Consider the following 144,179-nt stretch of genomic DNA (forward strand, 5'->3'; position numbering starts at 1 on the left):
GTTGACAACTCACATTGCCATCCACTCTAGTTGAGTACCCCCTACAACTCCTTACCCTCTGATGAGGCATGTTGATCAAGAGAGGTGGCGAAATTAAACAACAAGGATACATGGTCCAGGAGGAGGAGAATGAGACCATATCAACTAATAAGGAGGAGAGAAAGTACACCGTGGTAGAGAGGGGGATATATGGGTGGAGTACTACTGCAAGGGGACCAAGGTAAACCTTTAATGCAACAACTAGGGAGCCAAATAGTAAGAGGTATCAGAAGGGGAGAGATGAGGTCACAAAGAAGATATATGGTCCATGATGAAGAGAAGCCATAAGGTGGCCAAATCCTAATGGAGAAGTGAGAACGAACTATACAAACAAAAACCAAGAAAATTATTATGACACAAGAGCACTAGATGACAAATGGACCATGAAAATTGGATACTTGGACCCAGGTGTTGTAGAGTTAACTTAACCACCAAAAGAGGAAATCCCTAGATCCTTTTCACTTCCAAGAGGGTCCTTGAATGATACCATCTACAACGAGCTTGTCAATTTCCTGATTTGAATAGAGAGAGCATGAGTGGGAGATTCTTCATCTAAGGATTGCTCATAGATCCTCCTCGTTTTAGTAGTAAGGATGGGAATTCAAAGCAGAGAAGGGATGATTCTCCTTGAGTTCAACATCGAAGATGGAATCAGGTGGAAAGTGCAATATTGCGTCTTCTATTGGAGTGGAGAAGGAAGTGGGGGTGACCAGGTTAAGGGGATCTGCTTTGACCCCCAAATTGAGAATGTAAACAATGATTGAAAGCATAAACTAGAAGCGATGAAACTAGGTGAGCAACATTGAAAAATCAGTCCTAAGGGAGGAGCACAATAAATAACAAATTTGATTGTCTAGGATGGTGTTACACGAGGGAGCTATGCAGCGAAAGTGTATTAAAGAGTTTGCATGACATCAAATTCACGGCAGATGGTGGAAACATTTAACAGGAGGGAAGACCACATCACTTCCCTCTATTGAGTGGTGTGGCAGAGGTGGAGCCGGCCAATACCCCAACTACTACATTAATCACCCAATCTGAGAACCATTTTTTACAAATAATGTTAAATCTTGCTTGTTTACCATTACTTAAGCAGATATGTACTTGAACCTTGATTATGGAGTTTTTTTTTTGTATCCAGAGGAACTCAGCAGCACACCTAACACGTAACTACTAGTAAACCACTGGGGATCTACGAATTGTCCTCCTCTCCGTAAACCAAGCCACAACCAGGGGGAATTTGAACCTTGGATCTCTCAATGTTCACATATTTCACATTACTTTGATCAATAATTGGGCTGCCCCCACCCTCGTGAGACTAACCTTGATTATGGAGTTATAAAGTCTAGAAAGTTAAAAAAATTGGATGACACTTATTGGGAAAATACCAATTTTGGAAATTATTTTATGTGCCTTTTTGGGAAATCTAGATGTCCGCCAATCCTCATTTGGATTTTTTTTTAAGTTTCATATTAAAAAAATCTAGATATCTAGATTCAACTCTTTGAGATATGAAATTTTCTACTAATCCAAATCCAACAAAAGTTCAATGCCTATTTATTGAATTAGTCATATTTTCACATTTTTGGATATACGAATCTGGTTTTTCTAGTTTTTTAATAAATCATACATCGAGATTCGACCTTTTTTTAAAATGCATTTTTCTAAACTTCCACTAAATTAGATTTCTAGATATCTTGATCAAGCTTTTCTATTTTTTGGATATCATACACCTGCATTCAACTATTTTTTGGATATCATACACCTGCATTCAACTCTCGAGTTTATTGTCACTTAGATATTTTTATTTTTTTTATTCCTAATCCAAATGTCAAATTTAATATTCACGTCTTTTAACAACAATTTTAAGATTAGTTGTTTGGTCATTGTTGATCACTATTTCTCATCTCTCAACCTCAAACACACAATTTCCACAGAAAGGATATTTCTATCAACCTCCAGAAAAGTGCTAATTAAATGTAAATGAAAGAAATAAACTAGAATTGTTTAATGGAAATTGTTGACATGGTGGTATGTCATGGCATCCACATGGGAGTTTGACATGACATTCAGATCTAGATTTTTTTTTTCCATTTCATTCATTATATTGGGATTACCTATGTGTTCTGAGTTTCACTCGCCCTATTCAATGAATTAAAAAAAATTGAATCTGACTTTTCATTTTTTTGGATATCTGACATTTATATATTGATTTTCCTTATAAATCTTCCGCTAACTTGGATTTCTAGAAATCCAAAACTTATTTTATTTTAAAATAGGATCTGTTAAAAAAAATGTTTTTTTTTTTTCCAATATTGTCATTACTATTGTTTACGAAGTTTTTCGACCTATTTTAATTCGGTCATGGTAAAGGGCAATAAATTTTGTTAGTTAAAAACTTTTCCAAGATCATTTGCTTGCTTTGATAAGTTATTCTACAAAACCATGGAAAGCGAAAAGTAACCCGACATGCATATCTAAAGCTTTTATAAAGAAACTAATTCCTATTTTCATTCGGATGTTGATTTCCAAACTCTGATTTTTTCTATAGTTCATGGCTCTTGGAGATCAATGACTCACTATGTCCACAAAATATTGTTCTAGGTAGATCTACCCAAAGTGATCACTTCTCGTCGCCTTAAACATAGATCCTGACCCTGGGAGTGTTGAAAGAATTGAATCCATGACCTCTCAATAGCAGAGGTTCTTAACTACGAGAACTAGACCAATTGAGCTAATGCTCATAAAAGATTTCCAAATTGTTGTTAAATTTTGTAACATTTCAATTTTCTTTTGGGTAATTATTTATTGAAATAAATTCATGTCTTTTGAGATATTTTGTTTATACATTTTATAATTTTTCCTTATTTTGTGCTATATGCAAATAATTTGTCTTAGAAAGCAAAGGGAAAGCAAGATTTGATTGAAGATCTAGAGGATAAGGAATTTGACGAGGAAAAAAACCAATTCATCCTTTTTCTTAGATAAAACTCTCAATATAGAACTCAAAGGTTTCCTCAACTGATGGAAAATTTATGAATTGCTTGAAAATGGAAGTTTTTCATATAAAGGTGAAGCTGATACTAACACATTTGAAGAAGTTAAGTAGTTGTAACTCTATATGGATGTAGCAAGACTAGCTATCATGCTCGATTATGATATGTTACATTGGATAATTTCTAATGTAGAAATCAAAACATGTATACTTTTTTATTTAGATTGTATGGTAGTAGGTCCATTCAAACTTGGAAATTTAGCTAAAAGATATAATTTTTTCACTCCTAAAGTTTATCCGACCAAACAATTTTTAGAATATTTCCAAGCCACATAGTTAAAACCCCCCAAAAAAAATGGTTGCTTTAATAAGAGACTGGTTGTATGATGAAAGTTCATTCAAAATAAAGGAAAACAAAATGTACCCTGTTGTCACTCAGAGTATATAGGCACTGTGATAACAACTCAGGGCAGGGGTTGTCACTCTGATCCCTGCCCACTCAGTTCTAGATGTCTCCCAACAATAGGATATGGGGGGTAGTCCCTATGGATATGTGAAGGTGGGAGGAAAGTTGGCAATCAACAAGCATATGAGACACGATTGAGTATCCTAGCTACTTGGTTAAATTTAGCAAGCTTCAAAGGTTAGATTAGATTTATATATGAGACCAGTGCCTTATGGAGTCAAAAAGATTGCTTATGATAAATTAGGACCAAGTAACTAGATGTACAATCATTGCTTAGATGCTTCACTAACTTATATGAGATGCAAGTCCTAAGATCTAAGTGTAATGCAAGGATCTTGGTTATTTTTAAGTTAGATGCCTAGTCTAAATGGAACCTCTCTCTTAACTATTTTGAGACCAGTCTTTAGAGTAGGTTGTGGGATGGAAACCAACAGGAAGTAAGCAGAGGCTTGATTAATGATACCTTCCCCTGTGTTCCAACCACCTAGTGCCTCTGATTTTGTAGAGGCTGTGGCTTTGACGACTGCAAGGTCACTATGTTAACCACTAGAAAGGTGTTGAATCCCTCAAGCTAAATTGAGAAAGTGTGGTGTAGGTAAATTATCAGTGTGGACACAAACAATTCCTCTAGCCTCGAGAGAGCGGGTCTAGCCACAAACAAACAATCTATGGAAAAAATCCTTAAGCTAGAATCAATTAAGAGGGCCTACCTCTTAGAACTCTATCTCGCTTGATGATGATTTTGCTTCCTCACTCCAGCTATCTCTCGTTTCCTTTCTTCGAATACCTGAAACAAGCAAACAACAACAACAAAAAACGTGATATCATACAATATTGTATTCAACCTATTTAATAGGTCAAGGAGCATTAAGCCATAAATATGTAAATACTTCATGTAGGAAATCAATGAATAGTTGCATTTATATAAATCAGAAAGAGATTACAACCGGTGCCTTGACGTTGCTGGTCTCCTCCGACGTATCCGGGTTCCGACACTTCTGTTGGCACTTCATTTATAGCCTTAACAATTAAAGTTTTAAGGCCTCTTTCGCTCTAGTACCAAACCAAACCAAAATCACACTATTCTCCCTCAAACATACACTAGAAAGCTACAAGCTATAGATGACTTGCTAATTATTCAAACTTGCTCCAAAACTCCAACTAGCTTTTGCTTGGGAAAAAGAGAGGTTTTTATAGCATGGATGTATGGGAGATGGTTCCTCTCATCATGGGAGAAGGTCTTATATCTTGATGTTGTTCCATCCTAATAGGGGAAAGGAGCCCAAACTGACTTCCTCGGCTCTATCCGGCCCAACCATCTACCAGACTTCCGTTACAAAGCTTCTAGACATGGAAGCTTTGACTCCTTATTTAAAAAACCTTCCAAAAGAAGATAAACGTGACTGTAAAAGGGCTCAGTCGCTCTGTGTGGAGAGAGGGATAGTTTTAATCTCTGCAAATCAGCACGAGGAGGAAACTGGTTAGTAGCACCAGTCTTGTAAACTAGGATAAAAGGAAGATTCTTGGGAAATGATGCAAAGGGGAATTATTTTGCTCATGAAGAGGGACATACTGGGAGTTTCTTCATGATGGGAAAGCATATCGGGTACACTGTAGAGGTGCTCCAGGATTGTACGAGGAGTACAGGGACAGTGACAAAATTATGTGTAATAGATGCCCCCTAAAGTGTGAAGGCCGAACTAGAGTGAGGGGTGAAATGCTTTACAAGTGGAAGCGGGGAACCAGAGTCCATCATCGGAAAACCTGCAAGCAAGCATAGATACATATACATCACTGAAAACTCTGAATAATGATACATGAATCGTGGTATGGATGCAACCATCCAGAGAATGATCATGTAAATGGATCCAAGGCATGGGCACAACCATCCAATAGAAAGGATCATAATGAAACCAAGGTATGGTCGCAACCATCCAATAATGAGAAGGATCACATATAACAACTCATGGTATGGTCGCGACCATCCATCTAAAAGAGACATGGATATCAACATGATCATGTCACATCACCTCGCAACCTAGACTTGTGTAATCTTAGCCCAGGGTCTTGCGCTCCAAACGACCCGACCAAAGTACAAATCATAACATGTGAATGGATGTGATGAAGTCGAACATGCTGGGAAGTCACTTGATTACCAGCCAATGATGTGAAATGTTAACAAGTGCGAGAGAAACCACCAATAAGGACAATGGTTCTCAAGGTATTGGCAGCATAGTTCACGAAATGTGAATAAAGGAACTAATGTCGAACACCCGTGAAATCACCCGAATGCAAGCCAATGATGTGAGCTTGTCGTCGAGTGTGAAGAAATTTCCATTAGGGCATGCAATCTCTAAGGTACTGGAAAGGAGTCTCTCGGTCAACTTCTCGGAAAATGAGATGAAGTCGACAAGAAGAAACCATGTCGAAGGAGGGCCGTGATGTACCCCACACCATTGACATGAGACAAAGGGATGCAAATGATTTTAGATGATACAGAGAATCAGGAGTAAGTGTAATTGCAGAGGGACTGACTCTTGAACATATCGACGACATGATTCCAGAGTTTGGTAGCTTTTGGATCTATAAGATCAGTGGTCATGATGATGTTGTAGAGATCAAATGGAAGGAAAAAATGAGCGGCCCAACCCAGGAAGGTCAATGATGAAAAGGAGGATATCCCAACTTGACACGAAGCAAAAAATGTCATGTTCAAGAGTGCGCTGCCGACACGACTAATAGAATTTCCAATTTCCCCCCACCATTTCTGGTAGGTACCCCAATTATTTTTAATCACAAGCTTGAAGGAGATAGCATGTGCTTGCACTGTAAGTTCATCCTTCAGACGAATCCGACCTAGTAAGTTTAATGAGCCCTAGGAAGGAGAAGCTCGTGTTCGTAATGGCGGCGAATCCAATGTCGTTTAATGTTTTAATGAGTCCGATAAAGGGGTAACTTGGTATATTTTTTTATGTTTAGAGAGTTTGAAAAATACACAGAAAAGTAAACTCCACATGGTCCCTTTTTGTACATTTGTGTCTCTCGAGCCTGAAAAGGTAGAAAAGTATACTTGAGAGAACCGCTTGACAATTTTAGTCAAGGACTAACTTTTTCGTAAATAGTGAATCCTAGCCCCAAAATGGGGTAACATATACTGGGTGAACGACGTTTCGTAGCCTTTAACTAGTTCAAAACGACAAGAGCTCGACAATCTTTTCATGTTTAAAGAGTCGGAAAAGAGCTTGAAAGCAGACCCCCCATTTTATTCTCTTTTACGAGTCAAAAAGGGAAAAATACTCAGGTGATCTTTTCATTTGAGTTTTACGAGTCGAGAAAAGAGCTAAAACATGACTCCAGTACCATCATCGATAATCTGTCACCTGTCGTTGAACAAAAAGGTAAATGCATTATCCAGTTCTGAGGAAAAATAGGTCAAAAATACTCCAAAACCCTAATATTTCATGAAAAAATGAATAAAATGAAGCAAAAGTAATTTTTTTTACCATTTACCATTTTACCTTTGCGTGAAGAGCTTTGTACCCACTTGTGTCCTAATTTTTCCGGAGTAGATTACGGTAGATCTGGGAGGTCATACGTCGAGCCGTCAGTTGCAGGTATGAGCCAAGACCTTAAGCTCCATTTTCATACTTATTTCACTTGTTTTTAGCCATTTTTTGGATTTCATGAGGAGGTTTTGGCAAAAAAAATTCGCCCTCGGTCGACGCGATTCCGTGCCCAGAATCGTGCCGATCGGGGGTTGCTAAAACTGTCAACCGCGCCGGTCTTGTAAACTAGGATAAAAGGAATATTATTGGGACATGATGCGAAGGAGAATTATTCTGCTCATGAAGTGGGACATATTGGGAGTTTCTTCATGATGGGAAAGCATATCGGGTACACTATAAAGTTCCTCCAGGATCGTAGACGGGGAGTACAGGGACAATGAAAAAATGATGTGTAACAGAAAGGTGGTCATCTTCTCTGTCAACCAAGCTTATGCTTGGAGGTAAATTATTAATACAAGTCTAAGCCTAAACTTGAAAAAAAGATGGGTGAGTGATCTTGAGTTAAGATTGTTTAATGTTTAAGTACTTAGTTATGAATTGATCTTGAGTTATGTCAACAAGTACTTAACAATGATATTTACGAAAAAATCTCAACCATAAGAACATGTGTCAATTTAAAAAATGCCAACAAGATATCAACATGTACTCAACAAGATAGATGATTCACCAATATTCTCTAGATAAATTTATTATCCACGAAGATGTAATCAAGAAATGATGAAAATGATAAAAAGTGAAGAAACTAAAGCACTTTTTTTCTGGGGAAAGAAAATTCATAATTTCATAAATAGAAATTACATGTTATGGATGCCTGAAGGCATATGCTGTAAACGTGGCTATGAAGTCCACTATCAAAAATCAAAAAATAAATATATAGGAAACCCAGAGGGTGTACTGTTCTGATGCATATATCCGCTATGTATAAAAACCAAAAATAACCCACGCAGGGGTTGTCAATCATAAGCTGTTCTTTTTTGTACAGTGCAAAAACTAAAAAGGTTCAGATTCATATAGCTGTAAATTAGAGGCTATTGCCCCTCAGTAGTCCCTCTTCTATGTATGGTCTGTGGAAATAATGATAGATCCCTGCCGGAGAATGTTCTGCGATCATCCATTCCCCTAGAGGACGATGCGTCGCTTCTTTTGATAGCCTGTTAGCAGTTTCATTTCTTTCCCTGTAGATGTGAGAAACAAAAATTTGATCAAAGAAAGTTTTGAAAAAACAATTTCTTCCAATATAGATCTCAGAGAGTATGCAGTGCAAATAGCTGAACCAATCAGTCACTATCTTTGAATCGCCAAAAATTTGTATATTTCTGCATTGTTTCAAGATAGCAAAGTATAGCAGGTGGCGGAGTGTTATCAATTCAGCATGGTTGTTGGTGCCAGGTCCCAGTCCCAAGCATATCTGGTAGAAATGAGTTTCAGAAAGGTAGAGGCAAATGCCGCCCCCACAGCCGTGTTGTTGGGCAGCCCCGTCATAGTAGGCCCACGGGATAGCTTTGTTGATCTGTTCCTGATGTATAATCCTTGGTCTCTTTTGGCTGTCATCATTTGGAAGCTCTTCGTATGTAGCACAAATCTGTGGGGGGAGGAGATTCCAGTTTACCAAAGTATCATAAAAAAAAATTTATTTCTTTTGAGCCAAATATACCATGATACAAGGAGAGGCAGGTTTCTTGATTTGGTGACAGCTGATGTACTCCACCAGTTCTCCCAAGCCGATATTATATCAACCCCCTGCCAGTTTCTGGTCATATTAAGAGATATAAGGACTTGAGTCCATATGCTTCTGGTGGTAGTGCAGGTGAGAAAAAGATGTTGGGTTGTTTCTTCTTCTTGGAGGCAGAGTACACATCGGGTAGGCCCCATGAAAGCCCGCCTTTTCAGATAGGAGCCCGTGGGAATCTTATCTTCTAAAATATTCCACATCAACAGCCTGGTACGTGGAGGAGCTTGTAATTTCCATAGGCTAATCCACCAACTTCTAATGATCTCTGGTTTCTTGTCTGCTATGATTATGTTATACCCCTGTTTTGGTGTGTATTGCCCAGTTTTTGAGTGAGCCCAGATGAGTTCATCTTCAGCATTCTGTAATCTAACATGTGTTTCTATGAGAGCCTGTAGGTAGAGATGCCAAATTCTACTCCATTCCTCTGGAATGTGCTAGTATGGATCAGTCAGCCATGCTTGTAGGAATTTACAGGGTAAGTTCCTCAGAAAGAATACCAAGAGGACACCGCTCACAACCAGATCTCAAATCAATACACCAGTATTTTTGACGTGGTTAAAACCCTCAGAGTGCAAGGAGGGAAACAGTCCACGGCCTATCCCAACGTGGGTACAGACAATTTATTAATCAAAGAATGAAAATTTACATAAGCTTCTCTCATGCACGGATTACCCGAACAATGACCCTCCATGCACTTTAAATAGAACTCATGGACCAATCGGGTGTCAAGCCACGGATCAAGTGTCGGTAATACCGAGGTGAGAGTGAACCGTCGGATCACTACATATCGTGACCGTCGGATTGTAAGTTACAAAATGTACAACGGTAAAGAAACACACTTTACCTAACTCTAACCTAACTCTATACTAGACCAAGTTGAACTTAACTATATCCTATGTGTCGGAATATCCTAACATCCCCCCTTAAGAACAACTTGGGATAGGATTGAAGGATTTACAAATATGACACAATAGGAGAAGGAAGGAGGCACTAGAGCCTATCCCCCCTTAGTGACAACTTCCTGAACTCCAAGCATATATCGAAGCTTAGTGAACTTTGCCTATGTGAGAGCCTTTGTGAAGATGTCTGCAACCTGATCATCTGTTGGACAATATTGCACTTCAAGAACATGGTCATGAATGAGCTTTCTGATGAAGTGCATGTGTAGTTCAATGTGTTTGCTGCGCTGATGCTGGACTGGATCTTTGCATAGCTGAATGGCACTTTGATTATCACACCAAAGTGTGGTTGGATGCTGCTGCTCAAAGCCAAACTCTGATAGGATCTGACGAAGCCACAAGGCTTCCTTACTAGCTTCCACGGCACCACGATACTCTGCTTCTGCTGATGAAAGAGAAATGGCAGCCTGTTTCTTACAAGCCCATGTAATAGGTCCTGAACCAAGAGTGAAGACATAACCGGCAGTAGACTTCCGATCATCAAGGTCACCAGCCCAATCAGAATCAGTGAAACCAACTAACAGAGGAGCTGCTTTGGCACTGTAATGAATCCCAAACTGTACTGTACCTCGAACATAACGAAGTATTCTTTTAGCTGCTTTCCAATGACTTTCACGGGGGTTTTGCATAAAACGAGCAACAAGGCCAACAGCAAAGGAAAGATCAGGACGAGTATGGGTTAAATACAAGAGTTTTCCGACAAGTTGACGGTATAAGGTAGCATCAACTTCAGGAGAAGTACAAGAGACTGAAAGTTTGACTCCAGACTGAAAGGGAGAAGTGGCTGGCTTACAGTCTTCCATGTGAAAATGACGAAGAATATCACAAGCATACTTGGACTGGGAAAGGAAAATACCCTCTTGGGATTGCAAGACTTGAAGACCGAGAAAATAGTGTAAGTGTCCTAAGTCTGTCATTTCAAATTTCTTTTTAAGGCTGGACTTCACATGGTTTATAAGGTTGGGATCACTACCAGTAAGAATAAGATCATCAACATAAAGAACAAGGATGATGAGAGAGTTGCCCACTTTCTTGGTGTAGACAGTATTGTCAGAATGACACCTAGAAAAGCCAGATTCTAAAAGAAAGCTATCCATTTTGGCATACCAAGCTCGAGGAGCTTGCTTGAGGCCATAAAGGGATTTCTTAAGTCGACAAACGAGGCTGGAGTCTGTTTGTATGAAGCCAATGGGTTGTTCCATATAGATTTCTTCCTGCAAGTCACCATGCAAGAAGGCAGATTTAACATCCATTTGATGGACTTCCCATTTTAAAGAGGCAGCAAGGGAAAGAACAAGGCGGATAGAGTTCATTTTGGCAACTGGAGAGAAGGTTTCAGTGTAGTCAATGCCTTCAACCTGTGAAAAGCCCTTAGCAACTAGACGAGCTTTATGTTTATCAACTTTCCCATCTGGTCCATACTTGGTTCTGTAAACCCATTTGCATCTAACAAGTTTGCGTCCCTTTGGTAGAGGAACAAGATCCCATGTATCATTTGTCATCAATGAATGATATTCTTCATTCATAGCTGTTTCCCAATGTGGATGGCCTGAAGCTTCTGCAAAAGTGTCAGGATCATGATTTACTGGAGCTTGAGCCAGTAAAGAAGAGGCTCTTTCAAACTGAGAACGTGTACGTCGCTGATCTGTAGGATCACCGGCAAGATCACCTGCTGCATCCCGAGTAGCACGGACCCATCTTGGAAGTTGAGGATCCTGAGAAGGTGGGGAAGGATTATCATCCTCGCTTTCATCATCAGAAGAAGAAATGTTTTCAAAGATAGAAGAGATAGGAAGAGGTGGCACATCCGCCGTACTAGGCTCGCAGGCCGATTTATTTTCATCAAATTTTACATCTCTTCTAATGATAACATTTTTGGACTTAAATGGAATAAGTCTATAGCCTTTTACATCTTCAGAATATCCAACAAAAGTACATTTCTCACTCTTAGGTTCTAAGGCTTTATGCTTTTCATCTGGAATATGGGCCCATGCTTCACTTCCAAACACACGAAAGTGACTTACATCTGGTTTAATGGAACTCCAGGCTTCTTCTGGAGTGATATTCTCTAGAACCTTAGTAGGAGTGCGATTGATTATATAATTTGCACAATTAATTGCTTCGGCCCAAAAACTAAGACTGAGTCCTTTAGATTGCAGCATACAATTAGCCATTTCCTTTAAGGTGCGATTTTTCCTTTCAGCTACACCATTTTGTTGTGGAGTGTATGGAACAGTATGTTGCATTTGAATTCCATTTTCGGTGCAAAAGTTGATGAATGCATTTTTAACATATTCTCCACCATTATCAGTTCTTAGCTTAAGAATTTGATGTCCAGATTGTTTTTCAACGAATGCTTTGAAGGCCAAAAAGGTGGTAAATACTTCGCTCTTGAGTTTTAAGAAGTATACCCAAGTGCGTCTGGAGAAATCATCAATGAAAGTTAAGAAGTACTTGCAGCCAGAGAATGAAGCAACAGGAAGAGGACCACATAAATCACTGTGCACAAGCTGTAAAGGGGCTGAGGCGTGCCAAGAGGCACGTTTGTCAAAACTGTCCCGATGATGTTTTCCGAGTACACATCCGGAACAAACACCATCTTTGCAAGATACCATAGGAAGACCTGTCACCAGGTTTTCTTTACATAGATGCTGAAGGGAGCGATAGTTTAAGTGACCATACCGCTCATGCCAAAGTTTGCTCACTTCATCATTATGAGCAACAAATACTGAGGGAAGATGGGATGACCCAAAGTTGTGAAACTTATACAACCTTTTGGAATCATCAGCAAGACCAGTAGCTAGAATCTGTTTAGGATCTTTTAGATCCTTGATTACAACATCATGAGGTGAAAATTCAACAATTTTACCTTCACCTGAATGAGTTATCTGATAGACAGATAGAAGGTTGCAGGATAAGTTTGGAACACATAATACATCATTGAACTGACCATTGTCTAGATGAACAGTTCCAGTCCCTACAACATTAAGAGATCTATCATCACCAACATATATATTTTTGGTGTTACAATCATTTAAAGAAGAAAACATGGCTTGGTTTTTGGCCATGTGACAAGAGGCTCCAGAATCAATGAGCCACTCATGAGAATGAGAAGAAGAAGAAGATACATTTAATGCATAACCAGACTGAGATGATTGACAATGACATGCAGAAAATGCCGTTCCGGAAGTTGAAGTTGAAGTAGGCTCCAGATGGATGTTATGTTTCTTCATTGCGGCTTCCAAGGCTTCCATCTTCTTAAAGCATTTAGATTCTAAGTGGCCATCTCGATTACAAAAGTTACAATGTCTGTCAGTCTTCTTCCATTTGTTTTTATTGGTCTTGTCATATTGCTGAAATGATCTTTCATCTTGAGGCTGAGTTGGTTTAGGACCATTCCTTTGAGGATAAGACTTCTTAGGATTCTTTGAATTTGGTTGCTGCTGGGCGGCTAACGCTTTCGAGGAAGAGTTTCCAAGATTAAGAAGACCAAGGTGTAAGAGTTTTTCTTGTTCTCTTATTAAGGAATCACAAAAGGAGTCAAAGGAAGGGGGCTTGTAGTCTTTGCCTTGACAAATGAAAGCTTCCCTGGTAGAATGGAAAGTGGAAACAAATACAGAGTAGGCTGGTCCCAACTTAGTAAGGATGGAATAAATAAGGTTACCATCTTCTTTCTTAACTTTAACACCTTCCAAGAGATATCTAAGGGTCTTGAATTTGGACAAGAAATCTTCAATGCAAGAAAAATTATTAGGATCCAAAGTAAGCAACTCATTCTCAAGTTGATGGGCTCTAATTTCATTTTTAATCCCAAAAACTTTAGCAAGTTTTTCTAATGCTTCATGAGGAGTTTCAATTTCTGCAATGTGGAATCTAAGATCAGGAGAAACAGACATTCCTATCAAACCACGTGCTTGATCTTGTCGATTTTCCCATTTTTCGGCCTTGTCTTCATCTTTGGGTTTCTTCTCTTGGTCTGTGGCTATTCTGAAGAGACCTTTACTTCTAAGTAAATCTCCCATGTAGGCTACCCATTGGAAGTAGTTAGTGCTGTCAAGAATGACTTGGCATGGACTTTCCATTTTTTTGAAAAACAACTGAAGCTGAAGATGCTGAAAGTAAGTGGTCCAATGGATAGATCTCGAAAAAATAGGCGGTTTTAAAAAAAACGGCTCTGAAAAAGGCTTCCGGATGAAGAAGTTATGGCTTTTTGAAAAAAAATTGTTGACGTTGCCGGCAAAGTGCGCGAATGTGCGGGAATGAAAAAATCCGCCCCCACAAAATGGAGACTTGAACCCAAGACCTCTACTCTCTTAAAAGGTCTTTGAACCAATTGATCTATACAAAATATTTGAGAGAGAGAGAGAGAGAGAGAGAGAGAGAGAGGGGGGGGGGCCTCGATTTGCGTGCTTGCCTTGGGAAGACTCTTTTCCCCTACAAAACACAAAACACAAAACCCAACACGAATATCCAAAGAAAAACGAACCTTACGGCTCGAAGTTAGCTTTAGCCAAAAAACTAGAAATTTTAAAAAAAAATCTCAAAGTTAGCTTTTAGCCGAAAAACTAAATATTTTTCTCAATGTTTCTGATTTTCCGAGATCACACTAAGGTGCAGGGAAAAGAGCATACGCATGAGAAAAATCCTTTCTTTCTGTTTCTGATTTGCCCAGATCGCACAGAGTCGCAGGGCAAAGAGCATACGCAGAAATGAAAGGTATAGATCCGGAAAAAAAAGGCTAAATAAACCGAAACCGAAATAAGCAGAGAGAAAATGACAGTAAACTGCAAAAAAAAACACTGTATACCTCCCGATCTGAAAAATGACGCAGCTAGGGCTACCGGAAACCTTTTCGCGTGAAACGAAAGGGGTTCCTCACTGAAACAGATGCTCTGAACGCAACAGAGCAGTCCTCTCGGCCCGAAAGCAGTCAGAAACAGCAGATCTAGGAAACGACAGCCGCATGCAGTTCTACCGGCTTCAGATTTGGATCACCAACGGACGCGGCCCTCAAATAGCTCTGATACCATGTAGGAATTTACAGGGTAAGTTCCTCAGAAAGAATACCAAGAGGACACCGCTCACAACCAGATCTCAAATCAATACACCAGTATTTTTGACGTGGTTAAAACCCTCAGAGTGCAAGGAGGGAAACAGTCCACGGCCTGTCCCAACGTGGATACAGACAATTTATTAATCAAAGAATGAAAATTTACATAAGCTTCTCTCATGCACGGATTACCCGAACAATGACCCTCCATGCGCTTTAAATAGAACTCATGGACCAATCGGGTGTCAAGCCACGGATCAAGTGTCGGTAATACCGAGGTGAGAGTGAACCGTCGGATCACTACATATCGTGACCGTCGGATTGTAAGTTACAAAATGTACAACGGTAAAGAAACACACTTTACCTAACTCTATCCTAACTCTATACTAGACCAAGTTGAACTTAACTATATCCTATGTGTCGGAATATCCTAACAATGCTTGACTATGGAAAGTGGTATTATGCTGATCCCCAATCTGTCCCAGATACTTGATACGTCTATTGTTTAGGAGCTGAATCAGACCATCAGGTAGTATATGTGAGTTACCACATCCAATCTAAGGATCAATGCCAATATGGACAGAAGCGCCATTGCCACTCTTCCATATTAAGCCATCCTTAAGTCCCCAGCCTCCCCACTGCTTCGGTGTAGCAATTCTTGTCCATTTTACCCAGGCAAACAGTCTGCCCTCCTTACTACCATTCCAGAGGAATCTACAACAGATTTGTTGTATTCTGTGAAGAATACCTCTAGGAATCCAGGTGAGAGACATCCAGTACACCGAGGTGGCTTCAAGGACTATTTTGATAAGGACAAGTCTGCCTGCCCTAGACAGGAACTTGTGACACCAACAACCAATTCTCTTCTCCACTTTTGTAATGAGCCAGGTCCAGTTTGCAATCTTGTACCCATCTGGTTTTAGTCTGAAGCCCAAATATTTTAATCCCCCCATCAAATCAGTAGCCTGAAAGGGAAAATATTGAGTGGCCAACTGAGATTCCTGTAGGGAGCAATCAGATAGAGAGATGGTGGATTTTTCTCTGTTGATCTCCATTCCCGTGGCTCTGCAGAAAAGGTTTAGAATCTCATTCAAAGAAGTCGAGTCCCAGACACTGCCATTCAGGAAGATCAATATGTCATCTACAAAAAGTAGATGTGTCAACTAGAATTGTTCCATGATTTTTAGGCCTTGAAGGGACCCCCTTCTTTTTTCTGTAGCTATAAGTCTAGTCAGTCCTTCCATGACTAGTAAGAAAAGAAGTGGTGATAAAGGGCATCCCTGCCTGATCCCCCTATCAATATTGAAGGAGGGCGATGCTGAACCATTTATGAGAATAGCAAAAGAGACAGAGGAGATGCATCCCATGATCCAACTGATGAGTGCTGGGGGAAACCCCAAATGAGTAATAATCATCTTGATGTATAACCAATTTACTTTGTCAAAGGCCTTTTCCAGGTCAATTTTAAGAGTCAGTCCCTTGAGATTTCTGAGTTTGATGGAGTGGAGGGCTTCCTGGGATGTACCAATGGCATCCTGAATATGTCTATGGTGGAGGAAGGCAAATTGCTCCTGAGAGATATGATTGGATAGTATGGGCTTGATGCGGTTGGCGATGATTTTAGAGATGATTTTGTACAGACAGTTGCAAAGGGATATAGGCCTGAAGTCATTAAAAGAGGAAGGTGAATCAGTCTTAGGGATCAAGGCCAAGTAAGTGAAGTTAATGAGGGGGTGGATGTGTCCCGATGTTCTGCTTTCCTCGATGACAGCAAGTAGATCCCCTCCCAGAAGCTCCAGAAAAGCCAAATAGAACTCCACTGGCCAGCCATCATGGCCAAGACTCTTATCCCTTTTGAACCACTTGAGAGTTCCTTCTAATTCTTCCAAAGTGACCGGTTGATTTAAGTCTTCTGCCTCTTCCTGATCCACAAACCTTGGAAAGTGGCCAGCTAAATTGATGATATTCGGGGGGTTGATGGCTGCCAGCGTAGTGAATTGCCTCTTGAAATGTGTAATCCCCAATCTGGCTAATTGTGGGTGAGTAGAGGCCCAACCCCCAGACTCACAAGGCATCTGCCAGATAGTATTAGTGGCCTTTCTTCCATTTGCAAAGTTGTGGAAGAATTTCGTATTACCATCACCTGCTTGGAGCCAGGTGGCTCTACTTTTCAATCTCCATTGTTCTTCTTTTTCCAGAAGAATCTTATTTTTATGGTTCTCCAACGTAACTAGATTCATTTTAGTCTCCTCTATTAAGAAACCTAGCCCCTGATCATCCATTAACTGTGCAATCTGTAATTCAATATCAACAAGTTTCTGATCATCACTCGTCTTCTTCCTCTTAGACCACTCCTCTGTCATTGACCTGAGTTTATTTAGCCGAATACAGAAGTCCGCAGCCGACCTCTGTTCCCTCAGGGGGGGTTGAGCTCTCCAGAACTCAGTCACCATGTTGATGTAGTCAGGATCTTTTAGATGGCCAGCAAAGAATTTGAAGGGGGAGCGCGACTTTCTTGATGGTCCGGTAATTTGTAGAAAAATGGGTAGATGATCAGAAGAGCCCCCAGTTCCCACCCATTGTCGATACAGGGGGAGGTAACGGATGAGGTTTTCATGAATCAAGAACCGATCCAATCTTCGGCCCAGGGCAGCCTCCCCAGTCCACCTATTGTGCCAGGTGGGTAGCTTCTTATTCATGGGAACGTCAACTAAATTGCAGGAATCCAGTAGAGTACTCATCTGATCGGAAATAGGATCGATTTGAGCTTGGTGTCCCCAGGATTCTTCCATGCCCAATGAAAAATTTAGATCCCCCCCATGATGGTGGAGTTTGTGACAAGATCATGTTCCAACAAATGGTGCCAAAAATCCATTCTGTTCTGATTAGGAGCATATATGTTAATCACTTTTAATTGAAGTCCCAGCTCCCCTACGAAAATGTCCATGCCCATGAAACCCATGCCCCCCCAGGTGGATATATGCTTAACTATTTTAGGGTTGATGCCAATTGCGAGTCCACCAGATCTGCCTATGGCATCCATACCCTGAAATGTCCAGCCCGACAGGATAGAGTGAAGGGTTCGAATAGTATCTTCAGAAGAGCCAAGAGTTTCTTGAAGGAAGAGTATGTCACAGATTGTATCCTTTAACAATCTTTTGAGAGCCAATTTCTTTTTGGGGTTGGCTAGTCCCCGGCAATTGTAGGAGAGCCAAATCATGAGGGACCATGGGTAGTGGGCTCCAATGCTCTAAGCGCCCTCTCAATGGTATGATGTCGGCCCCTTGCAACATCCGCCACCGCAGACTTGATGGCAGATTTGATCTTTGATGGGCGCCCTCTGGTAGGTTTATGGAGCTTGGTCTTTCCTGGGGATCGGCCCAATCCAAGATGCGTGTTTTTAGATCGAGGTCTGGAGCGGAGGTTGTAGGGATGGGGATCCGGCCTAGAAGAGGAGGAATAGTGAGAAGGGGGAGTGGAGAAATCCCTGTGGGAGGTGGGAGTGGTGGAAAAAGTGGGCGGGGGCACTGATAAAGAACAGGGGATGGAAGGAATAGTGAAAAATGTAGATGAAGGGGAATGTAGAGATGTATGCAATACATTTAACATAACATCTGAAAAAAGAGCAGCAGATATGGGGATAGATTCATTACCGGGCAGAAGAGTAGCTTCCGCTGCAGATTTGGAGTGAGTTCTGGGAGGAGATGGTGGAGCTTTTCGCCGGCTCCCAGTCTTCTTTGTAGTCTCTGCCGCGGTTTCAGCTGGTACCCCTCCACGTTCCTATTCACCCTTGTTCTACTCTACAGAGGCCTATTGCTTCGTCCCCTTAGAGTTTTCCGTGGTCACTGAAGAATTTAGAGGGCGATTCTTGAATAGGTGACCCACTTTGTGGCACCTCCTACAGTGAAAAGGGACTCCTTCATAGTCCAGAAGTTATTTGCGTGAGAAGTGTCTCCTATGGAGAGTAATTTTTTCCTCCAGCCCAACCCTGGTGTCAAGGTGAACCAAAATCCTTGCCATTGTCATGATTCCTGTTTTTCAAAAGACTTGTCATGTTCCAGGTAAGTCCCCAGGGCATCTCCGATTCGTTTGAAAACCTGTGGAGTCCAAAACTGCATAGGTAGTCCAGGAAGTCTGACCCAGATGGGTCCAGCGCCGAGTTGCTCGCGTTCAAGATCGAAAAGAGGATCCCAACGTTTCAACAGAACAGGTGTGAGCTCAATGTGCTAGTAATGTGAAAAAATCCTTTCCGTGTACTCCTCCCTATGAAAGCGGAGGGCGAACCATCCTCTGGCCAGCACCCGAATTACAGGGAGTTCTTTCAGCAAGGAACCCCATATCTCCACAGTCCAAAGACGCAATCTCTCCACCGAGTAGTTTCTACCTCGAACATGGCCTACCAGAACTTTTCTCGCCGTATCCATTGCGTCTGCCATTTGGACGTCCTCTCCAAAGGTCAGGTTGATATCAGTGTCAACCGCTCTGAGACACCGGCCCCTTTTCAGTTTTTCTGAGCGCCGTCCCGTTGGGTATTCTTTCAGAAGGTTCCTGCACAGTTCTGAAGAGCTGTGCTGCGCCAAAATAGAGGGTCTAGGGTTATGGATAGGTGTGTTGAAACAACCAGATCGAATCGGGGAGAGGGGATTGTGGTTGCACTCACCGGAGTGAGAAAAAGCATGCGCTGGTCGCGGGGGGTTTGATGGGCCAGCCTAAGCCAGGGAGATGGAGGGAGGGTACATAGGCAGTGGGAGCTGCGGGGGAGGAGGAGGGGGTTGCTGCGGATGGTAAGGTGAGGGGGAGTCGAAAGTAGGGGAGGCCTGTAGGCAGGAGCCGAGGAGGTTCAGAGTAGCCGGGGAAAGGGGGGGACATTCCAAGCCTGGAAGGTCCGCTACATTGACTGCAGGGTGCTGGCGCTTCCCGGAGATAGGCGAGTGTGTCTTCTTCTGTTTGGCAGCTGTCGACCGATCCAACTTATCCTGCAAGGGGCCCTCGACCGATGTGGAATTGTGCGCCCATATTTCCTGTTCCGGCATGGGGTCCTCCTCGTAGTCCACGAGGTCCTCTTCCACCATTTTAGCCGGTTGCAAGCCTGTCCGTCGTGTGACCAGGGGGGAGCGGGCAGTGATGAAAGGGGATAAACAGTCTAAGAACTGGAGGTGTGTCCAAAACCCGCGAGAACTGTCACACGAAATAAAACAAAAGGAAACCGCCGACCGGCTCGACTGTAGAGAGCAAGGACCAATAAAAAAATGAAGCATGAAAAAGACCGCGGTCAGAACGGCGAGGGTACCCGTGCTGCCTCCACCATAATCGCTCACTGTTGTAGTGCCGTAGTTTTGTCAAAACCTGAAAACCCTAGGGTTCCGCCATGGTCGCCTCCGACTCTTCCAAGAATCCTTTAGATCTTTATAATCAAAGTGCGAAGAAACTAAAGCACTTATCCACTTGATTAGAGCACTTGTGTGAATGCAAGAGTGTAAAAGATGCCATTGACTAAAATTAAGCCCAAATCACTTCAATTATGAATGATTATGAATTGTAAAATTTCCTTACCCAATTTTAGAGACTTATATGTGATTTGCACTGCAACCTTGTATTTAGAGGTGTGCAATTTTATATTAGCAGTCAAGAAGTGATGCAAGATTCCAAATATAATCTAGAAAATTAATGAATTTAACTTCCAATGATATTCAATTGATTATAAGACTGCTTAGCCATTATAGATCATATTTATTATGCTTTGATCATACCTCAAAATGATGTATATCAAATATGTAATAACTCAAAAAATCAATGATTTAGTTCTTAATAAAGCAACAAGGTGCCTAAATATTAAATCGAAATAAGCTCCAATTATTAGCTAATCAATTTGAGTGGTTTTTAGATGATATTTAGTAAATTTTGATGATTCTTATTCAGTTTATATCATTGCATAAATTGCTGTAGCAAACCTATCAGATCTATAAATTTCCCAACAAGCCTAAAAAATAACTTATATGCAATCAATTTAACCACAAGATTAATGTTCAATGCTTAATTGACTTGTTAATGAATTTAGACTTATTTTATGTGTGTTTATTCCCTGAGTACACTGTTGTAACAATTATATCAAACCTGAAACTTTCAGATTAGACCTCTGGAATTTCAAATCAGACCTTGAAAATTATATGACAACCAACATAAAACAATAAAATTAATAGATCAAACCCTTGTAATTTATTTTGATGCCTTATATGAGTTATTAGCTTAGTGTGTGGGTTCTTTAGGCTTGTATTATGATGATTATGGCACTATTATATCAATATATAGATCATATATAAATTATGCAGTCAATTAAAAGAAGAGATGAAGGAAGTAGAAGCAAACCCCAAGGCCTAATGGCCTATGCCAAGTTTGGAGATGTGAGAGAAATCACTCCTCAATACTTGCACTCACAAAATGTTAGCTCAAAACCAAAATATTATATGTTAATGACTAATGCAATCACAAATTACTAGAGATAAAATTCCAATCCCTTAAAGAAACCCTTGTTTGCAATGAGATCTAACCCTTGCAGGGTTTACGACCTTATTAATGCTTGCAAAATAGGTCCCAAACTCTAGCCTTTTAGGTTGGGTAAGGGTTAGGGCGTTCAAAAAATGAGTTTCTTCCTCAATTTGAAAATCAACAACCTGCAAAATAAGCTCAAAAACCCTAGACGTCTAAGGTCTTTAAGGGTTGGAAACTTCAAAATTTTACTCCTTTATTTCATCCCTTGAAATATTTTACCTGCACAAATAAAATAAAAATTCCCCCCAAAGAATATCCAATATATACAAAAATAAAATAAAACCCCAAATAGTTGCAAAACAAGGGTTACAAAAATATTATACAAAAAATGGTTTTACAAAAAAATAATTTACAAATATACAAATGTACAATGCTTAAAGGATTTTTGAAGAATAAGTTTCATAAAATTTGACAATGGCTTGATGTATTTCGAAAGATAGATATTAACCACAACCTTAGGGAAGTAAGGAAATTGCATAAAATTCCTAGTGCCCAAACAAGTTCAGCCTGTGCCCACAATTTGTGAAGTTGGAGCCCAAGGGATGGAGAACCTGCAAACTCTATATATTTCTTAAGAAAAAATTGTTAGATCACACAATGAATTAGATCACCTAAGATAAGCCCAAAACTTACCAATATAATGTTCCTATCATCTACAAATGAAATAACAATTCATATAATATTGAACCAAAAAATAGGAAAACACATACCCAGCACATACCACATATCAATGAGATAAAGACACCATGAGTATAACCCTAAAGTCTTTTATTAAGAATTTCAAGCGTTCCCAGAAGAACAATGGCTTTACACCAACATTAAAAAATTACATCGACCAAAGATTAGATGATCAATAGAAGAAAAATGCCTTCTATTTATAGAGAAATTCATCCAAGTGGAAAATAACTGCTAGTTGGCTTGATCCCCATTAAAATAATCTCAACCATCGATGAATATTTAATCAACTTTTAATCTTTTTCATCAAAAATACTTATTTTTGAGGAATTTTCGAATTTCTCATTAAAACAATTTTTTATTGATCCAAAAATAGTTATTTTGGATTGATTTCCTAAAAAAATTGACTCTGACTTAACCACTAAGGTCCAAGGGCTTAATTTTTCTTAAAAAATCCATTTTTTCCTTGGTGGGGGATCTCCAAAATTTGACTTTTTTATAATGCACGAATTTCTTTTGGTCATTTTCCACTTGGAGAAATTAGTTTCTCTATAATTTGATTTTTTACTCTAAATTAATTAATTTTTTGGCTTAGGATTTAATTTTATTTTTGCCAAAAAAAATAATTAATTGACACTTGAGGGGATTAATTATTTTCCATCCTCAAATACTTTAGCCATGGTGTCTGATTGTGGGGGGCCATGCATTAAAATATTTTTTACATAAGATTTTACAAATTCATTCCTCAAAGGGGGAATACCCATTCGTTATAGACCCTCATAATATTTACCCAATTTTGTGACACGATATGGTCTAGTAGACCAAGTGATCTGTAATAGAATAATTTAGCCAAATAACTTAAATTATTCCGAAATCACTTTTACAAAAGACTCGACTAAGAACACTAGGAATCACTTAAGACCTTGACGATAAATTCTACCCTAGCTTTGGGGTGAGGTTGGAGGGAAAAACTTTGTCGATCATCCGTGTTTAGAAACATAGATGAATTAGTGAAACGAAAAACCTCCTAGGATGAAATTCGTCGCCAAAATAATAGGCTTACCTAGGTTTTTACATACATACACAATCTTACTAGCATCATTTACATTAAAAACTTGTAGAATGGGTTTACAATGACTCAAAAAAGCTGATGGTTGGCTAATAATTCTGATCTTTGAATTTTTTTGTCCAACTGCTTCCTTGGAACTTTGACAAAATGTGTTCAACATTTGGCTCCATATGGGGACACGTCGCTTCAATGAAGTAAAATAGGAATCCGAGAATCCTGTATCCAAGAAAACAAAATTCCATCAAATAGATATCCATTCAAAATCAAAATCATCATGCACATATAGTAATTTTGCTGGAATAGAAAAAACTCTAACAAACTAAAATGTAAAGATACGAAACATAAGTGCATAAAATAAAACTACTTAATGACATAAATGAAAAGTAGTAGGGTTATAGATACTATATAAATATGCCCCACGACATTAGATGTCTTAAACATAATGCATACTGAGCATTTTATGTCTTTTCAGAAAGTCTGTGGGTTGGTTCTCGAATGTGCCATGCCGGATCTTGCATATCGAAGGACTTTATCTTATCCGAACATCGAGATGCTCCCATCCATTAGATATATCAAACCTCTTCCTTCTTCTCTTCTTCTTTTTACATTTGTTTTCGGCAGGATGTGATGTTGATGATGATGTGGTGGGTGCACAACTTCCTTCTTGATTCCAAAAGCGCTCATATGGAACACCCAAGAATTCTATGGCCTGCTCCTCTTTATTTTCATGAACCTGCTCTGTCAAGGCTGATGGATCAATATTACAAGAACCAATTTGATTTCCTTTAGTTTCCTTCTTGATTGGATTATCTTCATTTAACTATTTTTCAATGGAGTCAATGAGATTTTCATAATAAGATGAAGGTAAGCTGGAAGGCTTATGCTCTGGATCTTCAGGTTTGAGATGGAGCTCCCGAACCTATGGTTTTTCCATTATCTGCTCCTTATTCTGTAGAGTGATTTGCTTAATTCGCATGACATCCATTTGATTAGCATGTTCATCCTTTATGGCATTGATTTTCCATAGTATGATTTTTCTCCATGGTCTCTATCATGTCCTGAAAGGTGATTCTCTAAATATACTGAGTAACTTCCATTACTTGTAACCTATTCTGAAAATATATTTGACTGGATTTCATGTACTTTGATGATTTATCATGATTTTCTTGAATAGAACTCATTTTCTCCTCATGATTTTTAACTCCTCATCATGTTTTTATTCTATGGCTAACAATTTGGTGTACATGGCTCTCATATCCTTGGCGTGATCTGCTATCAATTTCTCTTGATTAAGTTCCATGTTTTCATCAACTGCGATTGACTGAATTGCATGTCTTTAATAGTTTCTTTAATTCCTCGACAATATTCTTATCATTTTCCTTTTCATCATAAATACTAATTTGATCCTTCATCCTTGCCCTTCGACTCTCGAGGATTCTTCTTGTAATGACACAAGTGGATTCATCATGAGAATGATCACAATTTCTGCAATATGGCACATTTTCTTGACACCTTTCTATGATATTTGGGTTCTTCACAAGATCAAGTTCATCATTCTTCACAATACTAGAGGCACAAGGTGAATTCTTTTGATGCTCATATCTATTTTTGAAAGCATTGATGATGGCTTTTAAGTAATCAAAAGCGCTGTCAGGAAAATCACATAACCAATTTCTAGCATCACCATTCAAGGAGAGGACAAAGAGTTGCATCTTGAAGTCTTCATGATTGTATGCAGTTGCATGAGCATATCTTGCCAAAAAGGTTATGAAACTTTTTATGTGATATATAACAGTGGTTGCATCATTACCTGTGAAAGAAGGTAATATGTCAATAGACCTTTCTGGAACATAATGAGGAATGTTAGTAAAATGCAAAGGCATGAACACGTCATCCATGATGACTTGATTTAAGGGAAAAACAAGCCAATGGATGTTGGAGAAGGATTTCCATGTTTAAGAAAAACAAGAGATCCAAAAGAAACGATCTTCTACTAAAAATTCTTGTAAAAAATGAAAGAAGTGCAGTCACCACATGAACATGAATCTAGCTCCAAAATCTAGAAGGAAAAAAAATCGAAAAGTTAGTTAGGGAGAAGCACATGGATATCGAGGGAGGCTTCTTGTATGAAAAAAATTGAATGCTCACTTAGAATGTAATTTTTTTAACCAAGCTCTAAGAGCAGGACTAACCAAGCTACCATGATTTCATTTAGTGTAATCTTTTGTTAATGGATGAATCAGTGGAGTCGCTACGCAAATAGAAAACCAACCGAAATATCTAGTGCTAAAATTTTGAATGAACAAGATGAAAGGATTAGTGAGAGGAAAAATATAAGGTGATGAAAAGATGAAAACTGATGAATAATGAAGATATGACGAGGAAATTTCATTGAAGTGAAGAAAATAAAATATCCCTAACAACGACGCCAAAAAATGTTGTCACTCAAAATGTATAGGGACTGCGACAATGACTCAGGTCGAGAGATGTCACCCTGACCCTAGACCTCTCCGTTTTAGCTGTCTCCCAACAACAGGATATGGGTGGTAAACCCTATGGAAATGAAATGATAAAGGACAAGCTGGGAACCAACTAGTCCGGGAGACATAGTTGAGTGGCCTAGCACTTGGTTAAATCTAGCAAGATTTTAAGGATTGGATTGAATTTATATTTGAGACTAGTGCCTTATGGAGTCAATATTCTTTCTTTATAAAATTAAGACCAAGTGCTGGATGGAAAACTGCTGATTTGATTCTTTTCTAACCTATATGAAAGGAAAATCCTAAGACCTAGGTGTGTTGCAAAGATCTTGGTTAATTTTAATTAAATGCCTAATCTACGTATGACCTTCCTTTAACTGTTTTTAAGCTAGGCTCCAAGATAGGTTGTGGGAAGGAGGCCAACAAGAAGAAAGAAAAGTATTTATTAACGATACCTTTTTTTAGGCTCCTATCACCCGATGCCTCTGGCGTTGCACAGACTGTGGCTCTGATGACTGTAGGGTCACCGTGTTAACCACCGAAGAGTTGCTAAGCCCCTTGAGCTAGATGAGAAGGGTGGCCCAGAGATCTATCAACCAAGATTATGCTTGGAGATAAGCTATTAATGAAAATTAACTTAGGATGTGATGTAAGGGCGATGAGAAAGTCTTAGGCTAATATTTTCTTAATGATTAAGTACTTCAAGCTATAATCAAATCTTGAGTTAAAGAAACAAGTAATTTCCAATGATATCAAGAGAGAATACTAAGCATAAGTGAATGTGCTAAATATTAAGTGCCAATGTTAATTAATCCACAAGATGCTCAACCAATGAATTACTCTACAATTAACCAATGATCATTAGACAATAAAACCAATGTTCTTAAGATAAATTGGGAAATGAACATTTAACTTGAAAGATGCTCCAATTGAAGCAAGAAATCTTGAATATCTTAAGACTTTAGAATGCCAATGAAAGCTATCATTCACCAATCAATGCCAATATTAGGTATATTCACTTTATGGGATGAATGTGCCTTTAGGGAGTGAGTTTATGAATTAGAAACCTTACGAGACAACAAAGTTAGAAATTTACCGATGAAACCATCTTTCACAATGAGAAATTGTTATTCCTAGAGCATGGCACAATGAAATTTCTTTATGTTGCACTCAATAAATCAACCTTTAGGAAAGTAGAAAACGAACTATGACACCAGTAAGTTCTCGAATGATAAATGTGCCTAGAACAGTCCTATTTGTAGATTTTTATATGAGAAATACAATAAGTGAGAAAATGAATGCAAACATGTAATAGGGAGGTAGACAAGGGAGTCCTAATGCAATATTTCACAAATGATGTTGAGTATCCCAGCTATATTTCGGATTTCAAGATGTTATGAATGGTTACTCAAAGGGACAACAAGCTTATCAATACTCTTACAAAACTAGAAACCATCAAGATATATGAACGAAATTATATCGTATAAGAGATATTCATTTAAATCAACAAGCTCTTGGGTTAATTAACTCTCTAATGCCAATAATAAAACAATAAGGCTCTCAATGTCATCTTTCACTAATAAATTTTTAGGATGAACCATAAACTGAAAACAATTAGAGTGCTTGCTCACTTGGAACAATTATTTGCTAATTCCCTTGGTTACAAGTTACTAAAATCATTAAATCAAGTATGTTTTACGCCACTTTTTACTTAGATGCTTTAAGAGGTAAGAAACATTGCTACCAGTGAATTTCCAAGATCGTGTCAAAGTTGCATTTATATGATTAGCTCAGCAATGCCCTTAGGATTTTCAATGCTAATGTGTAACCAATATTTATGAGATTGCGAGATTTTAGTGCAGACTTTAGTGTGCTTGCAACAATGTCAATTAGATATTTCACAAAGGCTTATACAACCAAGAAACAAGTAGCAACAATCACCTATTAAAAAATGAATTTCAAGTGAGCAGATTAATACCCAAAGCAGTGCCAAAACTTGAATTCCTTAGAAGTACTTGAAATTATGAAAAGACAATCATGCCACTATTGTATTCAGATTGCATATATCAAATATTTTTATGAGACAAATGACTTGAATGAAAACCCATCTCTTGTAAAGATTTATTAATGAGATTCATTTGCTTGTCAATGATTTTCTTTGAAGTTATTTACCAAAAATTTTACCACTGTTTTGTAAATTAGAAGTGTTGCTAGAAAGTTATGAGGAGAAGAGTTAGGTTAGAGATCAAACCAGTAGGCCCTAGGCCTTGATTTTTTTACTTGCATACTTGTTCACAACTTCTCCAAGAATTGTTACACCTTTTAATTTCAAAACTTCTGCAAAACAATATGCATATGCTTCATATATTGGAGCTTCTCCACAAATTACCAAAAAAACCTCCTTGAAATTCTGGGCTTGAGCGTTGAGTTTGGAGAGGAAGAAGATGGTGGATCTTGCTTTCCTAGGCTTATGTCCACCTCTAGAAACCCTCTAATTTTTTTCCAAAGGTATAAAACCCTTGAAACCCTTAAAAAATATTCAATCTAACTCGAAGTTCACCAACAAAAGAAAAATTACAAGATCCCAAAACCCCAATATATATAAAAAATAAAATAAAACCCCAAACCCCAAATAGCTGCAAAACAAGGTTTAGAAAGTTATTCTAAAACATAATATTTTACAAAAATTAATTTATAAATGTACAATGCTTGAAAGATTTTTGAAGAATAATTTTCATAAAATTTTACAATGACTTGATGTATTTCAAAAGAAAGATATTAACCACAACCTTAGTGAAGTAAGAAAATCACATAAAATTCTTAGTGCCCAAACAAACTTGGCTTGTGCCTATAATCTATAAACTTGGAGCCCAAGGGCCGGGGCGACCTGCGAACCCTATATATTTCTTAAAAAAAAATCTTTAGATCACACAATAAATCATATCACCTAAGATAAGCTCAAAAATTACCAAAATAATATTCCTATCATCTACAAATGAAACAACTATGCATATAATATTGAAGCACAATATGTAGGAATTTACAGGGTAAGTTCCTTAGATAGAACACCAAAGGACACTGCTCACAAACAAATCACAGATCAATACACCGGTATTCTTGACGTGGTTAAAACCCTCAAAGAGGGAAACATTCGATGGCCTGAACCAGCGTGGCCACTTCAGGAAATTTATTAATAAAAGAAAGAAAATTTACATAAGCTTCTCTCATGAACGATCACCCTACAAATGACCCTCCATGCTCTTTAAATAGAGATCATGGACCAATCGGGTCTTAAGCCATGGATCAAGTGTTGGTAATACTGAGGAGAGAATGAACCGTCAGATCACTTTATGTCTAGAACATATCGTGACTGTCAGATTGTAAGTTACAAAAGTATATAGTAAAGAAACACACTTTACCTAACTCTACACTAGACCAAGTTATACTTAACTATTTCCTATGTGTTATAATATCCTAGCATCCCCCCTTAAGAACAACTTGGGATAGGATTAAAGGATGTACAAATATGAAACAATAGGAGAAGGAAGGAGGCATTAGAGCCTATTCCCCCTTAGTGACAACTTCTTGAACTCCAACCATAAATCGAAGTTTAGTAAACTTCACCTTTGTGAGAGCCTTTATAAAGATGTCTGCAACTTGATCATCGGTTGAACAATATTGCACTTCAAGAACATGGTCATGAATGAGCTTTCTGATGAATTGCATGTGTAGTTCAATGTGTTTTCTGCACTGATGTTGGACTGGATCTTTTCATAGTTGAATGGCACTTTGATTATCACACCAAAGTGTAGTCGGATGTTGCTGCTGAAAGCCAAACTCTGACATGATTTTACGAAGCCACAAGGCTTCCTTACTAGCTTCTACGACGCCACAATACTTCGCTTTTGTTGAAGAAAGAGAAATGGCACTTTGTTTCTTGTAATCCCATGTAATAGGTCCAGAACCAAGAGTGAAGACATAACCTGTAGTATACTTTCGATCATCAGGGTCACCAGCCCAATCGGAATCAGTGAAACCAACCAATAGAGGAGATGCTTCTGCACTATAATGAATTCCAAACTGAACCGTACCTCGAACATAACGAAGTATTCTTTTAGCTACTTTCCAATGAATTTCATGTGGGTTTTGCATAAACCGATCAATAAGGCCAACAACAAAGGAAAGGTCAGGACGGGTATGGGTAAAATACAAAAGTCTTCCTACAAGATGGAAGTATAAGGTAGCATCAACTTTAGGGGAAGTACAAGTGACTGAAAGTTTGGCTCTAGACTGAAAGGGAGAAGGGGCTGGCTTACAGTCTTCCGTGTGAAAGCAGTGTAGAAGATCACATACATACTTGGATTAGGAAAGGGAAATACCTTCCTTGGATTGCAAGACTTGAAGACCAAGAAAATAATGCAAGTGTCCTGAGTCTGTCATTTCAAACTACTTTTTAAGACTGGACTTCACATGGTTTATAAGGTTGGGATCAATACCAATAAGGATAAGATCATCAACATAAAGAACAAGAATGATAATAGACTTACCCACTTTCTTGGTGTAGATAGTATTTTCAGAATGACACCTAGAAAAGCCAGTATCTAAAAGAAAGCTATCCATTTTGGCATACCAAGCCCGAGGGGCTTGCTTGAGACCATAAAGGGATTTCTTAAGCTAACATACAAGGCTAGATTCTGTTTGTATAAAGCTAGGAGGTTGTTCCATATAGGCTTCTTCATGCAAGTCCCCATACAAGAAGGCAGATTTAACATCCATCTGATGGACTTCCCATTTGAAAGAGGCAGCAAGGGAAAGAATAAGGTGGATAGAGTTCATTTTGACAACAGGGGAGAAGATTTCAGTATAGTCAATGTCTTCAACTTGTGAAAATCCCTTAGCAACAAGATGAGCTTTATGTTTATCAACTTTTCATCTGGTCAAAACTTGGTTTTGTAAACCCATTTACATCTAACAAATTTTCTTCCCTTTGGAAGAGGAAAAAGATCCCATGTATAATTTGCCAATAATGAACGATATTGTTCATTCATAGCTGCATCCCAATTTGGATGGCTTGAAGCTTCTGCAAAGGTGTCAAGATCATAATTCGCTAAAGCTTGAGCTAGTAAAGAAGAGGCTCTATCGAACTGAGAAAGTGTATGTCACTGATCTGTAGGATCACCTGCAAGAGAATCTGCTGCATCTCAAGTAGCACAAACCCATTTTTGAAGTTGAGGAGATGAAGGAGGATCCTAAGAAGGTGGGGGAGGATTGTCATCCTTGCTTTCATCATTTGAAGAAGAAATATTTTCAGAAGTAGAAGGGATAGAGAGAGGTGGCACATTTGTCGAACTAGGCTCGTAGGCCGATATATTTTCAGCAAACTTTACATCTCTTCTAATGATAACATTTTTGGACTTATGTGAAAGAAGTCTATATCCTTTGACACTTCCAGAATATCCAACAAATATACATTTTTCATTCTTAGGTTCTAAGGATTTATGTTTCTCATCGGCAATATGGGCCCATGCTTCACTTCCAAAAACACGAAAGTGACTTACATCTGGTTTAATTGAGCTCCATGCTTCTTCTGGAATGATATTCTTTAAAACCTTAGTAGGAGTGTGATTTACTATGTAATTTCCACAGTTAATTGCATCTGCCCAAAAATTAAGACTAAGTCCTTTAGATTGAAGCATACAATTAGCCATTTCCTTTAAGGTGTGATTTTTCCTTTGAGCTACACCATTTTTTTGTGGAGTATAAGGAACATTATGCTGCATTTGAATTCCATGCTCAGTGCAAAAGTTGATGAATTTGTTAACATATTCTCTACCATTATCAAATCTTAGCTTAAGAATTTGATGTCCAGATTGTTTCTCAACAAAGGCCTTAAAGGCGAAGAACATGTTAAATACTTCACTCTTTAGTTTTAAGAAGTATACCCAAGTGCGCCTGGAGAAATCATCAATGAAAGTTAAGAAATACTTGTAGCTAGATAATGAAACAAATAGAAGTGGACCACACAAATCACTATGCACAAGCTGTAAAGGGGCTGAGGCGTGCTAAGAGGCACATTTTTCAAAATTATCTGGATGATGTTTTCCGAGTACACATCCAGAACAAACACCATGTCTGCAAGATACCATAGGAAGACCTGTCACCATATTTTATTTACATTGATTTTGAAGGGATCGATAGTTTAAGTGACCAAATCGTTCATGCCAAAGTTTGCTCACTTCATCATTATTAGAAAAAAATACCAAGGGAAGTGTTGATGACCCAAAGTTGTTAAACTTATACAACCTTGTAGAATCATCAACAATGCCAGTAGCTAAAATTTGTGTAGGATCTCTTAGGTCCTTAATTAAAACATCTTGAAGTGAGAATTCAACGATTTTACCTTCACCTGAATGAGTTATCTGATATGCAGATAGAAGGTTGTAGGATAAAGTTAGAACACATAATACATCATTAAATTGACCATTGCCTAGATGAATAGTTCCAGTCCCTACAACATTAAGAGATATATCATCACCAACATATATATTTTTGTTGTTACAATCATTTAAAGAAGAAAACATGGCTTTGTTTTTGGCCATGTGATAAGAATCTCCAGAATCAATGAGCCACTCATGAGAATGAGAAGAAGAAGATACATTTAGTGCATAACCAGACTGAGATGCTTGATAACCACATGCATAAAGTGCAATTCCTGAAGATGAAGTTGAAGTTGAAGAGTGCTCCAAATGGATGTTATGTTTCTTCATTGTTGCTTCCAAGGCTTCCATCTTCTTAAAACATTTGGATTCTAAGTGGCCATCTCGATTACAAAAGTTGCAATGTCTATCAATATTCTTCCCTTTGTTTTTATTTTCCTTATCACTTTGTTGAATTGATTTTTCATTTTGAGACTGAAATTGCTTAGGACCCTTGTTTGGTTTAGGACCATTCTTTTTAGGATACTACTTCTTAGGATTCTTTGAATTTGGTTGTTGTTGGGCGGCTAAGGATTTCTTAGAAGAGGTTCCAAGATTAAGAAGACCAAGATGTAAGAGTTTTTCTTGTTCTCTTATTAAATAATCACAAAATGCATCAAAAGAGGGGGACTTGTAGTGTTGTCCTTGAGAAATAAAGGCTTCTCTAGTAGAATGGAAGGTGGAAACAAACATGTAGTAGGTTGGTTCCAACTTAGTAAGAATGGAATAGATAAAGTTATCATCTTCTTTCTTAACCTTAACACCTTTCAAGAGAAGTCTAAGGGTCTTGAACTTGGATAATAAATCTCCAATGGAAGAAAAATTATTGGGGTCCAACGTAAGCAACTCATTTTCGAGTTGATGGGCTCTAATTTCAATTTTAATTCCAAAAACTTTAGTGAGTTGTTTCATTGCTTCATTAGGGGTATCATGTTCTCCGATATGGACTCTAAGGTCTGGAGAAATAGACATCCCTATCAACCCATGTGCTTGATCTTTCCCATTTTCCCATTTGGTTGCCTTATCTTCATCTTTAGGTTTAGTTTCTTGGCTTGAGGCTATTGTGTAAAGACCTTTACTTCTAAGTAAATCCACAATGTAGGACCACCATTGGAAGTAATTGGTGTTGTAAAAAATAACTTGGCATGAAATTTCCATTTTAATAGAAACTGAAGCTGTAGATGTTGAAGCTAAGTGTTTCAATGGAAATATCTAAAAAAATAAGGTCGATTAAAAAAACAAATCTAAAAACGGCTTCCGGATGAAGAAGTTATGACTTTTTGAAGAAATGTTGTTGAAGATGTCGAAGAAGTGCGTGAATGTGTGGAAGTGAATGATAATGTTAGATTTTTTAAAACCCCCTTCCCCCCCTTTCCAAACTTAATCCAATTAGTTCACTTTAAAAAACAAAATTTATGTGACCCACTTTTATAAATAAGTGAAAGTCACTTTTACAATGGTACTTTATGAGCTACCCAATAAATTGTAACTTAAATAAAAGATAAGGAGACTTTAGAATTATAAGTGACTCACTGTTTATAATGGGTGAGAACACTTTTACATAAAGTAACTTTAAAACATAAGTTACATGTACTTTTTGAAAAAGTAACTCAACTAAAAGAAAGACTTGAACTCAAGACCTCTATTCTCATAAAGTAACTTTGGACAAAGTGAGCTAGTTTAAAAAGTTAGTAATTTTTGGAAAAGAGGAAGGGGTTTTTTTATTTTTTAGTCACTGAAGCTTTGGGGTGCATGCTTACTTGGAAAAACCCTTTTTGCCTACAAAACAAAAAACCACACAACCCAACACGGACATACAAAAAAAACCAAACAAGTTAGCTTTCATCGGAAACTAAATATTTTCCTCAATGTTTATGATTTTCTGAGATCACAGTAAGGCGTGGAGGAAAAGAGCATATGCATGAGAAAAATCCTTCTTTTATGTTTCTGATTTGCCTAGATTGCACAGAGTTGTGGGGCAAAGAGAATTCGCAAAAATGAAAGGTATATATCCGGTAATAAAAAACAAAGAGATAAATAAACCGAAATAAACAGAGAGATAAATAACTAAAACTACAAATAAAGACTATATACCTCCAGATATTAAAAATGATGTATCTAGGGCTACTGGAAACCTTTTCGTGTGAAACCAAAGGGTTTCCTCACTCGAATAGATGCTCCTAACACAATAGAGTAGTCCTCTTGGACCGAAAGTGGTCAGAAATAGTAGATTTAGGAAACGACAATCGGATGCAGTTGTATCGGTTTCCGATTTGGATCACCAACGGATGCGACCCTAAAATATCTTTGATACCATGTAGGAATTTACAGGATAAGTTCTTTAGATAGAACACCAAAGGACACTGCTCACAAACAGATCATAGATCAATATACCAGTATTCTTGACGTGGTTAAAACTCTCAAAGAGGGAAATAGTCCACAACCTGAGCCAACGCGACCACTTCAGGCAATTTATTAGTAAAAGAAAGAAAAATTACATAAGCTTCTCTCATGAATGGTCATCCTACAAATGACCCTCCATGCTCTTTAAATAGAGATCATGGACCAATCGGGTGTTAAGCCACAGATCAAGTGTCGGTAATACTGATGAGAGAATGAACTGTCAGATCACTTCATGTCTAGAACATATCGTGATCGTCAGATTGCAAGTTACAAAAGTACATAGTAAAGAAACATACTTTACCTAACTCTACCCTAGACCAAGTTATACTTAACTATTTCCTATGTGTCGAAATATCCTAACTTTAGGAAAGCACATACCCATCACATACCCAAAGATCGAATCTTTAAAACTTCTGCGAAACAATTTGAATCTGCTTTAGATCTTGGTATTTCTCCACAAATTACCGTAAAAACCTCCTTGAAAGGCTGGGCTTGAGCATTGAGCTTGGAGAGGAAGAAGATGGTGGATCTTACCTTCCTAGGCTTAGATCCACCTCTATAAACCCTGTAAAATTTTTCCAAAGGTTTGAAACCCTTAAAATCTTCAGTTCTAACTGGAATTTCACCTGCAAAATATAAAATTACAAGAGCCCAAAACCCCAATATATACAAATAATCAAAATAAACCCCAAAAACCCAACCACACACAAGGGTTAGAAAATAAAATTATCTAGAAAATTTTATTTTACAATAGACAATGATTTAATGGCTCTTATAAGAAGATCTATTCATTAAATGCATAATAGATAAAAAATAGATGAGTGAAAATAATTTAAATGGGTGATCAATGGCCAATATTTCTGCAAAAAACCAATCGTCGGATAAGGCTTGAAGTCTAACAAAGTGGGCTCTTAAGCTTTCTTGTCTTGGGAGTTGGCTGGTCCAACTGAAGACTTCCCCTCACACCCAAGATCTAAATCCTTAAAACCTATACACACTTAAGATCAAGTTATTAGATCAATAGGGGCTAGATAAAAATGATAACCCTCAAGATCTAGAGATACCTACCAGATCAATATAGTTATAATGTCATTCTAAACCCAGTAACTAATGCAAGATACCTGTGAAAATAGTTAATCCACTCAATAGAAAAAGAAAAAAAAAACTTATAAAATATTATGCAATAGAGCATCAATAACATAATCCAAAATTTACCACAAGAAGCAGAAGAGGAACACCACCATGAATAAACCCCAAAGTATTTTTATTATTCCAAAAAAATTACAGTAGCAAAACCTCACTCAGAGCTTCTTTACAAAATTTTGTTGTTTTTTGAGAAGCAAATGACTTTTATATTATAGATAAATCCTCCAAGTGGAAAATAATTACTAGTTGATTTGATCCCCGTCAAAATAATCTTGACCGTTGATAAATATTTGATCATCTTTTAATCTCCATTGTCAAAATTCTTATTTTTGAGAAATTTTCGATTTTTTCATAAAAACTATTTTTTATTAGCTCAAAAATAATTATTTTGAGCTAATTTCCTCAAAAAAATTGACTTTGACTTAACCACCAAGACCCAAGGGTCCAAATTTTCTTGAAATTTCCAATATTTCCTTGGTGGGGGACCTCCAAAAATTAATTTCTTTGATATCCACGAATTTTCCACTTGGAGAATTTAATTTCTCTAGGATTTTAATTTTGACTCTAATTAATTAAATTTCTCGCATAGGATTTTAATTTATTTTTTGCCAGAAAATTTAATTTATTGACAATTGAGGGGATTTAATATTGTTTTCACCCTCTAATATCTTAGCCATGGTGTAGCCCCAAGAGTTAGTTCAATCGGTCAAGTCGGGGCCTCGCCAGATGGGAGGTCATGGGGTCAATTCCCGAAAGCTCTTGGGGTCAGTTCTGCGATGGCCAAAAGGTTTGATCCCCTCAGATCAACCAAGATTTCCATCGTGGACGTAGCGGCCACCCAGTGACCAAGGATGGTCATGAACCACACTAAAATAAATAAATAAATAAATAAATCTTAGCCATGGTGTGTAAGTATGAGGGATTGCACCAAAATATTTTTTACATAAGATAATGACATTTCAACCCTCAAAGGGGGAACACCCATTCATTACAGACCCTCAATATATTGCCCAATTTTGTGACTCAATATGATTTAGTAGAACAAGTGATTTGTAATAAAATAATTTAGCCAATTAGCTTAAATTATTCCCAAATCACTTTTACAAAATACTCGACTAAAATGATAGGACTCACCTAATACCTTGACAATAAATTCCACCCTAGCTTTGGGGTGAGGCTAGAGGGAAAAAATTTGTCGAACATCCGTGTTTAGAAACACAAATGAATCAGTGACATAAAAAACCTCCTAAGATAAAACTCATTGCCAAAATAATATACTTACCTAGGTTGTTACATATATATATGGTCTTACTAGCGTCATTTACATTAAAATTTTGCAGAATGGGTGTACAACTCTAACAAACTGACGACTCATGATGATGAATCTAGGACAATTTGAATGGTAGAACATGATGGAATCCCTTTGTGAAAGAGTGTACTGCTATAGGCTAGTTGACATGGAGTGGTCAACATACCCAATGCAAAACCTTAAGAGAGCCCATATAGTGGAAATAACCATGCTCTATAATCTATACAGAGAGAAAAGTCAACAATTTAAGTTGGAATGGGTTCCCATAATGCATCAAGTTATTAGTAGAGGCGCAATTTTCAATTGGGCATAAATGAAATTAGTTAATATTCAACAAGCAATTGTGAGGTCCTTAGAAAATGCACAAACTTTTAGCAAAATGTTTTTCTTGTTAGCCTATTTAGTTGATGCAATTGTGCAAAAACCCCTTTTCCTCTCATGAAGTGGAATTAGGCACTTATTCTCTCAAGTCACAATCCAAAGGATATTTCTATGATATTTGTGAAAAATTCATGGTTCATTTACATGTTTTCTCCTTCAAGAAGACATCCCATAGCATTAGTGAGGAGGCTAAGAAAGCAATCAAAGAAATCAGTGATAGGTTTTTAGATGAGAAATTCTCATACCTAAGAATATATGGCTTTTTTTTAATTTTTCAAATTTTGTGACTAGTGTGGAATTGACAACTAGGGCAATCTCATAATTGCATGACACAAGGCTGATTTCTTCTTCTACCATTATAACCACTAGGTGTATTATCTTTGCCCCTAACATGGACACAAGTAAGTTATGGTTTGAACCAAGGACCTCATAATCTTAACATAACGTGCTTTCTAGGTGATCTACACCCTAAGGGATAATATATGGTTGTTAGGCAACACCTCACTTATTTCTAAAATTTGCTCCTAACGTATTAGTATTGAGGGAAATTGCTTATCAACGTGTTGCTATAAGGATTACTAAGTCTTTGATTCAAAATTCTAAGAAACCATGGCCCTCTTTTCTTATAAACTTACGGATTTATACTCTTTTGATTTTCAAGCATGTAAGGAAGAAACTAAATAATTAGAAGACAGATGGTTGTATTCTACAAGATTTAGAAGGAAAGTGATGGTGCATCTAAATTATTCAAGCGCGCCAGTGCTTTATTATGAATACATGCACTAGGGCTGCATATAACGTGGTACACCATAGAAAAAAAAATTGAAAAATAAAAAACCACAGTGCGCTAAATACCCAAACACATTGGTACTTGAAAATCATAGCACCAGACTCATTCATATACTAAAACATACAGGTGTTATTATTCAATGATGTACCAGTGTGGTAAACGTATAACAATGCCCTGAGGCATCCTATAAAGTGTATCAATAGATGATGTCTAATTTCTAAAAAAGACCGTGCTATTGTAAAACCATAGCACGGTGTGTTACCAGTAAAGTAAAGCCTCAGTGTGTCTCAATAAAGCACAGCGATAAGTTTAAATTAAAAAAAAAACACACACACACACAGTGTTTTTGGATATAACCCGCCCGAGTGCACTTCGTGAAACACACCGGAGGATTAAATAAGGAAAACCCTCCCAGCCATAATTTTCACTTTTACCATCTACAGTGTAGGAAAGATTTGACACGTCGGTGTCACTCTTGCCACGTGCAAGCGCCATGACATTAGTGCTTCTCTTACTCACCACCTTTCAGTATCGCATTTACTGTTTTAGTTTCCAATTTTTTCAAATGGTGTGAAAATTTATTTTTCTCCATTACGTGTCCAGAATGCCTCCTTGATGACCAAATGTCCAAATAATCTCTATGTTTCTTTCTAATTTAAGTTTTTAGCGGATTAGAATTCATGGTGGTGCACCCTATAAATTTACAGAGTGCACCGTGTTTCGATGCGTGAACATAACACACTGCCGTTGTGACAATGCATTTTGGAAATATAAATTGATCAGGAAATATATGACATATTGTGTGTTAGTGCGTCACTCCTGGTGCGTTTATATTTACGAAACACACCGCAAATAAATATTTTAAAATATTCCTATAGCTTGGTGTGTTCAATAACCTGAATGTACCGTTTTGTTGCCAATAGGTCATACGTGCACACTAGTGCACAAGTATGGTGCACAACTATGAAAACTTAAATTTATGAAAAAATTGTGGTGTGTCATACTTATGTGTGCACCATTATTGGTGCTATTATATTTGAAGGTAAACCATAGCTGGTGGATGAGTGTGTTTTGAGTGCACCGTTTTTTTTTTTTAGATTGAAAGTTATGTTTCCATAGTTACAAATACATGTTTCATTTAATAAGATAAAAAATTGTGCTTTATAAATGAGGTTGGTGTACCTTATAGTCAATCATGTAGCATATATGTCAGTAGAGGGAGTAGCAACAGCAACAGGAGCAACAAGTAGACCCATACAATATGGTCTAACCATGGCAGGTGAGAGAGAGGGTGAGGGATTCATACCCTCATCCTATTACTACAGCGACCTGAGAGCTCTTGAGGAATGTAGGCCTACTCAAGTACTATGAGGAGGGTACATCCATGAAGGTGCACTCTGTCCTATTCACACATATTATCCGTCGATGGAATTGTTGGTAGGATAAATTGTCCTATTTTTTAACCTTTATCCTACTCTAGACACATGACCTAAACCTGTGTTTTAACCTAAGATTCTATTCATTCCTGTACCTTTCTCTGAAATCATGCACATTCTTGCACCCTCTTTGTATTCATATTTAAAGGCTTTTCATGGAATTAATTACTTATTTATGGATTTTATACCTTTAATTATGCTTGCAACTAATATTTGTCTTTCCTAAAGTATTTCATAAGCAAATTTATTAATCGTTGTGATAGAATGGTCGAGTGCAAGGAGGATTCCTGCACCAGTTGGCAGATTCCTGCACTCTCATGACAACTCACCAACTGACGTGTATCTTTAGTAAAGGATAAATTGACCTCGAGTTGGGTTCGGAGAGGGAGAGAAATCAGCGGATTGAAGATCAGGATCTTGGCTAGATATCTTAGATTAGTATTTTGTAAACAATCGAAAGGCTTAGTTAAGCTATTGTTATGATTTCTTTATAGCCATAGGCGTGAAGGCTTGTATATAATGTGAAACTCTGATAGGAATTAGGAGCGATGCTATGGTAAAATTTTTCTAAGAGATTGTAATTATTTTGGAGTATCGCCTCTCTGGGCTGGATCGTGATCCAAGATGTATTTTTTCTTCTGAAACTAATATAAAGGAATCTTCCAGTACACAATTTCATTTTCCATTTGTGTTGTGATGAATCTTTGACCAACTGTGTTTTTCGATTTCGTAACCATGAAATGAGCTAGTTGACTAGGGCTTGGGCAACCCAGCTCGTTCTCCCTTTCTTTAAAGGTGTGTTAAATTATTTTAAATTTCAGGCGTGAATTTGTTATTTACTTTGATTTTCCTCACAAGTTATAGATTTGATTTTAGTTACAGTTATTGTGTTACGGATTAGAAGTATTTGATTTCAATTTCCATAAGATTTCCTTTGAAATGCTTGATTTCATTTATGCAAGATCGGTACAAGAAAGTTGCTTGTACTAGTGCATTTATGGTTCTACAAGTTGATTTCATTGGTTCAGTTTTGCAAGACTTTTACTCCTTTCCTTTCGTAAAAGTTCTTTATTCCTTCCAGCAAGATTGATGTTTGTTTCTAAACTAAGGGCATTATTAATATCTGAGGTTTCACATAAGATTTAATTGTGTTGTGATGAATATGGAATAAACGTTGTAGTAACTTATAGCTCTGTGCTTGTGCTGAACACTCTTGAAGAAAGGATTGAATTTCATGATTAATTATTAAATGAACCTTCTGAGTTAAAACATTAAAAGGAAGATCTAAATTATATGCACAACTATCTCAGGAAAAGCCTCTTTACACAACCAGATAATTTATGTAATTATATAGAAGAGTTTTTTGTTTTAAAGAAAGATTTAATTTAAATTTTGAAAATCATTTCTTGTCTAGAATCTAAGTTTGGTTGAAGCATCTTTCTTCTTGTGAGAATTTACTTTCAAATTATGTTTTCTTTGCACTCCATTTCACTTAACACACTTTTTATTTTACGAAAGTAATCTAGAAACCAAGCGCAAAAATATTGATTATATAGTGCAAGAACCTCAGATCCGGTACAAGATCAGAGTGTTCTAGCCCGGAGACTTAGAATTCCTGCACAAAGGTCAGAACTTCAGTACAAGTACAAAACATAATTTTGGTATCTAAACCTCATTCTAGTGCAGGCACAACGTTCTGGTACAAAAACGTTGTTATAGTACAGGAATAACAGTTTAGTGCAGGAAAGATTATATTTAAAGAAGACAAATACACTGAATAACTTATTTATCACATTGTCTCACTGAAGGTAAATATAAAGGTTCATTTCATTAGTTAAGATTGTTCAAAATGAATTAAGAATCCATTTTAGTTTCTGCAAAAGTACTTTTCATTTATTCCAGCACCAGACTTTCTTTTAGTATCAATTGTCGCTTGATCATCATTTTTCTTTCAATTCTGTAAATTTGTCATTTAAGAAGTAGGAATAGAATTAGGAAAATTTTGTATTGTTTCTGGCATTTCCTGTCCTTCACCTCTAATTTTATGAAACCCCTAGTTTGGCAATTAAGTGTTGAAGGATTCTACTGAATTGAGATTCCTGCACCCAACATTTTGGTGTCGTTGACAGGGAGGCGATTTGAAATTGGTAAGAATTTTCCAAAAAAAAATTCCAGCAATAGGGGTAAGTCTGCTATTATTTTTTCTACAGTGTGCTTCTATTGTTTTAAGGATTTTATGAGTGTTGATTTCTTATTTTAATTGCAGCATTTTATTAAGTCTTTATATTGTCATTTTTTGAGATGAATGCCTAAAAAGGGTAGGGGCCCGAAGCCCAATAGGGGCCAAGGAAACATTGATAAATCTAAAACTTTTTCTCATATTGGGCCTTCTCTTGTAGGTAGAAATTCCAAACAAACGCAAACCCACCACGTAGGAACTGTCCACTTGGATTCTAGAAATAGTAGTTTAGGTGTGACACAACCAACTAAGGGGAAGAAGGAGACTGTTGGACTTCAAACTAATTTGACCCATAGTCGGCGTTCTCAACCTGTTGAGAGTGGTTTATTTGGAAGTACTAAAATGGAAGAACACGAAGATCATGCTGAGGGAACTGTAAAAAATAAGGTAAATGAGGAACAATCCACCTTTGGATTTCCAATCATGGATCCGGATATAGTCGAAGAATATTCCTCCATCAACTCTTCCTCATTTTCATGGTAGGTACACAAGGACCCAAATTATTTTCTATTTGAGTTTGATATCTTATGTAAAAGCTATGATTATTCATCAGATGCTCAGAAGTTAAAGTTGTTTCCTGCAACTCTCAAGGACACATCACTATGCTGGTTCATGGGATTAGGAGGAAACACTATAGCTTCCTCGGAGAAAATGAAGAGAGTATTTTTGTTAAAATATTAGGAATATTGTAAAACTAGAAATATGTAGGATGAGATCTTCACCATTGTACAGGGTGATGATGAGACCTTGGAGGACTATTTGGAAAGGTTTTTGTATGCCCTCCAAAGGTCGAAGCACAAATTTGATATAATTACCATTAGAACCTTGTTCTTACGTGGGCTTGCTGATGATGTTAGGAATAATTTAAATTTGATAGGATAAGGGGATATTGCTCAAAAACCTTTTGATCAAATTTTTGACCTATGCAGGAAATTCTCAAGGAACCAATCTAGATCTGGCAAAGGAATCCGAAGTAGAATAAACAAAATTGGATCTACTGATGCTATGATTATTGGTTTGGAGAATAAAATTGACAATATGAAAATTGAAATAATGAATAATATTAGCAAACAAATATACTCTTTGAAATTTCAGCAAAAACTTGAAAAATAACAAGAGTCATTGTCTATTTTTTGTCCAAAATGTAGGAAAAAGAATCCTTTGAAAGAATGTCTTGATGATATTAAAGGAAATAATAAATGTGTAATTTGTGCAGAGAACCATGCCATCAAAAAATGCCCCTCCATACCTGGATTGAAAGCAGTATTCGAGGGAGGGTAGCCTGAACCTGAGTCATTGCATGCTATGGGAGTACGGAGAAATTAGCCTCGAGTAAGTGTAGGTATGGCTCCAGAACTTCCACCACATTTTTTTAGTGATAATGCACATCCATATTCTATCCTAACACTAATCACTCTCAACATTTGAAGCATGGGAACCACTATCAGTATGGACAACCCTCCCAATCGTGGCAATAAGGTTGGAGAGGGCCAAACCATTCACATAATTCCTATCATGCACCTATGCAATCATATCCTCCTACATATGTACCTTACCCAATGCCACAACCATCATTGCCCTAGTTAAGTCAGCCTATGCCACCATTACCTTTACCTCCACCTTTTCGACCACCTCAACTGCCTACTCAACCCATACCAAATCCCAATAATAAAGTGGTACAAATGATCCATTCCATGAACCCGCTTCTTCCACCCAGTTATCATTCCATGCTGGTTGGGGTCAATGACATCCAACTGAGATCGGGGAAGGTAGTAACATCAGAAAAACAAAAACAACCCATGGTGATTATTGGAGAGAAAGGTGAGGAGGAAAATCCTAGCCATTTTGGGAAAAATGTCACCATTCAGCCTATCCCCGTACCTTCTGAGCCTTTGTCATCTTCTTCAAAATGACCTCCCTATCTAGAGAGGCTAGTTATGGAGAATAATGACCCCATTCTCGAGTCTAGTCTGGCTTATAAGATTAGAAATATTTTTATAAAGGTCCCTTTGCTCCAAGCTATCAAAGAGATCCCCATCTGTACCAAAATCATTAGGGAAATCTGTCTCAAGAAGCCAGGAAGGAAAAGAGTAGAACCCCAAACTATTTAATTTGTTGGAAGAGCGGTAGAGCTGATGACAGGGTGTGTTCAATGGAAAAATACACTGACCCTGGAAACCATGTTGTCTATGTTCAGATAGGTGATGACCTTGTCTCCAATGTGCTTATAGACTAAGGGGCAGCCATTAATGTTATGACCAAGCAAACCATAGATCAACTTGGTTTGGTCCATATTTTTCCTACTCCCACTGTGCTTGAAGTGGAAAACAAATCTGAGATCAAGATGGAAAGGGTGTTGGACGATGTGGTTGTTGCAATAGACTCTTGGGAATATCCCACTGAGTTCATTGTGCTTCAGCCAAAGAATCCTATGGGAGGACATCCCTTGATCTTGGGATGACCATGGCTTGCTACAGTCGATGCTTACATTGGATGTCATTCTGGTGACATGTACTGTTAGCTCTATTATATAACATAGATCCTCAGAAGCTGAAGGAAAGTTAGATCCTCAGTCATACTCAAAGAAAGACCTATAGTGGTCGTCCTCCTTTCCTATTCTATTCCCTTCACCCTCCCCTAATTTCTATTTCTCCTGCTCCTCTGTTTAAAACTAATAGTAGAGGGCCCTCGCTCTTAAGCTCGAACCCTCATAAGACCTTGCACACATGAACCTGTGCCCATATGACCCTCTGCCATAATCGTGATCGTTGACTTTTCACCCCAAATCCGATGTTTCCTTGTCACATCAGCCCAATAACCTGTTCGCCTTCTCCTTGCCGTCCGATCACCTCCACCATGATCGGACAGCATTCGCTCCTCCCAATCCCGTGAACCGCCCGCGCGTTAACTCGCGGGGAAAGCGGTTTTCTTCCTGTCGCATCTGCCACGCATCATCACCTAAATGGAATTGCTGGCCTCTGTACCATTACTGCTCACCTCCGAAAGCGGTGCGATATATACCACTTACCGCCCATCGTACCATCCCCGCTCATTATCGCCTGTGCTACTTTTCCGCCCGATAGCCATCGGATCTGTTCGCCCGCGATCCAACGGCTCACGGTTGTCCATTCCCCTTTCCGCCTGATACCCTCTACAAAACGATCTCCGTCGTTCATCTGCTAGATCCAACAGCTGATATTTGTTCCTGTCTTGCCCATGCCTCGGCCATACTGTCTGTGCCACCTTTGACTATTCTGTGCTGCCGAAGGATGAAGGCGATCATCCACCAACACTCTGCGCAGTTAATCTTCAACCACTACATTCAAGGAACAGAGTGGCCAAGAAGAAAAGGACCAGCCTCGAGCAGTTAAAGTATTTATCAGTTATGGAACTTCTTCTGTACAACACTCCACCTGTTCAGGAAGGACAACCGAGTAGTAGAAAAGGTCAATTTTGTTCATTAAAGCACGCAGATTGTAGCAGAGACCCATATTAGATAGTTAAAGTGGTTGGTGGTCCATTATGACCCCTCCACGCATAGAATAGCAGAGCATTTTTGTAAAGAAACTCTATATATACCCAGCACACAGATGTAATGGGGGTTGATGGTTGTTTTTTTGATGTAAGGTTCAACTTCTGGAGACTGTAACTACTTTGATACTTGCAGCGTCTGGTCTTCATTTTCAGCTAATACAAGCTTCTTTTGCTATTAATTGCTCACTTTCCATTCTACTCTGTTCTAGGCTATGCTTTTTATGCATTTGTTCATGTGCTCTTGATATTTAGCATTAGAGGGGTTGTCATCCCACCTCTGTGTTGAAGTCTAGTATGTATCATTGAATGTGTTATGCAGGTTTCTATTTACTTAGTGCCAGAGCGCTGTCATCCTGTCTATGCATTAGGAAATAGATTTACAGACCTCTTTACTGGTTGCAGCCGACCATCACATGGTCTTGTGCATCTGTTGGTGTGGTCAATATTCTCCATGTACACCTAATCCTGAAACTGTGAGTAATTGGTGGTCTAAAGCCTTGTAGTCTGGGGGTGTTCACCCATGTCTGGAGTTAAGCATAGTAGAAGTGGTTATCTGGCTTGGAAAAGCATCATTCCTTCCACTCATCCATTTCCAACATTTTTGTTGAGTTTGTAATGTTCCCGAGCATCTTCTAGATATAACCTAGGAGAGTTTCTTGGGGTGATAACATTAATTAGCGCCATTGCCGGGGAGAGGAGATTGAAGCTCAACTTCCCTAGGAGACAACACAGTTCCAGATTTTGATAATAGACAAAGTCTGGGCACATTTCTAGTTGCAATCATCCATCTGGCGACTCCACTGGAGGAAGACCAACCTTTGGCGACTCCACATCATAGTCCTAGCTCAGTTTGTGAGACACACTCGAAGAAATCCTCAGAAATCACTAGCTGTTCCAATGTTTGACCCTGAGAAGATTGTTAACCTGAAGAAAAAATCATGGAAAGGAGCATCAAGATCAGGTAAGTCCAAGAAATCTTATTTGTCTCTGCATGAGAAGTTTTTAGTTGAAGATACACAATTTGAAGATATAAAGCCTAGTATTGCTAGTGAGAAAATTCCTTCAGAGATTTATAAAGCTCCTTGCTCATTTAGTTCCCCTTTGGATCTTAGTCCAAAGAAAGCATCCCATACAGTCCATAACATCCCCTTGTCTTTGTCATCCATTTCATTGTTTCATACTACTCAATCTGCCAGTATCCTTCCACATACCCCAGTCATGGCAGGCCAACAAGCACCTACGAAGATAGAAAGAATTGTAGCTGCCAGGTATGGACCTCTGGTCTTGCCCGTTCCTTTGAACGCTATGCCTACAGGAGAATATCAAAAATATATGCCTAAGTTCACTGGCACAGAGGGAGTAACAGCTGAAGAACACCTTGAGGCTTTTTATAGTTATGCTGATAACTTAGATATAAGTGAAAATGATGTGTGGATGAGAGTTTTTGTACAGAGCCTTGATGGAGAGGCTAGAAAGTGGTTCAGAGAATTGGCCCCTGGATCTATTACTGATATTGAAACCCTAGATGAAGCGTTTTTGAAACACTGGGGAGATAAGAAGGACTTGCTCTATTACCATATAGAGTTTGGAAACCTAAAGAGGGAGAAAGGGGAGTCTTTGCCTGATTTTAATAAAAGATTTAGCCGCATGTATAGTAAGATACCAGCTGAAGTAAAGCCTACCCCCACCTCTACCAAACTCACTTATGCCAATTATTTTGACTCTGATTTCTTCTTGCTTTTGAGAGAAAGAAGATGTGCCACTCTAGCTGACATGCAGGATGCAGCCCTAGAAGTGGAATCTAATATTATGGTTGCAGAAAAGCTTAAAAGTCATGCTGATAGAAGGAGGCAGAGAGGTGAGGCTTCTTCTTCCTCTACCTCATCCTCCAATTCCAAATTTGATAAAATGACTAAGATGATCGAGTCATTGGCTGCTAAAATATCTAAGCTGGAGGTTGAGCAGAACTCTGGGAAGACAAGGTTTCCAAACACATTTGCTCCAAGAAATTCAAATCCATTCAAGAGAGAAAACGAGAAAATGAAAATCATTTAGAAGGGTAAAGAAACTAACGAGGATCAAAGAGTTAAAGCTCCTTTTCAAAATGTGGTCATGGAGGAGGAGCAGATTGAAGATGAGGATGAAATTCATTGTATGGAAGATAAAGGCAGTGCTGCCTTTTTAACATTGGCTGCATACGAAGAATCTTTGTTGTAGGAACAAGATAGCCAAAGGTGGGACAGAGAGGCTGTTTTGCAGACTGGCGAACAACAAAGATATAATCTCAGGTCAAAAGCAAACAATGTCAAGGAGAATCCTACCCAAGGATCTGTTGTCCAAACAGAGGCACAAAATATCAGACATAGAAGATTAGAAGCTGTTCCAGTCATCCTCAAAGCTCTAGTTCAAGAGGTAGGAGGTTCTGACAAGTTACCTCCCTCTTTCATCTTTAAATCAGAAGTCCAGAAGTTAAAAATAGCTATGCCTCTGGTAGAGTTGGTAAAGAGTGAAGTGTTTAGAAAGCCTATCCTTGAAGCTCTTGAGCTGGAAACCACACAAACCTCCACTGACTCTATCAATTTGCAAGATGACAAGCCTGCAGTTGTGCTTAGCCCTATGATCGAACCTGCTGATAATAATTCTCCATCATTTTATGTCTCCTTGACCATTCATGACAAAATCCTCCACAACTGCCTGCTAGATACAGGGGCTAGCCACAATCTGATGCCTAAAGCTGTCATGGAAGAGTTAGGCCTTGATATCACTAGACCATATCATGATTTATTCTCTTTTGATTCAAGGAAAGTGAAATGCCTAGGATTAATCAAAGACCTGGCCATTACCTTAACTCAGCTGCCCATGAAGAGTATGATGATGGATATTGTGGTAGCAGATGTCCCTCCTAAGTTTGGCATGTTGTTGTCTAGAGGATGGATTAAGAGATGAGGTGGGACATTACAGAATGATCTATCTTATGCCACTGTCCTAGTCTTTGGGGGAGAAAGCAGGAGATTGTACAGGGAAGAACAGTTGGCATACATCATGAGTGATGAGAAGAATCTTACTAATCATCCCATATATGCTGTGGACACTGATTTTGAAGCATGTATCCTCCAAATAGAAGAATCCCATAAGGCCTCAATGTAGCTCAAGAAACCAATAAATCAGGCCGAGGGAGAGCAAGGAAGTCAGGTTTGGGAGATGTTCTTTGATGGAGTATGTTCCAGGGAGACTGCAAGAGCAGGGGTGGTGCTGATATCTCCAAAACAAGAAAGCACTCATTTGTCTTACAAGCTGGCCTTTCAAGTCACAAACAATATAGCAGAGTATGAGGCTCTGATATTGGGCCTTAATGCAGCTAAAGACAGAGGAATCAAGAACATAAAGGTGTTTGGGGATGCTGATTTGATCATTCAGTAAGTAAATAAAACATTTCAGGAAAAACACCCAAGGCTGAAAGCGTACAGAGATGAGGTATGGAGACTCAGAGATTCTTTTGATAATTTTTGTATTTCATATATCCCTAGAGCCAAAAATTAGCTTGCTGATTCCCTTGTTGTGTCTGCTAGCCTGTTTATCCCTCCCATGCCTCCTAGACTAGTATATGAAGTCCAAATGAAATATAGACCATCCTTTCCTGATAATGTCCAGCATTGGAAAGTTTTTGATGACGATGATGAATTGAATAGGTTCTTGCAAGTCATTGGTGAATTCTATGAGATGAAAATTGACCAAGAAAATGAAGCTTTGGAAGAAAGCCCTCAATCCCAGCTTAGAGACAAAATTGGAAAAGATAGCATTGTCCAGCTTCCCAGCAATCATATTCCTAAGGGTTTAATTTCGTTAGAAAGGTTGTTTGACCAGAATGATGTGCCTTATAAGGCTGCCCAAAAAGAAGATCAATCTGCAGTCTGTAAGCATGACATAGGGAGTCCAGGTCAGCCTAGATACATAAATCTTTCTTCTCATCTATCTGTTGACCAAAGTTCTGAATACTGCAAATTAATGAAGCAATTTGCTGATGTCTTTGCCTGGGAATATAGTGACTTGAAAACCTATGATAAAAAGATTATTCAACATAAAATCCCTCTAGAGAAAGACACCATCCCTTTCAAGCAGAAGTTGAGACCAATAAATCCTTTGCTTCTTCCTTTGATTGAAAAAGAAATAAAAAAGTTGATGGCTGCCAAAATCATAGTCCCTCTCAGATATTCAAAATGGGTAGCCAATTTGGTTGTGGTGAGGAAGAAAAGTGGAAAAATCAGACTCTGTGTTGATTTTAGAAACTTAAACAAGTGCTCCAAAAAAGACAATTACCCTCTGCCCAAGATGGAGCATTTGCTGCAGAAGTTCTCAAGAGCCAAAGTAATGTCTTTCCTGGATGGATTTTCAGGCTATAACTAGATTGTTGTACATCCAGATGACCAAGAGAATATCGCGTTCGCCACTCCTTGGGGCACCTTTATTTATTCCAAGATGCCTTTTGGGTTGTTGAATGTTGGAGCCACCTTTCAGAGAGCTATGGATATAGCGTTTGTAGGAGAGAAGGACAAGTTTTTCCTTGTTTACCTTGATGATATAACAATATACTCCAGCAGCCATCATGACCATTTACAACATTTAAAGAAAGTGTTACTGAAGTGCAGAAGGTTTAGGATTTCAGTCGATCCTAAGAAATCACAATTTGATTTAGAAGAAGGCAAGCTGTTACGACACGTTGTTTCTGCTGCAGGTGTCCGAATTGACCCAGAAAGAGTAAAAGCAATACAGACCCTATTTGTCCCGAGATCAAAGAAGGATATCCAATCCTTTCTAAGCAAGATTAATTTTGTGAGGAGGTTTATACCAAATTTTGCGGAACTGGTGAAGCATATTACCTCCATGTTGAAGAAAGGGTCAGAGGTCAGATGGACTGATGCAGCAAGAAAATCATTTGAGTCTATTAAGAAGGCTATTATGGAGGCTCCCACTTTAATAAGTCCGGATTACAGCAAGGAGTTCCATATATTTTCTTTTGCCTCTAATGACACCCTTGCAACAGTTTTATTGCAAGCAGATGAAGAAGGCTCAAAGCATCTGGTGGCATTTTTCAGCAAAACCTTAAGGGATGCTAAGCTGAGGTATGATATTATTGAAAAACAAGCGTATGCTCTTATCAAGTCTTTGAAAGCTTTTAGAGTTTATATTCTGCATTCCAAGATAATTGCATATGTACCCTTTGCTTCAATAAAGGACATCCTAACACAGCCTAATGTTGATGGAAGAAGAGCTAAATGGATTGCAAAACTAATTGAATTTAATATAGAACTGAAGCCCACCAAGCTGATCCGAGGTCAGGGTCTTGCCAGATTGTTAGCTGAAGAAAATTGCAGAACATTGGACATTAATCTCATAAGCACAGATGCAGAAAATGGCCAAACAGAAGAAGAGGAAGCAGTTGAACCAGAGAGAAAGTAGTCAGTAGCCCAAAATCTAGCTTCTTGTGATTGGTATTCTGCAATAGTTAAATTCTTGCTGAAGCTAGAAATCCCTCTAGGCTCAAGCACAAGTCAAGCCATAACTATTAAGCTTAGGGTAGCTAAATATTACATTTATGAAAATCTGCTCTACTGGAGGGATCCATCTGGAATGCTTTTGAGGTATCTGGAAAAAGAACAATCCATCGAGGTTATGCAGCAGTTTCATTCCAGCATGTGTGGAGGACATCACTATTGGAAAACCACTGCCCATAAGATTCTCAGAGCCAGGTACTATTGGCCCACCTTATTTTCTAATGTATTTTCATTTGTTAAATCTTGTGACAGGTGCCAAATATTTGAAGGGAGACAGTAGTTGAAGTCCCTGCCCTTAAAACCAATACATGCAAAAGGACATTTTCAGCAGTGGGGCTTGGATTTCATTGGAGAAATAAATCCACATTCCGGTGGCCAACACAAATGGATATTAGTAGCCACTGATTATTTCATTAAGTGGATTGAAGCAATCCCTACCAGAAAGGTTGATCATAATGTGGTCATCAAGTTTTTAACAGAGTATATATTCACTGAGTTTGGATGTCCACATAAAATAATCACAGACAATGCAGCAGCCTTCAAAGCAAAAGAATTGGTGGACATGTGCATTTCAATGGGTATTAAACTTGTTCATTCCACCTCATACTACCCTCAAGGCAATGGTCTAGCAGAATCCTCTAACAAAAGTCTGATAAGGATAATCAAAAAGCTGTTGGAGGATAACAAAAAGAATTGGGATTCTAAGCTCAAGTATGCACTGTGGGTTGACCGAGTGAACATTAAGAAATCCACGGGGAATTCTCCATTCAGGCTGGTGTATGGCACTGAGGCTGTATTCCCGATTCAGTTAATCCTCCCGGTGGCAAGGTTCCTGTAGGAAGAATAGAGTGATGAAGATGACATGGCAAAAAGGATCACTGATTTAGCAGAAGTACATCAAATCATAGAACAGTTGGTTGAAAAGGCTGCAGCACATCAGAAAAATATCAAGGAAGATTTTGACAAAGGGACAAAATTAGATAATTTTTAGGTTGGAGACTTGGTTCTGAAGTGGGATGCACTGAAAGAAAAGAAAGGCAACCATGGGAATTTTGATGCTTTTAGATAGGGCCTTTTATCATTTTTCAAATCCAAGGGAACAACACCTTCATGCTGAAAAGCATGGAAGGAGAGGAAATTTTTGATGGCCTAGTTAATGGGCATTTTCTGAAAAATTGTGTTGTTTAAGGTCTTTGGCCTTAAAGTTGTAAATATCCTATTTTATCAGTTTTAGTGTAGGATCAATCAGACTCCATGCCCAATGGAACACTAGGAAATTTTGCTAATTTGTTTCTCACAGGAAAGGCATTGGTCTGCAGTTCTTGAGACCTTACAGGGAGGATCTCATCCCCAGAAGGAGCCAGTGTTAGCTGTACTATATAACATAGATCCTCAGAAGTTGAAGGCAAGTTAGATCCTCGGTCATACTCAGAGAAAGACCTATAATGGTCGTCCTCTTTTCCTATTCTATTCCCTTCTCCCTCCCTTGATTTCTATTTCTGTTGCTCCTCGGTTTAAAACCCATAGTAGAGGGCCCTCGCTCATAAGCCCGAACCCTCATAAGACCTTGCAAACATGAACCTGTGCCCATACGACCCTCCGCCATAATTGCAATCGCTGACTTTTCACCCCAAATCCGAGGTTTCCTTGTCACATCAACCCAATAACTTTCTCGCCTGCTCCCTGCTGTCCGATCACCTCCGTTACGATCGGACGACATTCGCTCCTCCCGATCCCGCGAACCGTCCGCGTGTTAACTCATGGGGAAAGCGGTTTTCTTCCTGTCGTATCTACCATGCGTCATCACCTGAATGGAATCGTTGGCCTCTGTACAATTACCGCTCACCTTCGAAAGCAGTGCGATATATACCGCTTACCGCCCATCGTACCATCCGCGCTCGTTATCGCTTGTGCTACTCTTCCACCCAATAGCCGTCGGATCTATCTGCCTGCGATCCAACGACTCACAATTTTCCACTCCCATTTCTGCCCGATACCCTCTGCAAAACGATCTTTTTCGTTCATCTGCTAGATCCAACAACTGATATTTGTTCCCGTCTTGCCCATGCCTCCGCCATACTGTCCGTGCCACCCTTAACTGTTCTGTGCTGCCGAAGGACAAAGGCGATCATCTACTAGCACTCTGCGTAGTTAATCTTCAACCACTGCATTCATGGAACAGAGTGGCCGAGAAGAAAAGGACCAACCTAGAGCAGTTAAATCATTAATCAGTTATGGAACTTCTTCTGTACAACACTCCACCTGTTCAGGAAGGACAATCGAGCAACAAAAATGGTCAATTTTGTTCATTAAAGCACACAGATTGTAGCAGAGACCCATATTAAATAGTTAAAGTGGTTGGTGGTCCATTATGACCCCTCCACGCATAGAATAGTAGAGCATTTTCGTAAAGAAACTCTATATATACCCAGCACACAGATGTAGTGGGGGTTGATGGTTGTTGTTTTCATGTAAGGTTCAACTTCTGGAGACTGTAACTACTTTGATACTTGCAGCGTCTGGTCTTCATTTTCTGCTAATACAAGCTTCTTTTGCTGTTAATTGCTCACATTCCATTTCTACTCTGTTCTAGGTTGTGCCTGTTATGCATTTGTTCATGTGCTCTTGATATTTAGCATTAGAGGGGCTATCATCTTACCTCTGTGTTGAAGTCTAGTATGTATCATTGAATTTGCTATGCAGGTTTCTGTTTACTTAGTGCCAGAGAGCTGTCATCCTGTCTGTGCATTAGGAAATAGATTTGTAGACCTCTTTACTGGTTGCAGCCGGCCATCACATGGTCTTATGCATCTGTTGGTGTGGTCAGTATTCTCCATGTACACCTAATCCTGAAACTGTGAGTAATTGGTGGTCTAAAGCCTTGTAGTCTGGGGGTGTTCACCCATGTCTGGAGTTAAGCATAGTAGAAGTGGTTATCTGGCTTGGAAAAGCATCATTCCTTCCACTCATCCATTTCCAACATTTTTTTTGAGTTTGTAATGTTCCCGAGCATCTCCGAGATACACCCTAGGAGAGTTTCTTGGGGTGATAACATGTACATTTCACATGGGGACTCTAGGAAGAAAGTCACCTTATATCGACCTGCTATACCTATTTAGGAGCTTCGAGATAACTTATGGCTAGATTATAGTAGTGATGAGGAGACTCAGTCAGTTTTTATGATACATCATCATACGGAGTCAACTCAGGAGGGTGAGCTACGAGACTTCCTGAATAATCTAGACACTATGCAAAATTTTGAATCATTATGTCAAATATTTAGTCTAGATTTTCAGGAAAGTCCTGATCCCCAACCTTCATCATTTTTGTGTCTAGTGGCACCTCTTTGCACTCTCGAACCCGAAACGACTCTTGTTTAAATTAGTCTAGGCAAATATTTACATATCAGTTGGGACCTGGATTCCTCTCAACAAGAGAAACTTGTTAGTTTGTTGCCATACCATCTTGATGCCTTTGCATGGGGATACAAAGACATGAAAGGCATCCCTCTCGAAACCTGTACTCACAAAATTTATATTCAGGAAGGAGCCCGACCTGTCCAAAAACCCCAAAGGCATATGCACCCAACTCTAAGAGATGTTGTGAAGGAAGAATTACAAAAACTCTTAGATGCTGATTTTTATATCCTATTTCTGATAGCCAGTGGGTCTCTCCATTGGTGTTGGTCTCGAAGAAATATGGGCGATGGCACATTTTAATTGATTATAGATAACTGAACAAAGCCACTCTCAAGGATTACTTTCCCCTTCCTTTCATCGATCAGGTGCTTGATACCCTTACTAGTAAAAAGTATTTTTCTTTTTTAGATGGCTTTAGCGGTTACAACCAAATACAGATCGCACCCGAGGATCAAGAAAAAACCACCTTTACATGCCCATGGGGGACATTTTCTTATCAAGTGCTTCCCTTTGGGCTATGTAATGCCCCAAATACCTTTTAGAGGGTAGTTTTGTCCATTTTTTCTAACCTTGAGTGTGTGGAAATCTATATGGATGACTTTTTTGTGTTTGGTGATTCATTTCAGGAAGCCCTAAAAAATCTAGAAAAAGTACTTTTTCGTTGCCAAGAAGCTCATCTTGCCTTGAGTGATAAAAAGTGTAGATTAATGTGCAAGGCAGGAGTAGTTCTTGGCCACCTCATTTCCAACAAAGGTATCCAGGTTGACCCAGCTAAGATAGAAGTTATTTTGTGTCTTCCTACACCCAAAACACAAAAGGAAGTGAAAGGTTTCTTGGGACATGCGGGTTACTATAGGAGATTCATTGAGAACTTTTCTAGGATAGATACCCCCCTTTTTCTACTTTTAGCTAAGGATAGTGAGTTTTCTTGGTCCATAGCTTGCCAAAAGTGTTTTGAGACATTAAAGGAAAAATTAGTACAGGCACCAGTCTTTTGAGACATTGAGAAATCTTTGAAAGATCAAAGTCTTATCATAGAAGAGGAGGAGACATTGTTATCTTGTTTGGATAAACTGAGTGTTGGAAGAAACTGTGTAGAACAGGAAGGTATTCTACAAACTTATGATGAATTTGCCAAGCATAGTCATGAAGTTGCAGTCCCAGAAGTTTTCTTTGATGAGGAAAAAATCAAAGATGTTGAGGAAGAATTTTTTAATAACTTAGTGAACTATCAGAATAGTTCAGAGAAGCATGAGGAACTGATCACTGAGGCTTCAAATGAAGAGCCTTGTATTTTTGAAACTGACATGTTGTTTATATTTTCAAGTTTGATAGGTAATGAACAACAATTGGACAATGTGCTTATTCATGTTGATGAAGAAGTGAGATTACTGGAAGAAATGGCTGAAACAGAGAGATATTTTGAGCATGTATTTAATAATTTTGAGAATGATGGTATTGATAGGGAAATTGTCATGATTAAAGAAGCTGAAGATAATAAAATGAAAGTTTGTAATGATAACCAGAATGAAGTATTTTCAGTCAAGAATCAAAATGAAAGTATTATGGAAATTATGAAGGAATATAAGATGATGTTGACAGACGCAGAAGTTCAGGAATTCTGTGATTTTAAAGTGGATAATTTTTATGAATTTGTAAACCATGAAAAAGCTTTAGAAAACCAAAATTCTGTTTCTATTGTAGGAAAAGGTAAAACAACATCATTTTGTTGCAATGGTATAAGTATATAGGATGAAAAGATACTTCAGAATGATATGCTCCAAGAAATCCTAGCTATTGAATTGTTGAATGATAGTCTTGTGTTAGAACAAGGAACATTGTATAGTGCAGAGGAAAGTATGGAAATGAAAATTGATGACAATTTCATAACTTATGCAGAAGAACAGTATAAATATTTGATGACAGAATTACCTATGAAGATTGAAAACCATAGTTATTTTGAGTCTAAAAATTGTGATGGAAATTTTGTTTTATACAAGAAGGAGGAGTCATATGTAATTGACATGCTTATTGAATATGAAGGAATCTGTATTTTGCTGGAAAAGTTATTAGATGAACCTGATAACATAGAGGAAAGGATTATCTTTAATGATAATGAAAAGGAAGTTGTAGGGTACAAACAACAGTTTGTAAATGACAGAGGCAAAGAAGATTTGGACAGAAATTTTATAATTTATATGGTAAAAGAGAATGTACAGCAAGCAGATGTCAGTGGAGTTCAGTTAAGAACAAATTGTAAAGAGGAAGTTGAGAAATTGTGGAAGATGAAATTAGATGAGAAGAGGGACAACAAAAAAGAGAAATTAACAAAAGGAATTTGTATCAGAAAGGAAAGAGGACAACAAAAAAATAAAATTTGGAATCCTGGAAGAACAGAAGTGACAGTGGCAGAAGAAATTAATCAACAACATGATGAAAGTGATGACCAGTTACAAAGTAAAGTTTGGGATACTGGATGATCAGCAGAAGAAACACATGACCAGGAGGTCATGAAAACTTTCAACTTTGGGAGTCCAATGCAGGAGCATTCAGGCCTACTCAGCAATGTGATGGCATGATTACATGTTGTGACTAACAAAGGGTTGGAAGACAATAGTTTAGTTAATTTTATTTATTTAAATGTATGAGAGTGTTTATTTATTGTAAAATATGAGAAAAGGGCATAGTGGTTGATTGATCCTCCCTGTGTGGAGATTGGGCCAAGAAGTTAGATTTATTTGGATTTGAACAGGATATGAAGGATTTGAAAGATTAATTTAGCATTTGTTTTAGAAAAGAGTGGAGTTAAAGAGATTCTCTAGGAGAGAGTGAGAGATTTCCGGATCTGAACCAGAGTTGGTTCATGAATCCACTTTTGTATAAATTGTGATCCTTTTGTATAATTCAGGGGTTGGATAGGTTGGAAAGGTGGAATAGATTAGCTGGAGTGTAGATAGAGGCTAGCAAGAGAAACAAGGTATTTTTATTGTTGTAATCGAGCTAGAGGGCTGAGACTTTGTAACTCATTATTGAATAAAATATATGTGTTTGTGAAGGTGTTGTTTCTATTAAGAACCTTCCCTTATCTCTGTATATCCACCTGCAGATCAATCTAAGTGTTTTCTCTGTTTTTATGACTGAATTTATAAATCACAACGTTCAAAGCATAATTGGGGTCCTTTGTGTTAATAGTAGTGTTTGAGCCGCATTAATCCCAGTCGTTGATCCAAAGATATCACAGAGAGTTTACATATGGAGTGAGGGTTGTAAAATAGAGTATGGCAGAGAATCATTTTTTTTAACGCAGAGTCCATTAAAAACAAGCGAGACCAAGACAAGAGGGAATAGATGCGAGAAGGCACAATAGTCATTGGATCTGTAAGATCAATGGACCAGATCTAATCTGGGAAAGTAGAGCCACTTTATCGCATTGTTGGAAACGGAGGATGGACGGCTTAGATTTAAGCACATACCATATGTTTTATCGCTTAATACCTCACATGTCAACAATCGTGAGAGTGTTGTGATCATTGATCAAAGGGGATCTATGGTCATTGGGTAGTGAAGACACACACGCATTAACCAGAAGAGTGGTTTCCCAAAGGTGGTAAGAGGATTATCGGGCAGCCTCAAAAGCCGTAAGCAGTTTCCAGAAAACGGACCCAATGAGGTTATGAATCGAGATTTACTTGAATTGAAATCTGGAGATGATCAGACCATCCATCGAATGGATGATCGGACGGATATCGGGTGTGAACAAGCGAGGATATCAATTTGGATTTCGAACCCAGTGGGGTTTTATATAACAAGGTTTAATCGTTGTTGAAGTCCGACCATCCAGAGCATTCGTTGGATGCTGGATTGGACGGTGATCGCGAGGGAATGTGCACGCGAGTTAATGATTGAGTGAACCCGATAAGTTATCCATGCAAGTTTAATTCTATTTGAAGTCCGGTTTTATGCATCCAAGTGGGACCAGCACTCATTGATAGGTTGTTTTGTATTCCCAATTGTTTGTTTGGTTGTGGGAATTATGTGAATTACGCTTATAATAGTGCTTCTGATGCAAATGTGGTCCTTAGCTCATAGGTCCACATGGGATTTATGAAGGGATGTCAGTCAGCTGGCATCATTTAATTATTTTTCAACACATTGATTGAGCTCTACATTGACAACTTGGGAGTGCCACCCTAAAATCAAACTTGATACTAAAATTTCCTTATCCAAATATGATGGACAAATGCATAAACATGTTTTGTATTGTTGGATTTGTATCTTAGTACTTGCTTTATAGACATAGATAAATATAATCAATTGACATTTGTTTCTTGCTAGAAAATACTTAAATTATTTTTCCACCTTTATCTCTCAATGTATTTCTTTTTACATCGACCTCTTCCCCCCTACAACTCCATCTCTTTATCCCCCTCCCTCTCTCATTATCTCTTCTCCTTGCTCTCTCTCCCTTTCTCTCCCACCTCCCTTTCTCTCTCTCTCTCTCTCCACCCTCCAACTTCATCATTATCTCCCTACCTCTCTCCTTATTTCTCCCCTTCTCTCCATCTCTCCTTATTTATCTCTCTATATGACCCCCAAACATACATACTCTCTCATCTCCATCTCTCCCTTGTCACTCCCTCTCTCTCTTATCCTTCTCTACCTCTCTCACTCCTCTCCTCTCTCTCTCAATTCCTTATCTCCCCTGTCCTTCACTCTATCTCCATCTCTCCCTTGTCACTCCCTTTATCTCTCCACCTCTATGTATTTTTTATTCCCTCCATATATATCTAGAGTTTAATGTATCATGATGTATTAATATATATTATAATATGAAAAAGTTAATATTATATTAAATTCAATATTGTATAAAAAAAGAAATTAAAAAAAAAACACAAAATAAAATAAAAACAAAATAATAAAAAACAATGAATCACAACACATAATAGCCATATATATAACATAATAATTAAAACAAACTCCAAATCCCTGTTAACCTATTGCACGATCCATTTCCCTAGCTCGAGCCCACGTCCTCCCAAACACAACACATAATAGCCATATATATAACATAAAAATTAAAGCAAAATCCAAATCCCTGTTAACCTATTACACGATCGCTTTCCCTAGCCCGAGCCCGCATCTGCCCACCTTCGAGTTGCAAGAGGAAAGCCTCTACCATCATGACAGAGCCCTCACCTGCCTTTGCCCACCTATGATCTACAAGAGGAAGATTTTGATCCTCCATCATGATAAAGTTTCTTGCTACTAACTAGGTGGGGTGGTTACTAGCTAGATTTGTTTTGCTGGCTATGGAGGAGGTTGGTTAGGGTGGTGGACAAGCAAATCCGTTCCTTCATTTTGAATCTCTATGGAAACTACGGATATCATTTTGCACATATGCATGTTTTTATTTCCATTGCATGAGGTGGACACTGCATTTATGTTCCAACATCACATGAGGTGGGACACATTACTGTTCATTTCCACAACACTCGCCTCCAACCACCTCTGAGCTACAAGAGGAAGAGCCTCCACCATCGTGATAGGACCTGAGGGAGAGTCAAATCAAGGGAATGATGAAGAGCTTAGCAAGAGGATAGAGACCCTGCATTTGTTGCCAAAATGTCTTCTGTAAGTGTTGGCTTATTGGCATTGTACAGGCTTGAATTTTGTGTATACATATACATGTTGATAACATATTATTGCAAGAGAGTTTTTTTTCTATCACTTGAAGTTTATTTTTGTAAACAAACCCTAGGTCTCTTGAATACAAGATTCTTGAGTGCTTCTTGAAGGCTAAATTAGGACTTTATTTTCATTATAGAAATTCTTTGGCCATATGACCTGAGTACTTGTAAGGGCATTGTTTGAGAATGAGGGTCATTGTGACTGTGTAAGGGCTACTCCAACCCCATGATTTTATCATGTTCTATCACTATTTCATATGTTCTTTTTTACATTCTAACCACTGTTTTGGACAGACTTCCCTACCCTGGGTATGTATTGTACATCTTTGATTTGAAACCCTCGCAAAACTTGGTAGGGGTTGTACTAGGAATAGCATGTCCTTCTTACTTAAAAAAATGATTGTACATAGGCATCACTTGTATCATAAGGGAGGGGAAAATTTGGCAATTTATATTGTAGATTTGTATATTTTTGTAACAATCGGCCACGAAACACATCATACTTCCAATGGTGGTTGGTAAGTACAGTGCAAAATATTACTAGTGGTAGTACTACATTGACCTAGGGATTTCTTTGTAGTGAAAAGGAGATTTTAAGCCTTGCTAGAGGATTACATGAAGGAAACATATTGATCTAACAATATTATGCTTTTTAATTGTGGTATGATGCCAAATTTGGTTCTACATTAGATTAAATTTTGACATACTTTAGTTCGTGTAAATATGATAATTTTGATCAGCACAGATGCTAAGAATTGGTTCTTGATTTTTAACTTGCTCGCTACTTATTTGTTTGTCCTGAGAGGCTTGTTTCTCTTTATAATGAAAATTTGTGTGGAGTTTAGAAATTGTTAGTTACAATGTGTTTTGAGATCCATTGAAATAAAGTTCCAGCTGATGAAAATTTGTGTGGAGTTTAAAAATTGTTAGTTATAGTGTGTTTTGAGAGCCATTGAAATAAATAGGCTTCTTGAGGGCTAAATTAGGCCTCTTCTAGGTCGACCTATCCTTTTGGTAGCTTCTAGACCAATCTTTTTACATAAAATATATTTCCTTTCTTTGATACATGAGCCCTTCAAGGGACTTTACATCATGACCTTGACTTTGACTCTTCTTCACAACCCTAGAGAACTCAATGGGTGCTTTGACCTAGGACAAATAACCAATGGGAAAGAAACCCATTTCATAATAAAATAATTTTCTTTTTACAAATAAATATTTTCTTTTCTTTCTTTTGACAAGTACAATAATTACATCTAGTCATGAATTCATTATAATTATAAACACTGACACTAGTTACTTCTTTAACAAAGCTTACTTCAAACCCTAACAATATTATTTTTCCGTAACCTTGAAAAATTCATCAAAATTATAATTCAACCAAGTTATAAAACTAAAAGTGATGAAAATGTTCTCTAATAAAGCACATGGAGAGGTTAAAGGGAGGAGTATGTGAAGCGGACTTGTCTCTGATCAATCCTATGTCAATGTAACCTACTTTTTTCAATGAATTATTTTTAGTATTTCTTGTATGAATATTAGTTGTACTAGCTTCTAAGGCTTTAAATAATTTTTTTCCCTTTCTGTTAAGTAAGTTTTGACCATTCATACAAAGAAATATTAATTATAGCTCTATTCATGTCTTTGACCAAGTCATATTCTAGAGTTTCAATCTAAACATTTTGTTTGAGGTAGAAGTTACATGCTACAGGTTACACTTGAATATCATTTATGCTTTGTCATGTTGCACATAAACAAAAGGTTAATTTTACAATGCCCAGATGTTTGTAAAAGGAACATTTAATTCTAGTAAAACAAAATTTCATTCCAACAAAACAAAATTTAATAATGCTTGAATTTCTATACCAAGTAGTCATAAAAATAATGCCATCAAATAATCCAGACAAAGACTTCCCAATACCAAGCCAACCACCAAACAAGGGAGACAAATACTTACCAAGACCAAGCTAGCCACCAAACAATATTCCTTGAACAAAAACAAGATCTTCAATGAGTCAACAATGTTGACCTTACTAAGAATGTAACTTCTCTAAATTTCGGCTTCATCAATCAGGTTTGCAACTTTGACTTCCAAAATCTCGAACCTACAATAACCCAAGAATCACAGAAACTCGCATGAGTGGGCCAATAATATTAGGAGATCAGACTTACTTCTTCTTTTCTTCGCTAGGGTGATTTCTTGTCTTCTATGTTGTAAATATGTTGTCATTAATGGAAAAGGCAATGGAAAAGGTGATAATGACAAAGAAAATGGAAAGGCAATGGAAGAGGTGATAATGGAAAAGTAAATGTGAAGGAAAAGGCAAAGACAAAGGCAATGGAAGAGGTGATAATGGAAAAGAAAATGTGAAGGAAAATGCAAAGACAAAGGCAATGGAAAAGTAATAGCATTGGTAAATATGTTGTCATTGGTGGCCAAGGTAAATATTGATGCCAAAGGCAATAGCAGAGGTGGCACAGGAAAAATCAAAGGCAATTGATGGCAAAGTCAAAGACCATGGCAAAGATTGTTGGCAAAGGAAAGCATAGAAATCATTGGTGGCAAAGGAAAAAGTAAGAAAGGTGGAAAAGGAAAGAATGGCAATTGTAAAGCATTGTAAATGGTGTTGCCATTATTGGCAAAGGAAAAATCAAAGCATGGAAAAGGATCAATTATAAGAAGACACTACAAGGAAAATACCTTCTAGCAGAGGTTTTTGCGGAGGCCCCTATATAAATAGCCCAAAAATCCATTTGTAAGGGAGGTGGAAGGCGGATGTTTTAGTGGATGTTTATTTGATGGTGCATCTAAATTATTCAAGCGCACCAGTGCTTTATTATGAATACATGCACCAGGGCTGCATATAACATGGTACACCATAGAAAAAAAAATTGAAAAATAAAAAACCACAGTGCGCTAAATACCCAAACACATTAGTACTTGAAAATCCTAGCACCAGACTCCTTAATATACTAAAACATACAAGTGTTATTATACAATGATGTACCAGTGTGGTAAACGTATAACAATGTCGTGAGACATCCTATAAAGTGTATCAATAGATGATGTCTAATTTCTAAAAGAGACTGGTGCTACTGTAAAATCACAGCACGGTGTGTTACCAGTAAAGTAAAGCCCCAGTGCGTCTCAATAAAGCACCGCAATAAGTTTAAATTTAAAAAAAACACACACATATAGACACACACAGTGCTTTTGGATATAACCCACCCCAGTGCACTTCATGAAACACACCGGAGGATTAAATAAAAAAAACCCTTCCAGCTGTAATTTTCACTTTTACCATCTACAGTGCAGGAAAGATTTGAAGCGTCGGTGTCACTCTTGCCACGTGCAAGCACCATGACATTAGTGCTTCTCCTACTCACCACCTTTCAGTATCACGTTTACTGTTTGAGTTTCCAATTTTTTCAAATGGTGTGAAAATTTATTTTTCTCCATTACGTTGTATGAATGCCTCCTTGATGACCAAATGTCCAAATAATCTCTATGTTTCTTTCTAATTTAAGTTTTTAGCAGATTAGAATTCCTGGTGGTGCACCCTGTAAATTTATAGAGTGCACCGTGTTTCGGTGTGTGAACATAACACACTGTCGTTGTGACAATACATTTTGGAAATATAAATTGACCAGGAAATATACGACATATTGTGTGTTAGTGCGTCACTCTTGGTGCATTTATATTTACGAAACACACCGAAAATAAATATTTTAAAATATTCCTATAGCTTGGTGTGTTCAATAACCTGAATGTAACGTTTTGTTGCCAATAGGTCATACGTGCACACTAGTGCACAAGTATGGTGCACAACTATGAAAACTTAAATTTATGAAAAAATTGTGGTGTGTCATACTTATGTGTGCACCATCACTAGTGCTTTTATATTTGAAGGTGAACCATAGCTGGTGCATGGGTGTGTTTTGAGTGCACCGTTTTTTTTTTATATTGAAAGTTATGTTTCCATAGTTATAAATACATGTTTCATTTAATAAGATAAAAAATTGTGTTTTATATATGAGGTTGGTGTACCTTATAGTCAATCATGTAGCATATATGTCAGTAGAGGGAGTAGTAGCAGTAACAGGAGTAGCAGGCAGACCCATACAATATGGTCTGACCATGGCAGGTGAGAGAGAGGGTGAGGGATTCATACCCTCATCCTATTACTACAGCGACATGAGAGCTCTTGAGGAATGTAGGCCTACTCAAGTACTATGAGGAGGGTACATCCATGAAGGCGCGCTCTGTCCTATTCGCGCATCTTATTCGTCGATGGAATTGTTGGTAGGCTAAATTGTCCTATTTTTTAACCTCTATCCTACTCTAGACACATGACCTAAACCTATGTTTTAACCTAAGATTCTATTCATTCATGTACCTTTCTCTGAAATCATGCACATTCTTGCACCCTCTTTGTATTCATATTTAAAGGCTTGTCATGGAATTAATTACTTATTTATGGATTTTATACCTTTAATTATCCTTGCAACTAATATTTGTCTTTCCTAAAGTATTTCATAAGAAAATTTATTAATTGTTGTGATAGAATGGTTGAGTGCAAGTAGGATTCCTGCACCAGCTGGAAAATTCCTGCACTCTCGTGAAAACTCACCAATTGACGTGTATCTTTAGTAAAGGATCAATTGACCTCAAGTTGGGCTCAGAGTGGGAGAGAAATCAGCGGATTGAAGATCAGGATCTTGGCTAGATATCTTAGATTAGTATTTTGTAAACAACTGAAAGGCTAGTTAAGTTATTGTTATGATTTGTTTACGGCTGTAGGCGTGAAGGCTTGTATATAATGTGAAACTCTGATAGGAATTAGGAGCGATACTATGGTAAAATTTTGATAAGAGATTGTAATTATTTTGGAGTATCGCCTCTCTGGGTTGGATCGCGATCCAAGATGTATTTTTTCTTCTGAAACTAATATAAAGGAATGCGCCAGTACGCAATTTCATTTTCCATTTGTGTTGTGATGAATCTTTGACCAACTGCATTTCTCGATTTTGTAACCATGAAATGAGCTAGTTGGCCAAGGCTTGGCCAACCCAGCTCATTCTCCCTTTATTTAAAGGTGTGTTAAATTAATTTAAAGTTCAGGCGTGAATTTGTTATTTACTTTGATTTTCCTCACAAGTTATAGATTTGATTTCAATTACAATTATTGTGTTACGGATCCGTGGTGTGTAGGATTAGAAGTATTTGATTTCAATTTCCATAAGCTTTCCTTTGTAATGCTTGATTTCATTTATGCAAGATCGGCACAAGCAAGTTGCTTGTACTAGTGCATTTATGGTTTTGCAAGTTGATTTCATTGGTTTAGTTTCGCAAGACTTTTACTCCTTTCCTTTCGTAAAAGTTCTTTATTCCTTCCTGCAAGATTGAGGTTTGTTTCTAAACTAAGGGAATTATTAATATCTGAGGTTTCACATAAGATTTAATTGTGTTGTGATGAATATGGAATAAATGTTGTAGTAACTTACAGGTCTGTGCTTGCATTGAACACTTTCAAATAAAGGATTGAATTTCATGATTAATTACTAAACGAACCTTCTAAGTTAAAACATTAAAAGGAAGATCTAAACTATATGCACAACTATCTCAGGAAAAGCCTCTTTACACAACCAGATAATTTATGTTATTAAATAGAAGAGTTTTTTGTTTTAAAGAAAGATTTACTTTAACTTTTGAAAATCATTTCTTGTCTAGAATCTAAGTTTGGTTGAAGCATCTTTCTTCTTGTGAGAATTTACTTTCAAATTATTTTTTCTTTGCACTCTATTTCACTTAACACACTTTTTATTTTACGAAAGTAATCTAGAAACCAAGTGCAGAAATATTGATTATCTGGTGCAGGAACCTCAGATTCGTTACAAGATCAGAGTGTTCTAGCCCGGAGACTTAGAATTCTTGCACAAAGGTCAAAACTTCAGTACAAGTACAAAAAATAATTCCAGTATCTAAACCTCATTCTAATGCAGGCACAACGTTCTGGTACAGAAATGTCGTTATAGTATAGGAATAACAGTTTAGTGCAGGAAAGAATATATTTAAAGAAGATAGATACATTGAATAACTTATTTATCACATTGTCTCATTGAAGGTAAATATAAACGTTCATTTCATTAGTTAAGATTGTTCAAAATGAATTAAGAATCCATTTTAGTTTCTACAAAAGTACTTTTCATTTATTCCAGCACCAGACTTTCTTTGAGTATTAGTTGTCACTTGATCATCATTTTTCTTTCAATTCTGTAAATTTGTCATTTAAGAAGTAGGAATAGAATTGGGAAAATTTCGTATCTTTTATGGCATTTCCTGTGCTTCACCTCTAATTTTACGAAACCCCTAGGTTGACAATTAAGTGTTGAAGGATTCTATTGAATTGAGATTCCTGCACCCAACATTTTGGCATCGTTGTCGAGGAGGCAATTTGAAATTGGTAAGAATTTTCCAATTTTTTTTCTAGCAATAGGGATAAGTCTGCTATTATTTTTTCTACATTGTATTTCTATTGTTTTAAGGATTTTATGAGTGTTGATTTCTTATTTTAATTGCAGCATTTTATTGAGTCTTTATATTGTCATTTTTTGAGATGAATGCCTAAAAAGAGTAGGGGTCCGAAGCCCAATAGGGGCCAAGGAAACATTGATAAATCTGAAACTTTTTCTCATATTGGGCCTTCTCTTGTAGGTAGAAATTCCAAAAAAATGCAAACCCACCACGTAGGAACTGTCCACTTGGATTCTGGAAATAGTAGTTTAGGTGTGACACAACTAGCTAAGGGGAAGAAGGAAACTATTGGACTTCAAACTAATTTGACCCATAGTTGACGTTCTCAGCCTATTGAGAGTGGTTTATTTGGAGGTACTAAAATGGAAGAACATGAAGATCATGCTGAGGGAATTGTAAAAAATAAGGTAAATGAGGAACAATCCACCTTTGGATTTCCAATCATGGATCCAGATATAGTCGAAGAATATTCCTCCATCGACTCTTCCTCATTTCCATGGTGAGGTACACAAGGACCCAAATTATTTTCTATTTGAGTTGGATATCTTATGTAGAAGCTATAATTATTCATCAGATGCTCAGAAGTTAAAGTTGTTTCCTACAACTCTCAAGGACACATCACTATGCTGGTTCATGGGATTAGGAGGAAACACTATAGCTTCCTCGGAGAAAATGAAGAGAGTATTTTTGTTAAAATATTAGGAATATTGTAAAACTAGAAATATGTAGGACGAGATCTTCACCATTGTACAAGGTGATGATGAGACCTTGGAGGACTATTTGGAAATTTTTTTGTATGCCCTCCAAAGGTCGAAGCACAATTTTGATCTAATTACCATTACAACCTTGTTCTTACGTGGGCTTGCTGATGATGTTAGGAATAATTTAAATTTGTTAGGATAAGGGGATATTGCTCAAAAACCTTTTGATCAAATTTTTTACCTGTGCAGGAAATTCTCAAGGAACCAATCTAGATCCAGGAAAGGAATCCAAAGTAGAAATAACAAACTTGGATCTACTGATGCTATGATTATTGGTTTGGAGAATAAAATGGACAATATGAAAATTGAAATAATGAATACTATTAGCAAACAAATAGACTCTTTGAAATTTCAGCAAAAACTTGAAAAATAACAAGAGTCATTATCTATTTTTTGTCCAAAATGTAGGAAAAAGAATCCTTTGAAAGAATGTCCTGATGATATTAAAGGAACTAATAAATGTGTAATTTGTGCAGAGAACCATGCCACCGAAAAATTCCCCTCCATACCTGGATTGAAAGCAATATTCGAGGGAGGGTATCCTAAACCTGAGTCATTGCATGCTATCGGAGTACGGAGAAATTGGCCTTGGGTAAGTGCAGGAATGGCTCCAGAACTTCCACCACATTTTTTTAGTTATAATGCACATCCATATTCCTATCCTAACACTAATCACTCTCAACATTGGCAGCATGGGAACCACTATCATTATGGACAACCCTCCCAATCGTGGCAATAAGGTTGGAGAGGGCCAAACCATTCACATCATTCCTATCATGCACCTATGCAATCGTATCCTCCTACATATGTAACTTACCCAATGCCACAACCATCATTGCCCTAGTTAAGTCAGCTTATGCCACCATTACCTTTACCTCCACCTTCTCGACCACGTCAACTGCCTACTCAACCCATACCGAATCCCAATAATAAAGTGGTACAAATGATCCATTCCATGAACCCACTTCTTCCACCCAGTTATCATTCCATGCTGGTTGGGGTCAATGACATCCAATTGAGATCCGGGAAGGTAGTAACATCAAAAAAACAAAAACAACCCATGGTGATTATTGGAGAGAAAGGCGAGGAGGAAAATCATAGCCATTTTTGGAAAAATGTCACCATTCAGCCTATCTCGGTACCTTCTGAGCCTTTGTCATCTTCTTCAAACTGACCTCCCTATCTAGAGAGGCTAGTTATGGAGAAGAATGACCCCATTCTCGAGTCTAGTATCGCTTATAAGATTAGGAATATTTTTATAAAGGTCCCTTTGCTCCAAGCTATCAAAGAGATCCCCATCTATACCAAAATCATTAGGGAACTCTATCTCAAGAAGCCAGGAAGGAAAAGAGTAGAACCCAAAACTATTCAATTTGTTGGAAGAGCGTCAGAGTTGATGACAGGGTTTGTTCAATGGAAAAATACACCGACCTTGGAAACCATGTTGTCTATGTTCAGATAGGTGATGACCTTGTCAACAATGTGCTTATAGACCAAGGGGCAGCCATTAATGTTATGATCAAGAAAACCATAGATCAACTTGGGTTGGTCCGTATTTGTCCTACTCCCACTGTGCTTGAATTGGCAAACAAATCTGAGATCAAGCCGGAAGGGGTGTTGGATGATGTGATTGTTGCGATAGACTCTTAGGAATATCCCACAGACTTCATTGTGCTTCATCCAAAGAATCCTATGGGAGGACATCCCTTGATCTTGGGATGACCATGGCTTGCTACAGTTGATGCTTATGTTGGATGTCGTTCTGGTGACATGCACATTTGTATGGGGAATCTAGGAAGAAAGTCACCTTATATCGCCCTGTTATACCTATTTAGGAGCTTCAAGATAACTTATGGCTAGATTATAGTAGTGATGAGGAGACTCAGTCAGTTTCTATGATACATCATCATACAGAGTCAACTCAAGAGGGTGAGATACGAGACTTCTTGAATAATCTAGACACTATGCAAAATTTTGAATCATTATGTCAAATATTTAGTCTAGATTTTCAGGAAAGTTGGGATCCCCAACCTTCCTCATTATTGTCTCTAGTAGCACCTCTTTGCACTCTCGAACCCAAAACCACTCTTGTTGAAATTAGTCTAGGCAAATATTTACATATCAGTTGGGACCTGGATTCCTCTCAACAAGAGCAACTTGTTAGTTTGTTGCGAGACCATCTTGATGCCTTTGCATGGGGCTACAAAGACATGAAAGGCATCCCTTCCGAAACCTATACTCACAAAATTTATATTCAGGAAGGAGCCCGACCTGTCCGAAAACCCCAAAGGCATATGCACCCAACTCTAAGAGATGTTGTGAAGGAAGAATTACAAAAACTCTTAGATGTTGATTTTATATATCCTATTTCTGATAGCGAGTGGGTCTCTCCACTGGTGTTGGTCTCAAATAAATATGGGCAATGGCACATTTGAATTGATTATAGAGAACTGAACAAAGCCACTCTCAAGGATTACTTTCCCCTTCCTTTCATCGATCAGGTGCTTGATACCCTTGCTGGTAAAAAGTACTTTTCTTTTTTAGATGGCTTTAGCGGTTACAACCAAATACAGATCGCACTCGAGGATCAAGACAAAACCACCTTTACATGCCCATGGGGGACATTTTCTTATCGAGTGCTGCCTTTTGGGCTATGTAATGCCCCAACTACCTTTCAGAGGGTAGTTTTGTCCTTTTTTGCTGACCTTGAGTGTGTGGAAATCTATATGGATGACTTTTTTGTGTTCGATGATTCATTTCAGAAGCCCTCAAAAATCTAGAAAAAGTACTTTTTCGTTGCCAAGAAGCTCATCTTTCCTTGAGTGATAAAAAGTGTAGATTAATGTGCAAGGCAGGAGTAGTTCTTGGCCACCTCATTCCCAACAAAAGTATCCAGGTTGACCCAACTAAGATAGAAGTTATTTTGTGTCTTCCTGCACCCAAAACACAAAAGGAAGTGAGAGGTTTCTTGGGACATGTGGGTTACTATAGGAGATTCATTGAGAACTTTTCTAGGATAGCTACCACCCTTTTTCTACTTTTAGCTAAGGATAGTGAGTTTTCTTGGTCCATAGATTTCCAACAGTCTTTTGAGACATTAAAGGAAAAATTAGTACAAGCACCAGTTTTGAGAGGACCAAACTGGTCCCCTTTATTTCACATTTCCTCTGATGCCTCATATACTGCCATTGGTGTAGCTTTAGGATAGGAAGAAAACAAACAGTCCTATGATATCTACTTCATCAATAAAAACTTGTCACCCACTGAACTGAATTATACAGTAATTGAGAAGGAGTTTTTAACTATGATTTTTTCTATTAATAAATTTAGACATTACATTACAGGATATGAAGTCTTTGTGCATACTGATCATTCCGAAATAAAATATTTAATGAATAAACCATTGACTAGCAGTAGAGTGACTAGGTGGTTACTTTTGTTACAGGAATTTAATGTTACTATTGTTGATAGACCAGGAAAATCTAACGTTGTAGAAGATTATATTTCTATATTAAATAATCCTAGAGAAGTAATTCTTGTTGATGATAATTTCCCTAACGAACATCTTTTTGTTGTGTCAACAAAATCCATGTGGTTTGCTAACATAGGCACCTATTTAGTCACTAGAAAAACACCACCTCACTTTTCCACTCGTGAAAAGCGGAATATTATACAGAAAAGTGTTGCATATTCTTGGGTTCAAGGAGACCTATTTTACACTGGACCAGATCTCATTATTCGTAGGTGTGTAAGAGAGGAAGAAGTGTTTGAAATATTGAAATCTGCCAATGATGAACCTTGCGGGGGCCATTTCGTCGATAAGAGGAATGCATACAAGAATCTTCAAGCTGGCTATTTTTGGCCGTCCTTGTTTAAGGATGCCAAACAATATGTCAAGCGATGTGATAGTTGTCAGGGAATGGGTCAGCCGAGACAAGCCAATGAGATTCCTTTATGTCCCCAGGTTATGATTGAGCCCTTTGAAAAATGGGTTATCGATTTTGTGGGACCTATAACCCGACATATTTAAATAAAAAGCATATATTGGTTTGTACATATTTTTTTACAAAGTGGGTAGAAGTTAAAATTGTTTCTTTTGCTACTGAAAAAGTTGTTGTAGACTTTTTATTTACTGAAATATTTACTAAATTTGGTGTGCCTAGAAACATTGTTTCTGACAATGGACCGCAGTTTATTTCTAGTCTGGTACAGGGTGTGATGGAGCAATACAGAATTCGACACGGGAAATCTACATCGTACCACCCGCAAGCAAATGGCAAAGTGGAATCCATAAACAAGGTAATTGAGTCCATCCTCACCAAGACAGTAAACATGCATCGGAAGGATTGGGACAGCAGATTACGGGAAGCCTTATGGGCATATCAGACCACTTGGAGGAATAGCATAGGACATACACCATATGAGATGGTGTATGGGAAACAAGTCATTTTGCTGATAAAGTTCCAGATCAAAACCTTCACGACTGCAATTCAATTGGGGATAGATCTCTCAAAGGCACAGCAAAAGTGTCTACTACAGTTAAATGAGTTAGATGAGTTTAGATGAGATGTTGTTTAGCGGAATGTAGTAGTTCAACAACAACGCAAGAAGTGGCATGACAAGTCCATCAAGAATAAGCAATTCCAACCAGGTGATTGGGTACTCCTTTACGAATCCAAATTTAAACATTTTAAGGGTAAATTCCACACACGCTGGATGGGACCTTATGAAGTGGTGATTTTTTTTTAAAATGGAGTAGTAGAAATCAAAACTATTGATGGGTGAGATTCAATATTCCTTGTGAACGGGCATAGGCTTAAGGTATATTTTCAGCCCCTCACAAAGGAAGATTTTATGTAGCAAGTACAACAACAATCGGAAGTGAAGATGGTAGGTGGCCATGCCAACCTATTACAAATTTGATTCTTTCTTTTCCTGAAATTAAAACGAAAAAAAGAGAAAAATAAAAATAACAACAACAACAAAGAAAAATATTTTTCATGTGGTCGTGAAATCAGTTTACTAACATGATTTCAGAAGGATCAGCTTGAAAACCATCTTGCTGGCAGGAAGCTCAAATTCTAATAAAATGGGAATGTTGCTTGATCTTTTAATGTGTTAAATTTCACCAAGAAGAAGCAAGTTCAAGTGCAGGAACCAAGCTCTTATCCAAGTTTGGGATAGCTGGCATGGAAATTTTTATTCAAGCAACACTCAATTCCCATTGCATTTATTTTCCAGTTCAACACTATTCAGGCGGATTTCAGGTAAAATTTTGCTCTTCTTCTATTCCCATTTTCGTAAAATTTCCTCTATTTTTCTTCTTTTTATCCCATAAAGTTTACCACCCCTTTCTTCACATGGAAACTGTCCTATCTGATTTTGTTCTTTCCTCTTTTTCCCATGAAATTTTTTTCCCATATCCTTTTTTCGATATGTCCCTCTTGGTAGTCTCACTCTTCAATTCCCTATCATAATTTCCTTCCCATTCTAAAAATTTACCCCCTTTCCCACTTCTTTTCTCCCTCATGGATCATATTGTAGAATCTGATTCAAGATTATGAAGTAGATCAAAAGGCATGTATTGATACAAAAAAGATGGCAAATAAAACCTCCTTTATGATTCAACAAATCCTTCAGAATCCAACCTATGAATTTTATCAGAATTTTCTTGGCCACAATCTCCCTGGTGCAGGAATGTTCAGTAAGAATGTTCAGTGCAGTAATGTTCAGTGGATGACTGTTCGAGTGCGGAAATGTTCAGTGTAGGAATCTGCACTGTTGAGCACTCCCAAGTCCAGAACTACTTGCCCTGGTGCAGGTACAATGGTCTTTAGTGCAAAAATTTGTAATATGGTGTAGGAATACCTGGTGCAAGAATGCGCATCTAGAAATTTTATTCTTGTTTCATGAAAATCATGTGCAGACAGAATGACTGCACCACTTCCAGATTGATAGTATTCAATATTTTTTTATTATGATTAAGCTTTGTTTTATCATCTGCTAAAATAGGAAGGAAATATTTTAAGTACAGGGATAGTCAAGTTATGAAATCTTATTTTTTTTAAGTACCATGTACACCTTGTGTGAAATAATGAAGTGATTGCGGGATGTGTACAATTTAACCCGTCATCCCATACTTACATTTTGGAAAAAAAATCTTGTTACCTGTTAATGACGACCCGACCTCATACCATATTGCGCATGACTGTCATATTAAGCATGACACCTTAACCGCTGCCTTCACTAATGATTATCTTTTCTTGTACCACAACCTATCTGTATCACATCCATCCCAAGGTCTACATTTAATGATGGAGCGTGACCGTTAGGAGGTGGCCAATATAGTGGTGATTGGATAGCTCAGCTACCACAAGGTTCATTTTAGACAGAGCTCCTAAATCTTGACCGTGTGATCTTTCTAAAAAGTTTTAGACAGAGTTTAGTGAATTGAGGATGGCGTCCATGAGAATTGAACCATATTTTGTGAAAGAGTTAGAGAAAACGGCTGAATACCATAACAGTCTTCCATTGTTGCAGGAATCTGGGTTCCTCCCATTTCTACTGAAATTTAATGGTTTTGACTCAGCCATGGCATTAGACATTGCTTGGGCCTTTGATGGAAGCCAAGCCAACGTAGGTGATCCAGGTGGATGTTGGTGGCCACCCACCTATCCCACTTGGACCCCCACAACTATCTCTGTCAATTTTTCAGTTTCCTTATTTGTAGCACTCTTTACTATTTTTAGCTGTTTTTTCGGGTCCTGAACTTCTGAAGCCGTTTTGAGGCCCTAAACGATACTTTTTGGGACGGATAGATCTTTCTAACGAGATATTGTGCACGTCAAATGGAGATTGTATGCCAAAGTTATGACCCAAGGAAGTTGATGTACCAATTTACCCAAATGCGGCCCAAAATTTGGTGTTTCATCTTCTAGGTTTAGGTTTTTGGATGTTTAGGGTTTTCCATTATTTCTCAACAATAAATAGGCCTTCGATCCTCATTGTAACACAATTCAGAGGCATGTAGCTGCCACATCTCTTCTCAGAGATAAGCTACCATCACCCTAGCTGGTTTATTTCCATTTTTGTTTGTAAGTATATTTCAGTATTTTACATTAATGAAATGAAGTATTATTTCCGCTACATCTCTGTGTTTATGGTTATCTCTATATTTTTTTGTTTTCCTATTTAAATCCGGATCAGTGGTATCAAAGCGGTCTGCTTTTTCTCTGTTTTTATTTGCATGTCCCCAATGAGGTCGAGATATAAGGAGTTAGGGCTTGAACTGGTCGAACCTTTGCAAGACCAACCTCACAAATCCCGACGGCCTCCCATGGCGGATGAAAAGAAAGACAAGGGGGTAGGATATCCTATCAAAATCTTGCTCAAAGAAGCCCTCGAGCGACAAAGGAACGCAATGATGGATAAATTTTCCCAGATCCTTTAGCGGCTACCCAGAGGCGACGCATCGGCTTCCAACAGCTACTCTGGAAATGCCACACCCATTAAGGTACAAGTTAATTTTGAAATCCCCATATTCAAGGGTCATATAGGTGCAGATGTCGTACATAAATGGTTAAATATGCTAGAAGCCTATTTTTCTATTCATAAATTTTCTAGTCAGGAAAATATTATTTTCGCTCTTCTCAAAGCAGCACCCCATGTCAAGGACAGGTGGGAGACCTACTCAGCCGCACCCACTTGGAATTCCTTCTGGGATGCCATCAAGGAGCAGTACTACCCTGTCAAAATATATGAGGACAAATGCATAAAGTGGACAACGCTACAGCAGGGAAGGGACCAAGATGTGCCAGAGTTCACAAACATTTTTCATACCCTTCGCACACAGTTGGGTATCAAGGATTTTGAGCTACATTTGGTACTCAAATACTACATCTGCCTACACAGATACATCCAGAAGAGATGGAGTTCCTGAACATCTCCTCGCTCAGCACGGCATACCCATACGCTGTCAAAATCGAGCAAAATTTTAAATAGAAGAAGCGAGACTTTGGATCTGCAAATCCGAAGCAAGGGAAAGGCTTCCCCAAGTCGTAGAACCAAGGAAAAAGCCAAGACAGGGCAACCCAAGACAACTCATTGAAGCTGCAGGAAAATAACAACACCACGAAGTCAAAGAAGGACACAGGAAAGTGGTGTGAGTTCCACAAGAGTCCCACTCATAACACAAGCAAGTGTCAGAGCAAGAATTCGCTAGTGGCTAAGTTGAAGGCTTCAGAATCAGATGCATGTTTGGACCTTGAGTCAGAACTCGATAAGGGCAATGGCAAAGGGAAGAAGATCATTGATGCGGAGCCCAGCGCCACTGTTGCCATCACCAAGATCCAGAAGAATTAGCTCGAAGATCCAAAGGAGGGGGAGCATCTTTTCCACTCACAGATGTGGGTGAAGGGTTCGCCGTTGAAATTCTTTGTTAACGGTGGGAGCCAAAAGAACCTCATTTCAGCAGAGGTCGTGAAGTGGTTGGGCCTACCGACTACACCACAATCGCAACCGTACAGTATCATGTGGCTTCACTAAGGATGAGATCTTCGAGTTCGCCAGCAATGTTGCCTTCCCTACATCATCAAACCTTTCACAGACGAGGTATTGTGTGATGTTACACCTTTGGATGTTTTTGATTTATTATTAGGCCAACCATACTTGTGGAGGCGACATGCTATGTATGATTCAAGGCCACGCTGTCATTATTTCTTTGTGTAGTTCATTATACAGGATACCGGAGGTAGCCCCACCTACCACCACCTCTTTGATCTCTGTTAAGAAAGGCAACAAGATCATCTCCCAGACTAGGAAATTCATTTTTTGTCTGGTTCTCTCCAAAAGTAAGGGGAAGATCGTCGCCACATCCACGACCTCCGCAAAGGGTTCCTCCATGCAGCAGTAGCAGCAAAGGGATACGGCATGAAAGTAGATAGGAACAACTTCTCCTCACCCATAGGGGTACCACACAAGTTTCAGGTGGGCAACAAAGTCTGGTCGCATCTGCAGAAAGCACGCCTTACAACAGCCAATCAAAAGCTCAGACCACTCCGACATGGTCCTATTGAGGGCCCCGAAATCGGGTCAACAACAAGGGGGATACCCACCCGGTCGGGAACCTGGTTGGCGGCTCCTTGCCCGTTTGGTGTAGCGGGTCCAACTGGGGATAATGGGACCAGCTTCCCAATCTAAAGGATGTGTGTGTGTGTGTAGATTTTGACGATGCTAATCTAAAGGTAATTTTAAGCTAATTTAATTCTAGACTCTAAAATGACTCTATGCTATTGTAATCTAACAAAAACAGCACATCTAATCTATACTAACCTGGGGTAAAATTCTTTCATTATGCGATCTAAAAAGATTTCATACAACAACTGGTAATAAAGATCATTCAGCTATCATAAGAATATAAATCAATTAAGATAAACCATTCTGCATAAGAAGTTAGGCAAAATAGTTGTGAACAGCATATCGCATAATCAGTTATTCATATTTCAAGCACAAACAAATGACTCCACCATACAAAAGTGCCAAATGGTAACCCACACATTCATACATTAACATATAAACAACTCAGCTGTATATCACTCTAAGAATATGAGCAGAAATTAATCAAGAGATAAAAGTACCATTTATGACTGATTTCACTCACAAACTTCAAGCAATAATGATTTATCTCTACTTACTTCTAACATCTACTAAGAGTATAGAAGTGCAACATTAGTAGCAGACATTAAAATGCAAACATAAATAAATTTCGATCCATCCATTCATCAAAAACCCCCTCCGAGGGTGAAAAAGTGCACATTGTTCTGAGGACAAATTTTTTGACAAATTTCCGGACCCTTCTCCAAATGCCATGAGAAGGGTTAAATACTACTAACTAACTAATCTTAATTACACAAATTTAGGGAATGGCTTCAAATGACTGCCCTTTTACTAAAACAAATTTATTTCTAAAAATTGAATCTAATTTCTAACCGTTTCTGTATCTGCTCCTTAGTGCTGTAAGCAATGCAAGGTTCGCCTGGAAAGAGTCGGCTGGTTGTCTTTTTCCTTTGCTCAAGCGATAAAAGTAGAAATAACAAAAGCTGGCACCTCTCTCTGACAAACTAGAAGATATTTTTGAAAATCTTCCTCTGGCTGGGTGTATTTGCTGTGTGTATACTTAGTATAACCCAGATTTCTTTCAAACTGATTGTGTTGTTGCTATTTCGGTTTCCGGCCGTGCGAATGACTCAATGAGTTAGGGATTTCGTTGCTTGAACAATCTTACATATTGAAAATTGCTTCCGTTCTTTGTTCCAGGCTTTTCTGAAGCATCATCCCTTTTTAGCGTTTTTCTTTTTGCTTTATCCAATCTGAGCTTCAGGATCTTTTGCAAACATGCTGCTTTTGTGCGCCTTTGACTCTGAGTCTTGGATAGTCTATTTTCATCAGTGTCTATTGAGTGATACTCTGGAATCCGCGGCTCTGCTGCATGCGGCATCCATTTGCGAAGGCATCTCCTCTCTGTTCTCCAAGTATTGGCGCTTTCCCCTTTTCCTTAGATGTTTCCTGCATATAGATTTATATTAGTTGCTGCCTTACAGTTTACGCAAAGGAAAAGAGAAATGATGAAAAGATTGACATGAAAGCTTTAAGTTCTAATGAATGCATAATCATGACACTCATAATGACTTGACTCTTCGAAAAATGCAACACGATCATCTTTGGATACTCAGGCGTGCAATCATTAATTTCCCTTAAGGTGTGCGCTCTATTTTGGGTTTACAGATCATGCCGAAGAAACTTTGCGATGAGTGGTTCCCGCGATTTGCATCGTAGCAATTAATAGTCTCATTCATCGCAGATCGCAAATCGCAAAATCCCAGGTCGTAATATCGCAGATCGCAATATCGCATTTTTCATTTAATCATTGTGCGCTGCTTATGCGACGTTGCGATATGCGACGTCGCATATCGGCCGTCGGCGATTCCTTAGATTTTCTTTTAAAGGCGATTTCAAAAATATGCGATGCGATGAATGTCGCATCGCTTCATTGCAGCTTATGTGCATAGGAAAACGCTTCACTCTCTCTTTGCGATGCGATATAGCTTTTAGGGAGTTAAATACAAAAATTTTTAATAAAAATATTTTTTGGATTGTTTGTTAAGGGCCCCCCTTTGTTTGATATTATTGCTAATACTAAACAAAGAGGGGGGTTGTTGGTGACCACAACAATGGCGATTCACTGTGAAAAACTAGTTATCTCTGCTTTTCTATTGACATTTCCACTTCCGAAACAAAAATTTTTTCATATGTCTAAATTTTGTTATGGACAGATAGAGTAGATTACCCCTTATCCTGTCAATGATACTTTGTCTCAACCTTTATTTTATTCCAATTGTCTGCTTCCTTAGGCTTAGTTCTTGCATTCATACCAGACATTACTCGGTCCTTTTTAAAGATAAAATAAGGTCTTCTCTGCGTACTGGCTTTAAAATATGCTCATTTGTCGTAGGTAGAGCCTCTGCTGCCTGCAAGCGTCCATAGCCTCGACAGGGTTACCATGTTATCCAGCAATGATCCTTTTTCTTGCTTGAGGTTATTTACAACATTTCAGAGAAAAATACTTTTTGAAACTTTTTCCTTTTTTACTCTCTAAAGAACAATGTCTTGGTTTGGTGGCCAAATTATGACACAGTCATTCACTTGATTTACACTTTTGCTAAAAAAGCTGGCTCGTGATGAGACCCCTTGTCTTTTGATTGCAACAATCTTGAGTCGTTGCCCTGTTTTGATAGACAGTATTGGCAAAGTCAGCAAGTTATAATATCTGTGATCATGATAAGCCGGCTCGTGATGAGACCTCTTATTCTTTGAGATATAGTGTTTTCTCGGATTGTTTCTCTGAATGTTGTGGTTTCCTTTAGCAGGGAGGAAGTCATTGTTTTTCCTTAAGAAAGCTCTAGACGACAATAATAGAGTTTGAAAACAACAGCTTTAAAGAGAATATTTATTTTATTATTGATGATACCTTCCATTGTGCTGGCATAAAACAATTTTTTACCAAAGGTTGCTTTCATCAAAGTTTTTGAGAGGTTGAAACTAATATCATATTCAGGGTAAAGTTAACTCTATTTGTCAATAATAAAAATCATATTTTTCGAAAAGTTTTGCTATTTGTACAAGTGAAATCAAAATCTGATAGAGAGTTAGTGTGCTCTTTCATGAATCCTTTTCAATGATCGCTTACAACCGGTTTTATTTATAAGAAAGAGAAAAACAAAAAAATAAAAACGAACTAAAACTATCCTACAAAAATAGAAGAATGATCTTCTTATGGAAAATACATTTTAAGAATCTGTCCATTCACAGGCAAAGAATCTCTTCTACCTGCCAAATCCTGCAACACAAACATCGATGGGCCTATGACTTCTACAATCTGAAAAGGACCAAGCCACAGCGTCTGAAATTTTGTATGCTTGCCCTTTTCTTCATGAGCCTTTTCCCATTTCAAAACTAAATCTCCTATCTGAAAGTTCTTTCTGGTTATGATGCTTGAGTCAAAAGAGGATTTTATTAGCGCTTGGTGATGAGCATGGGTTTTCTTAGCTTGTTCTCGGCGTTCTTCTAGTTTGATTATCTCCATTTGTCTCAGTTGTAAAGAGGAAGTGGATACTTCATCGATGTGTTGTACTAAAGACAAAGAGGGAATGACTAAGTGAGTTGGAAGAACCACTTCTTTCCCATAAACTAAATTAAAGGGAGAAGTGCCGATTGAAGCTTTCTTCATGATTCTATCTGCCCATAAAGCATTTACCAGCGCTTTGTGCCAATTCTTTTGGTTTTGGTCGACTGCTCTTTTAATAATCCTGATTAGGTTTTTGTTTATTGATTCAGCCAACCCATTACCTTACGGATAGTAATTGGCAGAATATCTCAGTTTGAACCCTCTTTTCAGTGCAAACTCAGTCATTTCATTTCCAGAAAAGTATGATGCATTATCAAACATTAAGGCCGTTGGCAATCCAAACCTAGTGATGATAAATTGATCTATGAATTCAATAATGTTTTCAGAATTAACTGTCTTGAGAGGAACTGCTTCTACCCATTTAGTAAAATAATCTGTTGCCGTGAGGATATACCTATGCTACTTAGAAGAGTGAGGAACGATCTCACCTATTATGTCCAAGCCCCATTGGCTGAATGGTTGCTCGATGTTAACCGGCTGTAGTGGCATGGACGATTTCCTTTGTTTCCCTGCAGCACTCTGGTAGATTTGGCATTTCCTTACGTAATTGTATGAGTCCTTGAACAGCGTGGGCCAATAATATCCTGCACGTAATATCTTATGCGCAGTAGCTTCTCCAGCATAGTGTCCACCTGCTGGTCCATCGTGGAGTTCCTGCAAAACCTTTTTGGCTTCAGTTTTCTCAAGACACCTAAGAAGTACATAATCGTAATTCCTTTTAAACAGAATATCATTTATGAGCTGGTATTGTTTAGCTTTCAACCTCAGAGCTCTTTTCTTGGTGTGATCCAGGTGTGATGGAGCATACCCGTTCTTAAGATAATAAATGGTGTCCGCATATAATGATTCTGCGTCGTTTAGGCTTACCTCATACGTGTGTACCTCTTCAGATGAGTTCTCAGGAATTTGCGACACTCCAGCTAACATCTTGCAGAAGTCTTGACCTCTTACGATGTTTGCTGGTTTGATCTCAAGATCGTATTCTTGTAAAGCGGTAATCCAATTTGCTCTCTTTTCGCCCACATGCTTCTGTACCAAAAGGTTTCTTACCACTGGAAACGGTACTACGACTTTGGTATGGGCTGTAAGTAAGAAAGGTATGAAATATTTGATCGCTTTGAAAACGGCATATGCCTGTTTCTCCACGTCTGAATAATTGAGTTCAGCACCTTGTAAGTTCGAGCTAAAGAATGCGATTGGAGCTTCCGCCTTCTCTTGATTTACTTGAGTTAAAATCGCGACATAAGATTTCTCTGAGGCAAAAGTGTATAAGATGAAAGATTCTGAAAAATTTGGGGTAGCTAAAGATGGAGCGTTGATGATAGCTTGTTTGATCAAGCTGAATGCTTCGTGCTCATCTTGACCCCATTTAAAATTTGAATTCTTTTTTATCATATTTTGTAAAGGAGAAATAATACATGAAAAATCCGGGACAAACCTTTTTACAAAATTGATCTGTCCAAGGAAATATTGCATTGCCTTTTTGTTATGGGGTATGGATATTTCAGAAATTTCTTTGATTCTGTCAGGTTCAATGTGAATACCAGATTTTGACACTATGAATCCAAGCAATTTCCCTTCACTTAATGCGAAAAAAGATTTCTTTGGGTTAAGTGAAATTCCATACCTTAAGCATCTTTGAAAGATTTGTTTCAAATCTTTGAGATGGTCGCTTCGCTTCTTGGAGTACACTGTTATATCATCCAGGTAAATCACTACCGATTTATTGACTAAACCTTTAAACACGATGTCCATGGCTCTTTGAAAGGTAGCACCGGCATTGATCAGACCAAATGGCATCTTCCGATATGCGTATGTGCCCCATTTGGTTCGGAATGTGGTTTTCAACTGATCATCGGGATGTACCAGCACTTGATTGTATCCTGAAAATCCATCCAGGAAAGACATTAATTCTGAGCCCACTACTGCCTGTAGTATTTGCTCCATAGGTGGGAGGGGAAAATTATCTTTCTGACAGGCTTTGTTGAGGTTCCAGAAATCAATACAGATTCTAATATCTCTGTTTTTCTTTCTAACGGGTACCATATTGGATACCCATTTGGAGTGTCTGACGGGGAAAATTATTTTGGCTCTCAACAATTTATTTAGCTCAGTCTTTGTCTGATTTTCTAAGTTGGGGTGGATTTTTCTGAGCTTCTGCTGGACAGGTTTTTCATTGTCAATCATAGGGATAGTGTGTTGAATGATAGAAGTGTTGTATGTTTTCAGCTCATCATAATTCCATGCAAAAACGTTTTTGTATTGTCTCAGAAGACGGATATATGCTGATTTTTCTTCAGGGGCTAGGACGTGGCCCAGATTAACGTTTTGTGGCTTCTGATCGGTTCCTAGGTTCACTAATTCATAGTTCAAAGTTGAACTGTAGAGTTTAGAATTGGCAGACCTTTTAAACCTACTTTTCAAATCATATAAATCTTCTAACTTAACCACCGATTTAGGTATAGCATTATCAGTGCTATTTTGCTGAATTTGGTGATCATGATGGTCTTCGTCAATTATTTGATTTGAGTAGGATCCTTCAGAAGTGAGGAAATTTACAATATCTGGATCGTCGTTGAATACTCTCCAGTTGGTGATGTTGTCAGGGATGGATGGTTTAAAGATTAATTCTATTGAAAACCTATCGGGACTAAAATCTTCGGAGGGAATAAGTCTAGAGGCTACGTTAGCTAACAGGTCTGTGCTCGCATTTTGGAGTCTTGGGATTGACGAAATATTGAATGCTATGAAATGTGAAGTCAGATCTTGTACTAATGATTGATAGTGCTTTAAATGACTTGACAGGCAATGTATGGTGTTACGTACCTATTTGACGACAATTTCAGAATCTCCAAAGACTTGAAGATACTTAACATTCATCCCGATTGCTTTGTATAGGCCTTGCACCAAGGCTTCGTATTCCGCTGTATTGTTTGTGCAATCGAACTCAAGTCTGCATGTAAGCATGGTCTTGTTTCCATCTGGGTTAATCAGAACGCATCCTGCTCCTGCTCCCTCGTTAGATTTAGAGCCATCAAAATATAATTTCCAAAATAAAGATGTATTTACAGAATTATCTAAAAAATTAAAACACTTTGAATCATCAGTTTGGGAAAAATTTCAACTTGGGACACAACTGAAAGAATCTACCGAGTAATTGCCTATGATACTGCTGTTGTATGCTATTGCTTCATTCTCTCCTTCCAATTTTGTCACTATGTACTTTTGGTGCAACTCTCGTTCAACCTTTATTTGATTGGGTTTACCGTTGTAGGGTAACCACATGTGCGACCAGTCGGTTGAGAAATATCCGTGGAGTTTCTCGGACCAATCCCTACTAAGAATTAAACCATAGAATTCAGGGATATCAGCTACTAGAATGTCGATAACCTGACATACTTTCGAGTTAGACGACAATCTTATAGTCACCTAGTTAAGTTCACCAATCACTTCGACTTGAGATCGATCAAGTTGAACTATGCGCACTGCAGATTTCTGAGGCTGAACATTCAATTTGGCACATATTGATCTGGGTAGAATATTCGTTGAAGCACCAGAATCAACCAAGCAATTGTGCACGTTTTTATTGAAAATTTCATAAGTGAGAAGAAAAGGAGGAGTATGGGATCTTGACCTTCCTCCAATCAAGGCAATGTCATTCAGATCAATCTTATTGATCATGTTGGTTGGAGGTCTTCCCATGTTGTGGGAAGCTACATCTGTAGGTAAAGATGTAGTAGGCACGGCATGTAATTCTTTCATCATTATTTTCTGTTGATGTTTCAATTTGCTCAATTCGTAAAGAGTGATATTAGCCCTAGTCTTTTTCATGTCATCGATAATGTTATACTCCATTTCATCCGACACTATCAGTGTTCTTGATGGAGGTGGTTGATCTGATTGGACTGGGCTAAATTGGGTCGTTCTAGCAGTTGTTTTCTTTGATGTGACCTTATCTTTTGTTGCAGGGCTTGCGCCCTTCTGTTTAGGGGTAGTTTGGGGAGGATCAAGTTGATTTTTGCTTCGTGTGCTAACCGGAAATGATTCTTGATCCTCTTCTTGTGGGAGGATGAAATCCCACATTCCTTGTAGTTCCACAACTTCTTCATCATCGATCTGCCCTTCAGTGGTATTCTCTTCTTCTTCTTCTTCTTCAGATTCGACGTTTGAGACAGCATTGGGTGGTTTCACCTCCATGGGAGGGTTTCTTTTAAAAGATCTGTAGGGCTTTTTTGAAGAAGTTTCTGTTACTTGTTTTCTTATGTCAATCATCTCATTGGACATGGCCTTTAACACTTTTTGTAATCCTTCCATATTGAAAGGATCTTTCGTTTGCTTCTTCTTGGTATCTTCTTTGAAAGAGATTTTCTTGGATTTGCGTTCTTCTATTACAGATCTCTTTTCTAGGGCAACTACGCGTTTTTCTACTGCTAATGCCTCAGTTAAGTTTTCAACTAAGGTCGTCTTGTTTGCCCTATCTATGAAGATAGCCAAGTTTGATGGTAAGGCTGTGATGTACCATTCACATCTTACTTCCTCGCTGGGTTGAGAAGCAGCAGGAATTTTGTTGAGGATCTTATTGAACCGTAAATTGAAATCTTTAATGGGTTCTCTAGCCTCAGCTTTAAGATTAGATAGGTCATTGATCAGTGTCGTTGTTGATCTATCATCGCCAAAATTGGTGAGGAATTGACTTTGAAAGATGTCCCAACTTGTGATGGACCCGGAAGGTAACGAAAAGTACCATGACCCGGCTGTTCATTGCATTGTGTAAGGAAAAAGTCGGACGACAGCATCTTCGTTAGTAACTCCGTTGAGATTAACAGAAAGCATGAAATTATTGATATGCTCTTCAGCTAGCATGCCTGTTTCTGGATTGAACTTAGGTAGCCATTTCTCCGGATGGGCCGGTATTGGGCTCAGGGGTGGAGGCATTAAAACCGCCCCAGGATTGTTCCATGGAGACTGGGCCATTGTAGAGCTGCTAGTTAATGAAAGTGCAGAAGATAATCCCTAATGCTGAGAAGATGAAGATATTATGATCTTTGATGATTGAAGAGGAAGTGTTGTGGAAGATGGATGAGTGATTTGGGATGAGGATGTGGGTGGTTGACTTCGCGGTGAGGGTGTTGAAATGGACGAAGTGGATGAAAGAGTCTCACGGTCAGACTCTGGTGGTGCTTTCCTTGCTCTTTTCCTAGTAGGGAGAGGGAGTTCACTTGGTTGAATACCAAATTTTCACTCTTCAATCTGGTCAGAGGATGAGCAGGATTATACTGCGAAGTCACGCTACTGTTAGATTTATCAGACCTATGAGAAAAAATAGAGAATCCCTGGAGTTTACGAATCAAAGTTTGAATTTCAGGGGGTTCAATAATGAGTTGGTCTGATATATTGGAGTAGGTAGCAGCGGTGGATACTCGAGTGACTTCTAACTCCGGGTTTAACCGTAGTGGAGAAGCCAGGGGAGTTGATGAGGGTGATTTACTCTCAGAATGGCATTTAGATTTTGACTTGGTTGCCATTCATAGTTTGAGCCCTCCTTTTAGCGCCAAATATGTTGAGGGCCCTGAAATCGGGTCAACAACAAGGAGGATACCCACCCGGTCGGGAACCTGGTTGGCGGCTCCTTGCCCGTTTGGTGTAGCGGGTCCGACTGGGGATAATGGGACCAGCTTCCCAATCTAAAGGATGTGTGTGTGTGTGTGTGTGTAGATTTTGACGATGCTAATCTAAAGGTAATTTTAAGCTAATTTAATTCTAGACTCTAAACTGACTCTATGCTATCGTAATCTAATAAAAACAGCACATCTAATCTATACTAACCCGGGGTAAAATTCTTTCATTATGCGATCTAAAAAGATTTCATACAACAATTGGTAATAAAGATCATTCAGCTATCATAAGAATATAAATCAATTAAGATAAACCATTCTGCATAAGAAGTTAGGAAAAATAGTTGTGAACAGCATATCGCATAATCAGTTATTCATATGTCAAGCACAAACAAATGACTCCACCGTACAAAAGTGCCAAATGGTAACCCACAAATTCATACATTAACATATAAACAACTCAGCTGTATATCACTCTAAGAATATAAGCAGAAATTAATCAAGAGATAAAAGTACCATTTATGACTGATTTCACTCACAAACTTCAAGCAATAATGATTTATCTCTACTTACTTCTAACATCTACTAAGAGTACAGAAGTGCAACATCAGTAGCAGACATTAAAATGCAAACATAAATAAATCTCGATCCATCCATTCATCAAAAACCCCCTCCGAGGGTGCAAAAGTGCATGTTCTGAGGACAAGTTTTTTGACAAATTTCCAGACCCTTCTCCAAATGCCATGAGAAGGGTTAAATACTACTAACTAACTAATCTTAATTACACAAATTTAGGGAACGGCTTCAAATGACCACCCTTTTACTAAAACAAATTTATTTCTAAAAATTGAATCTAATTTCTAACCGTTTCTGTATCTGCTCCTTAGTGCTGTAAGCAATGCAAGGTTCACCTGGAAAGAGTCGGCTGGTTGTCTTTTTCCTTTGCTCAAGCGATAAAAGTAGAAATAACAAAAGCTGGCACCTCTCTCTGACAAACTAGAAGATATTTTTGAAAATCTTCCTCTGGCTGGGTGTATTTGTTGTGTGTATACTTAGTATAACCCAGATTTCTTTCAAACTGATTGTGTTGTTGCTATTTCGGTTTCCGGCCGTGCGAATGACTCAATGAGTTAGGGATTTCGTTGCCTGAACAATCTTACGTATTGAAAATTTCTTCCGTTCTTTGTTCCAGGATTTTCTGAAGCATCATCCCTTTTTAGCATTTTTCTTTTTGCTTTATCCAATCTGAGCTTCAGGATCTTTTGCAAACATGATGCTTTTGTGCGCCTTTGACTCTGAGTCTTGGATAGTCTATTTTCATCAGTGTCTGTTGAGTGATACTCTGGAATCCGCGGCTCTGCTGCATGCGGTATCCATTTGCGAAGGCATCTCCTCTCTGTTCTCCAAGTATTGGCACTTTCCCCTTTTCCTTAGATGTTTCCTGCATATAGATTTATATTAGTTGCTGCCTTACAGTTTACACAAAGGAAAAGAGAAATGACGAAAAGATTGACATGAAAGCTTTAAGTTCTAATGAATGCATAATCATGACACTCATAATGACTTGACTCTTCGAAAAACGCAACACGATCATCTTTGGATACTCAGGCGTGCAATCATTAATTTCCCTTAAGGTGTGCGCTCTATTTTGGGTTTACAGATCATGCCGAAGAAACTTTGCGATGAGTGGTTCCTGCGATTTGCATCGCAGCAATTAATAGTCTCATTCATCACAGATCGCAAATCGCAAAATCGCAGGTCGTAATATCGTAGATCGCAATATCGCATTTTTCATTTGATCACTGTGTGCTGCTTATGCGACGTTGCGATATGCGACGTTGCGATATGCGACGTCGCATATCGGTCGTCGGCGATTCCTTAGATTTTCTTTTAAAGGCGCTTTCAAAAATATGCGATGCGATGAATGTCGCATCGCTTCATTACAGCTTACTTATGCGCATAGGAAAACGCTTCACTCTCTCTTTGCGATGCGATATAGCTTTTAGGGAGTTAAATACAAAAAATTTTAATAAAAATATTTTTTGGATTTTTTGTTAAGGGTCCCCCTTTGTTTGATATTATTGCTAATACTAAACAAAGAGGGGGGTTGTTGGTGACCACAACAGGTCCTCATAGCATACCAAGGTTGTGGGAAACAATGCTTTGGAGAACAACATTCCTCCACTCCTTCGCTTGCACCAAGTTTTCAATGTGGACCGCCCTCGACCATGCTTCCCACCATTACTGGACACATCAACGATTGCAGAACAGCTCACTAGGGACCAAGTTCAGCAACAGTTTCCTGATCTCATGGAGGAACTCAATGCAATGGGGACCATTGCTTCCTAAGGGGGAGGAATGAGCCAGGTGGATCTCAGTGGCCACCCACCTATCTCACTTGGACCCCCATAATTTTCTCTGTCAGTTTTTTAGTTTCCTTATTTGTAGCACAATTTACTATTTTTAGCAGTTTTTCGGGTCCTGAACTTCCGGAGCCATTTTGAGGCCCTAAACGATGTTTTTTGGGAAAACCAGGAGAAACATGGGTAATAGACCCATTTTTCTCTTCCCAAAGTTGTAGTTCTTGGACAGATATTTGTAACGAGATATTGTGCGTGTCAAACGAAGATCGTATGCCAAAGTTACGACCCCAGGAAGTTGATGTACCAATTTACCCAAACGGGGAGCACAGTTTGGCATTAATCATCTAGGGTTAGGTTTTTAGATGTTTAAGGTTTTCCATTGTTTTTCAACAATAAATAGGCCTTCGAGCCTCATCGTAACACAGTTCAGAGGCATGTAGCTGCCACATCGCTTTTTAGAGATAAGCTAACATCGCCCTAGCTGGTTTATTTCCATTTTTGTTTGTAAGCATATTTCAGTATATTACAATAATGAAATTAAGTATTATTTCCGCTGCATCTCTTTGTTTATGGTTATCTTTGTAATTTGTTGTGTTCTTGTTTAAATCTGGATTAGTGGTATCAGAGCGTCTGCCTTTTCTATGTTTTTCTTTGCATGTCCCCAACGAGGTCAGGATATAAGGAGTTAGGGCTTGAACTGGTCGAACCTTTGCAAGACCAACCTCGCAAATCTCGATGGCCTCCCATGGCGAATGAAAAGAAAGATGAGGGGGTAGGAGATCCTATCAAAATCTTGCTTGAAGAAGCCCTCGAGCGACAAAGGAACGCGATGATGGACAACTTTTCCCAGATCCTTTAGTGGCTACCTAGAGGTGACGCATCAACTTCCAACAGCTACTTTGGAAACGCCACACCCTTTAAGGTACAAGTTAGCTTTGAAATCCCCATCTTTGAGGGTCAGATAGGCACAAATGCCATAGATAAATGGTTAAATCTGCTAGAAGGGTATTTTTCTGTTCATGATTTTTCTAGTTAGGAAAGGATTATTTTTGCTCTTCTCAAAGCAGCCCCCCATGTCAAGGACTGGTGGGAAACCTACTGCAAGCAGAAGGATGAAAGTACGGGCTCACTATTTTCAGCCACACCCACTTGGAATTCCTTCCAGGATGACATCAAGGAGTAGTACTACCCTCTCAAAGTCTATGAGGACAAACACATAAAGTTGACCACGCTGTGGTAGGGAAGGGACCAAGATGTGTCAGAGTTCACAAACATTTTTCATAACCTTCACACATAGTTGGGTATCAAGGATTCTGAGCTGCATTTGGTACTCAAATATCGTGGCTGCTTACGCAGATACATCTAGGAAGAGATGGAGTTCTTGAACATCTCCTCGCTCAGCACGGCGTACCGATACACTGTCAAAATCAAGCAAAAGTTTGAACAGAAGAAGCGAGACTTTGGATCTGCAAATCTGAAGCAAGGGAAAGGCTTCCCCAAGTCGTAAAACCAAGGACAAAGCCAAGACGGGGCAACCCAAGACAGTCTGTTGAAGCTGCATGAAAAGAACAACACCATGAAGTCGAAGAAAGACACAGGAAAGTGGTGTGAGTTCGACAAGAGTCCCACTCATAACACAAGCGAGTGTCGGACCAAGAATTCGTTGGTGGTCGTGTTGAAGGCTTTTGAATCAAATGCATGTTCGGACCTTGAGTCAGAACCCAACAAGGGGAATGGCAAAGGGAAGCAGATCATTGATGTGGAGCCCAGTACCACTGTTGCCATCGCCAAGATCTAGAAGAATGAGCCTGAAGATCCAGAGGAGGGGGAGCATCTTTTCCAATCACAAATGTGGGTGAAGGGTTCATCGCTGCAATTCATTATTAACAATGGGAGCCAAAAGAACCTCATTTCAGTAGAGGTCGTGAAGCAGTTGGGCCTACCGACTACACCACACCTGCAGCCGTAAAGTATCGGGTAGCTTCACCAAGGACGAGATCTTCGAGTTCGCCAGCAGTGTCACATTCCCTATAGAATCAAACCCTTCACAGACGAGGTATTGTGTGATGTTACACCTCTGGATTTTAATGATGTATTATTAGGCCAGCCATACTTGTGGAGGCGACATGCTTTGTATGATTCAAGGCCTCACGCTGTCATTATTTCTTTGTGTAATTCATTATACAGGATACCAGAGGTAGCCCCAACTACCTCCACCTCTTTGATCTCTGCTAATAAAGGTAGCAAGCTCATCTCCCAGACTAGGAAATTCATTTTCTGTCTGGTTCGCTCCCAAAGTAAGGGGAAGATCGTTGCCACATCCACAACCTCCGCAAAGGGTTCCTCCATGTAGCAGCAGCATCAAAGGAATATGGTCATGAAAGTAGACAGGAACAACTTCTCCTCACACAAGTTTTAGGTGGGGAACAAAGTCTAGTTGCATCTACAGATAGCACGCCTTACAAGAGCCCATCAGAAGCTGAGACCACTCCGACATGGTCCTCACAGCATTACCAAGGTTGTGGAAAACAATGCTTTGGAGCACAACATTCCTCCACTCCTTCGCTTGCACCGAGTGCTCAATGTGGACCGCCCTTGACCATGCTTCCCACCATTACTGGACACATCAGCAATTGTAGAATAGTTCACCAGGGACCAAGTTCAGCAGTAGTTTCCTCATCTCATGGAGGAACTCAACACAATGGGGACCATTGCTTCCTAAGGGGGGGGAATGATCCAGGTGGATGTTGGTGGCCACCCACCTATCCCACTTGGACCCCCACAACTGTCTCTGTCAGTTTTTCAGTTTCCTTATTTGTAGTACAATTTACTATTTTTAGTATTTTTTTGGGTCCTGAACTTTTGGAGCCGTTTTGAGGCCCTAAACGAGATTTTTTGGGAAAACCAGAAGCAACATGTTAATCTTCCCAAAGTTTTCGTTCTTGAATAGATCTTTCTAACGAGATATTGTGCGTGTCAAACGAAGATCGTATGCCAAATTTACGACCCCGGGAAGTTGATGTACCAATTTACCCAAACGGGGCCCACAATTTGGTGTTTCATCTTCTAGGGTTAGGTTTTTGGATGTTTAGGGTTTTCCATTGTTTTTCAACAATAAATAGGTCTTCGAGCTTCATTGTAACACAGTTCAGAGGCATGTAGCTGCCACATCTCTTCTCAGAGATAAGCTACCATCACCCTAGCTGGTTTATTTCCATTTTTGTTTGTAAGCATATTTCAGTATTTTACATTAATGAAATGAAGCATTATTTCAGCTGCATCTCTGTGTTTATGGTTATCTCTATAATTTTTTGCATTCCTGTTTAAATATGGATCAATAGGATCACTGGAATTTGAAGTAATGGAACAGACTATATCACAAGCCATAGGATTACCAATAGAAGGTGAGAAGTGGTTCAAAAAGAAGAAGATTGAGAATAAAAAGTGGTGTTGGTTTATGGTCGACAAAAAACAAAAAGTGGATTCGCTCACCTACGAGGGTCACTACTCATTGACCTTCCTGTATTATATTTGGTTGTTGCTACATTTCAAGTCAGGTAAGCTTATCGATTTCCCCTATTTTCTGCTAAGAAGCTTGGGGAAAATGTCAAAAGGAGTTCAGAGAGGTAAGACGAGCCAAGTCACATGAAAGTTATACCATCATGGGTTGATTGCAATTTTAGTTAAGAAGGAATTGAAGGTCAAGAATATGACCTAGGAAGTATTTTTAAACGAGTTATAGAAAAGAGGTGCAGGGAAATCCTCCAGCAAGAAGAGTGCAAGCAAGAAGGGGAAGCATGAAACCCTAACCCTACGCCCTACGAAGACTAAGAACAAAGAAGTGTTAATGTAGGAAGAGGAGTGAAAGCTCATTGTTGAAACCATGTCTACATCAAAAAGGAGGACCCGAAGCTCGGTCAAGACGACTGCCTCCTTGAAGGAAGCCCACATTCAATTGAATTCCCCAATCAAATTGGACAACTCCCAGCCTCCTTCACCAGCCACAAACAATCTTATAGTGCTTTGGATGTTGTGGCCCATAAAGTGATTAGTGAGGGGGATATTGATGAAGAAGACATCACACCCTTGTTGGTTTTTCTTGGAAAAATGAAGAAAAGGAAAATGACGTCGACACCTAGTGCAAGTGCAGGTAAAGGCCCGATAGAGGATCCAATAGATGTTGAAGTGCAAGGTACTAAAACCCTTCATGATATTGAAATGCAAGATGTTAATGACGAGGGTGATGTCGACCTCGATGATGTCAGCACTGGTCTGGAGTCAATTGTCAAGAAAACTCATGCACAAGAAGAATTCGTTAAGGAAGACCCCACTCTCCACCTGAATAGTCAGGCAGAAGAGTTTAAGCAACGTATCTATGGGATGGAGGTACTTAACCAGACTTTGAAAGAAAAAGGGATAGCGCAGAAATAGAAGAACACAGAGATGGAAGGAGAAGTGAAGGAGCAAAAATTCCAAGGGAAGATATGGAAATTCTGAGCATCAAAGTGCTATAGTTGTCTCAAAAAGGTGACCAAATGGCTAAAGAAGGCTCATGGAAAGAAGAGGAAGATAGTGAAAGCAGTAATTAGGATAAAATATAGGACTGAAAGAAGTCTCCCTTATCTTGGTTTTTTGCAGTAGGTAAAGGTTATGTGAGGACACACAACAAAATAGGTACGGGAGGATGTTTGCTAAATTGTCCTATTTTTTAACCTCTATCCTACTCTAGGCACATGACCTAAACCTCTGTTTTAACCTAAGAACCTATTCATTCACGTACCTTTCTCTGAAATCATGCACATTCCTTCACCCTCTTTGTATTTTCATATTTAAAGGCTTGTCATGGACTTAATTACTTATTTATGGATTTTATACCTTTAATTATCCTTGCAGCTAATATTTGTCTTTCCTAAAGCATTTGATAAAAAAATGTATTAATCGTTGTAATAGAATGGTCGAGTGTAGGTAGGATTCTTGCATCAACGGGCAATTCCTGCACTCTCGTGATAGCTCACCAACTGATGTGTATCTTTAGTAAAGGATCATTTGACCTCGAGTTGGGCTCTGAGCAGGAGATAAATCAACGAATTGAAGATCAGGACCTCTGCCAGATATCATAGATTAGTATTTTTTAAATAGACTAAAGGCTTAGTTAAGATATTGTTATGATTTCATTACAGTCGTAGGCCTGAAGGCTTGTATATAATGTAAAACTCTGATATGAATTAGAAGTGATGCTATGGTAACATTTTTCTAAGAGATTGTAATTATTTTGGAGTATCGCTTCTCTGGGCTAGATCGCAGATCCAAGATGTATTTTTTCTTTTGAAACTAATATAAAGGAATGCACCAGTACGAAGTTTCATTTTCCATTTGCATTGTGATGAATCTTTGACCGACTAGGTTTCTCAATTTCATAATAGGGAAACGAGCCGGTTGGCCATGGCCTGACCAACCCAGCTTGTTCTCCCTTTCTTTAAAGGTGTGTTAACTTAATTTAAAGTGCAGGCGTGAATTTGTTATTTACTTTGATTTACGTCACAAGTTACAGATTAAATTTCATTTATATTTATTGTGTTACGGATCTGTGGTGTCCAGGCTTATAAGTATTTGATTTCAATTTCCATAAGATTTCCTTTGTAATGCTTGATTTCATTTCTGCAAGATTGGTATAAGCACATTGTCTGTACTAGTGCATTTATGGTTCTGCAAGTTGATTTCATTGGTTCAGTTTCGCAAGTATTTTACTCATTTCCTTTTGCAAAATTTCTTTATTCCTTCCTGTAAGATTGATGTTTGTTTCTAAACTAAGGGTATTATTAATATCTGAGGTTTCACATAAGATTTAATTGTATTGTGATGAGTATGGAATAAAAGTCGTAGTAACTTAGGTTTGTGCTTGCACTGAACACTTTCAAAGAAAGGATTAAATTTCATGATTAATTATTAAATGAACCTTATGATTTAAAACATTAAAAATAAAATCTAAATTATATGCACAGCTATCTTAGGAAAATCATGTTTACACAACCAGATAATTTCTGTAATTATATAGAAGAGTTTTTTTGTTTTAAAGAAAGATTTAATTTAACTTTTGAAAATCATTTCCTGTCTAGAATGTATGTTTGGTTGAAGCATCTTTCTATTTTTGAGAATTTACTTTCAAATTCTGTTTTCTTTGCACTCTATTTAACTTAACCCTCTTTTTATTTTTTGAAAGTAATCTAGAAACAAAGTGCAAAATTATTGATTATCTAGTGCAGGAACCTTAGATCTGGTACATGATCAGAGTATTCTAGCTCGGAGGCTTAGAACTCCTGCACGAAGGTCAAAAATTCAATACAAGTACAAAACATCCTTTCGGTATCTAAACCTCATTCCAATGCATGCACAATATTCTTGTACATAAACCTTTTTGTAGTACAGGAATAACAGTTTAGTGCATGAAATAATATCTTTAAAGAAGACAAATACACTGAATAACTTATTTATCACATTGTCTCATTGAAGGTAAATATAAATGGTCATTTCATTAGTTAATATTGTTCACAATGAATTAAGAATCCATTTTAGTTTCTACAAAAGTACTTTTCATTTATTCCAGCACCAGACTTTTTTTGAGTATCAATTATCACTTGATCATCATTTTTCTTTCGATTATGTAAATTTGTGATGTAAGAAGTAGGAATAGAATTAGGAAAAGTTTGTAACATTTTTGGTATTTCCTGTGCTTCACTTCTAAGTTTACGAAAACCCTAGGTTGACAATTAAGTGTTGAAGGAATTGTGATTCCTGCACCCAACAGGGATGTCTAGCAGGAGGCTTTCCATGTTGGTCCTGAGTTGTGGTATATGCACATTAAGGAGGACAGTTACTTTATCACTAGCCTATCAAGTAGGGGGGAGGATTTTCCCTAATTCCCTAATGTCCCCCATGTTGTTACAATTGAGAGTCATCTTGCATACACTTTGAGGTATGTCAGGCCTCATGTAGTCTGCCCATCAGATTTTCTGGTTCATAGTGGATAGCTATGGATTTCTTCTTTTACTACAGAGGAGGCTAGGTGCATCTCATTATTAGTTAGCACCATTTCACATTCTTTTGGTGATGGGAAGCACATTGGTTGCCTGCTTTTGTATTATTTTGATTCTTTGATTCAGGGGCCATGTTGCATCAGATGGTCTACCATTGTTTTGAGGCAATTTTCCAAAGATTTAGATAAATGTCATGCATTATCGAGATAAGGGAGGGAGGCCTTCATTTTTTCTTCCAAACTTTTATTTTTATTTTTTGAGACATTTCTAGAGACAAGGCCTACATTTGATCGTCGCCCTGCTAGGCTGATCACTGAGGCCCAGATGCACTTGTCATCGGAGCTAGTAGGGCACTGGCAGCGTTGAGGGTTGCAGGGCATCATGCAACAACACATCCAACAGATGATGAGGGTGGCCACGATGATGATGATCATGATGATGAGGGTGATGATCATGATCATGATGATGAGGATGGTCATGATGATGCTTTTAGTGATTCCACCCCATCGGATCATAGCCATCATGGTGTTTGTGATACTTCTGGTAGTACACCTCCTCATCAATCGCTTGTTGATATCAAGATTCCGTAGCTAGAGGATCTATTGTATGTTTCTCCTAATAGATAAAACTGACCACCTTCTCCTATGGACCAGCCACGTCCTTCTACTATAGACCAGTCACCTCTTAGTTGACCTCCACCTCAGATGAGCTCGACAAGCCTACTTGATCAAGCTGTAGTTGATCATCCATCTTCTTCTACTGCAGACCAAGCCACAAGCACTACTACGCATGTTGTATCAGATATTTGATTGCACTTATTTGACTTCATGATGTAGTTATTTGACTTCTTTGTATATATATATATATATATATATATATATATATATATATATATATATATATAGATATATATATATATGGTGCATTTTTTTTGTTCATGTTTATGTACTTAATTTATATGTTGGTGTTGATGTCTATATTTTAAGGTCATGTTAGATATGTTCATTTAATGTTCTTGCAGATAGATGTGTACATGATAGCAGTTATTTGACATGACATTTATATTAATTTGAGGATGTGTGTGATGATGATGTTAGATTACAATATTTGTGTTTTGTTAGATGTGATCACGATGATGATGCCCTCTTCGATTATTAGATTTGTGTGCTAACTAATGGCGTTTATATGTGCTACTAAAAGTGTATATAATTAGATGATGGTAGTGAATTTGAATGTGTATCTTAGATGATGTTTATGTTTGTTAGATGATTATCATCATGATGTTTATTTTTATGAAATAATGTTTATTATAGATTATGTATTGGTGAATTTATATCAAACTTTTATATATGAAATTGCCTGTAAAACGGCTTACTTTAAAAAAAAATGCAAAGATATTTTTATAATTACAAAGTTTAGTATGGTTGAAAAATGATTGTAAAATTACGATAAATTTTTTTCTATTGCTTAGATACTTCATTGATATTAATCTAACTTAATTAGTAAAATATTTTAATACTCATAACCATAAAATAATTAAAGGTAAAATAATTTAGTTAGTTCTTAAAAATATGAAAATGTGTAGCTCATTTAATTTTAATATAAAATATTACTAATAATAAATTATTCAAAAATACAATTTAACTAATTCATTATTGGTTTATCAAATTCAATCTATTGTTAAATTTAAAAAATGTAAGTTGGAACTTTTTTTATAACGTGCAACCTACATCCATCTTAACTCTGGATCTACCAAGTGCCGAGAGGGATCAAATCTCTTGAGATGCAAGCATCTTTTTGAGTGAAAAGAGAATTGATCCCTCTAGGTGCTTGGTGGATCCATCTTAACTTTGGATCTACCAAGTGTCGAGAGGGATCAAATCTTTTGAGATGCAAGCTTTTTTTGAGTGAAAAGAGATTTGATCCCTCTATGTGCTTGGTGGATCTAGGCAGCTGGTATATTAATATATATGTAGTTTACGTTGAAATATTTACGCCATAAGGTGTTTCCATTTGAAATGAAATCTCCTGTGATCCGTGTTGTATTGGTTATGTACCATTAGATTTAGTGTTAGACGATTAAAAAATTTGCTGCCGTTGATCTCATAACTGACTCTGGCCACTCAATAACTGACTTATCTCATAACTGACTCTTGCAGCTCAACTAACTGGCTTATTAATTTTTCAGTTCGCGCAGAGGTCTCTCCACAATGTGTTGAAGGCATATGCAGTGTATGACAGTGAGGTGGGGTATACGCAGGCGATGAGTTTCATAGCAGACATGCTTCTGCTGTACATGTCTAAGGAGAATGCATTTTGGGTGAGGGTTGTGCTGCTCAAAGGCGGAGCGAATACTCCATTGAGGAGCAAATGATCATGCCATCTATGTTTGCAAGCAGCTGGTTCTTGACAGTTTTCTCTACAGATTTGCCATTTCCACATATGGGAAAGGGACATTCCAGTCCTTTACTATACATCTCTAACAATTTTTAAGTGTATTTTGTCATGTAGTTTTCAGACCAGGATTTTGAACCGTACATTACAATCAATCAATTTCTAAGTGTATTTTGTCATGTAGTTTTCATACCAAGATTTTGAACCGTACATTACAATGAATCAATTTCTAAGTGTATTTTGTCATGTAGTTTTCATACCATCATTTTGAACCATACATTACAATGAATCAAAATAGTTGAATTTTATCATTAGTATCAGAAAAAGCAGTGATGTTCCTGTAATATCAAAGTTGCAATGTATATAATATCAACAGAGGCAATATGCATATATATATATATACATATATATATATATATCTAACCAGAAAGCATAGAAATTCATGGGTTCCTCTGTCATACACGATAATTTAGTGGAGGAACAACCAAAGGAAGACACAGTCCAAATTATTTACACAATCAGTATGATCTTAGTTCAAAATCAGACAAAAAATTATGCCAAACCCTCACAAAAACCTCGCTCTACAGCCTGAAAGGGCAGAATGTGAGCAAGCACCTGAAATGGTGAAAGACATAGAAGATAAAATTCCCAAATTATTCCTCAGGCAACCCTGTTCATGTGGCTAAAATTAGCCTTCACAGCGGACAGCTTGACACCCTGCAAATCAACCAAGAGAAGAAATAAGGAATCTATTATAAAACCCTAATCGGAGAACAAATCGAATTCTTGCAACTGTCAGTCATCACTTTCCAGGGTTTACGCTCCACATTAGATCAGAAATTTTCTTGTAGGGTCTTCGGATTTAGCAGGGAAGTTGTTTGCGTGATGGATTCAGGCAACCTGGGAGGAACCCTACACATCACAGTAAATTTAACTCAGATTAGACATGGGAAATTGAGCTAAAATCTAAATTAAACATCTCAGGGCATGATAAAGGCTATACCTGTTGGGAAATTGTGTGAATGAGGGAATCGAAACTCCAGGGAAGCCATCACTACTGTCTGCGAAGGGTGTCGAGAAGGTAATCTCTATAGCATGAGATAAACAAGGAGGTTTGCATTATCCGTTATACCCTGTGTAAGGAGACAGTGAAACCCTGTACACAAAAGAAGTAATGAATAGTACCCTGCAGCATGAGAGAAATATTGATTCTAGTAATCAGAATGTCTGTAGCAAGAATTTACCTGTGTTTGAAGCCGCCAGCATGCGAGGGTTGGTGAGGTTGTCGAATTTGCAAAGCTCGACACCATGGAGTCCAGACGCAAATGAACTGTTAGTGAAACGAAGGGGGTAGGGTTTCGTTACCCTAACAAACTCTCAGTAGCCCATGACCGTGCGATGTTCAGCTCGGTGATCCAATGGTTATAGTGAACCCTTGACCATGCAACTGACACCTGGCGAGTGAGGACCCTGATTCGAGAAGGTTCTGTGTAAGCTGGGTGAAGGGTTACCATCATTGTAAGTTAAGGCACCGGGAGCATGGTTAAATTAAATAATAACAATACCAAAATAACATACATTACCCTGCTTTAAATTAATTCCAAACACTATGGGTCGACCTTACAAATTACAAAACTTAGTAAGATAAATAAATTGGTTTCGGTATCCAAAAACGTGACTAGGGTCCACTTGTGTGGTAAAATTCTTGACTTATTTAATTTCATATGTCTTAAAAGAAAATTTGATTATGAGTAAACCGCTGCGATAATCGTGAATGAGTTCATAGATATGAAATTTATATTTTTTTTATGGAGTGTAATTAGTAAGAGTTTTTACATGTGGATAATTTTTTTGGTTTTTATTTAACTTTCTCATTTTTACTTTTTCTACCTCTTTACTGTTCCCATATATTTCTGGACAATTATATGCAAATTTTTATGTTAAATGGTGCATAATTAAGCAGTTTTTATTTTTTAATTCAATATCAAATAAACAAAATATATATATATAGTAACAATTTTATATTAAAATATATTAAAACAATTTTATATTAAATATTAATGAAATTTAAAATATATTCAAATGCAATTCTCATTAACTGATTTTTTTTGGCTTCCGGTTTTTTGTTTCTATATTTATTATATTTTTGTCTAAATATTAAAAATTAAACATTGTTTTAATTTTTATTTTTATATGTATCAAGTAAATAATTCTTTAATAAAAGCAATAAATTGAATCTCTTTATTGATATATTCTTAATATTTTACTGGTTTGTAAATTTGGCTAAAAAAATTATAATGGGATGCATATTTTTTATTTTATTTTAATATTTATGTTATATATATTGAATTTTATAATAAAAATTTTGAAAATATGAATTTATGTAATTTTGGAAGTTTTATGTGAATGGAATTTTTTTTAAGAATTAGAAATAAGTTTAGTGTTTTAATCTATAATGTATAATCACATTTTTTTTAAGTTTTTTGTTTTTTGTTTTTTTTTTTATTATTATTATTATGTTGAATTATAAAATAAAAAATAAGAATTTAGATAAAGAAGCTTTGGAATTTTTTTTATGAAGTGGAATTCCCTTAAGAATTTAATGTATGTTTAATGTTTGAATATAAAATATATGATGTCACTTTCTTTAGGTTTTAAGTTGTTTTTATTTATATTCAATTATAAAATAAAACTTTGGAAAATTTATATGAAGTGGAATTTCCTTGAGGATTTATTGTATGTTTAATGTTTGAATCTATAATACATGATCTCACTTTCTTGAATTTTTAAGTTGTTTTTTTATTAGTATTTTTAATGTTTATATATGTCACCTATCTCTTATGGGTTGCTTAGGTTAGCAAAGAAACAAATATGAGCGGAGGTGCAGAATTATATGAGCAGAACTGAATTGTGCAAACAATATGAGTAGAACTGTGCAAGCAATGGAAGAATGTTGAGTAAATTGAATTGTGCAAACAATATGTGTGCAAGCAATGGAAGAATGTTGAGTAATGTGTTAGATGCCCTCCTGCCTAATGTAGAGAATTTATAGTATATCTATCTTCAAGGGGAAATTACATTGGTCCATTTCATAAATATCAGCCGAACTTCCTAGGTTACCTATGCCCAATTTTTACTACACTCTCAAGGATATTGTATTTGAAGTTGCAAAGAAGAAAGAAGGATTAACTTGCTCCATTCACTTTCGACACACATATTTGGCTTCTCTGCTTGGAGATTGGTAAACTGTGTATAAATGGAGACACGTATAAATGGAAACAATATGAGCAAAACTGTGCAAGCAATGGAAGAATGTTGAGTAATGTGTTAGATGCCCTTGGAAGAATGTTTAGTAATGGAAGAATTTTGAGTAATGTGTTAGATGCCCTTGGAAGAATGTTGAGTAATGGAAGAATGTTGAGTAATGGAAGAATGTTTAGTAATGTGTTAGATGCCCTCCTGCCTAATGTAGAGAATTTATAGTATATCTATCTTCAGGGGAAATATTACATTGGTCCATTTCATAAATATTAGTCGAACTTCCTAGGTTACCTGTGCCCAATTTTTACTACACTCTCAAGGGTAATGTATTTGAAGTTGCAAAGAAGAAAGAAGGATTACCTTGCTCCATTCGCTTTCGACACACATAGGCCCAATTTTTACTACACTCTCAAGGATATTGTATTTGAAGTTGCAAAGAAGAAAGAAGGATTAACTTGCTCCATTCACTTTCCACACACATATTTGGCTTCTCTGCTTGGAGATTAGTGAATGTTTTAGACAAACTGTGTATAAATGGAGATGTGTATAAATGGAAATGCCTCTAGAGACTACTCACAAAGAAATTTGATCTAGAACCATTACCATATGAGGGTAAGGTTTCAGTCTGGCTCAGACTATGAAAGACAAAAGAAGACTATGAAAGACAAAGAAGGTCTGGTCTGGGATGCAATTATTAATGAAAATAAGCTCTTAGAATTGTCAATGAAAATAAACTCTTAGATTGAGCACTTAGGAAGGAAGTTTCTCGTGCCTCTTTTTTTAGTAGATTGTTTGATTGTATTACATTTAACATTAACATTTATTTTTCACTTAAATTTGGCTATAGTTAGATCATGTAACATATCACATCCTTTTTCATCTACGCTCTTCTTCCATATGCGCTATCGACTTACAGTGTTTCCTTTGCAACATCTAGTGCAAATGCTAGCTTATTTATAATTCACGTTCTCCATATTACACTGTTAAAATATGCCCCCTCATATTTTTTCCTGTATGTATACATTTAATTATTTTTATTATTAATATTTTCTAAATTAATATTACATATCAAATCCATATTAAACATTGAAAATTTTACAAATATCCCTCATACATTGAATTAGAAAGCAACTATTAATGGAATAAGAATTTTCTCAATCTTTCTCACTAAAGTGAAAATATAAGAAAACTTTCAATTTAAATTACTTTATTTTTCTCTATATAAAGTATCTATAAATTATGTTATTTAATATGGACATTGAAATATTTTACTTATGGTTGTCACTAAAGTATTTTATGTTATAAATATATTTTTGTTTTAAATATCACATGTAAATTGAATATAGAATGAATTACACATAATATAATATTAATAATACTATTTCTTGTCATGTGAAAATTTTACATTTTTTCCTTGTAGCAAAAAGTGAATTATATTTTTTTTTACTCATTTCATTTCTTCCTCATAATAAAACCTAAATTATTCTTTTTACTTTCGGCTACATTATATCTCTATATAAAGTTATATAAGATTAAGGTGTAAATTGAAGTATTGTAATTATGGCTAACATTAATTTCTTTTCTTATTACTATTTTTAATTTGTTAATTTCAATTATTATTTTACTATTTTTAAATGTAACATTATGTGACAACATCTCTCCCATACTGAGTTGTAGAGCACCTCGGCACAATTAATTTAGATTTAATACAACTTAAAAAATCTTTTTTTATAAAATTTATTTTATTACTAAAGTTATGAGATTTTCAAGCAATTTAAATTTAATCTTTATAGCAACTCTTACCAATTTAAATTAAAAAATTATCTCTCTAAAGATGAGGATAAAGAAATGTAAAATAAGGCTTGTGATCAAGTTACTTGTAGTTGGGGGTTTGTCTCTATTGGAAGTTCTCCCTTAAAGAGGCAAGTGAACTTTTTTCTAGTAATAAAGATATAACATTTTGATGCTATTTTGGTTCTTTATTTGCTATTATACTGGTTTAAATTTAACTCTTTTTAATAATAAATATGAGTTAAATAATACAGTTTAAATAATACAAATTAAATTATCACGAGATATTCACTAAAATTCATGTTTTTCACATTTCTCCTAGCTAATATTACATCATGTTCACAATGATAAAGACATGTCTATTTTAAACAATTTATTTACAAATACATAAAAAAATGGATATTTATCATAATCTAAACATAGATATTTATCATAATCTAAACAGGAAAAAAAATACATCACCAAGCCTATTTCAAACTCAAACAAATGCCTCTTAATCACCATAATAAATGTGATGTGCTTGGTATGTTCCGATCACACCACTACTATCATATTTACCCAACACACCACCTAAATAATATTCAAAAATATATCTATATATTTGTGCGTTATATAACGTGAATGTTCCATCTTGGTGCGAAAATGTTATACATGCGCACTGGTGCATATGTGTGACGCACCGCTATGAAAATTTATATTTGTGAACTAACAACAGTGCGTCATAGGTATGTGCGCATCGTCTACGGTGCAGTTATGTTTGACAGTGCATCGGAACCGGTGCATGATTTTGTTTTTGGCGCACAATTGAAATTTATGTTTCCATATTAATAAATACATTTTTCATTTAATAAAAAAAATGTATTTTATGTATGAGGATAATGTATTTTATATGTCAATCATGTAGCAGAGACGTCAGCAGAGGGAACAATAACAATTGGAAATACTTAGCGAAATAATGAAAACAAAAACATACAACAATAGTATAAATAATGAAATAACACAAGTACATATCACTCTCCATTGTCATCACCTTGATTATCTTCCTCAGTGCTTGGCATGACAATGTTGTTGTTATCAAAATCATGTTTTGATCTAGGGTTGTGTCTTAATACGAACCACAAATCCCTATCTAACACATTTGGGTAAAAAACACCTAGTTGTGGTGTTTTGGGAAAACATAAGTCTTCTTAGATTCATGCCACATCTTTCTAGAGTTGATAGATATCAACCCACTATCATGATATTCCTTTACATTATTTTGATCAAAGGTGTCCCACCACTTGCACCTAAAAATAACACATTGGAATGAAGAGAAGTCCACTTGAATGATCTCTTATATCTTTTCGACTAACCTAATGTCCCCTGCATTAGGTTTTGATTATGATGGCTAGCATGACTAGATTAGTCAAACTCGACTTCCACTCCACAATCTTGTGTCATGCATCCATCACTGGCATCCTCCATATGAAAATGATGTCCATATGCCCACATAGATGGGAACAAATGCACCTATAAAAAAGTGAAAAAAATCACAGTGTCATGTGTCTAATAACCTGAACATAATTAAAAATATAAATATACATAAACATTAAAATTCAAAGGTGTAATATGAAGTTAAAATTGTACAGAAAAATATTATAATTATCGAGTTGTTGCACCAAATCCCTATGTTTAGCACATCCTCTTTAGCATGCAGGTAATGACTAGATGCATTGTATTTCTCTCTGACTTGATCAGTAACCCAACTATTAGGGCATCTCATTGACATATTTTCTTTTAAATGATCAAGATAAGGCATGCTTCTACCATTCAACAGTTCAATTTCTTTCTTGTCATTGTCTTATTTCCTCCTCTTCTCTTCATACAATTTGACCCACAGTTGTGTCTCTTCCATATTGCAAAGAATGAATTTGTTGATGGAAATTTCTGAATTCGCTCATGAAATCAAGCCAACTATATATATATATATATATATATATATATATATATAGTACGTATGAGATCAAAATATGCATTAATATGAAGTTTAGTGTGAATATTTATTGTGTAGTAATTTGACAAATGATAAGCCTGCACTTACTCTTTACCATGTGCCTCTTTCCATTTGTTTCAAGAAGCTCCCCTTCTCTTTTGAATTCATCACTTTCATCATCCCAAATCGTCACACCTAGTGTGTTTTCGATCTGCTTGATGTACTCGTTGGCATAATAAATAGACTCATATGATATATACCACTCTACCATAGACCCCTCGGGTTTTTCCATTTGTCGAAAAAAATCTTTCAATTTCTTCATGTACCTCTCTAAGAAGAACATCCAACGAAAAGAAACAACCCCAATTAATTCAACCTCATCTACTAGGTGAATTAGAACATGAACCTGAAAGTCCTTGAAACTTATCGGTAATTCCTTCTCAAACATACAAACAATCTCATCTATCTCTTGACACCACCATGGAATGATAGCCATATGAATCTCTTTTCATGTGATCCAACGTACAAATGCAGATAATTTATATATGGAATGTCATAGGTCTTGAGGGAAATCATGGTTCATACACCCACGCATGAGCAGAGGATAATGTAACTGCACATTAAATAGTACATTATACAAAAATTAATTATAAAATATCCCATTACATAAAAATAAAAAAGTAAAAAATACAAAAATCATGTCTTTGACATACATACTCTTATAAGGTTCAAATAGTCATGCGATTTCAACCCCGACAAATGGTCATCCACAGTGAAGTAGTGCCATAGTGAAGACCCATATAAAGAAGGCACCCTCACATTCATTATAACTTCCTTTGCCAAAGAAATATCATCTTTCTTTAAAATCCATGAGACATCACCTTCTTTGAAAGACCAAGAGGAGCCAACCTCTCCTCTAATTTCTTATCTTGGCCAATGTTTCTTTTTATTTTTTGAAGAAATAAGATCTCTCCTAACAACCAATGTGTCACTTTCTTTTGATGATATGTGCCTCCATAAAGAAGACAAAACATTTTTAAATATATGCATGGGATCTAGTAAGTGGGCAATCTGAAGATTCTCCAAATATGGGAGCTCATAAAAGACAAATTTCGTTTTCATCCCAATGGGAAATTTCTAAATATAGGCGTCAAAGAAATATGGATCATTGAACATAGGCTCCCCATTTGAATCTGATATTTTTGCAAACTCCTTCTCCTTTCATATCTCATATACTCTAAGCCATCCAACTGGTGTCATTATTTCAATCCTTTGGGTTCTCTCTAGTTTACCATTGAAAGCAGATGTTGCTCTTTTATAAGGGTTTTCTTCTGGGAGGAATACCCTGGAGCAGTCATACACTGGCTTTCATAGGTGGTCGAACCACCTAGCCTTCAGAGAAGGTCCACAACATTTACATCCATGATACCCTTTTGTTACAAGACCTGTGAAATTATTGTATATAGGTCGGCATGTTAGCGACCATGAAGATCTAAAAAATTGCAACGAATTAAATTAATATGTGAAACAATATTGTTAATAAACAAATTAATAAGAATGTAATTTACTAGAGAAAACTCCTAAGCCTGGATAATCATGTATGGTGTAAGCACATATGCCATACAATGTAAAACTCCTCTCTGTTGTGATGGGTCTTGATACATCATACACATGTATCCATAATTTCTTAAATTCATCTACCAATGGTTATAAGTAGACATCCATATTCTTCACTTGTCTTCTACCAGGGACTATGAGAGCCAACATAAGATGTTCATTCTTCATGGACAACCATGGGGGGTTATTGTTATTAATCACTACTATAGACCAAACATAATAGTTGGTGTTTTGGAGGGAATATGGGTTGATTCTGTTATCACAAAACCAGTACTAGGGGCTGCAACCAAGCAAGGTTTCATGTAACTGTTTCAGACCAGACTTTAGACTAGGAATTAGCCTTCCTAATCAGAGAGGGCTCTCTCACAGGCTTTTGATAGAAAATTAATCACAACAACAGAGGGCTAACTCTTCACACATTTATAAAAATATAGCTGGCTGGACATACATCAAATTAGTCTTCATTGGGCTATGGAGTCTCTCACAGTTAATAAACAAAATCACAGTCATCTCATGGAAGTCAAGGCTCTTTGCATCATCAGATGTTCAAACATAATTTACCTAAATCAAAGCTTGCTAAACATACAGGAAGTCAGAGCATTAAAAATGAATTCTGAGTGATGTTCAAACATGCTTCACCAAAACCCACAGCTTGCCAAACACACAGGAAGTCAAAGCATATAATATGAATTCTGAGGGATTGTGCTATAACAAGGCTGTAAAAAGAACATTAAGAAACTAAACCATCATCACATTTGAACACAGTGATCCATTGAGAATCTTGAGAAGAAACAACCTGTTTTACCATTACTGTAACAGTCTTTACATATGCTCAAAAAAAACTCTGTTTTTGTATATACAGTCCAACACCTATTACATTCTAATTTTCACCATATATAGGAATACATTTCCTCCCTCTAGAATGAGTTCGAATCTCCTATTAACTACTCCTACATGCCTTTAACTAACTGCATTAATTACATACATGCTAAACTATAATTACATAAAGTCCTAATCAAACTAAAACAATAATTCTTTTCTCCTCGTAGACTTGATGCTTTCTTGAATGCTTTGACAGCTGTCCTCCTTCAATTAATCTGATATGGCTGAGCTACAGGTGCAATGGATGCTGATTTAGGATGCTTAAGAGCGCTGATGGCTCATTAATTGACCAGAAGAGATGCTCCTATCTTAACGGTCTCTGTCTCCCAACATTCTCCTAAAGTATAGCAGCATGTTCCCAAATCTTTTAATAACTCCAGGTATGGAATGATGCCAGGTTTCTGATGTGCTGTAGGTGGTCTTGATAAACAGCTGTTCCTTTTCCTCAACTCCTGCTCACCGTGTCAGACTAGCTGCTCACAGTATAACACTAGCTGCCCTGCGCTTTAAATCATCACCTACAGCAGTTTCGTAGCGCGCTACGAAACTGCTGTGTGATTTAAAAACACAGTCCTCCTCACTGGTTTTCTGCTAACACTGTGCTGCATTTATTAATGATCTCCTCATTCCAACAAATGAACAACAATTTACAAATAATCCTGTTTAGCTGCCAGGTTTCAATGTCAATAGCCTTTCCTAAAAACAAACTCAAACAGCATGCCCGGATTCCTCTGTTTTTTAGAGATACTTTGGCTGGAACATAGTTTACTAGTTTAGCATTTAGTCCCAGCTCTCTTTCCTCAGTCTTCCAACTCGATCTGAAACACCTACAAACAAATCATCAAAGTTTTCCAAAGAGGATGATGATGAAACATTTGTAAATTCATGGTCTGCTATGTCTAGCTCCTGAAAGAGGAACAATAGAGAATCCTTCTAGAAATATAGTTTTTCTTGGACAAACTTATATTCTGCCTCTTGAGATTTTGTTTTTAGACCATGAAGAGCTTGGTTAATTTTATTCTCAAATTTTAGCGCTATGATATGAACCAGTGACTTAAGTAAACCCGAGGATCCATTTATTTCTTCTGAAAGCAACCTCAATCTGCTCTGGAATATATCACGAACATAAACACCCATTGTGGTCACCCGAATACTCTGCACTTGGTTGCGGCAATTTCATGACAATTTGGTTTCTTCATCGGCATATATACATCACAAGCCTCTTTCTTTGTAAGAACATGTGAAGCCGTATGTATATGAGTCACTTTTGGTAACTGTAATGGTATTGTTTATTTGTTATGAGAAGCATATACATTCGAGGACGCCAAGTGTTATCAGAGATTATTTATTAGATGCTCTGCACGTGCCTCTCTGATCTGCGCAACAAGTTTACCATCTCCGAATGTTATCTTAGAACAATACAGGTGTGCCGCCATGTCACCGACAATATATCATTAATCAAAGAATTCGAACTTGCCACGAAACCAAGGGACTCTTTTCAAGACTGAACAAGAGGAACGAAAGTGACCAAGTCATGCTTGAGAACGAAAATACCCCAGATCAGGAGAATTATCATGCCGCTGTCCGCCGTATGATGCTTGCAATCTAACTCCAGATTGTCGACCTTGTGGCAATCGAATTTTTATAGGAACCGCTTGACACTTGTCATTTAATCACTTAGGACTGCGTGTATTTTCTGCAGCATCAACCATATGAGGCCGGTGATCTCCACCATTCAATTGCAGACCAACCCTCTTCTTCTCTACTGGCTGGCCATCGATCTAGTAGCCAAAAGCCCTGGTGTAGCACCTGTATTTTCACAAACTGATGCCCACCACATCAGGATATTCGTAATGCGCCATCTCGAGCTTTCAATAAATCACTTTATCATGGCAATAAAAGCAATATCGCCCCCATTACATTAAGAACCAGATTAGAACACGATTGCAGAAATGTATAATGAAGGACTTTCCCACTTGTCACCAAACCAATTCTTGAAAAGTTTGCCAAGACCAATTGGGTTATCATCAAACATACTGCAGCACCCAGTATTAGCAGTTGCTATTAAACCAAACAGGAACCCCAGATCATCATAGGCAATATTCTCACCGCAGTTACCTTGTTCTACTCAGTCATAATAACCTTCTCATCATGGCTTAGGAAGTCCACCATCTATACTAATAACATTAACAGGTCCATTATTTGAAATACAAGCAGTCTCTGTTTCACCCAGATTTTGCATGTCATAATTAGCTTCTGGGACAATCTTAAAGCCAGCAAACATTGAAGCGGCTTCAACTGCATTCCTTACATTGCCTTTCTCATCAAATGCGCAGCCTTCCAAGAGGCCACGAATTCTATGGTTCTGAATATTAAAATAATGCCAAACTGGATTTAACTCGGGCTCCAACTTCAATAACAGTATGATGGTGTTCTCAAGCTAAGATACATCAGATGCAACAAGCCGAGGCTCGTACTGCATTCAAGGGTGCACAGTCCTTCCCTTAAATATCTGTCATTTCCCAATTTCGCAGCGCAGCCACTGTAAGGTCAGTGTTTTCGCTACGAAATCACTAAAACATATGGCGCTGCGAAACTGTTAACAAGTTTATGCGCTGCGAAAACACCCTGCCTTTTAGATATGCTAAAAATTTTTGACAACAGCATTTTCAGTGATAACAGTTTCCATCCATGACTATGCTAAGTCATAGACTTCGTACTTCATCCTTGAATTCTTCATGTATCCTCTATATGATTCATGGCTATTGAATCTACTGGGATTCACATAACTCCTCAATCACTTATGTGTCAGGCATGTCATCCTTGCAACATAGATAATTCTTCACAATGAGAGAGTCTTTGAATCCTTTGGATTATAGCAACGTGCCTCAATATCTTATGAGGAGGACCATGTGATTTCCCTGTTTCTTTTAATTATGGTACCTATCATGCTCACATTTTGAACATATCTCTTTGTCTACATATTGTTCTCTATATAGAATACAATCATTTGTATATGCATGATATTTTATGCACTGAACACCCAACATTTTCAACAACTGATTTGCCTCTTCGTAGCTACCCAACAAGTTATTATCACTCAAGAAAACCTTATCTTTGAATATCTTGCAGTTGGTGGGGAATATAATTGTACAATGTCAATATTTAACATTCATAAAATTGAAATTTTTTAAATTTGATTGTGTGACAAAATATAAGGAACTTGATCGATCATGCAAGTCAATTACCTCAATATTTTTGAGAAACACGCATTCGACATGCCAAACTTTGCTTTCACATTGTATAGCAACATCATTTTCCTCAACTGAGTAGAATTTGACTTGCGCTAGGTCCAAAGAGAGGGGTGGTGGAAGCATATTTCAGGCTTTCGAATAAGGTTTTAGTGATATCAGCATCATCCCCTAGTTCATTGTTCTAGAATGCGTCTAACAACATTTCTTCCATGGAAGTCATATCCCGTAAGTAATCATCCATACTAACCTCCATTGGATTGCTTCCATCGCCAACTTGTGATGAAGAACTACTATTGTTGTAGTAATTCCTAATTGGATAATTTGGACGAAGTGGGAATTGAATAGGTGGTTGATTCAACCATTCTTTGTATGCTTCCTCTACGAGTATTTCTCTTAATGCATCCTTCTCACTATTTGATGTTTTAGTAGCATGAACCTGAATATGGTAGGTGGGTCTCTCATCATCACTAGAATCCTAATTTCAAAAATAGTGAATGTCATTAGTACAATATCAATGATATTAGTAAGCACGATAATGCAATTTGTTTGTTGAAATTTCAGTACACCAAACAATTATTAACATCGTTGATCTAGGATTGTAGCTAGAAGATGCCATGTTCCAATTAGCTGGGTGAAGAGGCTATCCATTTTCATCTACCAACTTCTTGCAATGTGTTGCTCCTGATAAGAACTTCTGACGTTTTTGAACATAATATGGAGTAATATTTTTTGCATCTGAACTCGATTCGGAATCTGGATCTTGAAAATAATTTGCATACAAATTTATTCAAATTGACATGGATTAAAAAAATAATAATTAGATAATCGAAATATAAATAAAAATTGAACTTTCTCGAGATGGGAAGGGAGAACTCTGCCAAGGACTTTGATCAGCAATATGGAATGAACTGGAATTTGAATAATTGGTCATTTTATATTATTGACTTTTTTTCCATGTATTTGAAAAAACTTGGAAACAAAATTTTGTGTGAATATATAAAATTAATCTCGAGAACCATATAACAACAATCTGAATTTCAATATAGTTTTGAAACCATTTTTCAAGAACAAGGTGATTTTAAGCAGAAAATGTATACTATCAATTATTGTAATTCATGTGGATGAATCCTAAAGGATAATTTGAGATTAATATGTCATTTTATGTGAAAATAAAATTTCAGATAGCTTTTAAACCTTATCAGTGCGCTAATCAGAATAAATCGCACCAGCATATTTAAATAATAAGAGCACCGTGGCATTTAAATTATACCCACATGGTTTCTAGCATTCCAAAAAAAATAAAAAATAAGTTATCATATCAATGTTTTTACACATAAAAACGCATCGGTGGGTTTAAATAAAAAACAAGACCAGTATGCAACTATTTCCTGAATTTAGAAAATAAAAATGAATTCAACCGTCTTGGTGCTCTTTTAAATATATACTACATTGTTGCATTAAAAAAATAATCACATCGTTTCAGGATTTCAAAAAGTGAAAAAAAATGAATCATGTCAGTGTGTTGAAAAACTATGGCGCCTTGGAAATGTCGGTGTTTTTTTTATATGACCACACTGATGCACTTGGTTATCGAATGCACTAATTTGCGGAGAAATTGAATAAAAAAAAGTGATTTTTTTCCTCTTCTTTTTTAAATTAAAAAACAAGAAGCAATTAATTTTTTGAAATATAATTCATAAAGTCTTTTGAATAGTAAAAAGTTATTCACCATTTCATTTTTTGACCCAAATTTTCAAAGAAGTGATTTGCAAGAGAGATATACCAAGAGCAATGTGTAGCAAAAGCATAATACTTTGGAGTAGCAGAACTATTCAGAAGATCATAAGCTAAAAGGTATTGTGATTCATTCAAAAACCTGTATAGGAAGTTTTAAATTTTTTTGTTTATTTTACTAATAAAAAAATTTACATTTTTTGTTAGGGTTTAATTAAAAGAGAGATCATTTGCAAGAGAAGATCAGATCAAAGCTGCAAAATATTTTTGATCTGCTGAAATATCACAAGTTCAAAGCTATGGTGATTCACTCGAAACCCTGGATAGCAAGAATCTTAAATTTTATTGTTAAAATATTTTACCATTTACATTTGATTTATTCACAATTCAGGAAAATAAAAATTCAAAAATTAAACACCATATATAATAAAAGATTTACTATATATTTTACTAGTAATATTTTTTACGATCTTTGTTCCTATTTAAATTTGATTAAAATTGAGAAAAAAAATCAATATTTACTTTAAACCATTGTTTCTTCCTATAAAATTTCACATTAGGGTTTAACTTTTTCTACCACTTCACAATTAGAGTTTTTCAATTTAGGCATTTTAGATTTAATGGGTTTGTGTACTTACTATATAAAGGGCATTTAACATATAAAGTAGGGGAATCACTTATTGAATTAGATCCAAACCTTTTCAGCCCTCTTTGTTTTCTATAAAAATGGATATATGTTGCATCGTACGTCATATGTAACATAACGCACCGATGCTACAGGAGTAATACAACACACAGGCATATTATAACACTTTTGATTATGTTTAGACTGTTCATTGTTGCTCCCAATTTAATATAACGCACCGAGGTGCTTGTTCCTAATAGCACCATTAAATCATTATAGTGCATTGAGCTTTACAAATTGCATTGTCATCCCTCTTCGATTTTGAGAAACAACTATATGTTTCGTGGTGTGCCCTATGTAACATAATGCACCGGGGCTACCTAAGTAACACAACGCACTGGTATATTATAAGACTTTGGATTATGTCAAGTATTTTCATCGTTGCTCATGGCGTAATATAATGCATCAGCGTGCCTATTCCTAATAGCATCATTAAATCATTCCATTGCGTTGAGCCTTACAAAACACACAGTCAGCCCTCTCCTTTATTTTTAAAAACATTTATATGTTGCGCGGTGCGCCCTATGTAATATAATGCACAGGGGCTACCTAAGTATTTCAACACACTGGTATATTATAACACTTCTAATTCTGTCCAGTTTGTTCATCGTTGAATGTAATATAACGCGTTGGAACGCCTATTGCTAATATCATTGTTAAATCAGTGTGGTGTGTTTAGCCTTACAAATCACACCGTCCTAATTTAAAATTAATTTTCCAGGACGGTGTTGAATAATTAAAATCTAGGTGCATTTAATCTCATAAACACACCAGTGTGTTTATTCAAATAAACACATCGATTACCAGAGCTTCTTTTGAAAATTATTTGATTTATTTGTAAAATATATCTAATGGATTTTTTATTGAATGGTATATGTTGTATATTGATAAAAAAACTCTCAGGAGGTCTCAAGTAACAAAAATATTGATCGACACAATGAAAGTACATCAAAAAAATAAGAGAAGGCAAGTTCTTTATAAATTCTTTAATATGTTTGAACTATATGTAAGTTTAACTAATATGTATTAGTTTGTGTGTGTCATGCAGAGCCACAAAATGAAGGAGGTCGATAAGATTATTTATAAATTAAATGTAGAAGAGCATAAAATCCTGATAGAAAAATTACAGAATGATGAATTGGGTGAATGAAAAAATACTATTCAATATGAGGTTTTTTTTTTTTGAATTTTCATTAACAATATACTTAAGAATAGTAGATAACATGTTTCAAACAATATATTAATTCATATATGTTTAATGTTCTACAGGGAGAAACAATGGAGGAAAATATTGATGTTTTTCTAAGAAAATAAAAATTATGGAACATGTAAATGACAAGAAATTGGTCCTTCGCTCATCTGGAGTGGTGTTGGAGGTTAATGAAGGGGGGTGAATTTTTACAGAACTATGAGGGAGCTAGTGGAACAAACGTATAGATGTATTTTCCACCTACAATACAAAAATCAATGCAATAATTGTAATAACGAAATTATATATAAACTACACGAAGCGTTTCCAGAGAAATGGTCAATGAGACATTTCATACTTGTAATAGGAAAAACATATAACAACAAAAAAGAATCATTCAAAAGGTAATATTCCTATTTAAATAAAATTATTTTCTAGAATTATATGTATATTTTACTACAAACCATTAATTTATTAATATCTATTTTGTTATATTTAGTTTTCATATATCATTATAAAACTAATTTACTACTTTTTTCACAAAGATTATGAAAATTCCAAATGATCAACACGCTGATATACGAAACATGCCAGTAGAAATGTCCAAAAAAGTGTACAAGGAGATGGTCAAAGAAATGGACATAATTGCATCACATGAGGAGCCATCTCAACAACAACGTGCTTCAAATGTATATAATCATCATTGAATTTGCACATTTAAAAAAAAAATAGCATTAAATATTAATTTTCAAGTATTTTCTTGCAAAAAATAAAACAAGATGGAACTCATTCAACACATAAAACAGGATGACAAGGAAGAAAATGGTTGATTTCAAAGTTTGTGAGTAATTGTTAATATTTCCTTATAATAACTCAAGGTTTCATTTTTGTATATTTTAAGTTTTTTTACAACAACCATCCTTGAATGTCTTCAAATAGGTGCTAACATACAAAGAAGAGTCATCAGAAGAATTGATTGACATTGGGTTAAATAATGGTTGTGAGTATATGTTGGCATATCAAAAATTAATTATGGAATTTGTAAGTATTTATGTTGTTTTACTTCTCTGAGTTTATAATTAATAGAACAAAAAAATCCTTTATATTAAATATATGATTTATTATGGGGTATAAAACTTGTAGGAAACAAAGTATGGAACTATGCCAACAAAAGAGTTGTTGAAAGAAGGCATGAGATTTGGTTTTGAAAGAATGTGTATAATTCACGAGTCACTTCTTGCTATGGTACATTGTTTTTCAATTTACATTGATGTATATTATTTATTTCAATTTTCATTATTCTCACCAATGTAGATACACTCATTACACTTTATTTTTATGTTTGCAGATGGAACAAAATCAAGAAAATGAAAATAATCGATGCAATCAACAAAACATTCTTCCAAATAACCCAAGTCATGGAAGTAGCTCGAGCACTGACAACAGTTCCAGCAAAAAATGATGATCTATTTGGATATCAATGCAACCTGTTGTATTTTTTGAAATAATTGTCTGTGAAAATCAGACATTTTGTTTAATGTAATCATGGACATAGTGTCCCAATTGAAAGACAAGGGGTTACCAATAACAATCCCATTTTGTATGACAAAGAGCCTCTTATTGATATATAATAAAATACATTTTAATTTATTCTATTGTGTTATGTAATGTTGTTGTGAAATGTTACTCTACTGATTAAATATTGTAATGAAGAGATGCGAAATTTGATAATATAACAAATTAATCCAAACAAAATGCACTAATCAAATATTAATTTATATGAATATTGTTATAAGATATATGTCAATTTCTCAATGAATAATGAATTTTAAAAATTACAATAATTGCACTATCATGAGTCGATGTCTCCAAAAAAGAGAAAATCTCATACAAAAACATCGTTGTGTCCATAACATAAAAACACATCGGTGCTTTACTTTAAATAAAAGCACCGTGATGTCATATTTTAGAATAACCGGTGCCTTTACAGAAAATGACAACACCAAGGATTTCATGTCTTCAAGCATTGGTATTGTTTTTAATTAATGCCTCGGTGCATTGTAACTCTTAACGCACCAGTGATTTCATAGAACTAACACCCCCTGGTTCTACAAAATAGTATTTCCATTCATGTTGCACTATTAAAATTAACAACATTGGACCCTCTATATAACAAACACATTGGTGCATTTATGTAAACAAGACATGTTGGTGCTACGTGTTTAAGAGAAATCACTAGAATTACAATTATTTTTTGCATGCCCTGGAGTGTTTCCTTCATTAAAGAAAGACTAAAGATTTTTTTTATATAAGCACTAGAACGACACACGTTTCAAGGTCTAGTTCTCTTTGAGTTATACGCACCAAGAATTTTTTTGTTGTAAGTATCGGGGTGGTATACATTTCAGGTTCTAGTGATCTTTCTATTAAATTCATAGGTTCTTTTAATTATGTATTAATCCTGGTGTGTTTCTATAAGTAGCGCACTGGGGCTTCTTTTTCCATAAAGCTCATGGAAAAAAAACATTCGCTAAAACCTCTGGCCGCCCATATTTTTTCAGTTGTGATGAATTTTCATTATAAGCTCCCCTAAAAAATCCATTCCCATAAGCGAATGTTTTAGTTTGTGTTTTTTTTATAATTTTGGCCATTTTTATAAAAATTAAAAACTTTGTTATAACCTCCGCTAGAAGGCCTTTTCCTTGTAGTGATATCACCATGGATGAGAATGGTGTAGAGAATTTGGAGCCAACTTTGGAGTAGAATATCATCTCAGAAGTAGTTGGAACCCACACAGATGGAAATAGCTTAGAAAAATATTTCTGATGGTATGCAGAAGTTTGAAAATGGCCTTTTGGTGTGAAAGTTAGAGCTAGTCAAAGTTTGTGATCCCAAGTCAAATTGTTAGAAAGTTAGCAGAAGTTGGATGAGCTTTAGCACACAGCCAAATTTGGTAGAAATTCCAAACCTAGTGGATATGGTGGCGGAGCTTCTACACGAAGCTTTGGGTTGACCTGGAGAGACAACGCAACAACAGGAAGCATTCCCATTGGACCACGGGCAAGCCCACCCGATGGGCTTACCTCGACAGATACACCCCAGCAAAATTTTTTTGATGCCCAAATATAAGTGACTAGGTGATAGTCATGAGGACACAATAGCTAAGCATTTTCCAATGGTGAGCAAGCAGTGTAACCCACATTATAGGCTAGAAGAACAGAGGCAGCCTGGAGGGTGAAGCCTGAAATATTAGAAAATGCGCACACGGTTAAGTGTCGGGAGGAAAGCATCAAGCTAGATATGACCCTTTAGTCAGGAATTGTGGTAACGGGGAGTAGTTTCCTTCACAGTTGATCGTGTAGATCAATGGAGGAGATTCACCCCGAGGACACTCCTCCAAAAACCACAATCTACTCAGGAGTGGTGTTGAGGACAAAAGGATTGAACTTAGTGGATTTTGGAAAAACAAAATAACAAAGGAAATGGTCGCAAAACAAGGCCTCAGAGGATATTTTCTCTCTTCTCCGAGAGGACAGGTGGCAGCGCATGATTGGACCAGAAAATGGAGGATAGTGATGTCAACATCAACCAATAATAGGAGGACACGTGGCATGGAAATTTGGAATTTTTGGGCACCCAAAGGGCCCTTTTCTGGGTGACACATGTCAACACTCAGGAGGCACCATGTGTCCCTAATGATGTTAGCATGACATCATATTGGTAGCATTAGCCCATAAGTTTTTGAATGGTGTGCAAGAGGTATCATCGAGCAGCGGGTGCTGGTACATGGTGGGAGGTTGACACAACAATGAAAAATAATTAAAAAGGTGTCAAGAGGACCCACAAGACAACTCATCCTGTAGCCTTTACCTCGGTGGGATTTTTAAATGAACTTACCAGAAGGTGTCAGACAAAAGGCACTAAACCATGGAGGCAGATTAGAAGCTGGTGAAATGGGCATTGGGTGGTCCCCACAGACACATCAACGCGAAGGTTAGACCCCAACAGGTTATTGTGGTGCACATAAGTGAATGCGTCGAGAAGAAGGAAGCTATGGGCTAAGTGCCTGCACATAGTCCTAGGCCATGGGTAGAAACTGAGGGCACAGAGATATAGAGATTCATGGAGGCTCCAGGAGCAACTAAACGTCAACTCCTTAGATAGTTTTGCATAGAAACAAAGGAGTATATGCCTTTGGGATGGTGTTTGGTTATTTTGTGTAGAAATAAACAAATGGTGCAGAGCCATTAACATAGGATTTTTTCCCACGTAGGGCTTGAAATGGCCTTATCGTCTAGGGCTTAAGCCACTGGTCATGGATACCTAGTATTATGGTAGGAAAAATGGATAAAAAGAGCCAAGAAAAGTTGCTAAAGGCAAAAAGTGGCAAAACTATTAGTTTGGTAGTGGATTTGGTAGTTAAGCCAAAAATAACTACAATTATAATTAGCGGATGCACTGGTAAATCTTGTAAAAAGGCCAAAATGCTAAAATAGGAAAATAATCTCAATTTAACTCATAGAAAAGGATGATCAAGATTAGATAACTTGGTGAATACAATCATAGGACTGAAATAAACAGGACAAACGAAAAAAAAAGGATGCATGCAACAATCAAAGAAAATAAAGAGAAGCCAAAAAGTATCAAGCCAAATTATTTATAAGTAGGCTTGAGCAAACGAATTTGTGTGGTTTCAGAGTAGAGTGTGTGGATTAGAGGATGTTGGTGCAACATGATGTATAATGGTGGTATGCATTAGAGGTGTATTAGAGACCAATCTTGGTATCTAAAAGGTGTTTCTAAACATGAAAAGAAGTGCATAGGTGATTGGTGTTGCTATTGCTAGTGCATAAATTTTGGTGATTTTTTTACTAATGACAGATTGTTGAAAGTGTTGGTGTTTTGCATCAATAATCAAAGATTGCTAAAGGTGTTTACATTAGTAACCAAATATTGTTGAAGGTGTTAATTATTGAGGAATTCAATTATTTTGAAAGAAAAGAAGGCTTCTTGATTTGAGTTTGAAAATATATGAAAGATGGATCAACAGGACAGCAAGTGGTAGCTCATAGATCAAGGGTTGAAGCTATTTCTAGTGGATTCTATCAAATGTTCAGGGACAACATTCCCTTTTAGTAGAGACTGGTAAATGAGAAGGGGTAAGATTCCCTTCCAGTGGGTACTATTAAATAAGTAGGGGCAATAATCCCTTTCAGTGGTAGCTGATAAACAAGCAGGGATTGAAGTTACTTTCAGTAGTAGTTGATAAACCTACAAGTGGTAGCTTGTGGGGCCATGGTGTAATCATGTTGAAGCTTGTAGTAAAAATAATATTTGTCTCTTTTTTATATGTTTCTCATGTTCTTGGTGTTTGTGATTTTATGTTCTACATGATTGAGTTGTGTTGTTGATCCATGAATAATTTTTAAAGTGATTAAAAAGTGAAATTTGTGAAGAATTGTATAATTTGTCCACACTAATTATTCACCCCCCTCTCAATAGTGTCTTGGTTTCCATTGTTTCTAACATTCTAGCCTCCTCACACTAATTTTCTATCGCATATCAAATGCCAATATGTGTGTCACTAGAGGAGGTTGAAGTCCTCTTATTTATAGTCTTCACAAGGGCTAGAGTAGGCCTCTCTAGGTTGGCTTTATCATGGATGGGCAACTTGGTCATGAGGTCTTTCTAGAATTTTCTAAATATCAAAATAATATTTTCTTTCTTGATACAAGAGCCCAATTGGTTCTATTAAATCATGACATAAACTTTAACTCAAGAAAAAACCCTAGAGCACTCAATGGGTGCTTAGACCTAAGAACCAAAAACTTTGAGCATGAAACCCATGCTTTAGTAAACATTTTTTTTTTACAATAATTTTATTTTTATTTTGATAAGTACATAAGAGATTCATCATTCCATGACCCAAATACAATTATGAAGACCAATACTAGTTACAACTTTGAATATGAACTTTGCATGTTACAGACCTTCAAATTCTTCTAGGGTAGATTTTTCCTCGGCTAAACTTGTCTCTCCTTCTTTTGTACTTAAATTTTCTTCTTATCTGCAAACTTTCTCTAAAATGAAGTGCATGTGTGATGTCCCTAAAAGTAGGTCGAATGTCTACTACTTTAGATATCCTTCCAAGGGCTCTTTAAGCCCAATGTGAGGCCAACTTCAACTAGCTAGTTGACCTATTCTTGGGAGCACTATAAACATTTTTCCAAAATACAAAATGGTTTTCTTTATTTGATACAAATGCCCAAATGGGTCTTTACATAACGAAAATGAAATTTTGACTCAATACAATCCTATAGGAATGCAATGGATTCTTGACATATTAACCAAAGACTCAAGCATGAAGCCCATGCTTTATAAAATTTCCTTTTGACAATTTTCTTTCCTCTTTTGAACAATATATAATAATTACATTATGACATGAGACAAATGACAATTATGAAGATTGAAACTAGTTACATTTCCCAACAAATGGGGGCATGTTGATTCAACTAAGCCATAGGAGAAATGCCAATTATGTTTCCATTTTGAGTTTCTTGCTTAGTTTGGGACAAAGTTTCATTTGATACAGGATCACGGCAAGAGAACTATGGTTCATGATATACATTTCATCATGAGATTGTCTAGTCCTCCAAGTGCAGTGAGACGAGATCTCCAAGGGCATTGAAGCAATATAGCTTCAAGATGTTGCCTCCTTTAGCTTTTCGTGCTCACCAAGGCAACCTGCAACACCTCCTGCAATTTTGGACCCAGGGAAACCTTAGAAACCCTAGGGTATTTGCACGTGTGAACATTATATGAAAAATTATAAACTTTTGAATTATTTATTTGTCTCTCAATAGGTCAAATATCCATATTTATATAGCCTTTCCAAGAGGCTCCATTACCCCTCTCTAGGTCAACTTTTCCTTGGCTAGCTGACTTGGTCTTGGGAGCCTTCTAGACATTTATAATTTCAAAATATTTTTTCTTTCCTTGATACAAATTCCCGAAAGGGTATTTTACAATATGACAAGGACTCTTGACTCATGAAAAACCCTAGGAGCATTCAATGGATGCTTGACCTAATGACAAAGTGACTTGAGCATGAAACCCATGCTTTACAAAAATCATTTTCTTTCTTCTTTTGATAGATACATAAGAATTACATCATGACATGATTCAAATGACAATTATGAAGACTAAAACTAGTTACATTCTTCAACATATCGAAGTATGTGGGTAATTTTTTGTAATGGAAGATTAAATGCTATCAGATTATGTTGATTTCTCAAGTTATCAAGTGAGTTCATTGGTTAGGATGAATAGGTTCTCAAGTTCTCAAGTTTTTAAATATTACTTGAATATTTTAAACGAAAAGAACTTCCTTATAACTCACTTGTAACAATATAATTTTCTTTCTTGTGGTTTCTTCTAGATGTTTCTCAACATCCCTTATGACACTTTCTAATAGTTTCTCTCATTTGATGGAGTGTTATAATACGTTCAACCAAATAGGTATTTGTCAGATCTATCTTTGTCGAGTGATGGAAGTTCAGGTAGGATAGAAGAAATTGACCAAACATCTGCTACATCGTCTAGCAGGCAAAGATCAACTAGAGGTGAAAATATTAGAAGAAAATTCTATAGGCGCATGGAAATGTTTCTTGCTAAAGGGGGGTCATGTTCTTATGATAATGAGAGCATAGATGACATCAAGGTGCCCTTGAGGTACAAAAAATGGGCACCCAAGGATCTTCCTGAAATAAACATTGATTTTTTTATCAATGAAAGGATATACCGCATTGCCCCATTGTCCTTACATGGTTTGTGGCTATTTACCATGGATGGCATAAAGGTATGTTATGGAGGATTAACTTAATTGATGGAGTATGTAGGACCTTATTACAACTACAATGATTGGGTACGACTAGTCCAAATATACCAAAAGTATGCGAAGATATGGAGTGGCCACAAATTATACAACTAAAAGACAATGATGAAATAAAGGCGCAACTATGTATATTGATGGAAGGCCAAAATTATCGAGGAATATTGTAGGGTTTATAAATAGTACACGTCCCATCACCACAAAGGACATGAAGGAAACTATGTATTCGTATGTGCCATTAAATCAGTAGTTGTAGGGGAAGAGTTACTCATTTATTACAATTTGAATAGAATAAATACAAATATTGCTATTATGGGGACAATATGTATTCAATTTTACCCAAATTGTAAGCAATGTCTATTATATGTTATGATGTTCATTTACTATGTGAAGTTTATATATAAATTTAGACATATATCAATAATGTTTTTCTTATTAATATAATGATTATTAATTGTGGATGAATTACAAATTACACTTATTTGATAAATAGGGTGATAAGGGGAAGGCACCAACCTTAGAGTAGTCCATAGATGCTCGTGAGGAAGAGGTTACTGATGATGCGATTTTTATGTCCTCTCATCTAATCCAAGCAATAAGGAAGCTTAAAATCAAAGAAAACAAGAAAATTGATTCTTTAGTTTTGATTAAGCCTAAGACAGATGAGATAAAAGGTGAAATCAAAACCTTGCTGCAACAACTTCGCCTGTATGGGGTGAGCAACTCATTTAATTATCCCATTTATTTGTTTATGATTTAGTTATCTCATCCTTTATAAAAAAAACTCTTTAGTTTACAAGAGTTTTTGTCGGAGTACGATGCTCATGCTATGACTATAGGTCAGGCTAATGTTGGTAGTAACGTTGATGCTCCACCTTTGAGTGAGTCACCGGTCATTGAGACTAGTACAACCGCTCAACCACCCATAGCAAGATATGCACCCCCTAAACAACATACATCAATATCTACACATGATGTTGTATATGCAAAGCATGATACAATTTCACAATTTGAAATGAGCTTTCCTATATCTCCCCATGTTGCTAGCATGGGATCACTACCGATCATGTTTTTGGTAGATGATGACAATGTCCCTATGAAAATAGAGAAACTTACAGGTATTAAGAAGTGTTTTAAATATTAAGTACAACCTAAATGAAATTAGTGTATAGTCTGTGATTATTTTAAACTAATGATAACATTGTTTTGCAGGAGATGATGTATTTAATAAGTGTCTGTATGATATAACCTTGGAAATATTTGGGGCGACCACTCACACAAGCTAGAAATCCCAAAGTTCCAAATTAAAATATGAACTTATTAACAGGATGGTTCACCTGTTCGATGACGATATCTTCAACAAATATGGAGTTACCTCAAAGGAAGACCTACATTTAAAATATTTTTTCAACCATCATAGGTCTCAATTGGAAAGGGTCAGGTCGCATTAGTTCCCTCCATCAATTCTAGAGATGAAGTGAGAGATCTCGTGGTATATGCATATGAGAAGGCACTTTGAAAAGCAGGGAAGACTCCACCCGAACCCGGAAGGTATGAGGCACTTTTAATAATGTAATTATGATTTTTTTATCATCATTACGACATATAATTAAGTTTTTTAATGTTTTAAATATAGGTTCCCACATACTTCCAAAGTGAGACAGGTTAGAATAGCCAAACATGGCCAGCATCATCTCGGACGAGATGGTTACTCGAAACTAGCCACAAAAATTATAAGTATATAAAAAATAATTTGCATCCAAATTATAAATTGTTAACAATTTTAATTTAATATCACAAAAGAAGAAAAATTCATGTTCTAATGTGTTATGCAACCAGCTCATAAAAATATAGATCAATGACTTAAAAATTATCCTCTTCAAGGGGGAAACCTCCTTTACATTAAATAAATGAACAATTCTTGGATGATCAAATGACAATACCCCATTTGTATATATAGGAGTCTAAGGGGTCACAATATAATCAGAGCCTACATAAAAATAATAATGTAAGGGCACAACAATAACAATAGTGGGCTTCTGGATCCTATGAATAGGGAGGTTGAGTGGGCTTCAGATTGATCTCTGCAAGGCGATTCGAATGTATAACCTGTCGCTTCATGGCTTCCACGGCGTCCATGCTCTCTGCGCTGCATGTGGGTCGCAGAAGGCCCAAAGCTCTTGTGACAGCCTCGAACCTGGCCTACTCCGTTTTCATTACCGCAGGGGAAGAAAATGAACCAGCTACTCAATCTACCTGGCGGAACTGGAAAGAAATGATGACAGAGGAATTGGGAGAGCGTGAACTCATGGCGGAGCTCTGCAATAGCTTCCGTCCTTCGTCAGATCCCCAGCTGCGTTTGATAACCTCGGAGAGCCTGAAAGAAAAATCAGGTCTGTTAGGGTCGGATTCCCTAACGGATACAGAGCAAAGGGCGATGCTGAGTGAAGGGTTTTTTGACGGTGATGGGGCTCTGTATGAACACGATTTCCGCGTCCTAATGATCAGACTCAGCCCTTCTTCCATTGCTGAAGCAGAGAAATCATTTCCCATCGGAATCAATGCTAAAATCAATGGAGGAGGGCTGCATGAAGCGGATCTACTTCCCCCCACTGCAAATAGATTCAAAAATCCCAGATCTGGCCTGGATCTACCCGATCCGGAAATCAATCGAAGGAAACGACAAAATCCAAGAGATCTGGAACCTCTCTCGAATACGGAGACGGATGAGTCAGATCTGACTAGAATCGAGCCACCCCAGACTGCCAGGACAGGATTCCAAATTTTTGTAAAAACGCCAAAAGGAACCACAAGCGTGATCTGGACTTATGACAGCGACAGGGTTTCAGATCTGAAGAACAATATCGCCGATCAGACTGGCTACCCGCGTGAGGAACAACACCTGTTAAATGAGGGCAGATCGCTGCAGGAATGCAGAACCATGCAAGAATACAACATCAAACCAGGCTCCACAATCATTCTCAATATGAGATTAAGAGGAGGAGCTGAAAACGCTGGAACTAGCTCGCAAAACAAAGGGTCTTTTAAGGAAGCAGTGAAGGGCAAAGGAAAAAACTCCACAGCTGTCACTGAACCTCCAGGGCAGTACATTGTAGATCAAATACAGGAGAGCCCAGCTATCTCCATCGAAATACCAGAGGTAAAAGAAATACATTCAGATTTACAGAAAAAAGCAGTTATTTGTAGATTTAATGGTTTTTGGCCTAGAACTGATGCATTGTATCAATGGATCTACTCGGTTTGGACAAAAAATTGCCAAATCTACCTATACCCAAAAGGGTTTTTTATAGTATGCTTTGAGACAGAAGAAGAAAAGGAAACAGTTCTCAACCAAGGGCCATGGTTCTGGGGCAGTGCTGGACTTTTTATTATCCCTTGGTTTCCTGATTTTGATGCCAACACCATGGTGGTATCAAGGATGCCAGTATGGGTTAGGTTGCATAATCTCCCTTTACATTTTTGGCATTCAAAGGTTCTAATAGCAATTGGTAATACCTTGGGGAGAATGTTAAAGATAGACGGAGAGCGATACATAAAAGGAATATTTACCTTTGCCAGAATATGTGTTGAGGTAGATCTCAGCCGAGGACTACCTGAGAGCATCATTCTGAATTTCAATAATACTCAGTGGAAACAACCCTTGGACTATGAGAATACTGCCTTCAGATGTCGGGGATGTCAACAAATAGGTCATCTGTACAATGCATGTCCAAACCACAATAAGAGCAAGAAACAACAAAGGAAGCCGAAAGGATGGCAGAACATAGATGCAGTATATAAGAAAGCAACTACAGCAAAGAAAGAAGAACAAAATACAGCAAAGGATAAAAATCAGGACAATAAGGATAAGGAGACTAATGAGGAAAAGGAACAAGAGACCCAGATGGAAATAGGTGGTAATAAACGAAGTCACAGCCCTGAAGGATCGGATTCAGATAAGGAGCAACCAATGTGTACGATGGAAAACCAGCTAGCTGTTCTTGACTCCCCTCCCAACATGGATGGTTGGCGAAAAGTGGAGAAGAAGAAGGGCAGGAAGACTTAGGCCAGCTGGGCTTTCTTTCTGGGCTGTATTGGAGCAGCTCTCATTTTTCCTGCCTTTAGGCAGTGTTGTATATTGTAGGCTGTGTGATTTTTCTCCCACACAGCTAAACTGAATGCCTTTTGCATATGCTTGTAACTTTTTATTTTAATAAAAAGTTCGCTTTTTTTCTTTGGAAAAAAAACAATAGTGGGCTTCTATGGGGCACAACAATAACAATACAGGAGCTACATGGGCACAACAATAAAAATAAGGGGGGATACACTAGTATTATAGGGACCTAACATGCCCCTCCCCTTCAAAAAATTGTTGTCCACAACACTTGAGTAGTTTTAGATGCTTTTGTATAAAATTATCATCCTCTCATGTGGAATCTTCAGCGGGTAAGTTCTTCCACTTAATAAGATACTTTGAAATTGATCGATTTCCTAGTTGTTGGGTTCTTGTTTTCATGACTTCTTCAAGCTCAAATATGATTTTTCCTTCTTCATTAAGTTTTGACAACACTATTTGAACTGGAATCTTGTCACCGATAACCTTATTTAAGCATGAAACATGGAAAATTGGGTGTACTTGGGAACATGCGGGCAACTCCAATTTTTATGCCATAGTACCAATATTTTGCAATACCTTGAAAGGGCCTTTGTACTTAGGTGATAATTTATTATCCTTCTTAGCTTGCTTGAGAGACATTTGTTTGTATGGTTGTAGCCGTAAAAATACCCAGTCACCTATGTCAAAACTTATTTCAATGTGATGTTGATTTGCCTATTGCTTCATTCGATTCTGCACCAAAGTGAGGTTATCCTTTAAGAGTTGGAGAACTTGTTGTTGATGCTTGATGTGATCTTCCACTGCTTGAAACTTAGAATTTTATCTTAAAGGTGATGTGATGGATAGTGGATGATATCCATAAAGTGCCATAAATGGGGACATTTTTGCTACAGTATGGAAAGAAGTGTTATACCACCATTCAACTAGAGGTAACCACTTGACCCATTATGTTTGTTTATCATATACAAAGAAACAAAGATATACTTCCAAACATTTGTTCACTATCTTAGTTTTCCCATCAAATTGAGTATGATAATATGACGTATGAGCTAATTGAGTACCAAGACAAGAAAATAATTTCTTCCAAAAATTACCAGTGAAAATGGGTTCTCTGTCACTTACTATAATCTTTGGATTTCCATGAAGCTTTTGAATTATTTCCATAAATGCAGTAGCAACTATACTGGCTTTAAAAGGATGAGATAATGCACAAAAGTGTGCATACTTTGTAAGTCTATCAACTACCACCATGATGACACTCTTTCCTTCAAACTTGGGTAAACCTGTGATAAAATCTGTTGAGACCTCCTCCCAACGTTGACTTGGAATGGATAAAGGTTGTAATAGACCCGGGGCCTTAATTGTCTCAACTTTATTTTTTTGGCAAACCAAACATTCTACCACAAACTTCTGAATATTAGTTTTAAGGCCATCGCAAAAAAATTCCTTCTTGACCTTATGGTAGGTTTTTAAAAATCCTAAGTGCCCTCCTAAAGGAGAGGTGTGCAATTCCAAAAGAATATTTTGTTTGAGTTTGTAATTCTTACAAAGATATAAGCAATCTTTGTACCATAATGAATCATTTTTCCAGCTAAATGTATCAGATGTACTGAGATCTTGCTGCAACTTTTGAATGAGTGACCACACCTCTTCATCATTCTTCCATTCATCCCTTGCTTTGGTTATCCCCTCAGGTTGCTTAATATAAATGGCATAAAGCAATGCTTCCACATCCTCATCCTTTCTTGAGAGTGCATCTACAACAACATTTTTCTTCCCTCTTTTATAGATGATTTCAAAGTCATAACCCAACATATTTGTCACCCATTTTTGTTTCCCTTTTAGAGATAATCTTTGTTCCAAAAAGTATTTAAGGCTATCATGATTTGTTTTTACCTTGAAGTGTCTTCCCATTGGGTAAGGTCATCATTTCTTTAGTGCATGTAGTATTGCCAACCTTTCCTTCTCATAAATATGTTTGTGTAAATACTTTCCTTTGATTGGGCGACTTTCAAAAGAAATGGGTCTTCCTTCTTGCATTAAAATAACACCAATTCCATTCTTGAAGCATCACATTCCACACAAAAAAAATGTGAAGGTTGGCGTAGTTAATACAGGTGCTTCGAAAATTTCCTCTTTAAGATGTTCAAAGGCCTTCGTTGCTTCGGGAGTCTAAGAAAATGTATCTTTCTTCAGTAATGATGTTATAGTTGCTACTATTTTCCCATAATTATTAACAAACTTGCGATAATACCCTGTCAACCCAAGAAATCCTTGAAGATGTTTTATGGTTGTGGGGATATTCCATTCCTTAATGGAATTAATTTTGTTAGGTTCTACCTTAACACCCTCATGAGATACAATTTGACCCAAATATTCCACCTCTTGTACTCCAAAGAAACATTTGAAGGTTTTTGCATATAATTGTTTCTCCTTCAATAGTTTGAGCACCCTGTCAACATGTTGAACATGATCCTTCCAATACTTGTTGTAGATTAGTATATCATCAAAAAATACTAACACAAATTTTATAAGGAAGGCTTTGAAAATGGAATTCATCAAACCTTGAAATGTGGAAGGTGCATTAGTAAGGCCAAAAGGCATGACCAAAAATTCATAATGACCCTAATGAGTTCTGAATGATTTTTTTTGAATGTATTCAGTCTTCATTCTAATTTGATGATATCCTGAATGAAGATCCAACTTGGTGAAGTAAATTTCTCCATGTAATTCATCCAAGAATTCATCAATGACAAGAATGGGAAATTTATCTTTAATAGTAAGCTTGTTGAGCTCCCTATAATCTGGACACATACACCATGATCCATCCTCCTTGTGCACCAATACTACTGTAGCGGAGAAAGAATTTTTACTAGGTCGAAGTATACCAACCTCTAGCATTTCTAGACCATATGTTCAATTTCACTCTTTTGGGCATAAGGATATCTGTAAGACCTGATTTTTGGAGGAACACTTCCCAGAATCAAGTGAATCGTATTATCATGATCACAAATAAGTGAGATGCCTTTGGGAGTCTCAAACACCTTGGAATGAATTTCCAATACATTTTGAAGATCTGGAGAAATAGATGATTTCGATGTTTGAACCCCTAGTGAGCATAATTGTGAAATTACGCCTCGTTGTTCTTTCTTTATAATATTTTTCATGCCAATAGAGATGATTATCTTTCCTAGTTTCCCTATGATGCCTCTTAATTCAACTTCCTTTACTTCCCAAAAAAAAATTCAATAAAAGATCTTGAAAATTGAAAGTTATTGTCCCCAAAGATTGTAACCATTGGACTCTTAGTACAACATCATCACCACCCATTGGAATGGAAAGCATTGGACTATTCAATACATATTACCCCATCTTTAGCTTGATATTATGGCATTTTACAAAGAAATTTATTGTTCCTCCATTTGCAACCATCACTTGACACTCTGGTGCTGGATATAGGAAGAAATTCAATTCCTTGGCTATCTTACAATGAATAAAATTATGGGTACTACCCAAATCAATCGACACTATTACCTTTTTGTTATTGATATATACTTCTATATTGATAGTTTTAGGAGTGGTAATTCCTACCAATGCATTACAAGATATGTTCATATTCATCTATTCTTTCTCTGGGGTTGTTTCTTGGTGTATATCCTCCTCTTTTGATGTTTCTTGATCCTTTTCTTCCTCCTCTTCACAATCTATGTAGAATAATTTCTTCTCAACACACTTATGACCTTTAGTGTATTTTTTTATCATAACTATAAAAAATCCAATTTTATCTTTTTTCCTCCAATTGTTGTGGTGTCAACCTTGTAGTTTGTGGAAGACTAACACTTCCATATGTATAGTTGTAAGTGGTAGACTTCCTTGTTGCCATAATTTTTCTTTAAATTTTTCTTGCCACCCTGAATGCATTCTCTAATGAATCAGGTTCCCAAAGGTAAACCTCATGTTTGATGGTATCTTTTAAACTCCCTATGAATACATCAATCATATGCTCCTCTGGAATATCGGTTACCCTAATATTCAATTTCTGGAAGTCTTAATGTGCTTCCCCGTTGAACCCTTTTGTTTGAGATTTATCAATTGGCTAAAGAAGGTGTTTCTCTTTTTATTTTCACAATGTGTTATAATTTCCTCCATAAAAATTGACCAAGTGACAAGTGATTTACGAGAACAAATCCATCTATACCATAAAAACTGATTGGGTTCTAAATGTATAGATGCAATATGTACCTTTTTTGAGGGTTGCACATCCTATAGATAAAAATATTGCTCCATTTGTAGTATCCATTTTACCGAATCATTTCCATCAAACTTCTTCATATCTATATTTTGAATTTGGTGGTTCTTAAACCCCACATTCGAGTCTCTAAAATCATAATTCATATTCCTTTTTCCCTCATCATGATTTTCATGGATTACCTTGTTCACCACCAAGAAGCCTTTCTTGTAGCAACTTTGTCAAACCTTCTGTGTCTACTTTTAAACCATTCATGTCTCCTTTTAAACTATCCATGTCACCTTTTAAACCATCGACATCACCTTTTAGTTCATCTTTGGTTACACTTTGTGAGAGCGAAATTTGTTGCACTTGGTCATGTAATTTTGATACATCTTGTTGCAATTCTTCCTCTTCACATGTCATAGTAGAGTTTCCTGATACCTTAATGGGTGTAGAATTATTTTCCTTAAGAGGAATTTTATAACCCAATACTAATATATATGCTTCAATATGCCCTTCGAATCACTTCAAACTAATTTTTCAAACAATATTTATGCAATTTTTTAAAAACAATACACACCTTTTTCTCGCTTTTAGGAGCTCAATCTTGAAATGCTTGTAACTCTGTATTTCGGATCTCCAAGTTATGAAATTGCTTATTTTGGTAGCTCTCTGAGTCTTCTTTCCAACCCCACAATTATGATCACGATTGGATTCATCAAGAAATAGTTATGCTAAATATCCCATGATGAAATGATTATGGATTGGTTCAGTAGATCAAAGTTGTATGGGATGCCACATGTCCCTATTTTAACCTTCGACCCTGAAAATGATACCCAAAATAATAAAGTTTGTCCTCTTTCAATTACGTTTTACGAAATTTAAATATGAGGCTTATAGAGAAAGTTATGATGATTTTACCTAGATCACCTTTTTGAGATGGAATTCTAGAGCCTGCAAAAACCCTACCTTCCTCGGATCATGTCTCCGAAAATATAGCAAGATAATATTTGAAATTCATACACGAGTTTCATCAATATTTAAGCTCCACGTGGTTGTAACTTCAACTTCTTCAGCTTCATAGAAAAAACATTATAGCTAAAATGTGGCAATGGCCTATTTGAAGAAGTGAAACCCTAGAATCCAAAGCTCTGATACCAAGTGTTATGCAACTAGCTCACAATAAAATAGATCAAGGAATTAACAATTATCCTCTTTGAAGGGGAAATCTCCTTTACATTACATAAATGAACGATTATTGGATGATCAAATGACAAGACCTCCTTTGTATATATAAGAGTATAAGGGGTCACAATATAATTAGAGCCTACATAACAATAATAATATAAGGGCACAACAATAACAATAATGGGCTTCTATGGGGAACAACAATAACAATATGGGGGATAAATGGGCACAACAATAAAAATAAGGGGGGATACACTAGTATTATAGCGACCTAAAATAATGCAAAATTGCAGGGGACACAATTCAAAGAGGCTCCCACAGAGGAAGACCTAAAGCTTGCTTTCAAGTATGGCTATCAAGTCATGGTTGAACGAAGTACAAGCTTGGCATCTTCACAGTCTTCCACCACCCAACATAACACTTGGGAAAATAAAAGCAATGAATAACATTTATATCTGTACTTGTATAATCTATTGGATATTAATTTTGGTCATCAATTAATGTGCTTAATTTTAAATAGGCAAGCATGTAGATACAACACATAAGCCTGTTGATGGTGGAGTGCCTAATCTTGAGACTGATGTTTAGCTCAGTACTAGAGGTATTTCATGCATTATAAAAAAATTTAGTATGGAATACAATTAAAAATATTTAAATGTAAATGTTGTATCAATTATAAATTTTCTTGTTTCTACACCAGAGCATGTACATGATGTGGCTAGAGAAGAGGAGGAACATATGGCCACATGCGAATGTATTCCACTTCCCTCAACTACCGAAGTAGGTAAAGAACACTCTGCTACTCTTTTATTAATAAAACATTTATAATAATAATAACTATAAATATGAATTTAACTTTTTCTTTCTTATTGTAGTTTATGCTCAACCCCACTTACAGCAGCATAGTCATAGGACTAGGTTTACAACAATAAATATTTCACTAGAGACCACAACAATTGAAGGGGGACAAGATCAAGACATCCTCACTAACTGCGTATTAAAAAAGAGAAAGAAACATGATAAAAAATTATTGTGCTTGTTTATTTAGAGCTTGTTTTTTTAGTACCACATTTTTTACTGGGAGGTTACATCCTAGCATGTGCACATGTAACTTTAGACTATCTTAATAAAAAGTTGTAATTTTTACATTCCAAAAAATTAGAAATATTTTGTTTCATATTATGTAAACATATTTTTTATGATACAAGGAGGGTGTATAATACCATATATTTGATAAATCTGTGGTGTAAGCCAATTAACTCCATTACGAACATCAAGATCCTATAATTAGATTCACAATTTCAACTAATTATTTACACAATATGTGCCCATGATAAGTCAACCATCTACTAATTTTTATACCTATCCCACTCCAACATACACTACCACACTCCTAATTTAGGTGCTAGCTACTCTTGCTTCAATGCCTAATCACAATTTGTGATTATGATGACAATTTAAGGTACATATGTTTGTAATGTCCATGATGGGATGTAAGAATTGTCATCCCCAAATTTCCCATCAATGATTATAACCTTAAATATCTAGCACTAGTCTATCTCATCATCTCAAAATGACCTAACAGATGAAAAATTACAATTTTTGTCATCATCACTTCACACTATCTCATGAATGACCCTTTCCACATATTATAGGCATGAATTTATGGAAGGTCATCCCCTCTACCTATCCTATGATTTATTACAATAGCGAGTGAATAAAGGAAAATTTATGGATCTTTGTTGACAAGATCCCCTACTTATAAATTATACTTTGTTCACCTGTTCTCACGATCAATCATAGGCTAGGTAGAGGGGATGGTCTGCCAGAAATTCATGCATATAATCTATAGAAGGGTTCATCTATTAGATGGTGTGAAGTGATGATGAAAAACATGTTAAATGTTCATCTGTCGAGTCATTTTGAAATGGTGATGACAGACTAGTGCTAGCCCATTCAAGGTTATAATCATTGACAGGTAATGTGCGGAGAAAATTCATACATCCCCTCATCGACATTACACTCATGTATTCTTAAATTTTCATCATAAACACAAACTATTGTGAATTGACAACTAATATATGTTAGAATTTTGTTAGACTAATATAGATTAGAAAATGAAACCAATATATAGATTAGTTACAACAAATATAGTAGAAAATAGAGCAACCATTCCAACAGTGTCGACTAGTGCACGAGGTAAAGAAAACTCTAATGCTATTTTTATTAATGAATAATAACCAAAAATATCAATTTAAAATTTCTTTTTTGTTACAGTTAATGATCCACCCCTCTTGCGGTAGCCTCGAAAACATCATGAGTACACGACCAGGCCATCAAAAATAAAGAAAAAGAAAAAGAAATGATTGTAATAGTTATGTCATTAGAATTGTCCATGATACATCCTGAATGGTTTGGATGTCAACTCAGGGAGCTCTAGAAAGGGACGATGAGGGAAAACCCTAAGCATGAGGATATTAGAGGGGAGGAAGACGTGCTTCAGAGTAGCTTTTTTTCGAGAGAGGGGTTTTCGTCTATTGTTGTTGGTATTTCTCGTGTTTACATCCTTCAGCTACATGCGCTCGATGAAGGGTTTTAACAACATTTTTTTACGGTGGACTGTAACCCTACAAACAGGGACAGGTGTAATGGTCAAACAACTAGATTTTGTCGACCTTGAGCCCAAATCAGAGGATATCCTGTCGGTTTGTTGGTTGGATGTTACTGAGCATAATCTAGATAAGGTTATTCATCCAAGTAGGCTTCTAGCGGGGAAGAAGAGAGGATCGGTAATGGATTGGAGCCAAGAAGGAAGATGAAGGTTTCTGGAGGAGTCGCTTTGTGACTCAAAGGTGGAGATCTGGGGTTTTGACAAGGAACTTGAAGAGAGGTAGGAACAATGGATTTCTCGGTGTGCTGGGCAGTGGAGGCGGCAGTGGGATGTCAAGTAAGTAAAAAAAATCCTATTTATCTTCATGCATCAGGTCATTTATCTATAGGGCTTGAAGATATTGTTAACAATAGTAGTCTTAGGGGAAATGAGGGGATGAAATCATGTTTGATAGTATATTTGGGACACCGGGAAGTAGTAAGGGGAAACGGTTGGATAGTGCTCTTGCATGCAAGAGTCAGTTGAGCCAAAAGGCAGAGGAGTCCAAAACCAATCATGGAAACCCTCCTTCAAAGGAGGCATCAGTAGAATCCTGACTACAAGGTTTAAGGGGATAATTTGAAAAGTCAACTGAGTTTTTGGTGGATCTCATAGTGAAATTTATGGGATAAAGTCTTGGGCCTAGCTCAGTAGTGTTTGAAGAGGAAGGTACCTAGTTCTTACCATACCAAGAGATAGGGTACCTCTTGTTTCCTTCTGGAGAGGCGGGGAAACCCTCAGTAGTTAGGATCAACAACAATAAGAGTTGTATAGCGAAGAGGCGATTAGGGCCGCTCTTCAAAGAAGGAATAAATGAGAGGGAGTCTCAGTTGGAGGCAGGGGAAAAAGGGAGGAATAGGAATGCAGGAGAAAAGAGGAAGAAAGGAAAGCTAATTAATAAAAAATAGATATTCCCAAATTTGGTTCTTGGAGTGGACATTCAGATTGATAGGGTCATGGAAATCACAAATGTGACTTTGGTCAGGAGGGAGAAAGGAAAAAAATATTCTACAAATTACATATCATAAAGGATATCCAAAGCATGGAAGGAGGCGTCAGAACAACAAGTTCAAGTGATAACTTTAGCCAGGGGATGGTTCATGATAAAATTCAGCAAGAGAGAAACTCTTGAATGGGTTATGAAGATAAATTGGTGCTTTCTTAGAGCACCAATCCTATTCAAAATATGGAATCCACTTTTCAACTCACAAAGAGAATCGATGGCAGAGATGTCAGTATGGGTCCGTCTCCCGGGACTCCCTCTGCAATTTTGGATGGAGGAGGTGTTTAGAGTAATTGGAAATACCTTGGGTCTGTTCCTGGAGGTATACATGTCATTTCTCGAAACAAGGGATAAGAGGCTTGCTCATATACTAGTAATTTTGGATCCAAGGGAGGGACTGGTAGCGGAAATACATGTGAAATACAAAGACCTATCTTAGACCCAGATCATAGACTATGAACAACTCCCTTTCTGTTGCCACAAGTGCCATAAATATGGTCATCTAGCAAGACATTGTCCATTGGGATTCAAAAGGAGAAGAAGACATAGAGGAGAGGCAGGAAATGCAGAAGGCCCTAGGAGAGAGGAGGAGGAATTGGCACAAGTAGAAGAAATGGGGACCAAGAAAGAAGAAGATCAAGAGCCTATGGAATTTCAGGAAATCTAGGAAGTACAGATGAAGGAGGTGGTTGTGCAGGAGAAGGAACAGACTCCAAAGATTGTTCGGGAAGAGCTAGAGGAGAGAGATGCTACATCCCCTGCATTGCAGTTGGAGGGTATTGTCTCTTCTACCTTTCCTTCTATTCAAAAATCCTTTATATCTCTGCTCAATTCGATCCCGAGGCCTGGTCCCTCCAGACCCATTTATTTGAAAAATATGCATGTTGAATCAGTATCTGATGCCTTGGATAGTATAATCACTTTTATACTGGATGTTCATTTGAACCATCCTTTGTCTCTGATCCATGTATCCACCCCCCCATGAGAAAAATGTTGAGAAAGCCTCATATAATCTCTGGCCTCGAGAAAAGAAGGAAACTCCCCATGGAATTGTGGGGGGTTTGGGAGGACCTCAAATATCGGTTGGACAACAAAAGACCAAAGGAATAAAGCCTAACCTCTCTAAGGCTCAACAAAGAGAAAAAATTGATATAGCAGATAGGAAACAATTATCATTACAAGGGGTTCTTAGAGAAGTGCAAGCCCCATCCCGAGGGACTAAATGATTGTGTTTTCTTTTAATTGTTGAGGTTTTGCTAGTGCCTCAAAAAAAATAACACTCAAGACTCTGTTATTTTTTTCTGTCCTGATATTACTATGCTCCAAGAATCTCTTGGATCTAGAGAGGAGATCAAATTGTCCCTTAACAAAATGTTACCGAGATGGACCTTCTTGACTTTAGATTTCAAAGGACGGTCTGGGGGTATGACTCTGGGAGTCAAATATTGTAGTATGAAATTATTAAATTCTTGGGGATCAGATTTGACATTGGGGGTTGAGGTCTATGCCCATGAGTTATGTTTAGAATTAACACTTTTAAATATTTATGGGTCATGTCAACACAGGGTTCCTTTCTGGAATAATATTTTCTCTAAATCCTTTATGAACAATCTGAATTTGGTGGTGGGAGGGGATCTAAATTTCTCCTTGGTTTTGTCAAAAACTTGGGGCCTTGCAGCACAAGTTGACCCCCTAGCAAATTTTTTTCTGAACAAAATTCACTCTCGAAAGATTTTAGATGTCAATTTGATAAAATCCATAACCACTTGGAGGAACAGGAGAGTGGGGGAGTCCAAGGTAGCTAAGAGATTGGACCGCTTTCTACTAAAAGAGGATATGGTCTCTAGGATTCCTTACTTCAGGCATTGGGTGGGTGAAGGATGGGATTCAGATCACCTCCACATCCTTTTAGAAATAAAAGGTCCTAATAAAAAACTGGGGTCTCCTTTTAAATTCAATCCAGCATGGCTCAAGGAAGACTCATGCAATAATCTGGTTAAAGCGACTTGGAAGCCTTTGACTGGAGATCAGGGGTTGTCTTTAGCCCAACCTTTTAAGGATAATTTAAAGTGAATGAAGAAGGAAACCATTGAATGGGAAAAAGATAAGAGGATTATAGATGAAGTTGCTTTAAGAACCATTGGGGAGGAATTAGATATATTGGAAAGTCCGGAAATGGATGGATATGAGACGGTGGAGAAGAGGGAAAGGATTAAAAAGTTGGAGACAGAGAGAAGGAAAATTCTAAATGACAGGGAAGAGAAGTGGAGGCTAAAAAGTAGAGAAATACAGTTGGCAGTAGGGGATGAAAACTCAAAATTATTTCAAAACTATGCTAAAGGGAGGAAAAATACAAATTCGATTTGGGGATAAAAATGGAGGAAGGAGAAACTACAAAATATTTTGCGGAGCTAGCCTTGATGGGAAGGAACCATTTCAAAAATATATTTAAATATACAGAAGGGGTCTTACTAGTAGAGGTGATCTGGGTTGCCCAAATTTTTCCTTGCTATGTTGAGGAGGAGGAAAATGATCTTCTTATGGCCCCTATGTCAAAAGGGGAGATAGAATGCGTCTTATGTAGAACGATAAGAGCCTGTGACCTGATGGTTGGAATGTGGAATTTTTTTAGCACTTTTTCAAGCTTATAGGGGATGATCTTACTGGGGTGGTGGAGGAATCTTGGGATAAAGGATTGGTTTATGAACCCTTCAAATCTACCTTCCTGGCTATAATTCAAAAATCAGAAGATCCCTCATATTTTAAGGAATTTAGGTCTATTTCCCTATGAAATTGTATCTATAAAATTCATAGAAAAAGTGATTGCAGTCTGTCTGAATCCTATTGTCTTAGGAAACATATATATATAAGGAGAAATTTGGTTTTCTAGATGGCAGGAAGATCCATGAAGTTATTGGGGTTGCCTAGGAGACACTACATAGTATTAAGCGGAGCAGGAAAAAAGGTGTGATTGTAAAACTTGATCTCTCCAAAGTGTATGACAGAATAAGTTGGCTCTATATCCATATGCTAATGACCCATCTGGGTTTTAACATTGGGTTCATAAACTGGGTAATGGGATGTATTACAAACGCCAGTTTTGTTGTCCTAATCAATGGGGAAACATCCTCCTTTTTTCACAGTCAATGTGGCCTTAGATAGGGGTGCCCATTATCCCCCCTTCTTTTCCTACTAGTGGCAAAATGTCTTAGTCAATTTATATTGGAAGAGAAGAGAAGAGGATATATAAAAGGCATCAAAATTACTATAAACCTGTATACACCCATTTACTATTTGTTGATGATATTTTGTTATTAAATGATGGAAGTAGAAGTGACATTCAACACATAAAATCATCTCTTGATCTGTTCCTAGTAGCTACAAGTATGTGTATAAATGCTCAAAAATCATCCTTGATTCTTGAAGGTTTCACAGGGATTGAAATCATGAGGATTGGATCGACCCTCCCTTTTGAGGCTAAGTTGATGAAGGAAAGCTTTAAGTACCTTGGATTCCATCTAAAACTAGACTCTTACAGGAAACAAGATTGGTACTGGCTTGTGGCTAAAATTGAAAATCGGATAAAACACTAGAGTTTTAAATGGTTGTCGAGAGTAGGGAGGTTGGTTTTGATTAAATCGGTTCTTGTGGCCATCCATGTGTACTAGACTGCATTAACATGGATCCCGAAAGGAATACTCTCAAGAATAAGGAAAATATGCAGTAGGTTCATGTGGCTGGAACAAAGGAGGATTCAGTGTTGCCATGGGTGGCCTGGGAAAAAGTAGCTAGACCAAAGGAATGGGGTGGATGTGGCATAAAATACCTACTAGATTTTTCATCTTCACTAGCAACAAAATTGGGGTGGAGACTTATATCAATGGACAATTTGTGGACAATGGTCATTAAAAGGAAATATATAGACCCAACCCCCATGGATGAATGGTTGAGGAACACTATAAAGAAGTCTCCACATGCGTCAGTAGTATGGAAGGCAACTTTGGAATCCTTTAGGATCATTAAAGAAGGATTGGCCTAGTATTTTGGAAATGGAGAGAAGTTGAGATTAGGAATAGACCCGTGGGTAGGATGCAATGAGGGATATGCCCTATCAAGAGAAGTCATGACATGTTTACACTCACAGGGCCTGTTTTACTTGAATCAGATTGTAAGGGAAGGTCAGTCGACAATATGGAAACAAGGATGGAAAGTAGCAAAGGAATTTCATTTGGATCCTCAATGGAAATAGGAATGGGAGAATTTCATTAGAGAGCTCCAAAGAATAAATGTACATCTCAGGGATCATTCGAATGTGTTGAAATGAGTCCATGATCCCACAGGAAAATATTCTCCAAAGTTTGGTTACTCTCACCTAATGGTAAGAAGGGCATGGGGAGCACTAGAATGGTGGTTTAAACCTCTATGGAAATTAAAAAGGCCCACAAAATCAAGACTTTTTTTTGGTCATGTATCTTAAGGAACAAAATCTCTACATGGGATAACCTACAAAAAAGAAACATGCAGGGTCCAAGTTGGTACACCCTCTGCAAAAGTAAAGAGGAAGTAGTATAACACCTTTTTTTAATGTGTCCTTTTAGTATTAGAACGTGGGAAGAAAATATGAGATTATTGGGGATGACTCAGATATGGAATGGGGAAAACATTTTTGATGTCTAGCAAAGATGATGGAACGAGGTACTGGAGGAAAAGATGAAAATCCTCTCCCTAATAATCTCATGGGGCATTTGGCAAGCTCGGAACATTAAGGACTTGGTCCCTATTCACGTCCCTATTGTTGTAGAAATTGCCTCAATTTATGCTCTTATTCCTTTACCAAATCCTATAAAGACCAATAGGTGACCAAGAGAAGAACAGATAAGGGGTGATATACCATGCACCTATTTTGATGGTATGTCTGATCCACAGGACAACTGTAGTGTGGGACTTTTCATTCACATCAACAACCAAAAAATTTTAAAATCTTCAGTGGGACTTGGCTAGGAATAAATAATTATGTGTAACTTCAATCCTTAAAATTATTACTATGATGGCTTACCCACATGAGGATGGGATCGGTCCAGATTTTTTGTGACTCATAGAATCTTGTCAAATGGTTCAATGGAGAACAAAGATGTCAAAACTATATTTTGATTCCATTGGTAGAAGAAGTTTTACATCTAAAACAAAATTTTGACTTCATTACTCTCTGTCACATTTACAGGGAGCAGAACACAACTAGAGACCTCCTTTCTAAGGAAGGTTTGCAACTGGCTATCGGAAACTGGTGCATAACAGAAGTTGATAAGGATTGGGTCTGTATGTTGAACCATTAGCCCTTTGCCTCCTGATCGCGAGGGGAATGTTTTTATCTTCAAAATATTTTTGCTTTTCTGCACAATACTGTTTACATGGGACAAGAACATGTTATATTTTTGAAACATATTTTTTTTGTATTTTTGCAGAATTACTATGTTCCTGTTTGGGTTGTTTTCCTTAATAAAGAGGAGGCCCAGGAACTGGAATTGGCTGATTTTTCTAGCTTTATTTTTGGGTTTGAACAATACATAGCTCTATAGTTCCACCCATATGTAACTTACTCTATGTTTATTTTGTGGACATATAATATTCTGAATGCTTAAGTGCATCTACAAATGTAACATTTTATTGTCTTAATAGAAAGTTTGATTTTTTCCTTGGAAAAAAAATAGTTATATCATTAGAATCATCACGTACCATATTATTAAAACATATTTTTCATGAAAAAAAATGAGATTAAGTATTTTGTGTATATGATCAATGAATGAATGAACTAATGTTATATATTAATGAATAATTGCTATATGTTTAATTATGTACATGACATTGTTTCATACTATGTAAACATATTTTTTATGATAAAATTTATTAAGATGAAATATTTTGTGCATTTACAAATGAATGAATTAATGTTTTATATTTGTTTTTTTATGTATCTTAATGTCTTGCTTTCAACTATCTTATATATAATAGATAGATTAGGTACTAGGGAATTGAGAGTGACGTGGGGGGGGAGGGGCCATGAGATTTTCCACCTTCATTTGGTTGCCCCTATTCAATAGAGAATAAATTAGGATTTTCATAATATAGAAGCAAAACACACCCAATCCAACATAGCAACAACAAAGTCATTGTTGACTTTGTTGTTGCTTCATCCAGTGGAGGGAGGTTTGCTCCAAGATTAAACTACAACAATTTATTCTCGAAACCAAGAGGAGATCATTTAGGTATTTATGCACACAAATATTTTTAATTATTATTTATTCATTCAATTAAATTTAATATTTGGTGAAATTTAATCTAAGTTTCCTAATTAGTTTCATGAATATGTGTAGGAAAACTAGTTTCAATTCAGATGTTGAAGTGGAACAATTCTCTGATAAAAATAGCTCAAAATGGTAAGGGTTTAGGTTAGGCAACAAAATTTGTTTGATATTTGTGTTGTATATCTTGGCTGAGAGGGAGTTACATAAAGTTTTATAAGGAATAACCAACTTTTCCATGAAAAAAAAATGTAGTATCTATGTTTCTTTGACAATTATGTTTGTATTTGAGTGAAAGACCATAAAATATCATTTTTCATGCAGGGTAGTAAGATAAACTCTTACTCTATTAATTTGGCATAATCCATTGGTATGATTTTTCTTCTATTTTATTAATTATTTATCGCATCTAAATTCTCCTCCTTCCTTTGTTTTGTAGGTACTTTCATTCTCATATCTAGATTTGAAATATTAACTACAGTTGGAGTCATATATGCGAAAAAAACTCATTGAAAAACTGCTCAACTTTAGCCCACCAAGCGCTTGGTGCATCATTTAATTTTTTGTTGCATTTGATTTCAAGCAATTTTTTATTTCTACATTGCAAATCTTCCAAGACCATAGGTGTTGAGAAAAGCTAAGGCAAATAGATTTAGGGTTTCTTTTATAATGTTTTCTTTTGTTATATTGGCAATTCTTGTGATATAATGTTAGTTCATCACCATCTTTATTATTTTGTGTTCATCATCAATATAATTCCAATAAAGAAGATCACAATGCAAACAAGAACATTAGAAATAGGCTCTATGCTAGGGCAAAACCCCTCCACAGGGAAAAAAAACCCAAAAACTTCTCTTCTTATAGAAATTCAAGGAAGAATTCCAATACCTTTGATAAATAAAACACGCAAAGTGATATGAAATCCACCCAAAAAAAAAAATTCTCTTTATAATGTAGTATGTTGCTCTTGTATAGCTCGAAATACTAACTTAGATAACTTTTTTCCCATACATGCCAGCTTTCCAAACAAAGAATTGATGCACAAGCCAAAAAAAATACACCTTTTTTTCCTTCTTATCCTTCACCTCTTTCTCACTCTGAATTTTCCTCAGACTTCTTGAAGAGACTGAATTACTTGTGTGACTCAAATGAGGTCTAATACCTCTCCTTTGTTGAGAAATCTAGGGCATTATGTGAGTTATATTCTTCAATTTGATTTATCTTACCTTGACATTTACTTGTGAAATTATATGTTGATTATGTTAGTGTTCCTTTCATCAAATAAATTCCAACATGAAGATCACAAAGACAAGAACACAGGTGAACAGCCAAGGAAAAACCCCTATGAAGGAGAAAACCTAGTCAACCCTTTCTCTAGTATATTAAATCAGGTTGAGACACACTTGACCCTTTGAATAAAGAAATAGACTTACTCCAATCACCATACCAAATCCTCCTGCAATTGACTCTGCAATCATGGTTCTTGGCTCCTTCTGTTTCAACTTCAAAATTTCAACCCTCCTTCCACAATAGTCTTGACCCTCCTACTTTAGAAATATTGGCCTTCCTGCTTCATAAAGATTGGCCTTCCTTCTGCAATAGTCTCATTCCTTTCTACAATCATCTCTACAACAATGAACTTTGGCCTCCCTGTAATTGCTTTTATGATTCACATATTCAGCTTCCTCTCTGTAATATTCTTCTAATATTCTCGGCTTCCTCTCCATTTCTCGATCTCGTAATAGTTTCTCTTAATTCTTGAATGATTGCTTCACTTCTCTTCTCCAAATGGTGAAATAGTAGGTTATTTATACTTATTGGTCACTATCACATTTGAGCTGACATGAACAATTTGACTTGAAGTATACTTGTAGGCTTGTAATGAAGGTTGGCTTGACTATCTTCTGTTTGGAGGCCAAATTTGAAGGATGAATGGTAATCCTTTTGGGAGAAGGACCTAATTTGGTGGAGGATATATTTAGACACAAAAACATTTTTCCTTTGTTGACCTTAAGGAGTCAAAGAAGGGTCTCTTACAAAAATTACTTTGACTTTGACTCAACAGAAATCTTAGAAGACTACAATGGATACTTAATCTATTGACCATTGACCCAAGCATGAAACCCATGCTTTAATAATTCAATAAAAATGATTTTATTTTCTTTCTTATGACTCAAATAAAATTATGAATACCGGCACTAGTTACATTCTTCAACACTCCCCCTTAACTAGGGAGGTATTCATAATTTTTACATATAGGTACAAGGATGAACTCAAAATGAAATGATCTACAAAGATAAAGAGTCATACAATGTCACAACACTTTCAAATTAGATACTTGACTAGGGTATCTAATTAGGTGGGACTAAGGTGTGTTCCAAGCTTCATCCACTACAGGTACCATCAGGATTCCACTCTAACATCAACCCAAGGATCTAGGTTCATATCTTAGGTTAGAGCTCTATGACCAATGCCACCCTCCGTACTTCGGGATCTAGACATCAATACATGGGTCGGCCAGATGTCCTCCCAAGTATCAAATACTCAGCCCCAGATGCTTACATCTCTCCCTATAAACTACATATATATCCATTAGTCAAGCATGCTTCCAAAAATTCATATTTTATCATGTAGAGATATTGCGCAAACACAACCCCAATTAGCAATAACCTTTCAATACATATATACATTAATACAAACCTTAGGGGTCTTCATATATCCTGATGTTGCTCATATATCTTGTTTCATTTTTCAAAAAAACATTTAAATCTCCTTCAACTTTATTATCATCATATTATGAACTCATGGAGGGTATCCAATGTCCCCCTTAACTCAGCAATACACTTAATCAAGTTATTTTTTCATCATTCTCATCATTAATTCATTTTCAAGATAGGTGAACATCTTCAACATTTTGAAGATTGTGTACTTCCAAATCTAGTAACCAAATACAAATATACAAGAGTATGAGATCAATACAGGGTTACCATATCAACATGAAGAGAGTAATAATCATAAG

This window comes from Pinus tabuliformis, chromosome 5_1 (genome assembly GCF_031772625.1).
Source record: "Pinus tabuliformis cultivar Carrire ecotype Pingquan chromosome 5_1, CPIR1, whole genome shotgun sequence".
NCBI classification, from domain to species: Eukaryota; Viridiplantae; Streptophyta; class Pinopsida; order Pinales; family Pinaceae; genus Pinus; species Pinus tabuliformis.